General features: G+C 43.7%; 7 protein-coding genes and 2 long non-coding RNA genes across 22 annotated transcripts; 5 read left to right on the top strand and 4 right to left on the bottom strand.

Annotated features, from left to right (window-relative positions):
• The first annotated feature begins 612 nt into the window (after window positions 1-612).
• LOC144581172 (histone H2B type W-T-like) lies at window positions 613-3,688 on the top strand. Of its 2 annotated transcripts, XR_013531714.1 has the most exons (4): window positions 615-1,684; window positions 2,083-2,141; window positions 3,017-3,064; window positions 3,349-3,688. XR_013531714.1 is itself a non-coding variant. In XM_078363866.1 (3 exons), exons 1-2 carry the CDS (start codon window positions 1,188-1,190, stop codon window positions 2,117-2,119), a joined length of 534 nt encoding a protein of 177 aa, XP_078219992.1. In that variant the 5' UTR covers window positions 613-1,187; the 3' UTR covers window positions 2,120-2,141; window positions 3,349-3,688. The 2 variants fall into 2 exon arrangements, 1 of the variants encoding a protein (XP_078219992.1); XM_078363866.1 differs by lacking the exon at window positions 3,017-3,064 and having other exon boundaries at window positions 613-1,684.
• On the bottom strand, window positions 1,826-16,103 carry LOC144581176 (uncharacterized). The gene is made up of 3 exons (XR_013531717.1): window positions 16,025-16,103; window positions 3,160-3,349; window positions 1,826-2,098 (listed from the first exon to the last, which is right to left on the bottom strand). It is a non-coding gene; the product is annotated as an uncharacterized LOC144581176 (long non-coding RNA).
• A 3,928-nt stretch (window positions 16,104-20,031) lies between these two features.
• LOC144580972 (histone H2B type F-M-like) lies at window positions 20,032-22,516 on the top strand. Of its 3 annotated transcripts, none has more exons than XR_013531382.1 (4): window positions 20,032-20,491; window positions 20,914-20,972; window positions 21,174-21,346; window positions 22,199-22,516. XR_013531382.1 is itself a non-coding variant. In XM_078362308.1 (4 exons), the coding sequence occupies exons 1-2, from the start codon at window positions 20,082-20,084 to the stop codon at window positions 20,948-20,950; spliced, it is 447 nt and encodes a 148-aa protein (XP_078218434.1). In that variant the 5' UTR covers window positions 20,032-20,081; the 3' UTR covers window positions 20,951-20,972; window positions 21,174-21,192; window positions 22,199-22,516. The 3 variants fall into 3 exon arrangements, 2 of the variants coding, with proteins under 2 accessions (XP_078218434.1, XP_078218435.1); XM_078362308.1 differs by having other exon boundaries at window positions 21,174-21,192; XM_078362309.1 differs by lacking the exon at window positions 21,174-21,346.
• A 7,938-nt stretch (window positions 22,517-30,454) lies between these two features.
• LOC144580973 (histone H2B type F-M-like) lies at window positions 30,455-32,939 on the bottom strand. Of its 3 annotated transcripts, none has more exons than XR_013531383.1 (4): window positions 32,480-32,939; window positions 31,999-32,057; window positions 31,625-31,797; window positions 30,455-30,772 (listed from the first exon to the last, which is right to left on the bottom strand). XR_013531383.1 is itself a non-coding variant. In XM_078362310.1 (4 exons), exons 1-2 carry the CDS (start codon window positions 32,887-32,889, stop codon window positions 32,021-32,023), a joined length of 447 nt encoding a protein of 148 aa, XP_078218436.1. In that variant the 5' UTR covers window positions 32,890-32,939; the 3' UTR covers window positions 30,455-30,772; window positions 31,779-31,797; window positions 31,999-32,020. The 3 variants fall into 3 exon arrangements, 2 of the variants coding, with proteins under 2 accessions (XP_078218436.1, XP_078218437.1); XM_078362310.1 differs by having other exon boundaries at window positions 31,779-31,797; XM_078362311.1 differs by lacking the exon at window positions 31,625-31,797.
• Window positions 32,940-36,864: 3,925 nt separating this feature from the next.
• LOC144581249 (uncharacterized) lies at window positions 36,865-51,363 on the top strand. Its single transcript, XR_013531826.1, has 3 exons — window positions 36,865-36,946; window positions 49,626-49,815; window positions 50,877-51,363. It is a non-coding gene; the product is annotated as an uncharacterized LOC144581249 (long non-coding RNA).
• LOC144581248 (histone H2B type W-T-like) lies at window positions 49,287-51,897 on the bottom strand. 2 transcript variants are annotated; one of them, XR_013531825.1, is made up of 4 exons: window positions 51,290-51,897; window positions 50,834-50,892; window positions 49,911-49,958; window positions 49,287-49,626 (listed from the first exon to the last, which is right to left on the bottom strand). XR_013531825.1 is itself a non-coding variant. In XM_078364277.1 (3 exons), exons 1-2 carry the CDS (start codon window positions 51,784-51,786, stop codon window positions 50,856-50,858), a joined length of 534 nt encoding a protein of 177 aa, XP_078220403.1. In that variant the 5' UTR covers window positions 51,787-51,897; the 3' UTR covers window positions 49,287-49,626; window positions 50,834-50,855. The 2 variants fall into 2 exon arrangements, 1 of the variants encoding a protein (XP_078220403.1); XM_078364277.1 differs by lacking the exon at window positions 49,911-49,958.
• Window positions 51,898-97,305: 45,408 nt separating this feature from the next.
• On the bottom strand, window positions 97,306-99,790 carry LOC144581174 (histone H2B type F-M-like). Of its 2 annotated transcripts, XM_078363868.1 has the most exons (4): window positions 99,331-99,790; window positions 98,850-98,908; window positions 98,630-98,648; window positions 97,306-97,623 (listed from the first exon to the last, which is right to left on the bottom strand). In XM_078363868.1, exons 1-2 carry the CDS (start codon window positions 99,738-99,740, stop codon window positions 98,872-98,874), a joined length of 447 nt encoding a protein of 148 aa, XP_078219994.1. In that variant the 5' UTR covers window positions 99,741-99,790; the 3' UTR covers window positions 97,306-97,623; window positions 98,630-98,648; window positions 98,850-98,871. The 2 variants fall into 2 exon arrangements, with proteins under 2 accessions (XP_078219994.1, XP_078219995.1); XM_078363869.1 differs by lacking the exon at window positions 98,630-98,648.
• A 14,747-nt stretch (window positions 99,791-114,537) lies between these two features.
• On the top strand, window positions 114,538-118,030 carry LOC128930636 (thymosin beta-15A-like). 4 transcript variants are annotated; one of them, XM_054251000.2, is made up of 4 exons: window positions 114,538-114,769; window positions 116,241-116,336; window positions 116,576-116,680; window positions 117,586-118,030. In XM_054251000.2, the coding sequence occupies exons 3-4, from the start codon at window positions 116,581-116,583 to the stop codon at window positions 117,621-117,623; spliced, it is 138 nt and encodes a 45-aa protein (XP_054106975.1). In that variant the 5' UTR covers window positions 114,538-114,769; window positions 116,241-116,336; window positions 116,576-116,580; the 3' UTR covers window positions 117,624-118,030. The 4 variants fall into 4 exon arrangements, with proteins under 4 accessions (XP_054106975.1, XP_054106974.1, XP_078219999.1 ...); XM_078363873.1 differs by having other exon boundaries at window positions 114,673-115,188; XM_078363874.1 differs by lacking the exon at window positions 114,538-114,769 and adding an exon at window positions 115,456-115,576.
• Window positions 117,586-130,271, top strand: LOC144581171 (histone H2B type W-T-like). 4 transcript variants are annotated; one of them, XR_013531713.1, is made up of 8 exons: window positions 117,586-118,860; window positions 120,584-120,752; window positions 121,384-122,438; window positions 123,151-123,237; window positions 126,038-128,286; window positions 128,683-128,741; window positions 129,618-129,665; window positions 129,950-130,271. XR_013531713.1 is itself a non-coding variant. In XM_078363865.1 (6 exons), the coding sequence occupies exons 4-5, from the start codon at window positions 127,790-127,792 to the stop codon at window positions 128,717-128,719; spliced, it is 534 nt and encodes a 177-aa protein (XP_078219991.1). In that variant the 5' UTR covers window positions 117,586-118,860; window positions 120,584-121,581; window positions 122,317-123,237; window positions 126,038-127,789; the 3' UTR covers window positions 128,720-128,741; window positions 129,950-130,271. The 4 variants fall into 4 exon arrangements, 1 of the variants encoding a protein (XP_078219991.1); XR_013531712.1 differs by having other exon boundaries at window positions 121,384-121,581; window positions 122,317-123,237; XR_013531711.1 differs by having other exon boundaries at window positions 120,584-121,581; window positions 122,317-123,237.
• Window positions 130,272-141,933: the final 11,662 nt, after the last annotated feature.

The following is a 141,933-nucleotide window of genomic DNA, read 5'->3' on the forward strand; positions in this document are numbered from 1 at the left end:
TTACTTAAATTCATTTAAGGCATGTCTTTGCATATATTATCACAGGCTCTTGAAAGCTATCTTCTTTTTCTGAGACAGAGTCTTGCTGTATCGCCAGGCACTAGGCTGGAGTATAGTGGGATGATCTTGGCTGACTGCAACCTCTGCACCCCGGGTTCAAGCGATTCTCCTGCCTCAGCCTCCCACGTAGCTGGGACTACAGAGGTGCGCCACCAGGCCCAGCTAATTTTTCTTTTGTATTTTAGTAGAGGTGTGGTTTCCCTGTGTTGGCCAGGATGGTCACCATCTCTTGACCTCGTGATCTGCCCGCCTCGGCCTCCCAAAGTGCTGGGATTACAGGCATGAGCCATGAAAGCTATCTTTCTAAATTGAACATGGTTTTTATTTTTGGAATCGATTTCTCTTCCTCAGGGAGTTCCGAGGAGATTTAAGGTGATATTTTAAATTGAATATCTCTTAAACTTATTAGCCATTTCCAGCTTCTGAGTTGTGATTTGTGGTTGCTGTTTCGTTTTCCTTTTTTTTTTTTTTTTTTTCCTGGTTTAAACCTGGTCAACGTTGAGTGTCGTTATATGTTTTACATAAAAGCACCTTTCCGTTTCTATTCTCGGCTTGGAGGCTGTGGTATGGCCATTCCTCGTTCTCCTGATTCACTGAAGACGGTGATCAGAACTGAAGACAGCAGCCAGACCGCCAGGTCCTTTTCTGCCCAGGAGCCCTTGGCGGCCGTATCGGGGAGTTCCTGCTAAAGCCGGGGTGGCTTAGCCAGGGATAACAGTAGATTCTGAGATGGGTGAGAACCGGTCCACACGTGGACACGGTCGTTCCTCTGGCATCCGCATAATGGCCTTGGGCTCAGGAGGTCTGTCTCTCTTCAAGGAGCATGAGCTGAAATTGCTGAGCTTTGGGAGTTTTCAGTGACACCCTTCAAAGTGCACAGGGTGTGTCATGTATCAGCTGAGGAGGGCTGATGCGCTTTTTCCCGGTGAGGCATCTGTGTAAGTGCCTCCGACGTAGGCCACAGGGGGCGCCTAGGCCGGCAGACGCCCGCTGTGATTGGTTGACAAGATGCCAAGCAACGGAACCATCCAGTCACCTTCGATGCAGGGAGGTTTGCTGACAGGGTCCCTGTGTGACTTCATCCACTTGATCCAATCAGATGTCAAGTTTGCCCGTGACGTGGAGCCATGCTGCGTACCCAAGCGTCCCCGCTTCACAATCGCCATTGTCTGTCCCCGTCGACAACCGCCATTGCCTCTTCTTGCGATCTAATGGCCGCTGCCTCCGCCATGGCTAGAAATTCCTCTGGGGAACAAATGATCACCCAGGAGCCCAAAGAGGCCAACTCCACAACGGCTCAGAAGAAGAGCAAGCAGAGGAAGCGAGGGCGCCGAGGGCCCCGCAGGTGCCACGCCAACTGCCGCGGGGACAGCTTCGCCACCTATTTCCGCCTGGTGCTGAAGCAGGTTCACCAGGGCCTCAGCCTTTCCCGGGAGGCCGTGAGTGTCATGGATTCTATGGTTCACGACATACTTGACCGCATCGGCTCCGAGGCTGGTCGCCTGGCCCACTCCGTCAAGCACGTGACCATCACCGCCTGGGAGATCCAGATCGCCGTGCGCCTGCTGCTGCCCGGGGACATGGGCAGGCTGGCCGAGTCCGAGGGCACGAAGGCTGTTCTCAGGTACACCAGGAGCAAGTGAGCTACCTCAGGAGCCCCTGAGCACCACGGAAAGACCAGTGGCTCCCCAAGTGGGGGGGACCCCAGCGGAGGTTGGGGTGGGTGGCGTTCTTTCGAAATCGTGTCGGGGGGGGGGTAGCATGTGGCATGTGGCGTCCTGCGATTTTTCAAGCATTTCTCCCTCGGTACTAGACACTATCAACTCCAATATATCTGTAGTGCCATTCGCTCTAAGGAAAAGTAGTGAGTTTTTCCTCGATCCTGCTTCATTTCCTCAGTTTCCTAAATGGTCGCTTTTATTAGTTTTCTTTCTAGGTTATCTTTATGGTGATGTTATCAATGTACTGATCTTTACCCTTTTCACTCTCGTTCTCCTGCGACTGGATGGCGGAATATTCCAGAACTTCAGTATATGCCCTACAGCAACAGAAAAAGTGAATACGCTGACAGAAGAACCAAGGTAACCCTCCTAAATGTTTTCAACATCTCTCCCAACACGAATCCAAGTAAATAAGCAAATGAGGCCCAGTTACACCGTACATATAGCTAAATAAAACTTTGAGGAATCCGCTCATTTTCCCACTGCCTCGACTCTGACATCACTATTGCAGTTCATTCTTTTTTTTTTTCCCTGACAGATAATCTTTTCATTTCTTTTTAAACAGAAACCTCCGTTAGTTCCAGGTTTGTGTCAGTGGGCTTAGGGAGAGTCCACGCAAACAGCTGATGCCCTAGTATCCAGTGGTGCAGGCAGTGAGCAACAGTCAGTGTCCCAATGTGTGGGGCGTGACTGAGGCTGTACCCACAACCGCTTTCCTGTGATATTCACTCTGGTGTTTCAAGGGACAGGGCTGTGATTCTTTACCTGACGTTTTAGTTTTCAGTGTTTGTAACCACGGTGATTTAAGGATATGAATCCAAAGCTAGGGGTATTCTATGTTCCTTGCCCCTGGCATCAAGTTATGCAGAGCTTGGTCAGCCTTTAGGAGGAGTAAGATGACACTTATTTCCTCCAGAGATTTGCTTATTCATGTTAATGTTAGTATAGGCTGCTTTTCATTGTGCTTTCTTCTGGGTCCCAGGTCTTTGTATATTTAGCATTTTCTTCTATAAGTGTATTGCAGAATTTCAGAGCAGCTGGTGGCTTTCTCTTTGCTTTTCATTTAAATAGATTTCCAGCAGTCCGAGCATGTGGACAAGAAAACCTACGCTGGGATTGCCACCCATAGGAATTTATTATTTTGTGCCTTGAAGCTCAGTCTGTGGTCATTTCTGTTAAATGATTCCCACAAAGTTTGAAACATCTCATAAACAACCCTTCTCGTTTATATGCAGAAACCTGTCAAGGATGGTACACTCAGCCAAACCATGAAAGAAAAGCTGGTAAATCACAAGAATCAAAATTTTCTTGGGCCCCTCAGAAGTGGGAAATAACCACCCCAGAGGGACCCAACACACAGCCACATAGATTATTCTACCTTTGAGGGGAGGACCGCTTGGTCAAGATGGAAATGAGCGCAGAGCAGGATAGAAGCCAGAGCTTCCCTGAGTAGTGCAGACGGGTACGGGTAGAAGGTCACCTCCAGAGCTCCACTTGGGATCCAAAGAGAAAGGATGTAGAAGCAAGAAGTCCTCTCACCGGGATTGGTTGTTTTCTGTTTTTCCAGACTGTTGGAAACATGTTATGAAAATAGTTGAAGAAAAATGCTCACCTCGCCAGGAGACCAAGAAACACCACCACGAAATCTGCTGCAATGAAATCCCTCTGCAGGAGGCCGACAAGTGTTCCTACCTGTCCACACAACAATCTGAAAACCAAAGATGCTTTGCAGATCCCTGTTGTTTTCCAGAGACAGAGCTGTGTACCTGATCCAAAACACCACACCCCACTCAGTCAATGAATTCTCATTATGCTCATCGTTTTGCTTTAAAGTGCCAACTTTTCTGTCAAGTAGGACATAGAAATAAATTTCGAAAGTTATCCTTGCATATCTACTGAGTAATTTGATATGTCTTTTTCAGAAACCAAATCCACTGGGATATTTCACCCTGGAGTGTGTGTTTTGTACCTGCAAATTCAGAAATCAAAGAGGAGCATTAGTAACACAGGGCCCACGATGAACTCTGGTCGGGCTGTGGAGAGTGGAGAGTGGGAGTTCAAGGGGACTGATGCCGACGAATTATAGGAAGAAAGAGCAAAAGGGTAGTTTGATGGGATGATGGGAAGAGGAGGTTCACGCCTTTGGTACAGCATTTCGGTGGGTGATTGAGAAGCAGGGGAACCTAGTGAGCAATCCTGATGTCTTGCTGTGGCTTACTGAAAACACAAAGTAAGGAAAATGTCTTTACTTCTTCAATAACCAATGAGAAATACCGATGTAGGAAAAATAGTAGGAATAAGAGCAATAGAGTCCAATCAGTCTTTCTGTCAGCATTCCCTGTACCATGGAGTTCATTTCAAAAGAGAAGCAACGACCCAAACACTGCACAGAAAAAACTACAAAAGTGTAAGGATCAATTCCTATTCTAGGCTCCCTAGAATTGGAATCTCACTTGTTTAGATTTCTCTGATTCTGCTCTTCTTCAGGCTAGAATCTTTTGTTTTTGAAAACCTTCATGACTGGCCTCTGCGCATCATGGGATGATGGAATGTTGTCTGATGGAGCAGCAGAAGCTCCACTCGGATCCCTTTCAGCCAGTGAGGCACCTGCAGCCCAGGAGCCACAGCCCAAGGTGTGATCAGGTGTCCTGGTCTGAACTAGTAAGAGTGAGTTGTCCAGGGATGTTCAGTTGGAGTTGAAGGGGAAACCTGTGGTTGGATGGTTGTGCGTCGTTGGTTCTTCGATTGGATGTATGCTTTTAATGCCGTTGATGGAGATGTTCTATTAGTTTTCTAGGGCCGATGCAAAAACATTCCAGAGACTGGCTGACTTAAACGCTATTTATTTTCTTGTTTCTCAAAGTTATACTTGTAGTTCTGGGGTGCGTGTGCAGAATGTGCAGATTTCTTACATAGTTATACATGTGCCATGGTGGTGGCTGCATCCATCACCCCGTCCTCTACATTAGGTCTTTCTCCTAAGGCTCTCCCTTCCCTAGCCCCCCAGCCCCCCAGCCCCCGACAGGCACCGGTGTGTGATACTCCTCTCCCTGTGTCCGAGGAACACTATTTATTTTTTATCTCACAGTTCTGGATACCAATTGTCACATTTTTGTAAGGAGACGAATCCCATTGGTTAGGTCTACTCTCATAACTTCACTTTAGCCAGATGACCTGTGTAGAGACTCTCTTAAAATAAGGTCACATTCTAAAACACTGGGAGCCAGGACGTCTACATGTGAAGTTTGCGGGGACAAAACTCCATCCGTAATGGTGCTTCTTCTGCGTCCACTCCTCCACAGCACAAATTAACGTCCTCACATAGAAAACACATTCATTTCATCACAACCTCCCCGAAGGCTTAACTGAGTCCAAAACCAGTTATCCAACATCTCACCTGAAAATCTTCTCCATCAGGAATGGGTGAGTCTTCAGGTCTGACTCATGCTGAGGTAGGAATTCTCTCCACCACTGCACCTGTGAAGCTAGACAAGTTCTCTGCTTCTGAAACACAGTTGTGGGACTGGCACCGGAGAGGGCTTATCATACCGAAAGCAGGAACTCAGAAAAAGTCCTTGACCTCGTGGGCCCGAGGCAAGCTTGAAACATAGTGGGGCAAACTCCGTCAGATTCCGTGGAAAGAAAAGATTCTACTAGGGCTCAACGCTCTGTCCTTGAGGCCCAATGGGGTAACAGCTTCACACCCTAAGTCCTGGGCAGCCAAGTGAAGGCTCTCACCCCAGCCTGGGCTGCTGCCGCCCATCCCTCTGAAACCGAGGAGGTGGGACAAATGCCTGGAACTCAGGAGGTGACATCCGCTTCTGGGACCGAGAGGGATGGCCCAGCCCCCAGGTACTGTGCCCCTGGTTCTTGGGGGGAGGTGGCGGCCGTGCCAACCTTTGACCCAACTTTGGAGTCCTTCCTCGTCTTCTCGAATGTGAAGAAATGGCCACAGCTGGGTACCTCAGTCAGCCCCTTTCTTGCCTGTACAATCCAGGAACTCTAACAGCTTCTTTCCATTTCAGCCATCTTTGTCCCATCCAGTTCATTCTCACAACACTTTTTTTCTGGTATAAAATTCTCAAAAACTTTTTGGCTTCTCGGGGAATTCACATGAGTCCATGCCATCAGACAAGATCTTCCTTGAATACCCATATGTCAGTTCCTAACTTCTGCAGAGATGGTTTATTGGATCCATGAGTTACATGCCCCACTTCTCTAGCTAATGGGTTTCCAGGCGCACCCTTGGACCTGTTTCCAGAGTGAGCTATCTTCTTTCTTTGTACCTTCTGAATCATCAAACGCTGGCTTCCTTCTCCTCAGTGCTTCCTTGGCTAATTTACCTTTCTTCTTCTCCATTTACTATATGGATCTAGTAGAAACCATATTAAACCCTAAATGGTTTTCTCAATTTGCCACTGTAGTGGCTACGGGTCCCCCCGGACCTCTTAAGTTTCACTGAAAAATCAGCTTGCAAAAGGAACATCCATAGGACATAAGGCATACCAACTTATTTAACTTGTATCCCCGGGAGCCTGTAGTGTGAATAGCCAAAGACACATGGGAAATCATCTATTTTTATGCATGGGCTCCAAGAAGTATGGACAGCTGAGTATAAACATATTGGAACAAATGGCTGTAATCTAATGCTAACAGACTGAGTGCGGGAAACCCGGCCAGGCCCGTCCGTCTAGACTCTGCTTGGCTTCTCTGAGCACACAGTTCTTCCTCCTGGTTATGGGTCATGACCCTCTCTGCAATGGGGTTTCTTGCGATTTAGCCTATCGAAAAAGATGGGTTAGATTATTTCTTCATAGTCGGGTTGTACATGAAAAAGTGGAAATATATTACAATACCATTTCTAGGTTCTGTGACTATCTTTAGAGAAAGGGGCTTCCGATTCCTAGGACCCACCTTCGGGAAGAGGGATTCTGATCTCTATGATTAGCCCCTGGGGCAGATTGGGACTGAGAGACAGGAGACCATGGAACGTCAGAGAAAATGTTTTATATCTGAGACTACTTCTGAGGCCTTCATCTTGAGGTATTGCGCTCTGAGCCCCAACACTAGAAGTCAGCTGCATGTGCAATTTCATTACTTACGATTTCTACTTTCCTCGAAAACACTAAGAACACATTAAAGCCCGAATCTTTGCCACTGTAAAACCAGGATCCCCTTTCCTCGTGTGCTTCCCATAACATCTTCCTAGTCTCCGTCTGAAAACTCACCACAAACACCTTTGGCACTCACAGTTCTAGCAACATATAGGTGGTCATGATACATGTATTCTTTAAGTCAGATAGCCTTTCTCGACGGCAAAGAATTCTTTCTTAACCTTCGTTTGACTTGCATTTTGCGTTCATATTTCCCCCAGCTGTCTCCTAAAGACACTCTAGGCTTCTTGTGTCATGCGCGTCAGAACGCTTCCAGTCTCTATGCATTACCTAGTTCCAAGGCCTCTTCCAGTCCTTTGGGTGTTCCTTACGGCATCATCCCACTGCTTGGCAGCAGAATCTCTAGTAGTTTGCTAGGGCTATTCTGACAAATACCACAGGCCTGGTGGCTTAAACCGCAGAAATTTATTGTTCACAGTTCTGCAGGCTGGAAGTCCAAATCAAGCCGTCAGCTGGGTTGGTTACTTCTGAGGAGTAAGAGGGAGGGATCTATTCCAGGGATCTTTCCTTGGCTTGAGGACGACCCACTTCTCCCAATGTCACTTGACATTTCCTCCCTCGTACGCATGTCTCTGTGTCTGAAGTTCCTGTGGATAGCCACAATGCACGCTAGACGTTTTGGTTAGAGCCCACCGTAATGAATGTAATGTAACTTGAGTACCCCAGTAAAGAACCCGTCTTCAAGTAGGAGAGAGATGAGGGGTCGGGAGTCTAACAGATGTATTGGTTACAGAGGGATTTAGGGTGCATACCACTCCTTGTAAGAACCTCATGCCTGATCATCTGTCATGGTCTCCCATCACCCCCACACGGGACCGTCTAGTTGCAGGAAAGCAAACTCAGGGCTCCCACTGATTCTACATTACGGTGAGTTGTAAAATGATTTCATTACATATTACAATAGAATAAAAATAGAAATAAAGTGCACGATAAGTGTAATGCACTTGAGTCATCCCAAAACCATACCCCCAGTGCTGTTCCATGAAAATCTTGTCTTCCATGAAACAGGTCTGTGGTGCCACAAAGGTTGGGGACCGCTGGTCTAACTAGCGTGAGCCGGCAAACTGCAACCCCAGGAAGGAATCATTTGTTATCTTAGCCTATGTCTGGGAACAGGGGGCATCTTTGGGACTACTCCTTCTCTGAAGAGGGTAGTTGCTGTTGAACATCACTACGCTATTGAGAATTCTAATTGCCGATGGCCAAAAGATTGATTGATCCTTGAAATTAGCCTCCCACATTTTATTAAAACGATTTTAGAGTTTTCTTATTCTAAGCGTTCGATATAAAGGTTAAATGTATGAAAAGACACAGGATGGTGCCACGGCTAACCTTAAAACTTTGCTTGACAAAAGTGAAGAGCAAAAAATATGACGAAAACAAAGATAAACTCCTGTGTCTGCTCAAACTGCCCCTGTAGGAATAACAGCAAAGGTCACTCGACCTTGCGGCCTTAGACTTCACATTCTGTGCTTTCACCCCGACGTTATGGGTTGCGTTCCTGGTCAGGAAACCATCCCCTCCCGGTTGGATATTTGTGTGACTTTCGGGGAGTACCTATTTCTTATTGACCCATTTCGCTTCCTTGGATTTTTATTTCCTGTCTTCTTGCACCTGTGATGGAGGCGCATGAGGCCCTTTAGCCATTGTGTATACATAGCTGACAATGTAAGACCCTCGAAAATTGCATGGGACAAACATGTGAGTTGTATCTCGTTAATGGCTAGCAAACCTTTCCTTTCTCTTTGAGCTGTGTCTGGGGTTTGGAGCATTTCTGGACCTTGCGAAACGTACTTTTCAACTTTTTGCGGACACCTCGTGACACCTTGGTTGAGTCATATTCTTGGTTAAACTTGACTGAAAAGGTACCTCTACTTTACAGAAAACAAGACAAAGAAGAAAAGGACAAAACCAGGAAATATCAGCTGTTTGTCTTGGTGAAAATCTCATACGAAGAAATTTCCAAGGATTTTTCAAGAGCTCGATAGTCAAAAGTCAACTCAGTTTATACGAATACTTAGGATACAGACACAGACGCGCGCATGCACGCGCGCGCGCACACACACACACACACACACACATACATTTATATATTGATACTTAGAGAGAAAGAAAGAGAGAGACATTTAATGGCTCTGGTCTCTGTAAACAGTCCTCAGACCACTGAATTCCTCTCTTCTTGAACCTCTGGTAAGCATATGTGCTCCCTTAGTCTATCTCTCCATTTACTTCTCTCTGTCCTTCCTTTCCGTGGCAATCCCCAATGCCACGTGAGAGAACCTAAAACCATTTTTTCTTTTGCAACAGCCTGAGATCCCTTAAGGAAAATAGAAAAAGAAATTTTAGAGTGTGCTCTGTCTCTGCACAGGTGACTGCTAGATATAAACCATAACTTTTAAAAATTAACTGGAAAGTCACAACTCTTTTGAACCTCAGCAATATACATACAGAAAAACAAACACACACCCATTGGGCCAAGAAGACAACTCGATGGAAATTATATTGCATTAACATTCACATTCATATTAACATCGACATCCCAGGAGGAGAAAGGAGGGGTCATCTCAGTTCTCTTATTGTCTCATCATCTTTTTCTTAATTATTGCAAGGGGCAAGAGACATGCCTCACTACCAGCTAAAGATTTATATCTCCAGATCACCACATTTGAAAGCAAGTGTGCAAAAAATCACAGAGCAGGCAAAAATCATTCTCTGCCCCTCTTCCATGTAATAGGGCAACACCAAGGAACGCGCACACTGTTTCGGTCCCAGTCATCTTCCACGCTTGTGCCAATGGCTGTGGCTCATGGGCTGCAGGTTCCTCTCTGGTGAAATGAGTTGAAACTGGGGCTTGGCATTTTCCTTGGACGCTCCCATCATCCAATGATGCGTAATTGCCACTGATAAATGTTCGTGTTTTAAAACACAGGAGGTTATGCACAAGAAAGGAATACAATTGGATAAATCTGAAGGAACCGGAACAGTAATTACAGAGCTCAAGGACCTGGGTAACGAGATACCTCCTGAAAATTCTACTTGGCCATATCCTATACCGACTCTGGGTCCATGTTTGTGTATTGAAAAGAATTCTGTGTATGAGATGTGTTCGAAAAACAGGATTGGGTAGGTAAGATGCTTAGATCAAGAATTTCATTTTATCAGTTGCCAACTCAAACATAATGGACGTGTGGACTATTCCACCAAATCATCTGGTGAAAATATTAAGGGACATTGCTGCAAAAATACCGTTGATCTGATTAATCCTTATAAAGGGAGACCTGGGACTCGAACCGATAGAAGTGACCATGTAGCAAAGTGATTACCTGCAAAATTATTAAATGTGATCATTTATTTCCCTTGGAGCAAACGGCACCCCAGATACAGATTGAATCTGAGTTGACAGTGTTTAGTTCTCGGGGAAAGAATACTTGAAAAACCGGTGGGACACCACAGGTCACGTGTCCCTTAAGTCGAAGGGGATGCATGTTATAAATGAGTATAAATTGCACACGTGATGCATCATTATAATATTCAGTCCTTGCTTCTTGTTTTAATTCTTCAATGCCTTCGTGGTCTTCATGGCATCCATTTTATAAGTCACTGTGTTTCATTCGCCCCTATTTCCCACTGTATCGTATTAATATTCCTGCTTGGCACCTCCCATCGTGCTCTTTTGATCACATTACAACTCGTTGAATGATATTCTTTGGAAATGTCCTTAACAAGGTTTCTGTTGGTGTCGACACTAAGAGTTTTCCATTTCTCTGCCATGTATCCTTGTTTCCGGGTTAGATTCTGCAGGAAGCTGACACCGTGATGGAGTTTAGTGTGCAGGACACTTATCCAGGATCAACAGCTGAGGAAGGGACAAGAAGGAGCCAGGAGTGGGCAGAGGAAGAAGTTCGTGCTTACTTCAGGCCAAACCAAAGCCTCTTATGATACCCAGAGATGCTCTGAAGGTAAAATGGCCCTTCAGCGTTGTTCAGTATTGGGAATAGCTAGATATTTATATCCCTTCCTGGATTTGTCCTTGCATGTGGTCCGCCTCGGGAAGGGGATGACCTAGAGCAGGGCAGTTCCTGCGGTTCAGCTAGTGCCCTCAGGGACAAGTGGCTGTTACCTGGCACCTGCCTGCACTCCCAGCATCACAAACATCAAATCCATCCTCGACAGGAATTCTGGGTGGTTCACCTGCATGTCTATCACAGCTTGCTTATACTTTCGTGATACTATTTAGCTAGGAATTCCACTCTATGTTGACAGTATTTGCTCTCAGACTTTGCTTTTGGCTTCCATTCATTGATATGCAGAGGTCTGCTTACAAACCCTTTCTTTTCCCCCGGTAGGCAATGAATTTTTTTCCTCAGCTATTATGATGTCAAGGTTTTCACTTTTCTGTGGCTTTAGTATGATGTGCACAAGTGTGTTTCCTGAATCGGCAATTCATGTCTTTCCTCTATTGTGGAAAATCACCAGCCATTTCTTCTCTTTAAATGTGATTTTCCCCAAATTCACTCTTATTTCCATTTCTGTAATACCCGTAGGATGTTCATCACGCCTTCTTTGTCCACACCTTAAGCCCCCTTGTGCCGAGAACCGGCTCAGTTGGGACACCCCACACCCAGGTGGGCTGAAGGTATTTGAGAGGCAGAAACCCAGATGGCACAACTAAGTGGCTCTATACTGGGGAACAAACAGCCTGAGAGCCTGCGTGGCTGAGAGCTCTCCAGACTGAAGGCCCCGAGCAGAGACTCATCCACGCATTTAGTTGCCCTTTGGCAGGTGATTCGCATTAACACACAGGTGTTCTACATATACACATAACTCAGGAATATACCAGGTAGGCAGCTGTTACCCGCCTACCACTAATTACAAAATGATAGTAACTTCCACAAGGGAGCCATGGAGGCAGCATACACTTAATGTTTCTCAACACCCTTGCCTCTCTCTAATCGTTTGTTTCCTCGTTCTCTATATGCCGTACTGTGTGTCATTACTCTTACCTGTCTTGTCATTCACAAAATCTCTATTCCGCTATCTCTAATCTGCCCTTTAAAATGTTTTTTATCTCTTCTTCCGGGGATGGCTATGTTTATTTCTTTTACATGACTTTATTTTATTTTTATTTTACTTTAGGATCTGGGATACATGTGCTGAACATGCTGGTTTGCTTCATAGGTACACATGTGCCACAGTGGCTTGCTGCACCTATCAAACCGTCATCTAGGTTTTAAGCCCCACACGCACTGTTTGTCCTAATGATCTCCCTCCCTTTGCCCCTCGCCCCCCGACAGGCCCTGCTGTGTGATGTTCCCCTCACTGTGTCCATGTGTTCTCATTGTGCAACTCTCACTTATGAGTGATAACATGCAGGCTTTGGGTTTCTGTTCCTGTGTTTGTGGAGAACGATGGCTTCCAGGTTCATACGTGTCCCTGCTGAGGCCACACGAACTCATTCTTTCTCATGACTGCGTAGTATTCCATGGTGTATATGCGCTACATTTTCTGTATCCAGTCTATCACTGATGGGCATTTGGGTTAGTTCCAAGTCTTTGCTATTGTAAATAGTGCTGCAATAAACATACGTGGGCATGTGTCTTTATAATAGAATAATTTATAATCCTTTGGGCATATACCCAGTAACGGGATGGCCGGGTCAAATGGTATTTCTGGTTCTAGATCCTTGAGGAATGGCCACACCCCCTTTTACCTTTGTTGAACTAATTTACACTCCCACCAACAGTGTACAAGCATTCCTATTTCTCCATAGCCTCACCAGCATATGTTGCTTCCCGACTTTTTACTGATCGCCATTCTAACTGGCGTGAGATGGTATCTCATTGTGGTTGCGATTTGCAATTCTCTAATGACCAGTGATAGTGAGCTTTTTTTTTCGTATGTTTATTGGCCACATAAATGTCTTCCTTTGAGAAGTGTCTGCTCATTTTCGTTGCCCACTTTTTGATGGGGTTGTTTGATTTTTTTTCTTGTAAGTTTGTTTCAGTTCCTTGCAGATTCTGGATATCAGAGCTTTGTCAGAAGGATGGATTGCAAAAATTTTCTTTCATTCTGCATGTTGCCTGTTCACTCCGCTGCCATTTTCTTTCTTCTGAGCGGAAGCTTAAATGTGTAGAAGTATGTTCGATTCTTGCCTTGGCAACATTCTACCGGTTCGATCTTGGGCAAGTGACAGTCTTATGTGGTTCAGTTCCTTCGTCCATAAAAATGGAGATAATGACACTACTTCACAGAGATCTTGTGAAAGGTAATTGAAGTGTTCCCTGTAAAGCACTCAGAACAATGCCTGGCACAGTCACCATTCAGACAGTGGTGACTCTTTTTATTGCTATAGATACCAATGCCTGGTTTAATTGACACCAACCAGTATGAGTGTTGGCTATGTGGGTGGTAATGAAAGAGAGTGAAATACACTGGCAAGGTCAGAAGTGGGGTAAGTTCGCTCAGTCTTCTGCTTAACATGTGGACTCTACCAATGTTCAAGGGATTGTGATTTTCAGTAATATAATTGTAATTAGTCCTTGACTCTGCCATTGAACCCAATATGTTGTTGTCCCCAGTCATATCAAATGGTGAAGAAATATCTCTAAAGAGCCAGGGAAAAATACTGACATAACTGCATAGTCACTAATTAAAGGCCAAGGTATTGATTAATGGAATCAGAAAAAGGTCTGATATATACCTGGGTATTTCACATGCGGAAACAACACTCAGGTCTCTGCAGCAATGTTTTCGTGCAGAAAGCTTGTATTAAAGACTTCCAGAGATATAAAACCAATAGATTATTTATCCATCTATCTATAGAGAGAGATTTATTTTAGGAAACTGATTCGTGTGATTATGGAGGCTGGCAGGTCCCAAATCTGCAGGATGGGCTGGCAGCCTGGAGTCTCAGGTACCAGCTGACGTTACACTTTAAGTCTAAAGTCCATGAGGCAGAAGACCCATGGGAGAGCCAATGCTGCAGTCCCAGTGTGAAGGCTGTCTGCTGCAGAATTTACTCTTGCTTGGGAGAAGCCAGTCTTTTTGTTCTGTTCAGGCTATTATGGAGGGCAGTCTGTTTTGCTCAGTTCCATTGATTTAATGTTAATGTTACCCAAAAACACCTTCACAGAAACGTTCAGAATAAAATGTGACCACATATCTAGGTAGTGTAACCCAACCAAGTCAGGTTACCTAAATCTCTATCCTTGCTTATTTGGGAAAGAAAGTATCTCCCCCTGATTGGAAAGACAAGACAAGATATAAAATTGGCCATCACAGAGCTAAATGTGGATCATCAGGTAATGACTGTAAATCCCTAAGCTGAAAATTTTCCCCACTCCCTGCTTCCCACCCTTTCTGTCACCAATTTGCAACAGGATAAACATATGCTCCCCAGCTTCCAGTGGACTTATGTCCAGTTAAGCCTATCATAAAGTCAAATAATTTTAAGTCGCACCATCCTGAGTCGGAGTCCGTCTGTATTGGACACAATTGTGCAACACGGAATGGCTTTGCATATGCTTCAGACAGCTACTGCAACATAGAATTGAGCACAGGAATCGTCGAATTTGCTAACTGCTGCTTGAAAAAGCTCCCGTGTTTGCATGAGAAAATCATGTTCCTTGTATACCTTTGCGGGGAAGGCTAACGTGAAGCTTTTGCTTTTGCATCACTGAATTGATCACATTGCCTTCGAGGAAAGATTAAGCTATGAAAAGCCTTGCTGTGAAGGGGAGGATACCCTCAGACTGTCTACCCCTAGGTATCCATGCCTTGAAGGTGCCACCACTACAACATGAGAGAGGATGGCAGAGGACAATGTTCAAGTACTTGGGTTCTGGACTCAGACTGGTGTGGATTTGAATCCTTGCTTTCCCATTTATCAGCTGTGTTATCACGGGGCATGTTACTCAGTTACTCTGTGTGTTCTCCGCACAAAATTGAGGCTGAAATGTCTACACCATAAAGGGTTATTGGGAGGAGTCAATGTGATACACAGACCAGGAGATCCAGAAGGGCTGGGTGGACTAGCCACACAAATTCAGCAATGGTCTCATAGGTTGTCAGGGGCCAGTGTCTTATCTCATTCAGGTTCATTCATTTATATGCTCATTCAACAAAGATATGAGCGCTACTACACTCACAATTTCCTGCATGATCTAGTTACCCTGGGAAGTGCAGAGTCGTACATTTGGACACGTTTTAGAGTGAAAGCAATGCTATTTGGAATTACTCCGGGACAACAGGTGAAATCAGGACATACGGTCACTATGCTGGGGAAAATGTCTAGGATTAGGAAAAAGAGTAGTCAACATTTAAAGCTTTGTCTGTGCCCTCACTGACTTCCACACTCATTCTCTTTTATTCCAGACTGACAGTCTATGATGAAAGAGGAAGTGCATTCCATTGGGTCAAGAATCAGGACCAATCACATTTTTGAGAAAGCATTGTACTGAAATAAATGTTTTTCTTGTCTCAACTTGCCATAGTTTGTTAATTTTGTCAGACGCATGTGCTTGAAAGTGAAAAAGCCCCACAACAATCACATTGACAGAGAGAGAGAAAGAGAGAAAGGGGGGGGATCATTCCAGTTTTCTTAATTGGCCACTATCATTTTCTCTAACTTGTGAACAAACGTGAATCTAAAAGAGCCAGTCTTTCAAGAAGGATCCCAGTGGCTGAGCCTAAATTTAAAATACAGCCAAGCTGCCATGTGCTGACTGGAGCTCACAGATGTGCTATGAGTTTCCAAAAACCCACAGCACTATCTAACTTTGGAACTTTCAGAGCTCACGTGAACCAACCGACCAACCAACCAACCAGAGCTCATCTGCCCCTGCCAATCAGGGCTCAGTTGTACTGACCAAACAGAGCTCAACTGAGTCAACCAATCAGACCTAAGTCTGAATCCTGTATTTGCATCAATGGACTGTACTGGGAACTTGAATGGGAAGTTTCTCTATGAAAGCCATATCGTCTTTCTGTTCTCTGGAATTGCACCTCTGCTTCCCACTGAAGTCTCTACCTCCCTGGTTTTTCAAACTCTTCACAGGAATAGTGTCTTACCTCCAGATTCCTTTTCAGAGAACCTTTCTTCACAGTATGATGAAAGAGGCAGGACACGTCCTTAGAGCTTTGGATTCACAATCCTGAAATCACCACAATTACAATAAGGCAAAAAGTCAAACAAAGAAATATAAAGTAGACAAAAAGCACAAACTAATTTTCTCCTCAATTTGCGAGCCTGAACAGCTAGGAGGGCACTTAATGGATCAGGTCAGGTCACCTGCTCCCATCTTGAGCCAATGGCTGAGGCCCAGGGCTGAAGATACATTCCTTGAGCCAGCAGAGAGTGGGGTTTGGGTGCTCTCATTTGATGCTTTCACCCTAAGTGATGCATACTCACAGGACATTAAGTTCTGCATTCAAAATGATTGTAGAATGGGAAATATTAGAATTAGACAAATGTGAATGCGTTAGAGTACTTACTTCAGTTTCTAGGAAGCTTGAAAAAGGTGTGTTCAATGAATTTCTGATTTAGCAATTTCTGCGCTATGGGTTTCTGCTATGTATTTAAATGAATTCTATAACAGATGCAATGATGAGAAAAGATTGTATGAGGTCTCCTTGTTCCATTAGTAAAGTTTGTCTCGGTTTGATGTTTTTAAATTGTTATTTATAGCAGTAAACATTTGTCCTTATTTGTGTGTGTGTGTAACTTGATATAAGGCACACACACACACACAAATAATTGTACCTTAATAATATTTAAGGTACAATTTTTGTAACCACATTTATAAATGAGCTTCTCAGATTCTTCTTTTTTAGTATTCATCCTGAGATTGGAATCAACATCATGTTATGTTTTTTTGAAATAAATTTTGTCTGCCGGGCACTTTAGCTCATATGCCCGTAATCCCCAGCACCTTGGGAGGCCTAGGCAGGAGGATCGTGTGATTCTAGAGTTAGGAACCATCCTGGAGAAACAAAATGAAACCCGGTCTTTCCAAAAATAAAAAATTAAAAAGTTAGCCGGATGTGGTGGCACGTGCCTCTAGTCCAGGCTACTCGGCAGGCTGAGGTGGGAGCATCACTTGAACCCGGGAGACACAGATTGCAAGTGAGCTGAGATCGTGCCACTGCACTCCAGCCTGGGTGACAGAGCAAGATTCTGTTAAAAAAAAATTTTTTTTCTCTGTAAACCGGGAACAATCTTATTAGGTATAAGTGACCTGATCTTAAAAGTCTGAGAGGAAGCAGCATTGGAATTTCGGGTGGTACCTTCCTGGTGATCTCCATGTCTTCAATTCTTCTTAATCATTAAATCCTCGTTTGGTTCACTTTCGGGGATTTATGTTTCACATTCATATATTTAAGGTATGTTTCTGAATGTATTGTCATATATTCTTGAAGGGTATTTGTTTAACTTATTTCCGATTTCATAGATTGAATTTTTCTCCATAAGAAGGTTTCTTAGAGAACTGGGCTAGTGTTCTTTTTCACCCAACATCGCTTATTCACCAACAGTAACATTCAGAGTCTTTTGGGGATCAAAATACTGTTCAGAAAAGAGATTTAAATTTCGTACACATTTAAGGATTGGAAATGCTTTTACAAGCATCTCCATTGTTGTTTGTGTTGTCTGCTTGGAGACTGTGGTTTGGCCATTGTTCGTTATGCACATTCACTGAAGGTGTTGATCGCAACTGAAGAGAGGAACCAGACCGTCAGGCCCTTTTATGCCCATGAGCCCTCGGCAGCCATGTTAGGGAGTTCCTGCTCAAACCAGGCTGGCTTAGCCCAGGATAGCAGTACATTCTGAGATGCACCCGTCTCAGAACGGTCCACACGTGGCCACAGTCATTCCTTTCACATAATGGACTTGGGCTCAGGAGGTCAAGGTCTTTTCAAGGAGGGTGAGCTGAACTAACCTTTGGGAGTTTTCAGTGACCCCTTTGGAAATGCTCACAGCGCAGCATGGATCAGCTGAGGAGGGCTGATGGGCCCTTTTGGCCATCTATCTGTGTAACTTTGAGGTAGGCCACATTGGCCACTTAGGCCAGCAGATACCCACTGTGATTGGTTGACATGATGCCAAGCAAAGGGATCATCCAATCGCCTTCAAGGCAGTGAGGTTTGCTGACAGGCTCCCTGTGTAAGACTTCATTGAACCAGATATCGAGTTGGCCTGTGACATAGAACCACGCGGCCACTCCAAAGTGCCCCACCCCCAACCTTCCCAGGTGCCCAACTGTCATCGTCTGTTCTTGCCATCTAGCGCTGCTGCCTCTGCCATGGCTGAGCCTTCCTCTATGGTAACCTCTGAGGAAGACCAGAGCACCCAGGAACCCACAGAGGCCAGCTCCTCGACGGCCCAGAAGCAGGAGAAGCGAGGGCGCCAAGGGTCCCGCAGGTGCCACGCCAACCAAGGCAGGGAGCTTCCAGGACAGCTTCGTTTTAAAACAAGAAAATCATGGTGACTTACTGATATGAATCCCGAGATTGTTGTGTCCAAGTTTCTTCGGCCTTGTCCCAAACCAAGAGAAGGATTGGCTTGCTAAGAGTTCAAGTAGATATATAAAATTATCATTTGTAGAGGGGACTGTTCAGAAATCGTTTACTAGGCTTCTGTCATGAAGTTTACCACATAGGATGCTATCTAATAGCAAACATGAGGCTTTCTGTCCTTAATCGTGAACCGATTCATCAGGAGTAGAACAAGTAGTCTGTTAAAGATATTGCTGGAAATACACCTGCCAGCCTGACCTTTGAAATGATAGTTCACTCATGACCTTTATTTCTTCAGTTTCTCTTAATAAGCTTTTGTTGTTTAATCCTGCAACTGAATTTTACTTAAATTCTTTTAAGGCATGTCTTTGCATATATTATCAAAGGCTCTTGAAAGCTATCTTCTTTTTCTGAGACAGAGTCTCCCTCTGTCGCCAGGCATCCGGCTGTAGTGAAGTGGCGCGATCTTGGCTGACTGCAACCTCTGCACTCCGGGTTCAAGCGATTCTCCTGCCTCAGCCTCCCGCGTAGCTGGGACTACAGAGGTGTGCCACCAGGCCCAGCTAATTTTTCTTTTGTATTTTAGTAGTGGTGGGGTTTCCCTATGTTGGCCAGGATGCTCTCCATCTCTTGACCTCATGATCTGCCCACCTCTGCCTCCCAAAGTGCTGGGATTACAGGCGTGAGCCATGAAAGCTATCTTCCTAAATCGAACATAGTTTTTATTTTTGGAATCCATTTCTCTTCTTCAGGGAGTTCCGAAAAGATTGAAGGTGAAATTTTAAATCGAATATCTCTTAAACTTATTAGCCATTTCCAGCTTCTGAGTTGTGATTTGTGGTTGCTGTTTCGTTTTCCTTTTTTTCTTTTTTCTTTTCTTTTTTTTTTTTTTTTTTTTGGTTTAAACCTGGTCAATGTTGAGTGTCGTTATATGTTTTAAATAAAAGCACCTTTCCGTTTCTATTCTCGGCTTGGAGGCTGTGGTATGGCCATTCCTCGTTCTCCTGATTCACTGAAGATGGTGATCAGAACTGAAGACAGCAGCCAGACCGCCAGGTCCTCTTCTGCCCAGGAGCCCTTGGCGGCCGTATCGGGGAGTTCCTGCTAAAGCCGGGGTGGCTTAGCCAGGGATAACAGTAGATTCTGAGATGGGTGAGAACCGGTCCACACGTGGACACGGTCGTTCCTCTGGTATCCGCATAATGGCCTTGGGCTCAGGAGGTCTGTCTCTCTTCAAGGAGCATGACCTGAAATTGCTGAACTTTGGGAGTTTTCAGTGACACCCTTCAAAGTGCGCAGGGAGTGTCGTGTATCAGCTGAGGAGGGCTGATGCGCTTTTGCCCTGTGAGGCATCTGTGTAAAGCCACAGGGGGCGCCTAGGCTGGCAGACGACCACTGTGATTGGTTGACATGATGACAAGCAGTGGGATCATCCAATCACCTTAAAGGCAGTGAGGTTTGCTGACAGGCTCCCTGGGTAACACTTCATCCAACCAGATGTCGAGTTGGCCTGTGACGCAAACCCCCGCCAACTCCAAAGTGCCCCGCCCCCAACTTTCCCGGGTGCTCAACCGTCAACGTCTGTTCTTGTCATCTAACGGCCGCTGCCTCCGCCATGGCTGAGCCTTCCTCTAAGCCAACCTCTGAGGAAGACCAGAGCCCCCAGGAACCCAAAGAGGCCAGCTCCGCGACGGCCCAGAAGCAGGAGAAACGAGGGCGCCGAGGGTCCGGCAGGCACCACGCCGGTTGTGGCGGGGACAGCTTTCAGGACAGCTTCGTCACCTATTTCCCCTCGGCGCTGAACCAGGTTCACCAGGGTCTCAGCCTTTCCCCGGAGGCCCTCAGTGTCATGGAGTGTATGATTCGTGACATACTGGACCGCATCGCCACTGAGGCTGGTCAACTGGCTCGCTACGCCAAGCGGGTGACCATCACCCCCTGGGACATCCAGATCGCCGTGCGACTGCTGCTCCCGGGGAAGACGGGCAAGTGTGCGGAGTTACAGGGCACGAATGCCGTCCTCAGGTACACCGGGGCAAGTGAGCTCCCTCAGCAGCACCCGAGCACCACGGAAACCCAAAGGCTCTGCTCAGAGCCACCGCAAGTGGCCCGAAAGACCAGTGGCCCGTTAAGGGGAGAACCCCACTGGAGGCTGGGGTGGGTGACACTGTTCTGACTTAGCAGGCGTGTGTCGTGCGGTGTCCCGGGAGTTTTCGAGCACTTTTCCCTCAGTAATAAACAGGGTCAGCTCCAATATATCTGTTGTACAATTTGCTGCAAGGAAAAGCAGTGGGCTTTTCCGTGCCCGTGTTTCATTTCCTCAGTTTCCCAAATGGCCGTTTTTATTAGTTATATTTCTAGGTTATCTTTACGGTGGTATTATCAATGTGCTGATACTCGCCTTTTTCACTCTCATTCTCCTGCGACTGGACGGTGGAATTTTCCAGAACTTCATTATGTGCGTTATGGAAACAGAGAAAGTGAATACGCTGATAGAAGAAGCAAGGTAACCATCCTAAACCTTTTCAACATCTCTCCCATCAGGAATCCATGTAGATAAGCAAATGAGGCCCATTTACAGTGTACATATAGCCAAAGAACATTTTCAAGGGTCCATCCATTTCCCCACTTCCTTGAGTCTGAGATCGCTCATGCGATTCATTCTGCTTTGAGCCTGACAATAATCTTTTCATTTCTTTTTGAACAGAACCCTTCCTTACTTCCAGGTATGCATCAGCAGGATTTGGGAGTGTCCCCGCAAACAGCTCATGGTCTACTGGTACAGCGGCGAAGCAAAAGAGTGACCTGCAGTCTATGAGCAACAGTCATTGTCCCAATGTGGGGAGTGACCCAGGCTGAACCCACAGCAGCCTTCCTGTGGTATTCAGCCTGGTGGTTCAAGGGACAGGGGTGTGATTCTTTACCTGATGTTTTCGTTTTCAGTGTTTGTAATCACGATCATTTTAGGATATGAATCCAAAGCTAAAATTAGTATATGCTCCTTGCCCCTAGCATCAAGTTATGCAGAGCATTGTCAGCCATTAGGAGAAGTAAGATAATGCTTATTTCCTCAAGAGAGTTACATATTAATATTCATATTAATGTTAACATAGGCTGCCTTTAATTGTGCTTTCCTCTGGGTCTCAAGTGTTTACACTTTTAGCATTTTTTTCTATAAGTGTATTGCTGAAATTCAGAACAGCTGGTGACTTTCCCCTTGCTTTCCTTTTAAATCGATTTCTAGCCTCCCGTGTATGTGGACAGGAGAACATTCCCTGGGATTGCAACCCATAGGAATTTATTATGTGGTGCCTTGAAGCTCAATACATTGGCCATTTTTGTTAAGTGTTTCCCGTGCATTTGCAAGCATCTCATAAACAACCCTTCTCCTTCATATGTAGAAACCAGTAAAGGATGGCACTCTCAGTGAAACTGTGACACAAAAGCTGGATAAACGACAAAAATCAAAATTTTATTGAGCCCCTCAGAAGTGGGAAAGTACCACCCCAGAGGGACCTAACACGTAGCCGCGTGGATTATTCCACTTTGACAGACGGCCGCTTGGTCAAGAGGGAAATGGGGGCAGGGCAATATAGTAGCCACAGCTTCCCTGAGTAGTGCAGATGGGAAGCAGGGAAGCTTCACCCTGGGAGCTCCACTCGGGATCCATAGAGAAAGGATGTAGAACCAAGAAGTCCCCTCATCGGGATTTTTTCCTTGCTCTGTTTCCAGAATATTAGAAAAATGTTATGAAAATAGTTGAAGAGAAATACTTACTGCACAAGGAGACCAAGAGAAACCCCCACAAAATCAGCCACAACGAATCCCTCTGGATGGTGCCGTCAAATGGTCCTACATGTCCGGAATAACATTTCAAAAACCAAAGACGCTTTGCAGGAACCTGTTCCCTTTCAGAGACGGGGCTATCTATGTGCCTGCTCCAAAACACCACATCTCACTCCGTGGCTTAATTCTCTTTATGTGAATTGTTTTGCTGTAAATTGCCAATGTTTCTGTGAATTAAGACATACTAATAAATTTCCAAAGTTATCCTTGCGTATCTGTGTAATTAGGCAAGTCTTTCTGAGAAACCAAATCCACTGGGATATTTTACCCTGGACTATGTGTTTTCCACTTGTAAATTCAGACATCAAAGAGGAGCATTAATAAAATAGGGTTAGCAATGAAATCTGATTGGGCTCTGGGGAGTGAAGAGTGAGGGGGCAAGGGGACTGATGCTGGCAAAATATAGGAAGAAAGAGGAAAAGCGTGGTTTCCTGTGAAGCTCAGAAGAGGAAGCTCACACATTTGATATAGATTTCAGTGGCTGATTGAGGAGACAGGGAACCGAGCGAGCAATCGTAATGCAATGCTGTGGGTTACAGAAAGCAGAAACTAAGGGAAACAGCTTCACTGCATAAACCACAAATAAGAAGTATCAATGTAGGGACAATAGTATGAATGGGACAAGCACAGTGCAGTCAAACATTTTATCAGCACTCCCTGTAACATAAAGTTCATTTCAAAACATAGGCAAGGACCCAAACACATTACAGAGGAAACTGCCACAAAAAGTGCAAGGAACAATACCTCTTCTAGGCTCCCTGGTAATGGAATCTCACTTATTTAGATTTATCTGATTCTGCTTTTCCTCAGGCTAGAACATTTTGTTTTTGAAAATCTTCATGACTGGCCTCTACATATCATGGGGATCATGCCGTGTTGCCTGATGGAGCAGCACAAGCTCCACTCGGATCCCCGTCAGCCAGTGCGGCACCTGCAGCTCCACAGCACACAGTGTGATCAGGTGTCCCAGTCTTATCTAGTAAGGGTTAGTTGTCCAGGGATGCTCAGTTGGAGTTTAAGGGGAAACCTGTGATTAGATGAGTGTGGTTCTTTGGAAGTTCAATTGGTTGTATGCTTTTAATTCTGTTGATGCAGGTTTATTCTATCCGTTTTCTAGGGCCACTGCAAAAGTATTCCACAGACTGGCTTACTGAAACACTAATTTTATCTCAGAGTTCTGGATGCTAATTGCCACCTTTTTGTAAGGAGGACACAATTCTGCTGGGAAGGACCCACTATCGTAATTTCACTTTAACAAAGTGACCTGTGTACAGACGGTCTCCAAATAAGGTCACATTTTAAAGTGTAGGGGGCCAGGACTTCTACATAGGGAGACACAACTCCATCCATATTAGCACACCTTGTTCGTCCACTTCCCTGCCTGAATTAATTTAATCATAACATTCCCAAAGTCTTAACCGACTCCGAAATCAACCCTTCATCATGTCATCTGAAAGTCTTTTATATCTGGAATAGGTGACACTCCAGGTATGATTCATGCTGAGGCAGGAATTCTCTCCACCACTGCACCTGTGAAGCTGGACGAGTTATCAGCTTCTGAAATATAGCTGTGGAAATGGTACCAGATATGGCTTATCATACCAAAATCAGGAAATCAGAAACACTACTGGAGTTTGTGGGCCCTAAGCAAGTTTTAAAACTAATGGTGCAAATTCCGTTAGATTGTATGGGCGGAAAACATTCTACTTGGGGCTCAATGCTCTGTCCTTGAGGCCCAATGGGGTAACAGCTTCACACCCTAAGCCCTGGGCAGCGAGGTGGTGGCTGTCGCTGCAGCCTGGGCTCCTTGCAGCCCATCCCTCTGAAACCGAGGATGTGAGACATATACCTGGGACCCGGGAAATGACCTCCGTTTCTGGGACCAAGAGCAAGATGGCCCAGTCTCCAATTTCGGTGCCCCTGGTTCCTGGGGGCACTGATGGCCATGCCAACCTTTGACCCTACGTTGGAGTCCTTCTTCCCTGTCTTAAGAATGAAGGAGCGGTCACAGCTGAGTAGCTCCATCAGTCCCTCTCTTATCTGTACAGTCCAGGAACTCTAACAGCCTCCTTTCCTTTTGGCCCATCTTTGCTCCATGCAGTGTAGTCTGATGACATTGTTTCTAGTAGAAAATTCTCAAACACTTGTTGGCTTCCCATTGAATTTACCTGGGTCCAGATCATCAGACAAGGAGTTGTCTAGAGATCTTTCTTGAATATCCGTATCTCCCACATCTTAATTCCTAGCTTCTGCAGAGATGGTTGATTGGATCCATGAAATACATGCCTCGCCTCTTTAGCTAATGGTTTTCCAGTCCCTCCCTTGCACCTGTTTCCAGAGCAGGGTATCTGTATACATTGAGCACCTTCTGAATCACCCACTGCTGGCTTTCTTTTCCTCAGTGCTTCCTTGGCTAATTTGTCTCTTTTCTCTCCCCTTTGCTATAAGGATCTAGGAGAAACCAGATTAAATCCTAAATACTTTTCTCAATTTACCCACGTAGTGGCCAGGGGTCCCCCTGGCCTCCTTAATTTCATGGAGAAATCAGCTTGCCAATGGCAGATCATTAGGACATGAAGCATGCCAACTTATTTAACATGTATTCCTGGGAGCCTTTAGTGTTAATGTCCAAAGACACAAGGGAAATGATCTATTTTTATGCCTGGGCTCAAAAGAGTAGGGACACCTGTGTATCAATATTGTGGGACAAAAAGGCTATGATCTAATGCTAACAGACTGAGTGGGGGAAACACGGTAAGGCCTCTCTGTCTGGATTTTGCTTGGCCTATCTGAGCACACAGTCCTTCCTCCTGGGTATGGGGCATGACCCTCTGTGTAATGGGGGTCTCATGACTGATAGTCAAATGTGGTAGTTCAGACAATTTCTTTACCACCAGGTTTTTACACAGAAAGAAGTGGGGATGGGTATTCAGATTAATATTGTCAGCTTTTATGAACTGGCTTTGTGGGAAAGGCACTCCGGTTTCAAAGGCTTGCCTTGGGGATGAGGGATTCCGCTTTTTATGGCCAACCTCAGGGGAGAATGGGACTGAGAGACAGGAGGGCAGGAGAAGGTTAGAGATAAAATTCCTGTTTATGAAACTTCCACAAGGAGTAGTTTCACAGTGCTGAAACTGGGTTGTTGAATTGTCTTACACAAGCTATTGAACCAGTCTCCCAGGACTGAGAATAGGCTGGTCCAGTCAAACAATTAACAGTTATTTCTCATTTCAGGCAATGAGATTGTGGAGGGGCTTCTACCAGAGTTAGTCCTCTGTATGATTCATGCAATCTGATATTTAGTAGGAGACATTTCTATGGGAACAATGACAAACACAAGTTAATGGTTAGAACAGAGTATAAACTCAGCTTTCCAGTCTAGAGGTCAGTCAGGGGAGATTTTTAGATGCTCTTCTTGAAACATCTTCAGATGAAGTGAGAGCAAAGAGTAACAATCAGAGAGATTCTTCTTGGGGTGGAGTTTGCATCAGGTGATCTAGTGAACTTTTTGACAAGTCTGTACTTCAACAAGCCTGAAGGTTATTCATATCTAACTTGCAGTAGCCATTTTTCTCATAAGGTATATCAAGTTTCCTAGTTTCAGCTTGCTGGGCCTTGGGGAATAGCACTTTTAGTTTAAGGGATGTTACACTCAGTAAAAATGGGGAAAAGTTTGAATAATTAGTTTGGAGACTTGTAGTCAGAAAAGAATTCAGGACTCATTCCAAATGGTAGGGAAATTATCTTAAGTGAAAAACAGTGAACATAGCCATAATATAGTAACAGGTATATTATAGCTTTTAAAAATTTTTTGAACCATAAATTGATTCTCTCATGTTTCCCATTTTTATTGAAGGTGAATCACAGTAGGAGCAAATTACTTGCAAAGTAAGTTTCACTCTTTTTATACTTTGCCTGATTATTTGCACAAAGTGTATCAAGAATAGCGATTGATTGTATAGGCTCTTTTCAGTGAGCTTTGCTGCAACTATGTTATTATAAGTAATTCTAATTTGGATATTTAGAAGCTTCTCAAGGTTAAAAAGTCAATCTGAGGATTTATTTGTATATGTAGATATCTGTATGAATTGTGTGAATTCCTCTCTTCTCAAGGTCCCCACATTACCCGAGGTTCCTGGGCCTATCAGACGGTAACTTTTTTTTTTTTTTTTGAGACAGAGTCTTGCAAGATCACTGTTGCTAAAGTGCAATGGCATGATCTCAGCTCACTGCAACGTCCACCTCCTGGGTTCATGGGATTCTCCCAAGTAGCTGGGATTACCAGCACACGCCACCTCACCTGGCTATTTTTTCTATTTTTAGTAGAGATGAGGTTTCATTGTATTGGCCAGACTGGTCTTGAACTCCTGACCTTGTGATCCACCTGCCTCAGCTTCCCAAAGTGCTGGGATTACAGGCATGAGCCACCACACCCAGCCAACAGTGACATTCCTTACTTACCACAGATTAGAAATTGTGTAAAGCAACTACTAGCCAAAGTACCAGTCCAGTCTTTTTATCAACTCTATAAAGTCAACCTAATTTTTGCAAAGCAGTCTGGTCATATCTGAAAATATGCCTTTCTATCAAAGCCTTGGTAAAATCTGCAGTGTTTCCAATTATGCCTAGAGAACAAATTCTAACCAAACTTATGCAATAACTGTATTACCATGAGGTAAGAATACCCTCAAATGGTTTCTCAATTTTGGAGGAATCTGGCAGAGAGAAATAGAAATGTTTCAGATTTGGGTCACAAAAGTATACTTTATCCAATGTTTTGTGAGCTATATGTAGCTAAAAAAAAAATATTTTTTGACTCTGGAAAGGAAAACATAAAAGGAACCAGAAGTGTTTCAAAAAAAAAAGGTCAAGAAAAAATCTTTAGTTCACTGTGACTTCAGTACCATGTAATTAACTGTTGTTCTGCTTGATAACTACTCTTTGTTTTTGCTGCTTATAAACTACTTTTTGAGAAAAATCAATGTAAAACAAGAATTTTCAGTTCATGACAAATGTGTTTGAGGATCCCTGGTGAAAGGTACAATTGACAAGGAGATTCGCTTATTTCTGTGGCATACAATTTAACATAATAATCATAATTATTATAGATAACATATCCCAAGACGGGTTAGAATTTTAGGAGTCTCATAAAATTTGGGACATATATTCATAACACTCTTATACAGATAGAACCCAAAGAAATTTAAGCATAATTTCATATTTGTCGGTGTTTCCTGTATCATGTTAAGAGATCAAATAAGCCTAATATGTCTCTCTCAGACTTTCAGGGCATAAAATGTCCAAAAACCTGGTTGGAAAATGCCAAGCCCCAGTTTCAACTCATTTCACCAGAGAGGAACCTGCAGCCCATGAGCCACAGCCATTGGCACAAGCGTGGAAGATGACTGGGACTGAAACAGTGTGCACGTTCCTTGGTGTTGCCCTATTACATGGAAGAGGGGCAGAGAATGATTTTTGCCTGCTCTGTGATTTTTTGCACACTTGCTTTCAAATGTGGTGATCTGGAGATATAAATCTTTAGCTGGTAGTGAGGCATGTCTCTTGCCCCTTGCAATAATTAAGAAAAAGATGATGAGACAATAAGAGAACTGAGATGACCCCTCCTTTCTCCTCCTGGGATGTCGATGTTAATATGAATGTGAATGTTAATGCAATATAATTTCCATCGAGTTGTCTTCTTGGCCCAATGGGTGTGTGTTTGTTTTCCTGTATGTATATTGCTGAGGTTCGAAAGAGTTGTGACTTTCCAGTTAATTTTTAAAAGTTATGGTTTATATCTAGCAGTCACTTGTGCAGAGACAGAGCACACTCTAAAATTTCTTTTTCTATTTTCCTTAAGGGATCTCAGGCTGTTGCAAAAGAAAAAATGGTTTTAGGTTCCCTCACGGGGCATTGGGGATTGCCACGGAAAGGAAGGACAGAGAGAAGTAAATGGAGAGATAGACTAAGGGAGCACATAGGCTTACCAGAGGTTCAAGAAGAGAGGAATTCAGTGGTCTGAGGACTGTTTACAGAGAACAGAGCCATTTAATGTCTCTCTCTTTCTCTCTCTCTAAGTATCAATATATAAATGTATGTGTGTGTGTGTGTGTGTGTGTGCGCGTGCGCATGCACGCGTCCGTGTGTGTATCCTAAGTATTCGTATAAACTGAGTTGACTTTTGACTATCGAGCTCTTGAAAAATCCTTGGAAACTTCTTCGTATGAGATTTTAACCAAGACAAACAGCTGATATTTCCTGGTTTTGTCCTTTTCTTCTTTGTCTTGTTTTCTGTAAAGTAGAGGTACCTTTTCAGTCAAGTTTAACCAAGGATATGACTCAACCAAGGTTGCACGAGGTGTCCGCAAAAAGTTGAAAAGTACGTTTTGCAAGGTCCAGAAATGCTCCAAACCCCAGACACAGCTCAAAGAGAAAGGAAAGTTTTGCTAGCCATTAACGAGATACAACTCACATGTTTGTCCCATGAAATTTTCGAGGGTCTTACATTGTCAGCTATGTATACACAATGGCTAACGGGCCTCATGCGCCTCCATCACAGGTGCAAGAAGACAGGAAATAAAAATCCAAGGAAGCAAAATGGGTCAATAAGAAATAGGTACTCCCCGAAAGTCACACAAATATCCAACCGGGAGGGGATGGTTTCCTGACCAGGAACGCACCATTAGTTTTAAAACTTGCTTAGGGCCCACAAACTCCAGTAGTGTTTCTGATTTCCTGATTTTGGTATGATAAGCCATATCTGGTACCATTTCCACAGCTATATTTCAGAAGCTGATAACTCGTCCAGCTTCACAGGTGCAGTGGTGGAGAGAATTCCTGCCTCAGCATGAATCATACCTGGAGTGTCACCTATTCCAGATATAAAAGACTTTCAGATGACATGATGAAGGGTTGATTTCGGAGTCGGTTAAGACTTTGGGAATGTTATGATTAAATTAATTCAGGCAGGGAAGTGGACGAACAAGGTGTGCTAATATGGATGGAGTTGTGTCTCCCTATGTAGAAGTCCTGGCCCCCTACACTTTAAAATGTGACCTTATTTGGAGACCGTCTGTACACAGGTCACTTTGTTAAAGTGAAATTACGATAGTGGGTCCTTCCCAGCAGAATTGTGTCCTCCTTACAAAAAGGTGGCAATTAGCATCCAGAACTCTGAGATAAAATTAGTGTTTCAGTAAGCCAGTCTGTGGAATACTTTTGCAGTGGCCCTAGAAAACGGATAGAATAAACCTGCATCAACAGAATTAAAAGCATACAACCAATTGAACTTCCAAAGAACCACACTCATCTAATCACAGGTTTCCCCTTAAACTCCAACTGAGCATCCCTGGACAACTAACCCTTACTAGATAAGACTGGGACACCTGATCACACTGTGTGCTGTGGAGCTGCAGGTGCCGCACTGGCTGACGGGGATCCGAGTGGAGCTTGTGCTGCTCCATCAGGCAACACGGCATGATCCCCATGATATGTAGAGGCCAGTCATGAAGATTTTCAAAAACAAAATGTTCTAGCCTGAGGAAAAGCAGAATCAGATAAATCTAAATAAGTGAGATTCCATTACCAGGGAGCCTAGAAGAGGTATTGTTCCTTGCACTTTTTGTGGCAGTTTCCTCTGTAATGTGTTTGGGTCCTTGCCTATGTTTTGAAATGAACTTTATGTTACAGGGAGTGCTGATAAAATGTTTGACTGCACTGTGCTTGTCCCATTCATACTATTGTCCCTACATTGATACTTCTTATTTGTGGTTTATGCAGTGAAGCTGTTTCCCTTAGTTTCTGCTTTCTGTAACCCACAGCATTGCATTACGATTGCTCGCTCGGTTCCCTGTCTCCTCAATCAGCCACTGAAATCTATATCAAATGTGTGAGCTTCCTCTTCTGAGCTTCACAGGAAACCACGCTTTTCCTCTTTCTTCCTATATTTTGCCAGCATCAGTCCCCTTGCCCCCTCACTCTTCACTCCCCAGAGCCCAATCAGATTTCATTGCTAACCCTATTTTATTAATGCTCCTCTTTGATGTCTGAATTTACAAGTGGAAAACACATAGTCCAGGGTAAAATATCCCAGTGGATTTGGTTTCTCAGAAAGACTTGCCTAATTACACAGATACGCAAGGATAACTTTGGAAATTTATTAGTATGTCTTAATTCACAGAAACATTGGCAATTTACAGCAAAACAATTCACATAAAGAGAATTAAGCCACGGAGTGAGATGTGGTGTTTTGGAGCAGGCACATAGATAGCCCCGTCTCTGAAAGGGAACAGGTTCCTGCAAAGCGTCTTTGGTTTTTGAAATGTTATTCCGGACATGTAGGACCATTTGACGGCACCATCCAGAGGGATTCGTTGTGGCTGATTTTGTGGGGGTTTCTCTTGGTCTCCTTGTGCAGTAAGTATTTCTCTTCAACTATTTTCATAACATTTTTCTAATATTCTGGAAACAGAGCAAGGAAAAAATCCCGATGAGGGGACTTCTTGGTTCTACATCCTTTCTCTATGGATCCCGAGTGGAGCTCCCAGGGTGAAGCTTCCCTGCTTCCCATCTGCACTACTCAGGGAAGCTGTGGCTACTATATTGCCCTGCCCCCATTTCCCTCTTGACCAAGCGGCCGTCTGTCAAAGTGGAATAATCCACGCGGCTACGTGTTAGGTCCCTCTGGGGTGGTACTTTCCCACTTCTGAGGGGCTCAATAAAATTTTGATTTTTGTCGTTTATCCAGCTTTTGTGTCACAGTTTCACTGAGAGTGCCATCCTTTACTGGTTTCTACATATGAAGGAGAAGGGTTGTTTATGAGATGCTTGCAAATGCACGGGAAACACTTAACAAAAATGGCCAATGTATTGAGCTTCAAGGCACCACATAATAAATTCCTATGGGTTGCAATCCCAGGGAATGTTCTCCTGTCCACATACACGGGAGGCTAGAAATCGATTTAAAAGGAAAGCAAGGGGAAAGTCACCAGCTGTTCTGAATTTCAGCAATACACTTATAGAAAAAAATGCTAAAAGTGTAAACACTTGAGACCCAGAGGAAAGCACAATTAAAGGCAGCCTATGTTAACATTAATATGAATATTAATATGTAACTCTCTTGAGGAAATAAGCATTATCTTACTTCTCCTAATGGCTGACAATGCTCTGCATAACTTGATGCTAGGGGCAAGGAGCATATACTAATTTTAGCTTTGGATTCATATCCTAAAATGATCGTGATTACAAACACTGAAAACGAAAACATCAGGTAAAGAATCACACCCCTGTCCCTTGAACCACCAGGCTGAATACCACAGGAAGGCTGCTGTGGGTTCAGCCTGGGTCACTCCCCACATTGGGACAATGACTGTTGCTCATAGACTGCAGGTCACTCTTTTGCTTCGCCGCTGTACCAGTAGACCATGAGCTGTTTGCGGGGACACTCCCAAATCCTGCTGATGCATACCTGGAAGTAAGGAAGGGTTCTGTTCAAAAAGAAATGAAAAGATTATTGTCAGGCTCAAAGCAGAATGAATCGCATGAGCGATCTCAGACTCAAGGAAGTGGGGAAATGGATGGACCCTTGAAAATGTTCTTTGGCTATATGTACACTGTAAATGGGCCTCATTTGCTTATCTACATGGATTCCTGATGGGAGAGATGTTGAAAAGGTTTAGGATGGTTACCTTGCTTCTTCTATCAGCGTATTCACTTTCTCTGTTTCCATAACGCACATAATGAAGTTCTGGAAAATTCCACCGTCCAGTCGCAGGAGAATGAGAGTGAAAAAGGCGAGTATCAGCACATTGATAATACCACCGTAAAGATAACCTAGAAATATAACTAATAAAAACGGCCATTTGGGAAACTGAGGAAATGAAACACGGGCACGGAAAAGCCCACTGCTTTTCCTTGCAGCAAATTGTACAACAGATATATTGGAGCTGACCCTGTTTATTACTGAGGGAAAAGTGCTCGAAAACTCCCGGGACACCGCACGACACACGCCTGCTAAGTCAGAACAGTGTCACCCACCCCAGCCTCCAGTGGGGTTCTCCCCTTAACGGGCCACTGGTCTTTCGGGCCACTTGCGGTGGCTCTGAGCAGAGCCTTTGGGTTTCCGTGGTGCTCGGGTGCTGCTGAGGGAGCTCACTTGCCCCGGTGTACCTGAGGACGGCATTCGTGCCCTGTAACTCCGCACACTTGCCCGTCTTCCCCGGGAGCAGCAGTCGCACGGCGATCTGGATGTCCCAGGGGGTGATGGTCACCCGCTTGGCGTAGCGAGCCAGTTGACCAGCCTCAGTGGCGATGCGGTCCAGTATGTCACGAATCATACACTCCATGACACTGAGGGCCTCTGGGGAAAGGCTGAGACCCTGGTGAACCTGGTTCAGCGCCGAGGGGAAATAGGTGACGAAGCCGTCCTGAAAGCTGTCCCCGCCGCAACCGGCGTGGTGCCTGCCGGACCCTCGGCGCCCTCGTTTCTCCTGCTTCTGGGCCATCGCGGAGCTGGCCTCTTTGGGTTCCTGGGGGCTCTGGTCTTCCTCAGAGGTTGGCTTAGAGGAAGGCTCAGCCATGGCGGAGGCAGCGGCCGTTAGATGACAAGAACAGACGTTGACGGTTGAGCACCCGGGAAAGTTGGGGGCGGGGCACTTTGGAGTTGGCGGGGGTTTGCGTCACAGGCCAACTCGACATCTGGTTGGATGAAGTGTTACCCAGGGAGCCTGTCAGCAAACCTCACTGCCTTTAAGGTGATTGGGTGATCCCACTGCTTGTCATCATGTCAACCAATCACAGTGGTCGTCTGCCAGCCTAGGCGCCCCCTGTGGCTTTACACAGATGCCTCACAGGGCAAAAGCGCATCAGCCCTCCTCAGCTGATACACGACACTCCCTGCGCACTTTGAAGGGTGTCACTGAAAACTCCCAAAGTTCAGCAATTTCAGGTCATGCTCCTTGAAGAGAGACAGACCTCCTGAGCCCAAGGCCATTATGCGGATACCAGAGGAACGACCGTGTCCACGTGTGGACCGGTTCTCACCCATCTCAGAATCTACTGTTATCCCTGGCTAAGCCACCCCGGCTTTAGCAGGAACTCCCCGATACGGCCGCCAAGGGCTCCTGGGCAGAAGAGGACCTGGCGGTCTGGCTGCTGTCTTCAGTTCTGATCACCATCTTCAGTGAATCAGGAGAACGAGGAATGGCCATACCACAGCCTCCAAGCCGAGAATAGAAACGGAAAGGTGCTTTTATTTAAAACATATAACGACACTCAACATTGACCAGGTTTAAACCAAAAAAAAAAAAAAAAAAAAGAAAAGAAAAAAGAAAAAAAGGAAAACGAAACAGCAACCACAAATCACAACTCAGAAGCTGGAAATGGCTAATAAGTTTAAGAGATATTCGATTTAAAATTTCACCTTCAATCTTTTCGGAACTCCCTGAAGAAGAGAAATGGATTCCAAAAATAAAAACTATGTTCGATTTAGGAAGATAGCTTTCATGGCTCACGCCTGTAATCCCAGCACTTTGGGAGGCAGAGGTGGGCAGATCATGAGGTCAAGAGATGGAGAGCATCCTGGCCAACATAGGGAAACCCCACCACTACTAAAATACAAAAGAAAAATTAGCTGGGCCTGGTGGCACACCTCTGTAGTCCCAGCTACGCGGGAGGCTGAGGCAGGAGAATCGCTTGAACCCGGAGTGCAGAGGTTGCAGTCAGCCAAGATCGCGCCACTTCACTACAGCCGGATGCCTGGCGACAGAGGGAGACTCTGTCTCAGAAAAAGAAGATAGCTTTCAAGAGCCTTTGATAATATATGCAAAGACATGCCTTAAAAGAATTTAAGTAAAATTCAGTTGCAGGATTAAACAACAAAAGCTTATTAAGAGAAACTGAAGAAATAAAGGTCATGAGTGAACTATCATTTCAAAGGTCAGGCTGGCAGGTGTATTTCCAGCAATATCTTTAACAGACTACTTGTTCTACTCCTGATGAATCGGTTCACGATTAAGGACAGAAAGCCTCATGTTTGCTATTAGATAGCATCCTATGTGGTAAACTTCATGACAGAAGCCTAGTAAACGATTTCTGAACAGTCCCCTCTACAAATGATAATTTTATATATCTACTTGAACTCTTAGCAAGCCAATCCTTCTCTTGGTTTGGGACAAGGCCGAAGAAACTTGGACACAACAATCTCGGGATTCATATCAGTAAGTCACCATGATTTTCTTGTTTTAAAACGAAGCTGTCCTGGAAGCTCCCTGCCTTGGTTGGCGTGGCACCTGCGGGACCCTTGGCGCCCTCGCTTCTCCTGCTTCTGGGCCGTCGAGGAGCTGGCCTCTGTGGGTTCCTGGGTGCTCTGGTCTTCCTCAGAGGTTACCATAGAGGAAGGCTCAGCCATGGCAGAGGCAGCAGCGCTAGATGGCAAGAACAGACGATGACAGTTGGGCACCTGGGAAGGTTGGGGGTGGGGCACTTTGGAGTGGCCGCGTGGTTCTATGTCACAGGCCAACTCGATATCTGGTTCAATGAAGTCTTACACAGGGAGCCTGTCAGCAAACCTCACTGCCTTGAAGGCGATTGGATGATCCCTTTGCTTGGCATCATGTCAACCAATCACAGTGGGTATCTGCTGGCCTAAGTGGCCAATGTGGCCTACCTCAAAGTTACACAGATAGATGGCCAAAAGGGCCCATCAGCCCTCCTCAGCTGATCCATGCTGCGCTGTGAGCATTTCCAAAGGGGTCACTGAAAACTCCCAAAGGTTAGTTCAGCTCACCCTCCTTGAAAAGACCTTGACCTCCTGAGCCCAAGTCCATTATGTGAAAGGAATGACTGTGGCCACGTGTGGACCGTTCTGAGACGGGTGCATCTCAGAATGTACTGCTATCCTGGGCTAAGCCAGCCTGGTTTGAGCAGGAACTCCCTAACATGGCTGCCGAGGGCTCATGGGCATAAAAGGGCCTGACGGTCTGGTTCCTCTCTTCAGTTGCGATCAACACCTTCAGTGAATGTGCATAACGAACAATGGCCAAACCACAGTCTCCAAGCAGACAACACAAACAACAATGGAGATGCTTGTAAAAGCATTTCCAATCCTTAAATGTGTACGAAATTTAAATCTCTTTTCTGAACAGTATTTTGATCCCCAAAAGACTCTGAATGTTACTGTTGGTGAATAAGCGATGTTGGGTGAAAAAGAACACTAGCCCAGTTCTCTAAGAAACCTTCTTATGGAGAAAAATTCAATCTATGAAATCGGAAATAAGTTAAACAAATACCCTTCAAGAATATATGACAATACATTCAGAAACATACCTTAAATATATGAATGTGAAACATAAATCCCCGAAAGTGAACCAAACGAGGATTTAATGATTAAGAAGAATTGAAGACATGGAGATCACCAGGAAGGTACCACCCGAAATTCCAATGCTGCTTCCTCTCAGACTTTTAAGATCAGGTCACTTATACCTAATAAGATTGTTCCCGGTTTACAGAGAAAAAAAATTTTTTTTTAACAGAATCTTGCTCTGTCACCCAGGCTGGAGTGCAGTGGCACGATCTCAGCTCACTTGCAATCTGTGTCTCCCGGGTTCAAGTGATGCTCCCACCTCAGCCTGCCGAGTAGCCTGGACTAGAGGCACGTGCCACCACATCCGGCTAACTTTTTAATTTTTTATTTTTGGAAAGACCGGGTTTCATTTTGTTTCTCCAGGATGGTTCCTAACTCTAGAATCACACGATCCTCCTGCCTAGGCCTCCCAAGGTGCTGGGGATTACGGGCATATGAGCTAAAGTGCCCGGCAGACAAAATTTATTTCAAAAAAACATAACATGATGTTGATTCCAATCTCAGGATGAATACTAAAAAAGAAGAATCTGAGAAGCTCATTTATAAATGTGGTTACAAAAATTGTACCTTAAATATTATTAAGGTACAATTATTTGTGTGTGTGTGTGTGCCTTATATCAAGTTACACACACACACAAATAAGGACAAATGTTTACTGCTATAAATAACAATTTAAAAACATCAAACCGAGACAAACTTTACTAATGGAACAAGGAGACCTCATACAATCTTTTCTCATCATTGCATCTGTTATAGAATTCATTTAAATACATAGCAGAAACCCATAGCGCAGAAATTGCTAAATCAGAAATTCATTGAACACACCTTTTTCAAGCTTCCTAGAAACTGAAGTAAGTACTCTAACGCATTCACATTTGTCTAATTCTAATATTTCCCATTCTACAATCATTTTGAATGCAGAACTTAATGTCCTGTGAGTATGCATCACTTAGGGTGAAAGCATCAAATGAGAGCACCCAAACCCCACTCTCTGCTGGCTCAAGGAATGTATCTTCAGCCCTGGGCCTCAGCCATTGGCTCAAGATGGGAGCAGGTGACCTGACCTGATCCATTAAGTGCCCTCCTAGCTGTTCAGGCTCGCAAATTGAGGAGAAAATTAGTTTGTGCTTTTTGTCTACTTTATATTTCTTTGTTTGACTTTTTGCCTTATTGTAATTGTGGTGATTTCAGGATTGTGAATCCAAAGCTCTAAGGACGTGTCCTGCCTCTTTCATCATACTGTGAAGAAAGGTTCTCTGAAAAGGAATCTGGAGGTAAGACACTATTCCTGTGAAGAGTTTGAAAAACCAGGGAGGTAGAGGCTTCAGTGGGAAGCAGAGGTGCAATTCCAGAGAACAGAAAGACGATATGGCTTTCATAGAGAAACTTCCCATTCAAGTTCCCAGTACAGTCCATTGATGCAAATACAGGATTCAGACTTAGGTCTGATTGGTTGACTCAGTTGAGCTCTGTTTGGTCAGTACAACTGAGCCCTGATTGGCAGGGGCAGATGAGCTCTGGTTGGTTGGTTGGTCGGTTGGTTCACGTGAGCTCTGAAAGTTCCAAAGTTAGATAGTGCTGTGGGTTTTTGGAAACTCATAGCACATCTGTGAGCTCCAGTCAGCACATGGCAGCTTGGCTGTATTTTAAATTTAGGCTCAGCCACTGGGATCCTTCTTGAAAGACTGGCTCTTTTAGATTCACGTTTGTTCACAAGTTAGAGAAAATGATAGTGGCCAATTAAGAAAACTGGAATGATCCCCCCCCTTTCTCTCTTTCTCTCTCTCTGTCAATGTGATTGTTGTGGGGCTTTTTCACTTTCAAGCACATGCGTCTGACAAAATTAACAAACTATGGCAAGTTGAGACAAGAAAAACATTTATTTCAGTACAATGCTTTCTCAAAAATGTGATTGGTCCTGATTCTTGACCCAATGGAATGCACTTCCTCTTTCATCATAGACTGTCAGTCTGGAATAAAAGAGAATGAGTGTGGAAGTCAGTGAGGGCACAGACAAAGCTTTAAATGTTGACTACTCTTTTTCCTAATCCTAGACATTTTCCCCAGCATAGTGACCGTATGTCCTGATTTCACCTGTTGTCCCGGAGTAATTCCAAATAGCATTGCTTTCACTCTAAAACGTGTCCAAATGTACGACTCTGCACTTCCCAGGGTAACTAGATCATGCAGGAAATTGTGAGTGTAGTAGCGCTCATATCTTTGTTGAATGAGCATATAAATGAATGAACCTGAATGAGATAAGACACTGGCCCCTGACAACCTATGAGACCATTGCTGAATTTGTGTGGCTAGTCCACCCAGCCCTTCTGGATCTCCTGGTCTGTGTATCACATTGACTCCTCCCAATAACCCTTTATGGTGTAGACATTTCAGCCTCAATTTTGTGCGGAGAACACACAGAGTAACTGAGTAACATGCCCCGTGATAACACAGCTGATAAATGGGAAAGCAAGGATTCAAATCCACACCAGTCTGAGTCCAGAACCCAAGTACTTGAACATTGTCCTCTGCCATCCTCTCTCATGTTGTAGTGGTGGCACCTTCAAGGCATGGATACCTAGGGGTAGACAGTCTGAGGGTATCCTCCCCTTCACAGCAAGGCTTTTCATAGCTTAATCTTTCCTCGAAGGCAATGTGATCAATTCAGTGATGCAAAAGCAAAAGCTTCACGTTAGCCTTCCCCGCAAAGGTATACAAGGAACATGATTTTCTCATGCAAACACGGGAGCTTTTTCAAGCAGCAGTTAGCAAATTCGACGATTCCTGTGCTCAATTCTATGTTGCAGTAGCTGTCTGAAGCATATGCAAAGCCATTCCGTGTTGCACAATTGTGTCCAATACAGACGGACTCCGACTCAGGATGGTGCGACTTAAAATTATTTGACTTTATGATAGGCTTAACTGGACATAAGTCCACTGGAAGCTGGGGAGCATATGTTTATCCTGTTGCAAATTGGTGACAGAAAGGGTGGGAAGCAGGGAGTGGGGAAAATTTTCAGCTTAGGGATTTACAGTCATTACCTGATGATCCACATTTAGCTCTGTGATGGCCAATTTTATATCTTGTCTTGTCTTTCCAATCAGGGGGAGATACTTTCTTTCCCAAATAAGCAAGGATAGAGATTTAGGTAACCTGACTTGGTTGGGTTACACTACCTAGATATGTGGTCACATTTTATTCTGAACGTTTCTGTGAAGGTGTTTTTGGGTAACATTAACATTAAATCAATGGAACTGAGCAAAACAGACTGCCCTCCATAATAGCCTGAACAGAACAAAAAGACTGGCTTCTCCCAAGCAAGAGTAAATTCTGCAGCAGACAGCCTTCACACTGGGACTGCAGCATTGGCTCTCCCATGGGTCTTCTGCCTCATGGACTTTAGACTTAAAGTGTAACGTCAGCTGGTACCTGAGACTCCAGGCTGCCAGCCCATCCTGCAGATTTGGGACCTGCCAGCCTCCATAATCACACGAATCAGTTTCCTAAAATAAATCTCTCTCTATAGATAGATGGATAAATAATCTATTGGTTTTATATCTCTGGAAGTCTTTAATACAAGCTTTCTGCACGAAAACATTGCTGCAGAGACCTGAGTGTTGTTTCCGCATGTGAAATACCCAGGTATATATCAGACCTTTTTCTGATTCCATTAATCAATACCTTGGCCTTTAATTAGTGACTATGCAGTTATGTCAGTATTTTTCCCTGGCTCTTTAGAGATATTTCTTCACCATTTGATATGACTGGGGACAACAACATATTGGGTTCAATGGCAGAGTCAAGGACTAATTACAATTATATTACTGAAAATCACAATCCCTTGAACATTGGTAGAGTCCACATGTTAAGCAGAAGACTGAGCGAACTTACCCCACTTCTGACCTTGCCAGTGTATTTCACTCTCTTTCATTACCACCCACATAGCCAACACTCATACTGGTTGGTGTCAATTAAACCAGGCATTGGTATCTATAGCAATAAAAAGAGTCACCACTGTCTGAATGGTGACTGTGCCAGGCATTGTTCTGAGTGCTTTACAGGGAACACTTCAATTACCTTTCACAAGATCTCTGTGAAGTAGTGTCATTATCTCCATTTTTATGGACGAAGGAACTGAACCACATAAGACTGTCACTTGCCCAAGATCGAACCGGTAGAATGTTGCCAAGGCAAGAATCGAACATACTTCTACACATTTAAGCTTCCGCTCAGAAGAAAGAAAATGGCAGCGGAGTGAACAGGCAACATGCAGAATGAAAGAAAATTTTTGCAATCCATCCTTCTGACAAAGCTCTGATATCCAGAATCTGCAAGGAACTGAAACAAACTTACAAGAAAAAAAATCAAACAACCCCATCAAAAAGTGGGCAACGAAAATGAGCAGACACTTCTCAAAGGAAGACATTTATGTGGCCAATAAACATACGAAAAAAAAAGCTCACTATCACTGGTCATTAGAGAATTGCAAATCGCAACCACAATGAGATACCATCTCACGCCAGTTAGAATGGCGATCAGTAAAAAGTCGGGAAGCAACATATGCTGGTGAGGCTATGGAGAAATAGGAATGCTTGTACACTGTTGGTGGGAGTGTAAATTAGTTCAACAAAGGTAAAAGGGGGTGTGGCCATTCCTCAAGGATCTAGAACCAGAAATACCATTTGACCCGGCCATCCCGTTACTGGGTATATGCCCAAAGGATTATAAATTATTCTATTATAAAGACACATGCCCACGTATGTTTATTGCAGCACTATTTACAATAGCAAAGACTTGGAACTAACCCAAATGCCCATCAGTGATAGACTGGATACAGAAAATGTAGCGCATATACACCATGGAATACTACGCAGTCATGAGAAAGAATGAGTTCGTGTGGCCTCAGCAGGGACACGTATGAACCTGGAAGCCATCGTTCTCCACAAACACAGGAACAGAAACCCAAAGCCTGCATGTTATCACTCATAAGTGAGAGTTGCACAATGAGAACACATGGACACAGTGAGGGGAACATCACACAGCAGGGCCTGTCGGGGGGCGAGGGGCAAAGGGAGGGAGATCATTAGGACAAACAGTGCGTGTGGGGCTTAAAACCTAGATGACGGTTTGATAGGTGCAGCAAGCCACTGTGGCACATGTGTACCTATGAAGCAAACCAGCATGTTCAGCACATGTATCCCAGATCCTAAAGTAAAATAAAAATAAAATAAAGTCATGTAAAAGAAATAAACATAGCCATCCCCGGAAGAAGAGATAAAAAACATTTTAAAGGGCAGATTAGAGATAGCGGAATAGAGATTTTGTGAATGACAAGACAGGTAAGAGTAATGACACACAGTACGGCATATAGAGAACGAGGAAACAAACGATTAGAGAGAGGCAAGGGTGTTGAGAAACATTAAGTGTATGCTGCCTCCATGGCTCCCTTGTGGAAGTTACTATCATTTTGTAATTAGTGGTAGGCGGGTAACAGCTGCCTACCTGGTATATTCCTGAGTTATGTGTATATGTAGAACACCTGTGTGTTAATGCGAATCACCTGCCAAAGGGCAACTAAATGCGTGGATGAGTCTCTGCTCGGGGCCTTCAGTCTGGAGAGCTCTCAGCCACGCAGGCTCTCAGGCTGTTTGTTCCCCAGTATAGAGCCACTTAGTTGTGCCATCTGGGTTTCTGCCTCTCAAATACCTTCAGCCCACCTGGGTGTGGGGTGTCCCAACTGAGCCGGTTCTCGGCACAAGGGGGCTTAAGGTGTGGACAAAGAAGGCGTGATGAACATCCTACGGGTATTACAGAAATGGAAATAAGAGTGAATTTGGGGAAAATCACATTTAAAGAGAAGAAATGGCTGGTGATTTTCCACAATAGAGGAAAGACATGAATTGCCGATTCAGGAAACACACTTGTGCACATCATACTAAAGCCACAGAAAAGTGAAAACCTTGACATCATAATAGCTGAGGAAAAAAATTCATTGCCTACCGGGGGAAAAGAAAGGGTTTGTAAGCAGACCTCTGCATATCAATGAATGGAAGCCAAAAGCAAAGTCTGAGAGCAAATACTGTCAACATAGAGTGGAATTCCTAGCTAAATAGTATCACGAAAGTATAAGCAAGCTGTGATAGACATGCAGGTGAACCACCCAGAATTCCTGTCGAGGATGGATTTGATGTTTGTGATGCTGGGAGTGCAGGCAGGTGCCAGGTAACAGCCACTTGTCCCTGAGGGCACTAGCTGAACCGCAGGAACTGCCCTGCTCTAGGTCATCCCCTTCCCGAGGCGGACCACATGCAAGGACAAATCCAGGAAGGGATATAAATATCTAGCTATTCCCAATACTGAACAACGCTGAAGGGCCATTTTACCTTCAGAGCATCTCTGGGTATCATAAGAGGCTTTGGTTTGGCCTGAAGTAAGCACGAACTTCTTCCTCTGCCCACTCCTGGCTCCTTCTTGTCCCTTCCTCAGCTGTTGATCCTGGATAAGTGTCCTGCACACTAAACTCCATCACGGTGTCAGCTTCCTGCAGAATCTAACCCGGAAACAAGGATACATGGCAGAGAAATGGAAAACTCTTAGTGTCGACACCAACAGAAACCTTGTTAAGGACATTTCCAAAGAATATCATTCAACGAGTTGTAATGTGATCAAAAGAGCACGATGGGAGGTGCCAAGCAGGAATATTAATACGATACAGTGGGAAATAGGGGCGAATGAAACACAGTGACTTATAAAATGGATGCCATGAAGACCACGAAGGCATTGAAGAATTAAAACAAGAAGCAAGGACTGAATATTATAATGATGCATCACGTGTGCAATTTATACTCATTTATAACATGCATCCCCTTCGACTTAAGGGACACGTGACCTGTGGTGTCCCACCGGTTTTTCAAGTATTCTTTCCCCGAGAACTAAACACTGTCAACTCAGATTCAATCTGTATCTGGGGTGCCGTTTGCTCCAAGGGAAATAAATGATCACATTTAATAATTTTGCAGGTAATCACTTTGCTACATGGTCACTTCTATCGGTTCGAGTCCCAGGTCTCCCTTTATAAGGATTAATCAGATCAACGGTATTTTTGCAGCAATGTCCCTTAATATTTTCACCAGATGATTTGGTGGAATAGTCCACACGTCCATTATGTTTGAGTTGGCAACTGATAAAATGAAATTCTTGATCTAAGCATCTTACCTACCCAATCCTGTTTTTCGAACACATCTCATACACAGAATTCTTTTCAATACACAAACATGGACCCAGAGTCGGTATAGGAAATGGCCAAGTAGAATTTTCAGGAGGTATCTCGTTACCCAGGTCCTTGAGCTCCGTAATTACTGTTCCGGTTCCTTCAGATTTATCCAATTGTATTCCTTTCTTGTGCATAACCTCCTGTGTTTTAAAACACGAACATTTATCAGTGGCAATTACGCATCATTGGATGATGGGAGCGTCCAAGGAAAATGCCAAGCCCCAGTTTCAACTCATTTCACCAGAGAGGAACCTGCAGCCCATGAGCCACAGCCATTGGCACAAGCGTGGAAGATGACTGGGACCGAAACAGTGTGCGCGTTCCTTGGTGTTGCCCTATTACATGGAAGAGGGGCAGAGAATGATTTTTGCCTGCTCTGTGATTTTTTGCACACTTGCTTTCAAATGTGGTGATCTGGAGATATAAATCTTTAGCTGGTAGTGAGGCATGTCTCTTGCCCCTTGCAATAATTAAGAAAAAGATGATGAGACAATAAGAGAACTGAGATGACCCCTCCTTTCTCCTCCTGGGATGTCGATGTTAATATGAATGTGAATGTTAATGCAATATAATTTCCATCGAGTTGTCTTCTTGGCCCAATGGGTGTGTGTTTGTTTTTCTGTATGTATATTGCTGAGGTTCAAAAGAGTTGTGACTTTCCAGTTAATTTTTAAAAGTTATGGTTTATATCTAGCAGTCACCTGTGCAGAGACAGAGCACACTCTAAAATTTCTTTTTCTATTTTCCTTAAGGGATCTCAGGCTGTTGCAAAAGAAAAAATGGTTTTAGGTTCTCTCACGTGGCATTGGGGATTGCCACGGAAAGGAAGGACAGAGAGAAGTAAATGGAGAGATAGACTAAGGGAGCACATATGCTTACCAGAGGTTCAAGAAGAGAGGAATTCAGTGGTCTGAGGACTGTTTACAGAGACCAGAGCCATTAAATGTCTCTCTCTTTCTTTCTCTCTAAGTATCAATATATAAATGTATGTGTGTGTGTGTGTGTGTGTGTGTGTGTGCGCGCGCGCGCATGCGCGCGTCTGTGTCTGTATCCTAAGTATTCGTATAAACTGAGTTGACTTTTGACTATCGAGCTCTTGAAAAATCCTTGGAAATTTCTTCGTATGAGATTTTCACCAAGACAAACAGCTGATATTTCCTGGTTTTGTCCTTTTCTTCTTTGTCTTGTTTTCTGTAAAGTAGAGGTACCTTTTCAGTCAAGTTTAACCAAGAATATGACTCAACCAAGGTGTCACGAGGTGTCCGCAAAAAGTTGAAAAGTACGTTTCGCAAGGTCCAGAAATGCTCCAAACCCCAGACACAGCTCAAAGAGAAAGGAAAGGTTTGCTAGCCATTAACGAGATACAACTCACATGTTTGTCCCATGCAATTTTCGAGGGTCTTACATTGTCAGCTATGTATACACAATGGCTAAAGGGCCTCATGCGCCTCCATCACAGGTGCAAGAAGACAGGAAATAAAAATCCAAGGAAGCGAAATGGGTCAATAAGAAATAGGTACTCCCCGAAAGTCACACAAATATCCAACCGGGAGGGGATGGTTTCCTGACCAGGAACGCAACCCATAACGTCGGGGTGAAAGCACAGAATGTGAAGTCTAAGGCCGCAAGGTCGAGTGACCTTTGCTGTTATTCCTACAGGGGCAGTTTGAGCAGACACAGGAGTTTATCTTTGTTTTCGTCATATTTTTTGCTCTTCACTTTTGTCAAGCAAAGTTTTAAGGTTAGCCGTGGCACCATCCTGTGTCTTTTCATACATTTAACCTTTATATCGAACGCTTAGAATAAGAAAACTCTAAAATCGTTTTAATAAAATGTGGGAGGCTAATTTCAAGGATCAATCAATCTTTTGGCCATCGGCAATTAGAATTCTCAATAGCGTAGTGATGTTCAACAGCAACTACCCTCTTCAGAGAAGGAGTAGTCCCAAAGATGCCCCCTGTTCCCAGACATAGGCTAAGATAACAAATGATTCCTTCCTGGGGTTGCAGTTTGCCGGCTCACGCTAGTTAGACCAGCGGTCCCCAACCTTTGTGGCACCACAGACCTGTTTCATGGAAGACAAGATTTTCATGGAACAGCACTGGGGGTATGGTTTTGGGATGACTCAAGTGCATTACACTTATCGTGCACTTTATTTCTATTTTTATTCTATTGTAATATGTAATGAAATCATTTTACAACTCACTGTAATGTAGAATCAGTGGGAGCCCTGAGTTTGCTTTCCTGCAACTAGACGGTCCCGTGTGGGGGTGATGGGAGACCATGACAGATGATCAGGCATGAGGTTCTTACAAGGAGTGGTATGCACCCTAAATCCCTCTGTAACCAATACATCTGTTAGACTCCCGACCCCTCATCTCTCTCCTACTTGAAGACGGGTTCTTTACTGGGGTACTCAAGTTACATTACATTCATTACGGTGGGCTCTAACCAAAACGTCTAGCGTGCATTGTGGCTATCCACAGGAACTTCAGACACAGAGACATGCGTACGAGGGAGGAAATGTCAAGTGACATTGGGAGAAGTGGGTCGTCCTCAAGCCAAGGAAAGATCCCTGGAATAGATCCCTCCCTCTTACTCCTCAGAAGTAACCAACCCAGCTGACGGCTTGATTTGGACTTCCAGCCTGCAGAACTGTGAACAATAAATTTCTGCGGTTTAAGCCACCAGGCCTGTGGTATTTGTCAGAATAGCCCTAGCAAACTACTAGAGATTCTGCTGCCAAGCAGTGGGATGATGCCGTAAGGAACACCCAAAGGACTGGAAGAGGCCTTGGAACTAGGTAATGCATAGAGACTGGAAGCGTTCTGACGCGCATGACACAAGAAGCCTAGAGTGTCTTTAGGAGACAGCTGGGGGAAATATGAACGCAAAATGCAAGTCAAACGAAGGTTAAGAAAGAATTCTTTGCCGTCGAGAAAGGCTATCTGACTTAAAGAATACATGTATCATGACCACCTATATGTTGCTAGAACTGTGAGTGCCAAAGGTGTTTGTGGTGAGTTTTCAGACGGAGACTAGGAAGATGTTATGGGAAGCACACGAGGAAAGGGGATCCTGGTTTTACAGTGGCAAAGATTCGGGCTTTAATGTGTTCTTAGTGTTTTCGAGGAAAGTAGAAATCGTAAGTAATGAAATTGCACATGCAGCTGACTTCTAGTGTTGGGGCTCAGAGCGCAATACCTCAAGATGAAGGCCTCAGAAGTAGTCTCAGATATAAAACATTTTCTCTGACGTTCCATGGTCTCCTGTCTCTCAGTCCCAATCTGCCCCAGGGGCTAATCATAGAGATCAGAATCCCTCTTCCCGAAGGTGGGTCCTAGGAATCGGAAGCCCCTTTCTCTAAAGATAGTCACAGAACCTAGAAATGGTATTGTAATATATTTCCACTTTTTCATGTACAACCCGACTATGAAGAAATAATCTAACCCATCTTTTTCGATAGGCTAAATCGCAAGAAACCCCATTGCAGAGAGGGTCATGACCCATAACCAGGAGGAAGGACTGTGTGCTCAGAGAAGCCAAGCAGAGTCTAGACGGACGGGCCTGGCCGGGTTTCCCGCACTCAGTCTGTTAGCATTAGATTACAGCCATTTGTTCCAATATGTTTATACTCAGCTGTCCATACTTCTTGGAGCCCATGCATAAAAATAGATGATTTCCCATGTGTCTTTGGCTATTCACACTACAGGCTCCCGGGGATACAAGTTAAATAAGTTGGTATGCCTTATGTCCTATGGATGTTCCTTTTGCAAGCTGATTTTTCAGTGAAACTTAAGAGGTCCGGGGGGACCCGTAGCCACTACAGTGGCAAATTGAGAAAACCATTTAGGGTTTAATATGGTTTCTACTAGATCCATATAGTAAATGGAGAAGAAGAAAGGTAAATTAGCCAAGGAAGCACTGAGGAGAAGGAAGCCAGCGTTTGATGATTCAGAAGGTACAAAGAAAGAAGATAGCTCACTCTGGAAACAGGTCCAAGGGTGCGCCTGGAAACCCATTAGCTAGAGAAGTGGGGCATGTAACTCATGGATCCAATAAACCATCTCTGCAGAAGTTAGGAACTGACATATGGGTATTCAAGGAAGATCTTGTCTGATGGCATGGACTCATGTGAATTCCCCGAGAAGCCAAAAAGTTTTTGAGAATTTTATACCAGAAAAAAAGTGTTGTGAGAATGAACTGGATGGGACAAAGATGGCTGAAATGGAAAGAAGCTGTTAGAGTTCCTGGATTGTACAGGCAAGAAAGGGGCTGACTGAGGTACCCAGCTGTGGCCATTTCTTCACATTCGAGAAGACGAGGAAGGACTCCAAAGTTGGGTCAAAGGTTGGCACGGCCGCCACCTCCCCCCAAGAACCAGGGGCACAGTACCTGGGGGCTGGGCCATCCCTCTCGGTCCCAGAAGCGGATGTCACCTCCTGAGTTCCAGGCATTTGTCCCACCTCCTCGGTTTCAGAGGGATGGGCGGCAGCAGCCCAGGCTGGGGTGAGAGCCTTCACTTGGCTGCCCAGGACTTAGGGTGTGAAGCTGTTACCCCATTGGGCCTCAAGGACAGAGCGTTGAGCCCTAGTAGAATCTTTTCTTTCCACGGAATCTGACGGAGTTTGCCCCACTATGTTTCAAGCTTGCCTCGGGCCCACGAGGTCAAGGACTTTTTCTGAGTTCCTGCTTTCGGTATGATAAGCCCTCTCCGGTGCCAGTCCCACAACTGTGTTTCAGAAGCAGAGAACTTGTCTAGCTTCACAGGTGCAGTGGTGGAGAGAATTCCTACCTCAGCATGAGTCAGACCTGAAGACTCACCCATTCCTGATGGAGAAGATTTTCAGGTGAGATGTTGGATAACTGGTTTTGGACTCAGTTAAGCCTTCGGGGAGGTTGTGATGAAATGAATGTGTTTTCTATGTGAGGACGTTAATTTGTGCTGTGGAGGAGTGGACGCAGAAGAAGCACCATTACGGATGGAGTTTTGTCCCCGCAAACTTCACATGTAGACGTCCTGGCTCCCAGTGTTTTAGAATGTGACCTTATTTTAAGAGAGTCTCTACACAGGTCATCTGGCTAAAGTGAAGTTATGAGAGTAGACCTAACCAATGGGATTCGTCTCCTTACAAAAATGTGACAATTGGTATCCAGAACTGTGAGATAAAAAATAAATAGTGTTCCTCGGACACAGGGAGAGGAGTATCACACACCGGTGCCTGTCGGGGGCTGGGGGGCTGGGGGGCTAGGGAAGGGAGAGCCTTAGGAGAAAGACCTAATGTAGAGGACGGGGTGATGGATGCAGCCACCACCATGGCACATGTATAACTATGTAAGAAATCTGCACATTCTGCACACGCACCCCAGAACTACAAGTATAACTTTGAGAAACAAGAAAATAAATAGCGTTTAAGTCAGCCAGTCTCTGGAATGTTTTTGCATCGGCCCTAGAAAACTAATAGAACATCTCCATCAACGGCATTAAAAGCATACATCCAATCGAAGAACCAACGACGCACAACCATCCAACCACAGGTTTCCCCTTCAACTCCAACTGAACATCCCTGGACAACTCACTCTTACTAGTTCAGACCAGGACACCTGATCACACCTTGGGCTGTGGCTCCTGGGCTGCAGGTGCCTCACTGGCTGAAAGGGATCCGAGTGGAGCTTCTGCTGCTCCATCAGACAACATTCCATCATCCCATGATGCGCAGAGGCCAGTCATGAAGGTTTTCAAAAACAAAAGATTCTAGCCTGAAGAAGAGCAGAATCAGAGAAATCTAAACAAGTGAGATTCCAATTCTAGGGAGCCTAGAATAGGAATTGATCCTTACACTTTTGTAGTTTTTTCTGTGCAGTGTTTGGGTCGTTGCTTCTCTTTTGAAATGAACTCCATGGTACAGGGAATGCTGACAGAAAGACTGATTGGACTCTATTGCTCTTATTCCTACTATTTTTCCTACATCGGTATTTCTCATTGGTTATTGAAGAAGTAAAGACATTTTCCTTACTTTGTGTTTTCAGTAAGCCACAGCAAGACATCAGGATTGCTCACTAGGTTCCCCTGCTTCTCAATCACCCACCGAAATGCTGTACCAAAGGCGTGAACCTCCTCTTCCCATCATCCCATCAAACTACCCTTTTGCTCTTTCTTCCTATAATTCGTCGGCATCAGTCCCCTTGAACTCCCACTCTCCACTCTCCACAGCCCGACCAGAGTTCATCGTGGGCCCTGTGTTACTAATGCTCCTCTTTGATTTCTGAATTTGCAGGTACAAAACACACACTCCAGGGTGAAATATCCCAGTGGATTTGGTTTCTGAAAAAGACATATCAAATTACTCAGTAGATATGCAAGGATAACTTTCGAAATTTATTTCTATGTCCTACTTGACAGAAAAGTTGGCACTTTAAAGCAAAACGATGAGCATAATGAGAATTCATTGACTGAGTGGGGTGTGGTGTTTTGGATCAGGTACACAGCTCTGTCTCTGGAAAACAACAGGGATCTGCAAAGCATCTTTGGTTTTCAGATTGTTGTGTGGACAGGTAGGAACACTTGTCGGCCTCCTGCAGAGGGATTTCATTGCAGCAGATTTCGTGGTGGTGTTTCTTGGTCTCCTGGCGAGGTGAGCATTTTTCTTCAACTATTTTCATAACATGTTTCCAACAGTCTGGAAAAACAGAAAACAACCAATCCCGGTGAGAGGACTTCTTGCTTCTACATCCTTTCTCTTTGGATCCCAAGTGGAGCTCTGGAGGTGACCTTCTACCCGTACCCGTCTGCACTACTCAGGGAAGCTCTGGCTTCTATCCTGCTCTGCGCTCATTTCCATCTTGACCAAGCGGTCCTCCCCTCAAAGGTAGAATAATCTATGTGGCTGTGTGTTGGGTCCCTCTGGGGTGGTTATTTCCCACTTCTGAGGGGCCCAAGAAAATTTTGATTCTTGTGATTTACCAGCTTTTCTTTCATGGTTTGGCTGAGTGTACCATCCTTGACAGGTTTCTGCATATAAACGAGAAGGGTTGTTTATGAGATGTTTCAAACTTTGTGGGAATCATTTAACAGAAATGACCACAGACTGAGCTTCAAGGCACAAAATAATAAATTCCTATGGGTGGCAATCCCAGCGTAGGTTTTCTTGTCCACATGCTCGGACTGCTGGAAATCTATTTAAATGAAAAGCAAAGAGAAAGCCACCAGCTGCTCTGAAATTCTGCAATACACTTATAGAAGAAAATGCTAAATATACAAAGACCTGGGACCCAGAAGAAAGCACAATGAAAAGCAGCCTATACTAACATTAACATGAATAAGCAAATCTCTGGAGGAAATAAGTGTCATCTTACTCCTCCTAAAGGCTGACCAAGCTCTGCATAACTTGATGCCAGGGGCAAGGAACATAGAATACCCCTAGCTTTGGATTCATATCCTTAAATCACCGTGGTTACAAACACTGAAAACTAAAACGTCAGGTAAAGAATCACAGCCCTGTCCCTTGAAACACCAGAGTGAATATCACAGGAAAGCGGTTGTGGGTACAGCCTCAGTCACGCCCCACACATTGGGACACTGACTGTTGCTCACTGCCTGCACCACTGGATACTAGGGCATCAGCTGTTTGCGTGGACTCTCCCTAAGCCCACTGACACAAACCTGGAACTAACGGAGGTTTCTGTTTAAAAAGAAATGAAAAGATTATCTGTCAGGGAAAAAAAAAAAGAATGAACTGCAATAGTGATGTCAGAGTCGAGGCAGTGGGAAAATGAGCGGATTCCTCAAAGTTTTATTTAGCTATATGTACGGTGTAACTGGGCCTCATTTGCTTATTTACTTGGATTCGTGTTGGGAGAGATGTTGAAAACATTTAGGAGGGTTACCTTGGTTCTTCTGTCAGCGTATTCACTTTTTCTGTTGCTGTAGGGCATATACTGAAGTTCTGGAATATTCCGCCATCCAGTCGCAGGAGAACGAGAGTGAAAAGGGTAAAGATCAGTACATTGATAACATCACCATAAAGATAACCTAGAAAGAAAACTAATAAAAGCGACCATTTAGGAAACTGAGGAAATGAAGCAGGATCGAGGAAAAACTCACTACTTTTCCTTAGAGCGAATGGCACTACAGATATATTGGAGTTGATAGTGTCTAGTACCGAGGGAGAAATGCTTGAAAAATCGCAGGACGCCACATGCCACATGCTACCCCCCCCCGACACGATTTCGAAAGAACGCCACCCACCCCAACCTCCGCTGGGGTCCCCCCCACTTGGGGAGCCACTGGTCTTTCCGTGGTGCTCAGGGGCTCCTGAGGTAGCTCACTTGCTCCTGGTGTACCTGAGAACAGCCTTCGTGCCCTCGGACTCGGCCAGCCTGCCCATGTCCCCGGGCAGCAGCAGGCGCACGGCGATCTGGATCTCCCAGGCGGTGATGGTCACGTGCTTGACGGAGTGGGCCAGGCGACCAGCCTCGGAGCCGATGCGGTCAAGTATGTCGTGAACCATAGAATCCATGACACTCACGGCCTCCCGGGAAAGGCTGAGGCCCTGGTGAACCTGCTTCAGCACCAGGCGGAAATAGGTGGCGAAGCTGTCCCCGCGGCAGTTGGCGTGGCACCTGCGGGGCCCTCGGCGCCCTCGCTTCCTCTGCTTGCTCTTCTTCTGAGCCGTTGTGGAGTTGGCCTCTTTGGGCTCCTGGGTGATCATTTGTTCCCCAGAGGAATTTCTAGCCATGGCGGAGGCAGCGGCCATTAGATCGCAAGAAGAGGCAATGGCGGTTGTCGACGGGGACAGACAATGGCGATTGTGAAGCGGGGACGCTTGGGTACGCAGCATGGCTCCACGTCACGGGCAAACTTGACATCTGATTGGATCAAGTGGATGAAGTCACACAGGGACCCTGTCAGCAAACCTCCCTGCATCGAAGGTGACTGGATGGTTCCGTTGCTTGGCATCTTGTCAACCAATCACAGCGGGCGTCTGCCGGCCTAGGCGCCCCCTGTGGCCTACGTCGGAGGCACTTACACAGATGCCTCACCGGGAAAAAGCGCATCAGCCCTCCTCAGCTGATACATGACACACCCTGTGCACTTTGAAGGGTGTCACTGAAAACTCCCAAAGCTCAGCAATTTCAGCTCATGCTCCTTGAAGAGAGACAGACCTCCTGAGCCCAAGGCCATTATGCGGATGCCAGAGGAACGACCGTGTCCACGTGTGGACCGGTTCTCACCCATCTCAGAATCTACTGTTATCCCTGGCTAAGCCACCCCGGCTTTAGCAGGAACTCCCCGATACGGCCGCCAAGGGCTCCTGGGCAGAAAAGGACCTGGCGGTCTGGCTGCTGTCTTCAGTTCTGATCACCGTCTTCAGTGAATCAGGAGAACGAGGAATGGCCATACCACAGCCTCCAAGCCGAGAATAGAAACGGAAAGGTGCTTTTATGTAAAACATATAACGACACTCAACGTTGACCAGGTTTAAACCAGGAAAAAAAAAAAAAAAAAAAGGAAAACGAAACAGCAACCACAAATCACAACTCAGAAGCTGGAAATGGCTAATAAGTTTAAGAGATATTCAATTTAAAATATCACCTTAAATCTCCTCGGAACTCCCTGAGGAAGAGAAATCGATTCCAAAAATAAAAACCATGTTCAATTTAGAAAGATAGCTTTCATGGCTCATGCCTGTAATCCCAGCACTTTGGGAGGCCGAGGCGGGCAGATCACGAGGTCAAGAGATGGTGACCATCCTGGCCAACACAGGGAAACCACACCTCTACTAAAATACAAAAGAAAAATTAGCTGGGCCTGGTGGCGCACCTCTGTAGTCCCAGCTACGTGGGAGGCTGAGGCAGGAGAATCGCTTGAACCCGGGGTGCAGAGGTTGCAGTCAGCCAAGATCATCCCACTATACTCCAGCCTAGTGCCTGGCGATACAGCAAGACTCTGTCTCAGAAAAAGAAGATAGCTTTCAAGAGCCTGTGATAATATATGCAAAGACATGCCTTAAATGAATTTAAGTAAAATTCAGTTGCAGGAAGAAACAACAAAAGCTTATTAAGAAAAAACGAAGAAATAAAGGTCATGAGTGAACTCTCATTTCAAAGGTCAGGCTGGCAGGTGTATTTCCCGTAATATCTTTAACAGACTACTTGTTGTACTCCTGATGAATCGGTTCACGATGAGGAAGGACAGAAAGCCTCATGTTTGCTATTAGTTAACATCCTCTGTGGTAAACTCCATGACAGAAGCCTAGTAAACGATTTCTGAACAGTCCCCTCTACAAATGATAATTTTATAAATCTACTAGAACTCTTAGCAAGCCAATCCTTCTCTTAGTTTGGTACAAGGCAGAAGAAACTTGTATGCAACAATCTCTGGATTCATATCAGTAAATCACCATGATTTTTTTGTTTTTAAAAAAGCAAATAATCAACAGGGAAAGAGCCATACCATTTTTCTTCACAATCTGCAAGGCTAAACATCCCAGGGAGGCTCTCACTGGTTCATTTCCGGGTCACCTCTGTACACTTTCAGCCATGGCTGGTGGTGTCTGAAGGGCAGCAAAGCCTTTATCGCCTGAGCCAGTGGTGACTGTGGCATGAGCTGCTCTCATAGGATGCTCCCATCATCCACATGATGCAAAACTATATAGTCTTTCTTTTGTTCCTTTCATTCTCCTTGTTTTTGTTTATTTTTGAGACAGAGTCTCACTCTGTCTCCCGGGCTGGAGCGCATTGGTGCAATCTCAGTTCACTGCCACTTCTACCTCCTGGGTTTAAAAGATTTTCTTGCCTCAGGTTCCCCAGAAGCTGGGACTACAGGTGTGCACCACCAAACAGGGCTAACTTTTGTACTTTTACTAGAGACGGGGTTTCATCATGTTGGCCACGCTGGTCGTGAACTCTTGGTTTGAAGTGATCCACCCGCCTCGATCTCCCAAAGTGCTGTGATTACAGGCCTGAGACACTGTACCCTACCTGTTTTCTTAATTTATAATACAGTCATAATCTTTATTGCATCAGGGTGTTTCCCTTTTAAGTTCAGCGGTACATGTACAGGATGGACAGGTTTCTTAGAGAGGTAAATGTGTGTCGTGGGGCTCTGCTGTACCGATCATTTCATCACCCAGGCATTAAGCCTAGTAATCATTAGTTATTGTTCCTGATCCTCTCCCTCCTCTCCGATAGGCTGCAGTGTGTCGTTTCCCTCTGTGAGTCCAGGTGTTCGCATCATTTAGCTCCCACTTATAAGTGAGAACATGTGCTATTTCGTTTTCTGGTTGCGTTAGTCTGCTCTCAGGCTGCTGTGAAGAAATACCAGAGACTGGGTAATTTATAAAGAAAAGAGGTTTAATTGACTCACAGTTCCACAGGACCGGGGAGGCCTCAGAAAACTCACAATTATGGTGGAAGGAAATGCAAACCCGTCCTTTTTCACGTGGCATCAGGAAGGAGAAAAAGTGCAGAGTGAAGGGGGAAGCCCTTTCTAAAATCATCAGATCTCGTGAGAACTCACTCACTATCACAAGAACAGCATGGGAGAACCGCCCCCACGATTCTGTCACCTCCACATTGTCCCACTGGGGGATTATGGGAATTACGGTTCAAGGTGAGGTTTGAGTGGGGGACACAGGACCAAACCATATTTGTGATCCTTCATTTGTTTGCTAAAGATAATGGCCTCCAGCTCCATCCGAGTTCCTGCAAACGACATGATGTTGTTCTTTTTCATGGAGGCATAGTACTCCATGGTGTATGTGCACCACATTTTATTTATCCAGCCTATCGTTGAGGGGCATTTGGGTTGACTACCTGTCCTTGCTACTGTGAATAGTGGAGCAGTGAACATACGCGTGCATGCATCTTTATAATAGAACTTATTAGCATTCATGTTAATATTAACAGTGACATCACAGGAGGAGAAAGGAGGGGTCATCTCAGTTCTCTTATTGCCTCATCATCTTTTTCTTAATTATTGCAAGGGGCAAGAGACATATAAATGTACAGATTTATATCTCCAAATCACTACATTTGAAAGCAAAGCAACTGTGCAAAAAGTCACAGAGCAGGCAGAAATCATTCTCTGCCCCTCTTCCATGTAATAGGGAAACACCAGGGAACACACATACGGTTTCAGTCCCAGTCATCTTCCTCGCTTGTGCCAATGGCTGTGGCTCATGGGCTGCAGGTTCTGTGGTGAAATGAGTGGAGACTGGGGCTTGACATTCTCTTCAGACACTCCCATCATCCAATGATGCATAAAGTTTGTGTTTTAAAGAAACAGGAGGTTATGGACAAAAAAGGAATAGAATTGGATAAATCTGAAGGAATTGGAAGAGTAATTTCAGAGCTCAAGGACCTGAAATAGTGAGACGCTTCCTGGAAATTCCATTTGGCTCGTTCCTGTACTGTCTGGAACAACACTTTAAAAACCAAACACGCTTTGGAGAACGCTGTTCTTTTCCAATGACAGAGCTGTGTACCTGGTCCACAACACCACGTTTCACTCAGTGACTTAATCCTCATTATGCTAATTGTATGGCTTTAAAATGCCAATGTTTCTGTCAAATAGGACGCAGACATAAATTTCTGAATGCATCCTTGCATATCTACTGGGTAATTTGACATGACTTTCTGAGAAATCAAACCCCTTCGGATATTTTACCGTGGACTGTGTGTGTTCTACTTGCAAATCCAGAAATCAAAGAGGCACATTTGAAACAGAGTTAACTATGAACTCTAACTGGACTGTGGGGAGTGAAGAGTGAGATTTCAAGGGGACTGATACCAGTGAATTATAGGAAGAAAGAGGAAAAACGGTGTTTTGATGTGAAGATGGGAAGAAGAAGCTGAACATTTGATATAGCATTTAAGTGGGTGATTGAGGAGAAGGGGAACCTACAGTGCAATCGTGATGTCATTCTGTGGTTTACTGAATGCAAAAATTAAGGGAAACGGCTATACTGTTTAAACAACAAATAAGAAGCATCAATGTGGGGAAAATAATATGAATAAGACAAATATAGTCCAATGAATCTCTGTGTCAGCATTCCCTGTACGTGGAGTTCATTTCAGAACATAAGCAATGGCCGAAACACAGCACAGAGAAAACGGCATCAACAAGTTCAAAGAACAATTCCTATTCTATGCTCCCTAGAAATGGAATCTCATTTGTTTAGATTTATCTCATTCTGCTCTTCTTCAGGCTAGAATCTTTTGCTTTTGGAAACCTTCGTGACTGGCCTCTATACGTCATGGGGATGGTGGAACGTTGTCTGATGGAGCAGCACAAGCCTCACACGGATTCGTGTAAGCCAGTGAGGCACATCCAGCCCAGGAGCCACAGCCCAAAATGTGACCAGTTTTCCTGATCTGAACCAGTAAGAGTTAGTCATCCAGTGGTGTTCAGCGGGAGTTCAAGGGGAAACCTGTGGTTACGTGGTTGTGCTTCTTTGGTCCTTCCATTGGTGGTATGCTTTTAATGCTGTTGATGGAGGTTTATTCTATTTGTATTCTAGGGACACTGCAAAAATATTCCATAGACTGGCTGACTTAAACACTATTTTTAATCTCAGAGTTCTGGATGCCAGTTGTCACCTTTTTGTAAGAAGAACAATCCTGTTGGGTAAGGTCGACCCTCCTAACTTCACTTTAACCAGATGACCTGTGTAGAGCCTCTCTCCAAATGAGGTCACAGAACGTCATCACAACATCCCCAAAATCTTAACTCACTCAAAGATCGATTCTCCAAAAGTTCACCTAAAACTCTATATCTGGAATGGGTGAGTCTCCAGGTCTGACTCATGCTGAGGCAGGAGTTCTCTCCACCACTGCACCTGTGAAGCTAGACAAGTTATCAGCTTCTGAAATACAGTTGTGGGACTGGTACCGGATAGGGCTTATCATACCAAAAAGCAGGAAATCAGAAAAACTACTGGAGTTCGTGCATCCTTAGCAAGTTTGAAACCCAGTGGAGCAAATTCCGTTAGATTCTAAGGATGGAAAAGATTCTACTTGGGCTTAATGTTCTGTCCTTGAGGTCCAATGGGCTAAAAGCTTCACAGCCTAAGCCCTGGGCAGCAGAGTGGGGGCTCTCACTCTAGCCTGGGCTACTGCAGTCCATCCCTCTGAAACCGAGGAGGCGGTACAAGTGCCTGGAACTCAGGAGGTGACCTCCATTTCTGAGACCAAGAGAGAGATCGTCCAGTCCCCTAGTACGGTGCCCCTGGTTCTTGGCAGAAGTGACGGCCATGCCAGCCTTTGACCCAACTTTGGAGCCCTTCGTCCTCTTCTCGAAAATGAAGAAATGGTTATAGCTGGGTACTTCAATCAGTCCCTTTCTTTACTGTACGAGCCAGGAACTCTAACAGCCTCCTTTCATTTCAGCTCCTCTTTGTCCCCTTCATTTCATTCTGGCAACATTTTTTCTGCTATAAAATTCTCAAAAACTTTTTGCCTTCCCATGGAATTCACATGAGTTCAGGCCATCAGACAAGAAGTTTTCCGCATATCTTTCTTGAATACCCATATCTCCCATATCTCAATTCCTAACTTCTGCAGAGATGGTTTATAGGATCCATGAGCCACATGCCTCACTTCTTTAGCTAATGGCTTTCCAGGAGCACCCTTTGACCTGTTTCCAGAGCAAGGTATCTGAACACGTTCAGTACCTTCTGAATCATCAGATGCTGGCTTCCTTTTCTTCAGTGCTTCCTTGGCTAATTTCTCTCTCTTCTCTCCCATTTACTATATGGATCTAGGAGAAGCCATGTTAAATCCTAAATACTTTTCTCAACGTGCTGCTGTAGTGGCCAAGGGTCCCCATCGCCCTCTTCTTAAGTTTTGCTGAAAAATCAACTCGCAAAAGGAACATCCATAGGACATAAGGCACACCAACCTATTTAACCAATATCCCCAGGTGCCTTTAGTGTGAATAGCTGAAGACACATGGGAAGTTATCTGTTTTTATTCCTGGGCTCAAAGGCGTAGGGACAGCCGTGTATAAATAATGGGACAAAAAGTCTATGATCTAACGCTAATAGACTGAGTGGCCAAAACTGTGCAAAGCCTGTTCATCTAAACTCTGCGTGGCTTCTCCAAGCAGACAGTCCTTTCTCCTGGTTACAGGACACGACCCTCTCTGCAATGGGGTCCTTGTGACTTCCATTCAAACAAGATAGGTTAGATTACTTCTTCATAGCCAGTTTTTACACGAAAAGGTGGAAAATATTACAATGAAGTTTCCAAGATTAGAAGCCTTTAGAAAAAAGGGCTTCTAGTTTCTAGGACCCACTTTCGGGAAGAGGGATTCTGTTCTCTGTGATTAGCTCCTGGGCAGAATGGGAATGAAAGACAGGAGACACCGAACGTCAGAGAAAATTTTTTGCATCAGAGACTACTTCTAAAGCCTTCACTTTGAGGTATTGTGCTCCGAGCCCCAACGCTAGAAGTCAGCTGCATGTGCAAGTTCATCACTTACAATTTCTACTTTCCTCAAAAACTCTAAGAACACAATACAGCCCAATTCTTGGCCACTGTAAATCCAGGATCACCTTTCCTCATGCTTCCCATAACATCTTCCTAGTTTCCATCGGTAAACTCATCACAAGCACCTTTAACACGCATAGTTATAGCAACATCTTGGTGATCATGATATATGTATTCTCTAAGTCAGAGATCCTCTCTCTACAGCAAAGAGTTCTTTCTTAGCCCTCTTTTGAATTGCATTTGGGGTTCATATTTCCCCCAGCTGTCACCTAAAGGGATTCTAGGCTTCTTGTGTCATGCATGTCTAAATGCTTCCAGTGTCTATGCATTACCTAGTTCCAGGGCGTCTTCCAGTCTTTCCGGTGTTCCTTATAGCATCATCCCACTGCTTGGCAACAGAATCTCTCGTAGTTTGCTAGGGCTATTCTGACAAAGTACCACAGACCAGGTGACTTAAACAGCAGAAATTTATTGTATACAGTTCTGCAGGCTGGAAGTCCAAATCAAAGAGTCAGCTCAGTTGGTTCCTTCTGAGTAGTAAGAGACACAGATCTCTTCCAGGGATACTTCCTTGGCTTATAGATGGCCCACTTCTCCCTATGCCACTTCCCATTTTCTTCCCCGCACACACGTCTCTGGGTCTAAATTCGCCCTATTGATATGCTCAATGCACACTAGATGTTTTGGTTATAGCCCACCCTAATGAATGTAATTTAACTTGAGTACCCCAGTAACGAACTCATCTTCAAGTAGGAGAGCAATGAGGGGTCGGGAATCTAATAGATGTATTGGGGATGGAGGGATCTTAGGTTGCACACTTCTTATGGGGATCTAATGCCTGATGATCTGTCACTATCTTCCATCACCCTTGTATGGGACTGTCTAGTTGCAGGAAAGCAAGCTCAGAGCTCCCACTGATTCTACATTATGGTGAGCTGTAAAATTGTTTCATTACATATTACAATATAATAATAACAGAAATAAAGTGCACAATAAGTGTAATGCACGTGAATCATCCCTGAACCATCCCCACAATGTCATTCCACGGAAAAATTGTGTTTCATGAAACCCGTCTATGGTGTCACAACGGTTGGAGACTGCTGGTCTACGTAGCATGTGCTGGCAAACTGCAATCCCGGGAGTCGTTTGTTATCTCAGCCTATGTCTGGGAACGGGGGAATCTTTTTGATTACTTCTTCTCTGAAGAGGGTATTGCATCCAGTCGCTATTGAACTTCAGTACACTACTGAGAATTCTAATTGCCAATGGTGAAAAGACTGATCCTTTAGCCTCCTAAATTTTATTAAAAGGACTTTAGAGATTTATTATTGATAGAAAGGTTACATGTGTGAAAGACACATAATGTTATGACAGCTAGCCTTAAAACTTGGCTTGACAAAAGTGACGAGCAAAAATCTGACCCAAACAAACATAAACTCCTGTGTCTGCTCATACTGCCCCTGTGGGAATAACAACAAAGGCCACTCCACCTTGCGGCCTTTGAGTTCAAATTCTGTGTTTTCAACTCAACACAGTGGGTTGCGCTCCGGGTCAGGAAAACAGCCCCTCTTGGTTGGATATTTGTTTGACTTTTGGTGAGTACCTATTTCTTATTGACCCATTTCCCTTCCTTGCATTTCTTTTTGTTTCCTGTTTCTCTCATCTATCGTGAAGGTACATGAGGCCCTTTAGTCATTGTGTGTACATAGCTGAGAATCTAAGACTGTGAAAGATTTGGTGGGACAAATATGTGGTCGTATCCTGTTAATGGCTAGCAAACCTTTCTTTTCTCTTTGAGTTGTGTGTGGGGTTTGGGGATTTTCTGGCCCTTGTGAAATCTGCATTTCACCTTTTTGGAGACACCTCGTGTGTTCTTGGTTGAGTCATAATCTTGGCTAAACTTAACTGAAAGGTTACCTTTACTTTAAATAAAACAAGACAAACAAGAAAAGAACAAACACCAAGAAATATCAGGTGTTTGTCATGGTTAAAATCTAATGTGGAGAAATTTCCAAGGATTTTTCAAGAGCTCAATATTCAAAAGTTAACACAATTTATAGTAATATTTAGGATACACACTCACACACACACACACACACACACACACATACATGCACGCACACATTTGTATGTTTATATTTAGAGAGAGAGAGAGAAAGGTAGAGAGAGAGAGAGGTTTAAAGCCTCTGTTCTCTGTAAACAAGTCTTACTTCTCTCTGTCCCTCCTTTCAGTTGCAATCACCAATGCCACGTGAGAAGACCTAAATCCTTTTTTCTTCACTCTTGAAACAGCCTGAGATCCCTTAAGGAAAACAGAAAAGGCTCCACACACTCTTTTTGTGGGTCAAGACTTCCATGATTCGTCATGGAACACCAGAAGCCGCAAGTGGACAGATTCCTCTCAAGTCGAAAGCTCTACTCTCTTTTGAGCTGTACCCCTTGTTCTCCTTAGCATTGATATGGTTTGGCTGTGTCCCCACAATAATCTCATCTTGAATTGCAACTCCCACAATTCCCATATGTTGTGGGAAGAACCTGGTGGGAGGTAATTGAATCACGGGTTCTGGTCTGTCTCATGCTGTTCTTGTGATAGTAAATAAGTCTCACCAGAACTGACAGTTTTGAAAACCAAAGTTTCCCTGCACAAGCTCTCTTCTCTTGTCTGCCACCATGTGAGATGTAACTTTCACCCTCTGACATGAATCTGAGACCTCCTCAACTATGCGGGACTGTAAGTAAGTCCACTAAACCTCTTACTTCACTAAATTGCCTAGTCTCTGGTACGTCTTTACACCAGTGTGAAAACAAACTAATATAGGCTTTTAGATCACACACATGTACACATAAATGTTATATGTTATGTGTCCCTATATGTATATGTCTATAGAGATGTTTATATATTGGCTATCCATGGTACCAATTAACTTAAACATAAGTGAGTACTCATAAATTAAATAACTAGCCCAATAGTTTTCAAGTTCACGGGACCTCAGTAATCTTTGCTAAGTACAAACACTTGTAAAAGTATTGGTAAAACAAAAGAAAAATGTCTTTGAAACTTAGACAGTTCGTCTGAGTCTACTGGTCAGAAACACTCTATACTGGATGTTTTAAGGTCATAAGGCAGTTACTTCCATAATACTTTTGATACCAGCTTGTCTGAGAACTTATGTCTTTAGATTAAAACTGTTACAGGTCGCTGGGCACGGTGGCTCACGCCTGTAATCCCAGCACTTTGGGAAGCCAAGGCGGGTGGATCACGAGGTCAAGAGATCGAGACCATCCTGGTCAACATGGTGAAACCCCGTCTCTACTAAAAATACAAAAAATTAGCTGGGCATGGTGGTGCGTGCCTGTAATCCCAGCTACCCAGGAGGCTGAGGCAGGAGAATTGCCTGAACCCAGGAGGCGGAGGTTGTGGTGAGCCGAGAACACGCCATTGCACTCTAGCCTGGGTAACAAGAGCGAAACTCTGTCTCAAAAAAAAAAAAGAAAAGAAAAAGGTCCATGGGGAGGCCTGACTCCAGGCACTGCCTTTTGTCATGGGCTCTACATCTGATACACAATTGAAATTACTGGCTTCCTTGGAGATTCAATAATAATAAGGGTTACTTTGATAGAACATTATAGTTAACACTTACAATTAAAACTTCTGGATATAAGAGAAAGAATTTTATGTACAAGGTATATTTAAAAAGCAAGATGAGTTTTGTAATTTACAAAAGGTCAAAAAACGGCACAGGAATGTAAGTTTTGTTAGGAAATGTAATGTTGCCTAGTTTTAAAGTTTTTAGGAATTGTTCTAAATTAAAAAAATAAAACTAAATAAGTATGAGCAAATGAAAAAAGGCAACACGAATTTATAGAAGATTATAAAAAGAAGTTTATCAAGAATGTTGCCTTGCAGGCAAACAAACTGAAATTAAGTGGCTTTATTTGCAGGATTTCAGGAAAATTAGCTTTGAGTTAATAATATACAAATGTGAGGTTAATATTTGGTTTCCTTTTTTAAAAAAAATTCCAAATAATATTAATAATAGTAAAATATTTTTGTTTACTATTTGCATAAACTACAGAAAAACCGAGGAGTGAGGGAGAGAGAGAGACAGATTCAGTTGGCCTCCTGGTGTCCTTATCAGTTCTGTTGATTGTTTGGGAAACTGAGTCTCATCGACATCGAAGTGTAAAGGCTTTTTGCTTTTTAAAATCTTTAATTCATCATTTTGGCTAAAAAAAATAACTGTCATTTTACAGTGACCTGGGCTCCTATTGTGAGCAAGAGTTTCAAACTTTTGATATTTAAAAAATTTCCCCAAATACATTCAAAGCAGAATTCACCCTTTGACCTCATACCAGCTTTTTAAATATTATGGGCCCCAGAATGCTAAGAGAGACATATAAAATTATTTGGTCTGTTAACATTATACAGGAAACATTGACAAATATGAAATCATGCTTAAACTTCTTTGGGCTATATCTGCATAAATGTGTTATGAATGTATGTCCCAAAATTGTATGAGATTCCTAAAATTCTAACCTGTCTTAGGATATGTTATCCATAATAATTGTCATTATTATCTTACATACGTATATGCAACAGAAATAACTGAAGCTCCCTGTCGTTTGTGTCTTTCACCATGGCTACACTAAGACGCTTGTCATTAACTGACAATTCTTGTGTGACTTTGACTGTTCTCAAAAAGCAGTTTGTAAACAGTGACTGTCCAAACTTTCGTTCTTTATACAATACGTGGTAAGGACTCTGGCAAGCACTCTTAAATAGAAGTTTCTGATAACTTTAGAGGTCATACTATTAGACTAGGAAAAAGAATTTCAGGGGCTCCAATTGAAAAACAAATGTGGGCATGAGGATCATTAACCCGAAATCCAGCAGAACAACAGTTAATTACTTGGGACTGAACAAAGAGATTTTCGGGACTTTTTTTTTTTTTTGGTTTGAAACATTGCTGATTCCTTTCCTGTTTTCCTTTCCAGAGTCAGGAAAACATTTTTGTTTATTTTTGCTTTTTAGCTATATGTAGCTAAGAATACATTGTGTAAAGTATACTTTTTTGGGCCAAATATGAAGCATTACTTTATCTCTCTGCCCGATTTCTCCAAAATCAAGAAACTATTTGGGGGTATTCTTAACTCATGGCAATATAGTTATTTGTGTAAATTCAGTAAGAATCTGTTCACTTTTGTAACAGGACATACTGGAGACACTGCTGATTTTACCAAGGCTTTGCTAGAAAGGCATATTTTCAGATATGACCAGACTGGTTGCAAAACTTAGGTTGACTTTATAGAGCTGATAAAAAGTCCCTTAGAAACACCAGACTGACACTTTGGCTAGTAGTTCCTTTACAAGATTCCTAACCTGTGGTAAAGTAAGAACGTCATTTTCTGACAGGCCCAAGAACCTCAGGTAATCTGGGGACCTTGAGAAGAGAGGAATTCACACAATTCATATGGATGTCTACGCATATGGATAAATCTTCAGATTGCCTTTTTAACCTTGAGAGGCTTCTGAAAGGCCAATCTAAAATTCCTTGTTAAAAAAAATAGTTCCAGCAAAGCCGACTGAAAAGAGCCTATGCAACCAATCACTATTCTTGCTACAACTTCTGCAAATAATCAGGCAAAGTATAGTAAGAGTGAAACATACTTTGCATATAAATCAGTCCTGCTGTGATTCATCTTTAATGAAAATGGAAACTGGAGAGAAGAAATTTGTGTTTCAAAAAAATTTATTAAAAAACTATAAAATACCTGTTATTAGATTCTGGCCATGTTCACTGTTTTTCACTTCATATTATTTCCCTACCATTTGGAATGAATGCTGAATTCTTTTCTGGGTACAAGTCTCCAAACTAATGATTCAATCTTTCCTATAGTTTTTACTGAGTTAAAAATCACTAAAATTAAAAGTGCTCTCCCCCAAAGCCCTGCGTGCTGAAACCAGAAAGCCTGATACACGCTTTGAGAGAAATGACTACAGCAAGTTAGATGTAAACAGCCTTCAGGCTTGTTGAGGTACAGACTCGTCAAACAAGTTCACTGGAACCTCTGATGCAAACTCCACCCTAAGAACAATCTGTCTGATTGTCACTATCTGCTGTCACTTCATCTGAAGATGCTTCCAGCCCAACATCTAAAATCTTCTAAACTGACTGCCCCTGAACTCGAAAGCTGGGTTTGTAGTCTCTTCTAACCATAAAATTGTATTTGTCATCATCCTCATAGAAATGCCTTTTACTAAATAGCTGATAGCACAAATCATACAGAGAACTAACTGTGGTAGAAGCCCCTCTATGAACTCACTGCCTGAAATGAGAAACAACTGTTAACTGTTTGACTGGACCGGCCTATTCTCAGCCCTGGGAGACTGGTTCAATGGCTTGTATACGACAATCCAAAAACCCAGTTTCTGCACTGTGAAACTTCTTGGGGAAGTCTCATACTGAGGAATTTTGTTGCAGCTCAGAAAACAATAGCCCACAATGAAGGCCTCAGAAGTAGCCTCAGAAGCACAATTTCTCTCTGACCTTCTCCTGCGCTCCTCTCGCTCTGTCCTATTCTCCCCTGAAGATAGCCAGAGAAATCAGAATCCCTTGTCCCCAAAGGAAGTCTTCGAAACCAGAGCCCCTTTCCCACAAAGCCAGTTCATAAAAGCTAAAAACATTAATCTGATTCCCCACCCCCCAAGTCTTTCTGTGTACAAACATGGTGTTAAAGAAATTATCTGACCTACTTCATTTGACTGTTGCTCATGAGACCCCTCTTTCCAGAGAGGTTCCTGCCCCTTACCCAGGAGGAAGGACTGTGTGCTCAGAGAGGCCAACCAGAGTCTAGATGGACAGGCTAGACTTAGGTTGACTTTATAGATGGACAGAGTCTTGCTGGATTTCCTCCACTCAGTCTATTAGCATTAGAGCATAGCCTTTTGTCACACAGTAGTTACGTCCCTGATTTCTCTTTAACACAAAATTTCCTCTGATGCATGACAAAATACCTCAGCAAGCATCATGTCCACCAGATGTCCTTGAATTATGTCCACTGCACAAAGCACATGTCGTTCACCAGTGCCTCTTTGTAGATCTTGGGAGCAGAGTTAGTTAAATAATGGACATATTTCAGGATTTCAGAAGAATCATGGAAGCAGTAGCAGACCTGCGAGGTGAAGGACCCACCTGTCACACACCTCAGATAGATGCTGCATGGCACAGATTGCATTGATGATCCGGGCGAAGAGGATTCAAGACACTTTTGTGCTCCACTAATGGCCAATTCAGGTGTTGGCCCAATTGGCCTGTGACCCCAGATGTTTCACCAACGTCCTCCACATTAAGGTGAAAGAATAAATGCCACTTTCTCAGGCTTCATCCTCAACACTGCACATTTGTTCCCCGCATTATCCAGGAGTGAGGGCCACAATCAAAGAGTAGAAAGCTGTGATGGGTCAAGAATGAGGACCAAAACAGAATTATTTTTATCGTTCAATTTCCATTTGACTCCCATTGTTCTCTTATTGACGAAGTAGGCAGGAGACATTTCCACTCATAACTATGAATTCATATCTTTCAACCACCAAGATTGTGACCAAATAATCAAAAAAAGAAACTCCCAACAAGAATGTAAGCACAAATCTCCCCCTCAGTATCCAAGGAAGAACACCCAGAATGATGCTACCTTTCTTTCTTTCTTTCTTTCTTTCTTTCTTTCTTTCTTTCTTTCTTTCTTTCTTTCTTTCTTTCTTTCTTTCTTTCTTTTTCTTTCTTTCCTTCTTTCTTTCTTTTTCCTTCCTTCCTTCCTTCTTTCTTTCTCTTTCTTTCTTTCTTTCTTTCTTTCTTTCTTTCTTTCTTTCTTTCTTTCTTTCTTTCTTTTTTTCTTTCTGGGTCGCATAGCACACATGGAACTAGTGGCTGTGGCTCAGTGGCTGCATCCTTTCAGTGATCCTGTGCGGAGTGGGATTTCAGCTCCTCTCATTGGATGCTCCCATATTCTCAGTGATGTACAGTTGAAGGTCATGAAGTTTTATTTTGATTTTTTAACGAAAGATTATATCTTGGAAAACAGTTGACCCAGGTGAATCAGAATGAGTTGGAATAGTGTCTTTATTCCTGGGTCCTTTGAAAGGGGTATTGTAAAAACTTTAATCTAGGTATTTCTATAATATGTTTGAATCCCAGTCACGTATTTCAATGGAAATTCCTTGATACAAGTCATGTTGACTTATTTAATGAGGGGATACTTGATCTACTACTACTATTTTCCTTGGCATGATGCTTATAATTTGTTATTTACATGATGCAGGTCATTTCCTTTAGTTCCTTCTTTCAGCAAAACGCAGCATTGGATCACCGATGCTCACTTGATACCGTTTACCCGCTTTCAGCCACGGGGATGAATACTCGGTCAGATGTACTCATTTCCTATTCCGGTCTTCAACATCAACACCCATTTCTCCTGTCCCTTGCCTATAATTTGTCTATGTCAGTCATTCTTAGACTCCCAGCCAGCATTCCACAGCCAGATTATGGTGCATTTTAAACGTTATTTCACTAACACTCCCGTGTACTTTCTGAATTTACAAATGCAAAACACAACAAGAAAGGCCTAACCATTCAATGTTTACCAAAACGACTACTCACAATGCTATGTGCTTAAGAATAGTATGCACGAATTAACAGTCTTTGGTGGAACACTTTTATGTCCTATGGAAAACTTCTGGCAAGTTCATGGAGCACCAATGAGCATGAAAGAAATAAAGTGACCGAGGGAAATGCAGTGTTTTTCAAACGGCTCCACAGTTTTTTCTCTCTGCAAAGGCACACAGCTCTGAAAAGACACCTCAGCTTCCACAATTTGGTTAGGGATGTATAAGACGGTCTCAAATCACCACACGGGGACATTTATTGCCGTTAATGTTGTGATAGATTTTCTCAGTCTCTTTTGGAAGCAACCTTTTTTATTCTGTTTGAAATGATTTTAGAGGATTTTCCTAAAATTCAAAAATAAGTACTAATACTGATAAGTGAGCAAACAGTCACGGAGCAGGCAAAAATTATTCTCTGTCCCTCTTCCGTGTACTAGGGCAACACCAAGGAACGCACGTACCGTTTCAGTCCCAGTCATATTCCTCGCTTGTGCCAATGGCTGTGGCTCATGGGCTGCAGGTTCCTCTGTGGTGAAATGAGTGGAGACTGAGGCTTGGCATTCTCTGTGAATGCTCCCATCATTCAATGATGCATAATTGCAACTGTAAAAGTTTACATTTTTAAAAACAGGAGGTTGTGGACAAGAAAGGAATAGAATTGGATAAATCTGAAGGAACTGGAACAGTAATTTCAGAGCTCAAGGACCTGGAATAGTGAGATGCCTCCTGAAAATTCTACCTGGCTATTACATGTACTGTTTCTGCATCCTGATTTGTGTACTGAAAAAATTCTGTATATGAGTCGTGCCAGAAAAACAATATTGGATACGTAAGATACTTACATCTAGAATGTAATTTTATATGTTGCCAGATCAAATATAACGGCATTTGGACTATTCCACCAAATTCTCTAGAGAGAAGAAGAGTGAAAATATTCAGGGATATTGCTACAAAAATACCATCCATCTGACTAATCCTTATAAAGGGAGACCTGGGAATCTAACTGACAGAAATGACCATGTAGTGAAGTGACTACCTGCAAAATTATGAAATGAAAGCAATTACTTCCCGTAGAACAAACCTCACCACAGATGTAGACTGAAGCAGAGTTGACAATGTTTAGTCTCAGGGAAAGAATGCTTGAAAAATCGATGGGATGCCACAGGTCACGTGCCCCTTAAATCTGGAGGGTGCAACTCTTGGCCACGTGATGCATAATTACAATATTTTGTTGTTTCTTTAATTCTTCAATGTCTTCATCATCTTCATAGCGTTCGTTGTATATGTCATTGTTATTCATTCACCCCTATTTCCCAGTGTAATAGGTCTATTACTATTCCTTCATGGGAACTCTAAGTGTCCTCATTTGATCACTTTATATCTCTTTAAAGGGTATTCTTTAGAAATTTCTTTAACAAGGTTTCTGTTGGTGTCAACACTAAGAGTTTTCAATTTCTCCGCCATGTATCATTGTTTCTTGGTTAGGTTCTGCAGGAAGCAGACACCGTAATGGAGTTTAGTGTGCAGGACACTTATCCAGGATCAACAGCTGAGGAAGGGACAGGAAGGAGCCAGGAGTGGGCAGAGGAAGAAGTTCGTGCTTACTTCAGGCCAAACCAAAGCCTCTTCTGATACCCAGAGATGCTCTGAAGGTACAATGGCCCATCAGAGTTGTTCAGTATTGGGAATCATTAGCTAGATCTTTATATCCCTTCCTGGATTTGTCCTTGCATGTGGTCCACCTCAGGAAGGGGGTGACCTAGAGCAAGGCAGCTCCTGTGGTTCAGCTACTGTCCTCAGGGACAAGTGGCTGCTGACTGGCACCTGCCTTCACTCCCAGCCTCACAAACATCAAATCCATCCTCCACGGGGATTCTGGGTGGTTCACCTGCATGTCTATGACAGCCTCCTTATTATTTCATGATGTTTTGTCTAGGAATGCCACTCTATGTTGACAGTATTTTCTGTCGGACTTTGCTTTTGGCTTCCATTCATTGCTATGCAGAGGTCTCGGACAAACTCTTTGTTATTCCCTGGGAGGCAATTCGTTTCTTATCAGCTATTGTAATCTCTATGTTTTCACTCTTCTGTAGATTTAATATTATGTGTACAAGTGCGTTTCTGTACACATAATATTATCATTGACGAATCATGTCTTTGCTTTATTCTGGAAAAGTACCAGCCATTTCCCTCTGAATATTATTTCCTCAAAATTCACTCTAATTTCCATGTCTGTAATGGCCATGTGATATTCATCATCCCTTCTTTGTCCACACCTTATGTCTCTTTGCTTCCCTTTAATCCTTTTTTTCTTTGTTCTCTACATGCGGTAGTGTGCACAGTTTCTCTTATATGGCAGCAGATGAGGCATGAGGAACATCAAAGCAGTTTGACATGATGGTATGTGCCTATAGTCCCAACTGCCAAACAGGCTGAAGAGGGAGGATCACTTGAGGTCTGGAGTACAAAGCTGTAACGCTCTGTGATTGTGCCTGTGAATAGCCACTGCACTTCAGCCTGGGCAATGTGGCAAGACCCCATTTCTAAAAAATAAACCTTTAAAAAACAATTTTTAAAAATCAGCATGGCAGAAGCTTCTGGTCCTTTTAAAGATCACCTCTGAAATTGACATGACATCACTTCCACCATACTCCACTGCTGAAAGTAATCTCAGGCCTACCAGAAGCAAAAGAAGGAAGGGAACGGACACGACCTCTAAGTAGGAATAGTTTCTAGGAATGAGCAACCTTCCTGAATCTGGCATCTAGTGCCACATGAGACACATTTCTTGAGATGTTTCTGGGTACCACAAAGAGGGTACGTTCACGCAAGCTAATACTTTGTTCACTGCCCCATGGTGATAGTCTCCAGAATGGGTTTACACTTGACTTTTCCCTAGCAGGGTGACCTCTTCCACAGAGTGGGGATCCTTGTACTCTATGCCAGAGCCAATGGCTGGATGTGGCATGAGGTTTCTAACTCTTATAATAAATATCCTCTGCCATCTGACTCGGGGAATCTCTCGAAATAAACAGACACACATGTAGGGAGAATGGAGAGTGTGTGCAGTGAGTACATGGTGAATGGAACTTGGCAAGAACCTGTCCCCAGTACCTGATTCTCCTCTTGGGCCATGGAGTTTTCAAAATGCTTCATCAACCCCTTCCTTCAGGAGCTTCCTAACATCCCGCAATTCAATCATAATCCATCCCTCTCCACGGTGCCTAAACAATAACCTATAAACAATATCATAATTAGGGCTAGTGTGAGGATACAGAAAGATTTTGGAGAGGGGGAAATGCAGAATCAGCCCCTGATGTCTGCATCCCACATTGTGAATCCCACATTGTTGGAGTTTGATTGTCGGAAACACTTGCTGATGCAGCTCCGTTTGAATTAATTCCCCAGTGGAGATTGAGCTAGGTGAAGCAAATCCACGAGGCCTTGCCTTATCTTTTAAGGTATTTCCTATCAAGTGGGCTAACATCACAAAGCATGGTTTCTGTCAACCTCTGATAAACTCAAAAACTCAAAAGCTAGTACTATGTCTAATGGAACAGGCACTGGAGAGACATTCAGGTGATCAACCCGGGTCCTAGTGTTGGATCTAATCCACGTGCTGTGTGATCTTGGTTAAAGCCCCTTACATCTCTGGGAAAATCCCATCCGCAAAAGACTTCTGAATTTCTGGGAGGGATAGAATTCACTGTGCCCGTCCCAGGAAAAAAGGATCACAACAAGCACAAGAATTATACATCTTATTCCTTTTTAAAACAAATTTCCCTGGGACAAGTGGAGATATTCTTGGGAAAACGTCAGGTCCAGTTAAAGCCATATGGTTCCTGCCTAACTAACACCAAGGGCTGATGTCGTTCACTCTCACCTCTGTGTAGGAAGATCCTGAATGCATGTGTTTCAAGACAACAGACAGGTTGCAGGATTCATGGCAACAGCAAGGCCCATGAGGGGCAATACTGGTCTGTCAATCGTCTCAGATGGACACAGTGCACAATGACAAGGGCTGGATTACTGACCCATCTAGAGGAGTCTGGGTGCTCTCACACTCCCCACTAATGTCCTATTCATGGGTCCCCCAAACTTGCTTGTGATCCTAGGTTTCTTGTTCGAGTCCCTCCAAATAAGGAGAAACAGTAAACGGCCACTTTTTCAAGCTTCCTACTCTCATTTTTCTCTTACTCAGAAGTGATGGATCATGATCAAAGAAGGGGAGGGCAGTGATGTGCCAGTGATCAGGACCAAACCCAGTGTATTTGCCACTGTACTGGGAGCTGGGTTTTCATCCTGCAAATTTAATGGGGTAGGTTTTATATTCCGACAGGCACGTGTGCTTAGAGGTGAGAAAAATAGCTACACATGCAAAAAGCTTGAGGAAGAAAATGGGGTGGAGGGAAGGGGGAATCATTTTCATTACACTAATTGTGGTCTTACTTGGCGGGAGAAGCAGGTACTATGTCCACTCATAACTCTGGATTTAGATCCTCATTACTATGATTAAAAGCCTACAACATATCCCACAAAGAAACAATCAGGAGAGGACAAAAATCACACCCATTGAATCACAGGTTTCTCCCTCGCCTGCAAGAATGAATAGCCCAGGAAGACACCTACTGGCTCTCCTAGGACACCTGATCACACTTTGAACCAATGACTGTGGTTCCACAATGGCAGAACCCTCACTGGCTGACTGAGAGCAGAGTTGGGCTTGAGCTTCTCTGATTGGACCTTGCCGTCATCACCATTATGCACAGATGCAAGTCATAAAGGTTTCTGGGTTCCAAAACAAAAGCTTATAACCTGGAAAGGTGCATAATCAGATAAATCTGAATGACTTAAAGCAGTAACTCCAGTTTCTAGAGAGCCTAGGAATCCATATAATTTCTTGAGCCTTATTTAATTATTATTTGATTCTTTCTGCACTGTGCTCAGGTCCTCACTGATGTTTTTAAGTGAACTCAGGAGTACAGGTAATGCTGAGAAAAGTGTGACTGGAGTATATTTGTCCTATTAATACTATTTCCCCCGAAAGATGACAGTGATTTGTTGTTGTTGATTCCTTTCCTTTTTTCTTTTTCTTTTCCTTTCTTTTTTGTTCAGATGGGCTTTCACTCTTGTTGCCCCAGCGGGAGTGCAATGGCCCAATCTCAGGTCACCAAACCTCGCCTCCGGGGTTCAGGTGATTCTCCTGCATCAGTCTCCCTAGTAGCTGGAATTTCAGGTGGATGCCATAATGCCCAGCTAATTTTTGTATTTTTAGTAGAGACAGGGTTTCTCCATGCTAGTCAGGCTGGTTGCGAACCCCTGACCTCAGGTAAGCCACCGCCTCAGCCTCCCAAAGAGCTGGGATTACAGGCGTGAGCCACCATCCCTGGCAGCTTCATTTGTATACTGTAGTTTATGTAATCCAATATGTCTAAAATATCATTTCAACACATAGTATAATGAATTTTTAATTTGTTATTTAAGCATTAAGCCTTTAATATTTACTAATTTAAGCACAGTTTGTATTTTCAGTAAATCACACCATTAGATTATTATTGCTCACTAGATGGCCCTTTGCCCTGGTCAACCACTGAAGTGAATAACCACATGTATTCATGTTAACTTCCGTCTTCAATTCCATTTCCCCACTCTCATACAGATGACTCATCTGTGTCAGTCCCATTATGCTCCCTGTCTTCAATCCACAGACACATTTTGGTGCTCTTTAAGGGTTGTTTTGCTCATGCTCTTCTGTGGTTTCTGAATTTACAAGTGCAAAACACTTATAGCACCATAAAAATATCCTGATGGGGTTGACTTCTTAAAATTACTTCTCATAAGGACGTATGTATCCGCAGCCCACTGCCATGGCCGCCTACAAGGTGTATGTGACCCCACGTCCTGAGAGCACCTGGAACTTGGAGAACAGCTTCAGGGCTGGTGTGCTGCGGACCTGTGTCCTGCAGCCCACGAGGAGAGGAAGTACTGGTGGGCAGGCACTGCGAGATGCTGGCTATGAATTTCACATCTGCTTCACCTCAGTGCACAAGTGCGCAATCCAGACCCTCCGAACAGGGTTGGATGCCGTTGATGAGATGTGGCTGCCAGTAGTGAGGACTTGGCGTCTCACTAAGAGGCACTGTGTGTGTGTGTTTTGTGGGGGTGGAGGGAACCCAACGAACATGAAACTGCTGCCACCATGGCAAGGCCCAGGTAAATATCTGGAGGTGTTCCTGTGTTGTCTCACCACCTCAAGTTTGCATGCCCGTGCTCCTTACTGATGTTGCTGCAGAAAGCATGGTCAGACTGAAGGACGGCTATCCACCTTTGAGGGTCTGAAGGACACTATTGCCAGAATTCTGCCCTTTTGAAATGAAGATAGTTCCCAGATCAAGGAGGGAAAATAGATACTGACTGCTGCCCATGGCAACAGCCTTTGGGACACGGTGAAGCATCTGGAGGGACTCTCTGAAGAGCCTATCATGGAGCTGAACCTGCCGACTGGTATTCCCACCATTTATAAATTGGACAAGAACTTGAAGCCCATCAAGCCACGCACTTCCTGGGGGATGAAGAGACCATGCATAAAACCGTGGGAGCTGCAGCTACCCAGAGCTAGGCCAAGAAGTGAAGGCCAGCAGGCAGGCCACTAACCCAAGGGACACCCTCCCTGCCCATGGCACTCCTCCGCACCTCCCTCTTGCACGTGTCACACTGACCACATCTGTAGGCATCTGAAGTTGTAGCTGCAGATGGGGACCAGTGGCTCTCATTTTCATTTTAGCAATTTTGTCTCCTGCCCCCACTCCCTTCGTGCAGTCTAGTCAGAATAGCACATCTGAGGCACGAGTTCTCAGTCCAAGCCGAGGGATAGCTCCCCTTGTCCAAGAGAGTTGAGAGGAAGTGGCTTGGGCGTTTACCGGTGCCTTGTTTACTAAGAACCCTCTGGGAGGAACCGAGGCATGACCAATGAGGAGAAGCAAAAGTGCCTGTTTGCTTTGCCTCCAAGCAGCCAGCCCCATGCTCGTCTGAAGCCAGGACATTGCCTGTGGGGCTCTAGTCATTCCACTGGCAGATGAATGTAACCTGCATGGTGACATAAAACATAACTATTTCCTCCCTAGAGACAAGCTGGCTCTAGAAGCTTGGAATGGGATCAATCCTGAATTAAGATTATGTGCTACATTTTCTTTTACCAAAAACATGTGTATATGAATTAAAAAACAAAACAAAACAAAACAAAGCTCCTCTGGGATTTCTTGCGGCAGTTGAAACAGTCCTGTATGTGGTCATTAGAAAATACGCCATTCCGCACACCAATATGTGGTAAGCTTCTTGATATCTAAGGGGCAGTAGTGTCGTTAGATATCAAGTGTCCTTGATTTCTGAATCATGTCCCTGATTTCTGAAATCATGACTGATTTCTGAATCATGTTCTCGTTGCCTGCCCTTGCCATGTGGACCCAGTATCCATTTTGAGCATAACTGTGCTAAATCTTTATTTCTAGAGCAGTATAATAAAAGTCTTATGTGCAAAAGAAAGAAACAATGAGCATATGGGATCGGTGTACATGAAAAACTACGGGAAAATCCTTCATGTTGAAGTAAGACACTGGAATTTTGAAGCAGCAGCAACTAGCAGTATACATTCAGTGGCTTAGTGAAATGGGCTTTTTCTGATGCTCCACAGGAAAAGAAGCATGGCTCCTTTGGTTTCTAAAATTTTGTTCTGCATGTGTACGATGATTTTGAAGCACCACCCAGCAGGACTCATTTGCAGTCGATTTCAGGGTAGTTTGTCTTGGTTTCCTTGTGCAGGAAACAGCTTTTTCCCCCCAGATATTTTAATACGATAGTTCTAACTTTCCTGAATAATAGTAACGATAATCATAACAATAACAATAAGCACTAATGCTGATGAGAAGAGTTACTTGTACTATGTTCAGACTGTGGCTACTGATCCTAAGGTGAACTCTGGAGATGAAATTGCCTGCTTCCTGCCTGCATTAGGCAGGGAAGCCCTCTTTAGTACCCTGTCCTGGCCCCATTTTTCCCTCAAGTAAGTGGTGCTCTGTAAAAGAGAGAATAATCTCTGTGTGAGTCGCTTCTAGACAGGTCTTATGCCTCTTCTGATGGGCTAAATAAAAGTGTTGATTTTTGTAGTTTATCGAGCGTTTCTCTTGTTGTTTGGCCAAGAGTGACAGCCTTTAAAGTTTGTCTACATAACAAATAAAGAGTCATTTACAAATTTGTTTTATGAAAAATCACAAATGCAACATTTAAAATCATGACCAAATATTGGGGGTTCCATTAAACCACACAATAAATTTCTAAGAACTGAAATCCTGGAGTATGTTTTTTCCCTACAGATATCAGCATAAGTCCCTTTTTAATAGAAAAGCAATTAGAAGAACAACAGCTTCAAAATTTAGTAATGCTCATGTAGAGAAATGAAACCAACAAAAAGCCATTGGACCCAGAAAAAAACACACACACACAATGTCCGTTAGAACATATTAACAAGTAAAAGCATGTTGACCGTCAAATTTCTTGAAGAGAACATGTCATCTTAGGTCTCTTAATACCGGATCATGCTCCTCTTGTTTATAAGACACAAGGGGCAGGTGAAATATCCCACTCCCAAGTCTGGATTCACATTTTTAAATCACCATGAATATAAACAAGTAAAGAAACAAAACAAACACACAAACAAACAAAAGCAGGCAAATAGTCTCATCCTCATACCCCTCAATCCCCAAGCTGAATATCACAGAATGGCTATAACTGGTGCAGCTCCAGTCACTCCCTCACACGTTGGGCCAATGGCTGTGCCTCATGACCTGCAGTTCCCTTATTGGCTGCATCACTCTACAAAAGGTCCCGATCTGTTTTCATTGGATACGTCCTTCCCCTAAGAGATAAATCACTGCAACTAGTGAAGGTTTGGCTTTGCAAAATCCAAAGATCCTGAGTTGTAAGTATCATAATTGGGTGAGCCCCAATAGTTTAAAGTGGAAATTGCAGAGTTAAGACTTCTGCAATACTGAAGTGTTTCTTAAAAAGTTTATTTAACTATTTCTGTACTATCTTTGGGTGCTATTGTGTGTATTTAAAAGAATTCCAACATGGGGTGAGTTACAAAAATTGGATTGGGTAGGTAAGATTTTATATCAAGTCTTCAAGTTGCATGTTGCCAAATCGGGCATAATGAAAGTTTGTTTTTTTCCCCATGAAATTCTCAAGGAAGAATGAGAGTGACAAAGCTAACGGAAGTTGGCAGAAATATACTGTTGATCTGACTAACCCTAGGAATTATAAGACAGAAATGACCATGGAGTAAAGGGATTAGATGGGAAATTATTAAATTAAAATCATTACAGTCCTTGAAGCAACTTGTGATATAGATAGATATGTTAGAGTTGACAACGTTCAGTTCTCGGAGAAAGAACGCATGAAAAATCGTCAGGACGCCACAGGCCACCTGCACCCCCCGGTCCCCAAATTGGAAGGGCGCCACCAACCCCCACCCTCCAGCTGGTCCCTGCACTTGATGGGCTTCAGGTCTGTCAGGCCATGTGCAGTGGCTCTGAAAAGAGCCGTTGTGTTTCAGTGCTCAGGCGATCCTGAGGCCGCTCACTTGCTCCTGGTGTAGCGGAGCATGGCCTTGGAGCCCCTGGACACAGCGTGCTTGCCCATCTCCCCCAGGAACATCGGGCAAAAGGCAGTCTGCATCTCCTGGGAGGTTATTTTATTTTATTTATATATATACTTTATTGCATTTTAGGTTTGGGGGTACATGTGAAGAATATGAAAGATTGTTGCATAGGTACACACATGGCAGTGTGGTTTGCTGCCTTCCTCCCCATCACCTATATCTGGCATTTCTCCCCGTGTTATCCCTCCCCAACTCCCCACCCCCCGCTGTCCCTCCCCTAGTTCCCCGCTACAGACCCCAGTGTGTGATGCTCCCCTCCCTGTGTCCATGTGTTCTCATTCTTCAACACCCGCCTATGAGTGAGACCGTGCAGTGTTTGATTTTCTGTTCTTGTGTCAGTTTGCTGAAAACGATGGTTTCCAGGTTCATCCATTTCCCTACGAGAGACACACAGTCATCATTTTTTATGGCTGCATAGTGTTCCGTGGTGTATATGTGCCACGTTTTCCCTGTCCAGTCTATCATCGATGGGCATTTGGGTTGGTTCCAAGTCTTTGCTATTGTAAACAGTGCCACAATGAACATTCGTGTGCATGTGTCCTTATAACAGAACGATTTATAATCCTTTGGATATATACCCAGTAATGGGATTGCTGGGTCAAATGGAATTTCTATTTCTAGGTCCTTGATGCGCTCTTGGTGTAGCAAGTCAGTCGGCAGGCCTCAGTGGCGATGCGCTCCAAGATGTCGTGAACGAACGAATCCATGACATCCACCGCTGCCCGGGAAAGGCTGAGGCAATCGTGAACCTGCTTCAGCACCCCGGGAAAATAGGTGGTGAAGCTGTCCCCATGGCGGCTGGGGTGGCGGTGCACTCACTTCTGCTTGTGGGTCGTCGTGGCATCCACCACTTTGGGCTCCTTGGTGCTCAGGCCTTCGCTGGAGGTTGTCCCAGAGGAATGCTCAGCCATCTTGGAGGCAACTGCCAGTGGATGGGAGGAACAGATAATGACAGTGGACCGCCGGCGGGAGGGCCTTTTGTAGTCACTGCATGGCTGACATCACCGGCCAACTCCACATCTGACTGGGAGAAGTGTCACTTAGGGAGCCTATGAGAAAGCCTCCTGGCCTTGGTGGAGATTGGATGGTCCCATTGCTTGGCATCTCATCAGCCCATCAGAGTGGGCATCTGCCGATCTGCTCCCGACCCTCACCTGCCACAGAGCAAGTGCTCAATCCTGTTCACCCTCAACTAGGGCAAGCTCTGCATTCCTGCATTCCAGGCATACTTCCACCCCTGTTCTACAACCACTCCAGTTCCGAACAAGCTGGGTTGTACTAGGAGTCCTCTCTAAATCGTGTTTCTTGTCTGTTTATTCCCTATTCCTTCCTCCAGGAGCCCACTATCTCTTGTAAGAGCTGCAGATCCTCACTCAGCACGGTGTGTCAGTGTTGCCAAAGACCTGATGTGTGAGGCTTCTTTGCCTTTTCACAGGTAGGGCGAGCACATAGTTTCTTGCTCAATAAATGTGGGGGCAGCTTTCAGAGTGAATGGGGCACTACGGATCATCAAATCATCGAGCTGGGACAATAGGCAAAATCAGGACATGTGGCCACCCTTCTAGGGGAGAGATCTGGGGATATAATAAGAACATTCCTTGGGGTTTGGAGCATAAATGATGGTGGGCAATGAGACTGATTTACATTTAATATCATCTTTCTCATGATTTCTTCTCTTTGAAGCTCTGGCGCTTTTGTTTCCTGGAGACAACTAGGGCGGCTAGGCTGCATTAACGTGAGAAAGAAACACAACACGGTGAGAGTGTCTGCTTGGGACTTAGGACTGATGTGACCTAATGGGGCTGAACTCGACAGCAGAGTTATTGAGGGCACGGGTCCGGGAGTCAGAGGCTCACACGCCAGCCATACTTCATATGGCTGTACTGCCTTGGGCAAGTGCCTTGGCCTCTCTGAGCCTCAGTTTCCTCCTCTGTGGGATACAGGTCTTGAAGGTGCTTGTGAAGATACAGCGGGATGATGCAGAGAGAGTGCCAGCTACGTAGTCAGCAACCAATGAATGTTGGCTGCACATGGTCCCAGCTCTGAGATTCATGCCCTCGGGTAATTGCAGGTGGTGGGGGTGGGATCCAGTGCCGGCCAGCTGTATGAGCACCCTCTCTTGGGGCTACCTCATCCCCATCTCTTTGCTTCAGGCTAACGGTGATATAAGGGAGGATGACTTTTCCTCCTGAGCCACATGTTAGTGAAGTGGGAGAGATAATGCTGCTCTGAGTTGTGATGGGAAGTTGCTGGGGAGCAACTGGAAAGTGCTCCTGGCTTGGAACACTACCCAATCGGGGCTTTGTGGCAAGCTATTCCCCTTCTTTGCCATGAAACCTGGCTTCCCATACCACCTACTTGCCCTCGCCCACCGTCTTTGTATCTGAATCCTACTCACCTTTCAGGTCTTGGCTGAAATCCTACCTCCCCTATGAAGATGTCCCGACCCTCCCAGCCTAGAGTGACTGCTCCCTCCTTGAGTCTCAGGATCTCCAACTGTGACATGGGCATACTATTTGCAACATCCCCACAAACAGATTATGATGAGGAAGGAAAGAGAGAGTGGATGTAGGATGCCAGGTCCAGTGTCTGGTGCAGGCCTGTGGTAAGTTCCCTGCCTCTTCCTCTTCCTCTTTCTTCCTCTTCCTCTTCCTCCGTTCGGAACCTCCAGCATGCAGGCATGGTGGCCTTGATCACATGCTGCCTTCTCTTGCTAGTCATTGGTGAGCACGCCTGTGGTAGATGTCCCCTCAATTGCAATGTCACAGAGGATAGGGACCACATCTCCTTCTTCCTAGCCTTCCAGTATCCAGCACTACAATGAGCGCCGTGGTAACTGCTTTGCATTGGGCAACTTAGGGTACTATGTAGCAGGCTCTCTGCCATGTATATTATGCACATAAGTGTAGTACTCACTCTTTCCCCTCCTGGCTCTCTTCCAGGATGTGCAGCTACTGATTCTCTTTTGACTTACATCAGACAGATTGGGTCAATCGCTACCAAGGTCACATCATGAGTAAGTGGCCTTGCCAGGCATCAAGTCCCATGCTAGATTACATTTCTAATGAATGCCTGCAAGTGGGTGGACGGCAGGAGGGACAGACATAGAGTGCAGAATAGGAGTGCCTGCAACATTACTTTTACCCAGTATAAGCAGGCCTGCTTGAGAGAAACCTGAAGGCAATAAAGGCATAGGACTCAGTGGGTCCCCTTGCTTAGGTAAGTGAATATAGTCACTCCAGGACAAGGGAATAAATGGAGAGGGGATGGTCAAGCAAAACCTCAAGGCAGCTGTCCCAGGGAATTCCCAGTGTCTCCAAGATGTCCCAAAATAGCAGCAGAATATCCATCCACTGGCAATCCTCGAGGTGAATTGTAGAACAAGCCCGGGCCATGCGAGCCTCCTTAGAAGAGGTTTGTTGATTCAGAAGATACTGAATCCCCTGCGAGTCCAGGGATGGGCATTTCACTCCCACAGATCCTTGGGAGAGGACCAGGCCACAAGGTCACCCATGGGACCTATGATGCAATGAGGAGACTGACTCCGCTGCATTAAGTGTCCCTTACAAGTATAAGCCAGAGGAACCTCACCCAGTGTTATTCAGCCAGTGCCTAAAGTCACTGGAGAAGGTCCCAGACTCCTTGTACTCACATTCTTGGTGCCTTGGAGGGGCAGCCTGGAGCGATGAACTCAGCTGGGCCTCTGCAACTCTCCACGGCCTCTCAGAGCTTATCCCTTTGGTGACTCCAGCAGGATAGGCAGACTTCTCACGTGGCAGCTCAGAGCACTCAGACAGCCAGACAGAGGCCACTCAAGACCTCTTAAAGGTTACCTCTGGGACAGGCTAACATCCACCGTTCTCCATGCGTCAAAGCCATCACGGGCCTCTCGGGAGTCCAGAGGAAGGGGCAAACAGACGTGACCAATGGGCCAATGGGAGGAGCATCCAGTGATGGGCAGCCTTCCTGAGATGCAGCCCATTCAGTACACACTCTTTGAGATGCTATTGGGTGGCACACGCAGAGCATGTGCATGTGAAGAGGTCCTTTACTCTCTAGATCAGAGTGGTAGGCTCTCGAATGATTTGACATTGGACCTATCACTAGCAGGGTGACCTCTCCCATTTAGTGGATCCTCATTCTCTATGCCTGGGTGATTTCCCTCAAGTGGCATGAAGTTTCTAATCATTAGAGATGCTCTTTCTCCCTTCTGGGGCCCCAGACATACATAAACAGACACACAGAATGACAGTAAACAGACACGCAGAATGAGAGTAAGGAGAATGTAGGGAGTCAGTACCTGTTAATAAGAGCTTAAACAGACCCTGGTCTCAATATCTGATTCTCCAGATTTGGGGCCCCCGAGTGTTCCAACTTCCCTTATCAACCTCCTTTTTCAGGGCTCCCCTAAAATCTGACACTGCAATGGGAATCCGCCCCTCTCTATGTGGCCTACAATAGCACATATCTCAGCATCCTAGGGAGGACAGATTTTACACCACCGGAGTAATTTAGGGAGTGAGACCTGCGGGAGCAAACTTATCCCACGCTGTTTAAACAAGCACTGTGGGCCAATGGCCATGGCCCAGGAGCCGCGGGGCCTTCATGGGCTGGACCAGTGGAGAGTGGGGCTTGGGCTCCTCTGATTGGACACTTCCATCATGCCAACGATGTGGAAGTTCCAAGGCATGAAGGCCAGCATTTCCAGAAAAAAAAAAAAAAAAAGCTACAACCTGAAAAAGAACAGAGAGAATTAGATACATGTGAACAAGTTAGAGTAATAACTTCAGTTTCTAGGGAGCTTGAACAGGTACTGGTTGTTGAACTTTCTGATGTATTTATGTTGTCAAAAATAAATACATTTCGTGGATGGGTGATTGATAAGATATTTATTTATTCTTTTATTTTTTGTTGTTGTTGTTTTTCTTAATGTAGAGTCTTACTTTGTCACTCGAGCTGAAGTGCAGTGGCGCCATCTCAGCTCACTGTAGCCTGGACCTCCTGGGTTCAAGCAATTCTCCTGCCTCAGCCCCACAAGAAGCTGGGGGTGCAGGCATGTGCCACTGAACCTGGCTTATTATTATTATTGGTATTTTTGGTAGAGACAGGTTTCTCCATGTTGCCAAGGCTGGTCTCAAACTCCTGAACTCAAGTGACCCAACCACCTCAGACTCCTAAAGTGCTAGGATTACAGGCACTGCACCAGCCCTAGATATTGAAATACCAGTCCTCCAAAAAAAAAAAAAAAGACAATGACAACAACAAAACTAGGTGGGTTACATTTGTCTTATTGATACATCTGTTTTCTACGTTGCTGGTTATATTTTGTTACGGATGTAGTCAAGCCGTTTCCTATTAGTTTATCTGTTTCACAAACCTCACCATCAGATCATGAAGCCTCCCTTGGTGTCCTTTCTTCTCCTGAACCCACTGAAATGAATGATCAGATGTACTCCCCCGCCCTTGGATCTCCAGCAACAAACCCCATTTCTTCCATCTCCTTTCTAAATTTCATTAGTGTCAGTCAGCTTTAAGCTTCCAGGCTTCAAGTCTATAGCCTGCTTCTCATGGATTTTTGAATGCTCTATGGAGAAACACTGGCATTTTGGAGCAGTGGCAATGAGCATGATAGAACTTAAGTGATTTGTAGTGAAATGGTGTTGTTTTTCTTTTCTGTGAGGTGCAGAGTTTTCTGTCTTTGAAAATGTGCATGTGTCTGCAGAGATCCTTCGGCTTCCAAAAGTTTAAGACAAACTCAAGGCCCTACCCAGAGGGATTGACTTGCAATTAAATTGTCGCAGTTTCTCCAGGTGTGCTGAGGGGGGGAAAAGTTTTTCCAAGTCTTTTCACGATATTTGTTTAATTTCCCACAATAATAATAAGTAATGATTCTTCTCAGGTGGCTCTTTGTCCGGAATCTTCACACTCACGATCCCAAGGAGAGTCCTGAAGTTATCACATGCCACCAGAGTTCTTGTCATTTAGGCTTTAAAAAAATGCAGACATTTATAACCTCTCCTCGATCAAGTATTGTGCCCTTCATGCCTGGGCTACTCAGGGATGCTTCCAATAGCATCCTTCCTTACCCCCATTCGTTTAGTTGAGGTCATGGGGGTTTAGCAAAGTTCAAGAACCTTTGCATTCTGTCTCTCCTGGATGGTCCTAAGCTTCTTCTGTCGGACTACAGAAAAGCATTCATTTTGTAGACTATCCAACGGTGTTCTCTGAAACCAGTGAGAATGAGGACACAATGTACCAGAATCTCTGGGACACATTTAAAGCAGTGTCTCGAGGGAAATTTATAGCACTAAATTTCCACAAGAGAAACAAGGAAAGATGTAAAATTGACACCTGAACATCATGATTAACAGAACTAGAGGAGCAACATCAAACAAACTCAAAAGTAGCAGAAGACAAGAAAGAACTAATATCCGAACAGAACTGAAGGCGATAGAGACACAAATAACCCTTCAAAAAAAATCAGTAAAGCCCGGAGCTGGGTTTTTTGAAAAGATCAGCAAAACAGATCGCTAGCCAGACTAATAAAGGAGGAAAGAGAGAAGAATCAAACAGAAGCAATAAAAATGATAAAGGGAATATCACCACCAATCCCAGAGAAATACAAAATACCATCAGAGAGTACTACAAACACCTCTATGCAAATAAACCAGTAAATCTAGAAGAAACAGATAAATTCCTGGACACATACACCCTCCCAAGACTAAACCATGAAGAAATTGAATCCCTGAATAGACCAATAGCAAGGTCTGAAATTGAGGCAACAATTAATAGCCTACCAACCAAAACAAGTCCAGGTGCAGATGGGTTGACAGCCAAATTCTACCAGAGATACAAAGAGGAGCTGATACCATTCCTTCTGAAACTATTCCAAACAATACAGAAAGAGGGAATCCCCCCTAACTCATTTTATGAGACCAACATCATCCTGAAACCAAAACTTGGCAGAAAAACAACTAAAAAAAATTCCAGGCCAATATCCTTGATGAACATTGATGCAAAAATTCTCAATAAAATACTGGCAAACCGAATCCAATGGCACATTAAAAAGCTTATCTATCACAATCAAGTCGGATTCATCCCTGGGATGCAAGGCTGCTTCCACATATGTAACTCTATCAACATAATCCATCACATAAACAGAACCAAAGACAAAAACCACATGATTATCTCAATAGATGCAGAGAAGGCCTTCGACAAAATTCAACAGCGCTTTATGCTAAAAACTCTCAATAAACTAGGTATCGGTGGAAAGCATCTCAAAATAATGAGAGCGATTTATGACATACCCACAGCCTATATGATACTGAATGGGCAAAAAGTGGAAGCATTCCCTTTGAAAACTGGCACAAGACAAGGGTGCCCTCTCTCACCGCTCCTATTCAACATAGAATGGGAAGTTTTAGCCAGAGCAATCAGGCAAGAAAATGAAATAAAGTGTATTCAATCAGGAAAAGAGGAAGTCAAATTGTCTCTATGTGCAGATGACATGATTGCTTATTTAGAAAACCCCATCGTCTCAGCCCCAAATCTCCTTAAGCTGATAAGCAATATCACCAATGTCTCAGGATACAGTATCAACGTACAAAACTCGCAAGCATTCCTGTATACCGGTAATACACAGAGAGAGAGAGAGTCGAATCATGAGTGAACTCCCATTCACAATTGCTACAAAGAGAATAAAATACCTAGGAATACAACTAACAAAGGACATGGAGGACCTCTTCAAGGAAATAAGAGAGGACACAAACAGATGGAAAAATATTCCATGCTAATGGTTAGGAAGGATCAATATTGTGAAAAGAGCCATGCTGCCGAAAGTAATTTATAGATTCAATGCTATCCCCATCAAGCTACCATTGACGTTTTTCAGAACTGGAAAAAACACCTTAAACTTCATATGGAACCAAGAAAGAGCCCGCATAGCCAAGAAAATCCTGGGGGAAAAAAAATCAAAGCTGGAGGCCTCACGCTATCTGACCTCAAACTATACTACGAGGCTACAGTAATCAAAACGGCATGGTACCGGTACCAAAACAGAGATATAGACCAATGGAACAGAACAGAGGCCTCAGAAATAACATCACACATCTACAACCATCTGATCTTTAACAAACCTGACAAAAACAAGCAATGGAGAAAGGATTCCCTGTTTAATAAATGGTGTTGGGAAAACTGACCAGCCATAGGCAGAAAGCTGAAACTGGATCCCTTCCTTACACCTTATACAAAAATTAACTCCAGATGGATTAAAGATTTAAACATAAGACATAACACCATAAAAAGCCTAAAAGAAAACCTAGGCAATACCATTCAGGACGTAGGCATGGGCAACGACTTCACGACTCAAACACCAAAAGCAATGGCAACAAAAGCCAAAATAGACAAATGGGATCTAATTAAACTAAGCAGCTTCCGCACAGCAAAAGAAACTATCCTTAAAGTGAACCAGCAACCAACAGAATGGGAAAAAAATTTTGTAATCTACCCATCTGACAAAGGGCTAATATCCATAATCTACAAAGAACTCAAATTTACAAGAAAAGAAATCAAATTATTTCATCAAAAAGTGGGTAAAGGATATGAACAGATACTTCTCAAAAGAAGACAGTTATACAGCCAACAAACATATGAAGAAAAGCCCATCATCACTGGTCATTAAAGAAATGCAAATCAAAACCTCATTGCGATACCATCTCACGCCTGTTAAAATGGCAATCATTAAAAAATCAGGAGACAACAGATGCTGGAGAGAATGTGGAGAAATAGAAACTCTTTTACACTGTTGATGGGAGTGTAACTTAGTTCAACCATTGTGGAAGACAGTGTGGTGATTCCTCAAGGATCTAGAACAAGAAATACCATTTGACCCAGCAATCCCACTACGGGGATTTACAACCCAAAGGATTGTAAATCATTCTATTATAAAGATACATGCAAATGTATGTTTATTGCAGCACTGCTCACAAATGCAAAGCCATGAAACCAACCCAAATTTCAACCAATGATAGACTGGGTAAAGAAAATGTGGCACATTTACACCATGGAATACTATGCAGCCATAAAAAAGGGTGAGTTCATGTCCTTTGCAGTGACATGGATGAAGTTGGAAACCATCATTCTCAGCAAACTGACACAAGAACAAAAAAGCAAACACCACATGTTCTCATTCAAACTAGGTGTTAAACAATGAGAACACATGGACACAGGGAGGGGAACATCACACACTAGGGCCTGCTAGGGGGAGGGGGGATATGGGAGGATTAGCAGGGGATGGGGGGCTAGGGGAGCGATAGCATTAGGAGAAATACCTAATATATATATATGATGGGGTGATGGATGCAGCAAACCACCACGGCACATGTATACCTATGTAACAAACCTGCATGATCTGCGCATGTACCCCAGAACTTAAAGTATAAAAATAATTTTAAAAAGAAACACCTAATAAAACTGGCCAAATCTAGGACTTTAAAGCAAATAGCCACATTTCAGAGGATTGAAATCACACAGTATCTTCTCTCCTCACTGAGCTGGAAAGGGACAAATTTTTATATGTGTATTTTATATATATATATATGTGTGTGTGTGTGTGTGTGTGTGTGTGTGTGTGCGCGCGTGTGTGCATTATATATAAGCATATATAATATATATAATTAAATTATCCATCATGGAAGTAGACTTGAAAAAAATGGGTAGGGGGTCACCTTATTTCCCTTCATCCATCACCAGTGTTCTCTTAACATAATGGAAGAGGCAGGGGATATTCCCACCTACAACTCAGGATTCCTATGTCCTAAGGGTTCAGTTGTGTTGTCCCCTGCCGCCCCTGCCCCACCAAATACATGAATTGAACTCCAACGCTCTCATCTCTGTTCTACTTAAAGATGGTGTCTTTTTGGGGGGGGCGGGTGGAAGGCAGGAAGGGAGAGAAGAAGGACGGTAGGGAGGTAGGAAGGGATGCAGGAAGGGAGGAAGGGAGGAAGCGGGGAGGGAGGGAGGGAGGGGAGGGAAGGAAGGGAATCAAGCAATGAGAGAGACATTGCCGACCTGGATCTAGAGGTTTACAAGTTGATTTCTTTTTTTTTTGAGAGAAAGAAAGAAAAATAATAATAATAAGTAAAGGAGAGGAAGAAAGAGGGAGAGTAAATAGAAATATTGCTTTATTTTGAAAAAAATTGGGTATTAATAATGGTCCATCAATGTTTCATTTAAACTTATGGGTAGGTGTGGTGTGGTATTGACTAAAATGTATATTTTGTGTATTTGAAGTGGAGAGCTCTATAAATATTTATAAAGTTTACTTGTTCCGGATCTGAGTTCGAGTCCTTGATATCCTTATTAATTTTCTGTCTCATTGAATCTAAGTCTCTATGTATCTGGGTGTTAGGATCGTTAGCTCTTGTTGTTGCATTGATTCTTTTACCACTATATCTTTGTTGCTTTAAAATCTATTTTATCCGATACGAGAATTGCAACTCCTGCTTCTTATTTATTTATTATTTATTTTTGCTCTCCATTTGGTTGGTAAATCTTTCTCCATCCCTTTGTTTTGAGTCTTTGTGTATCCTTGCATGTGAAACAGGTCTGGATGTAACATACCATTGGGTTTTGGCTGTGTCTTTTGATTAGGGGATTTAGTCAGTTTAAATTTAGGGTTACTGCCATTTGATGTTGACTGGTTGTTTTATCCATTCGTTGGTGTAAATTCTTCTTTATGTTGGTGCTCTTTACTTTCTGGTGTATTTTTAGAAAGGCTAATACTGGTTGTTTCTTTCTGTGTGTAATGCTTCTTTCAGAAGCTCTTGTGAAGCAGGCCTGGTGGTAATAAAATCTGTGAGTTCTTGCTTGTTCATAAAAGATTTTATTTTTCCTTCAGTTGTGAAGCTTAGTTTGGCTGGATATGAAATTCTGAGCTGAAGGTTCTGTTCTTTGAGGATGTTGAATATTGGCCCCCACTCTCTTCTGGCTTGTAGAGTTTCTGCTGAGAGATCTGCTGTAAGTCTGATTGGCTTGCCTTTGTGGGTAATCTGACCTTTCTCTCTGGCTGCCCTTAGTATTTTCTCCTTCATTTCAACCCTGGTGAATCTAACGATTATGTGCCTTGGGGTTGCTCTTCTTGAGGAATATCTTTGTGGTGTTCTCTGTATTACCTGGGGTTGAATGTTGACCTGCTTTGCTAGTTTAGGAAAATTTTCCTGAATAATATCCTGAAGGGTATTTTCCAGCTTGGATTCATTCTCTCCGTCGCATTCAGGTACACCTATCAAACGTAAATTTGGTCTTTTCACATGGTCCCACATTTCTTGGAGACTTTGCTCATTCCTTTTTATCCTTTTTTCTCTAATCTTGTCTTCTTGTTTTATTTCATTAAGTTGGACTTTGACCTCTGATATCCCTTCTTCTGCATGAACAATTCGAGTGTTTAAACCTGTGCATACTTCTCGGAGTTCCTGTATTGTATTCTTCAGTTCCATTAATTCACTCACACTCCTCTCTAAGTTGTCTATTCTCAATAGGAGTTGATCAAACCTTTTTTCAAAGTTCCTAGTTTCTTTACGTTGGGCTACAACATGGTCTTTTAACTCACCGAAGTTTGTTATTATCCATTCCTTGAAGAGTGATTCTGTCATCAGGATGCGCTCGTTCTCCATCAAGCCTTGTTCCGCTGTTGATGTGGAACTGTGATCATCTTTAGAGGGAGAGGCGTTCTGACTTTGAGTATTGTAAGCTTTTTTACGCTGGTTTCTTCCCATCATTGTAAATTTATCCTCCTGTCGTCTTTGAAATTACCAACTTTCAGATTAGGTCTCTTGAGTGGACGTCCAGGTTGTTAGTTCCCAGGGCCAGAGCAGTGGCGTTAAAACTGATGGTGCTTTTCTGCCCAGGATTCTCCTGTCTGGCTTCCTTCTTGTGTCCGTAGTAGGCGACTCTGCCTTCCCGGGGCTCCAAACCTCAGTCAGAAGGGGAACCGGTCCCGTTTACTCTGCGCCGAGCGCTGCCGCGCCGAGGTGCCGTCACAGCTGCTGCGCCGGGCTCTGGTGTCCTGCTGGGGGCCGTGTGGGTCCTCCGAACCTGTTTACTCTGCTCCGAGAGCTGCCGCGCCGAGGTGCCGGCAGAACCGCTGCGCCAGCCACGAGTCGCGCTGGCCACCCATGTGTTTCCTCCACTGGGGGATCTTCTGCTCCGTGAGCGACCAGAATTTGTCTGAAAGTGTGGCGTCCTCTAGTTCTCCATGCCTTCCCTGAGAGCTGCAATCCCAGGATGTTAGCGATCGGCCATCTTGGATCGTTCTCCAAAGATGGTGTCTTTACTGGGCTACTCAAGTTAAATTACACTCGTTAGGGTGAGCTCTAACCCAAACTGGCTAGCCTGCATTGTGCCTATCAAAGGGTACATTCAGACACACAGACATGTGTTCAGGGAAGAAAATGTGAAGTGCCATGGGGAGAAGTGGGCCATCTACAAGCCAAGGGGACATTCCTGGAAGAGATCCTTCCCTCCTTCTACTCAGAAGGAACCAACCCAGCTGACACTTTCATCTGGACTTCCATCCTCCAGAACTGTGAACAATAAATTTCTGCTGTCTAAGCCACCAGGTCTGCGGTACATTGTCAGAAAAACAGACACAATTAATAGGGATTTCATTGCCAAGCCATGGGGTGATTTGATAACCAACGCCTCAAAGAGTGGGAGCAGCTTTGGAACTAGGTTATGGATAGAGGGTGGAAGCACTTTGACATGCATGACACAAGGAGCCTACGGTGCCTTTAGGAGACAGCTGGGGGATATATGGATGCCAAATGCAATTCAAATGAGGGTTTAGAAAGAATTATTTGCTGTAGGGAAAGGATCTCTGACTTAGAGAACGCATATATCACGATCACCGATACGTTGCTGCAAATATGAGTGTCAAAGGTGCTTCTGGGGAGTTATCAGACAGAAACTAGAAGATGTTATGGGAAGCCTGAGGAAAGGTGATTCTGGATTTACAGTGGCCAAGAATTGGGCTGTATTGTGTTCCTAGTGCTTTTGAGGAAAGTAGAGTTTGTAAGTGATGAACTTGCACATGCAGCTGATTTCTAGTGTTGGGGCTCAGAGCACAATACCCCAAAATGAAGGCGTCAGAAGTAGTCTTAAATGAAAGTTGTTTTCTGTGACCTTCTCGGTCCTCCTGTCTCTCACTCCCATTCGGCCCTGGGAGCTTACTGTAAAGACCAGAATCCCTCTTCCCCAAGGTGGGTCCTGGAAACCAGAAGTCCTTTTTGTTAAAGATAGCCACAAAACCTAAAAACAGTATTCTTATTTTTCTGCCACCTTTTTAAATGTAAAACTGGCCATAAGGAAATGATCTAACCTACTTTGCTCAACTGCAGGTCACAAGACGGCCATTACAGAGAGGGTCCTGCCCCATACCCAGGAGGAATAAACGTGTGCTCAGAGAGGCCAAGCAGAGTCTAGATGGACAGAACCTGCCAGGTTTCCCCACTCAGCCTATTGGCATTAGATCATAGCCTTTTGTCCCATCATATTTCTACAGGGCTGCCCATACTTCGTTGAACGTGAGCGTACAAACAGGCAATTTCCTGTGTATCTTTCTGCCTTTATTCCGAAGGCTGCCGTGTATACACGTGAAACTTGAATGCTGTTTCTCCCAAGAATCTGCCTTTCGCGAGTTGATTTCTCAGCAAACCTTCAGACAGTTTGGCGGAGCGAGCAGGGTCACCAAAGTGACTCCACTCTTCTGGGAGCCGCGGTTAAGGGAATGCAGGAAGCTGACAAGCTGACAAAAGGGTGAGGACTTCTTACCAGTCAGGTGCCCAGGATCTCTCTCGGTGCAACTCAGTCGGGCTGACAGTACAAAACCAATCTCCCTGTTTGTGTCCTCTACCAGGTTTCATGCCTAGAAGTAAAAAAGTGTATGTGTGACAAGTCTGGATGTACCAACTCTGGTACACTTTACACTACTCTGTGGTATGTATATTTATGTTGTTTGATGTCTTTCCTGTCAGAAATGGTGTATTCCTTTGCCTTTGTCTTTCTGTGTTGTTCATAGAGAGGGTTACAGGGATGAAGTTTCCTCTCATCGTGATCTGTGTTCTTGAGAGCTTGATTTGTGAGCAAGAGGAAACACTGTCTCGTGCTTTCCACCAACCAGGGAAAGTGATTCGTGGGTCACGGTAGGCGTCTGGTCGGAGAAATCTCTTTGCTGGGAAGCAGAGAGATTGTATTTTGTTCTGAATGTGCCAAGCTCTCAGCAGAGAGCTTGTCATGAATACTTGTCATCAGTATTCCTATCCCTAAGGGGCTTTGTCATCTCAAACTTTATTGCCTTGGGCAGGGCTCTCCAACCCATAATCCAGGGAAGGGAACAGGGTCGGGGCCTCTTGGGAACCGGACCATACAGCAGAAGGTGAGCACTAGCGAGCAAGGGAAGCGTCATCTGTATTTACAACCACTCTCCATTGCTGGCATTACCGCCTGAGCTCCGCCTCCCGTCATATTAGCAGCAGTAGAATCTCATAGCAGCAAGAAGCCTATGGTGAACTGCACATGTGAGGGATCTTAAGTTGCACACTCCTTATGGGAATTTAATGCCTGATGATATGTCACACTCTCCCATCACCCCCAGATGGGACCATCTAGGAGCAGTAAAACAAGCTCAGACCTCCCACTGAGTCTACATTATCATGAGTTGTATAATTCCTTCATTATCTATTACAATGTAATAACAATAGAAATAAAGTGCACAATAAATGTAATGCCCTTGAATCATCCCAAAACCATCCTCCCAATGCCCCCATGTCTGTGGGAAAATTTCCTTCCACGAAACCGGTCCCTGGTGCAGAAAGGTTGGGGACCACTGGTCTAGCTAGCGAATGCTGGCAAACTGCAATCTCGGGAGACATTTGCTATCAGAAGCCATCTCTGAAAATGGGGAATCTTCAGGATCACTTCTTCTCCGAAGAGGCTATTGCATCCAGTCGCTGTGGAAATTCAGTACACTATTGAGAATCCTAATTGTCAAGGGCCAAAAGATCGATCATTTAAATTAGCCTCCTAAATTTTATTAAAAGGATTTTAGAGAATTCTTATTCCAACCATTTGAGAGAAACGTTAAATGCATAAAAAGACACATAATGCTATGGCAGCTAGCCTTAAAACATTTTGCTTGACAAAAGAGCCAAGAATCTGTCCTAAATGAACTTAAACTCCTGTGTCTGCTCAAATTGCCCCTGTGAGAAAAACAACAAGGGTCACTCTAGCTTGCGGCCTTTGAGTGCAAATTCTGCTCTTTCACCTCGACGCCACGGGTTGCATTCCTGGCCAGGAAACCAGCCCCTCTAGGTTTAATATTTCTGTGACGTTGGGGAAGTACCTATTTCTTATTGACTCATTTCTCGCTCCTGTATAGGTTTTGATTTCCTGTCTTCTTCCATCTGCGACGAAGACACATGAGGCCCTTTAGTCACTGCCTGTAAATAGCTGAGAATCTAAGACCCTAGACAATTTGATGGGACAAAAATGTGGATTGTATCCTGTTAATGGCTAGCAAAACTTTCTTTTCTCTTTGAGCTGTCTCTGGGGTTTGGGGCAGTTCGGCATCTTGTAAAACCTACTTTTCCCACTCTGTGGAGATACTTCGTGCATCCTTGGCTGAGTCGTAATCTTGGTCAAACTTAACTGAAAAGGTACCTTTACTTTACAGATAACAAAACAGACAAGAAAAGGGCAAAAGCAAGAAATACTGGCTGTTCGTCCCGGTTAAAATCTAATAAGAAGAAATTTCCAAGGATTTGTTAAGAGCCCGATAGTCAAAAATCAACTCAATTTATGTTAATACTTAAGATACACACACACACATGTGTATGCATGTAAATTTTATATATTCTGCCTAAAAATATGCATATGTCTATACATATGTCCATATATTGGCTACCCACGTAGCAAATCAACTTAAACATAAAGGAGTGCTCATAAATGAAATAACTAGCCCAAATACCTTTCAAGTTCACAGGACCTAAATAAACTATGGGGAATTCAAGTACTTGTAAAAGTTTTGGTAAAACAAAGGAAAAATATCTGTACACCTCTAATTAGAGAGTTTGAGTCTACAGTCAGATACTGTCTCTTTCAGATGTTTTAAGGTCATTAAATAGTTACTTGTGTAATGCCTTCGATACTGGCTTGTCTAGGAACTTATGTCTTTAAACTTAAATTTTACAGGTCCGTGCGGAGGCCTCACTCCAGGCACTGCCCTTTTCCCTAGGCTCTACATCTCATACGTAATTAAAACTACTTACCTCCTGGGTTATTCAATAATAATAAGGGCTACTGAGAGTTAACATTAAAGTTAACACGTACAATTAAAACTTCCGGATACAAGAGAAACAATTTTATGTACAAGGTATATTTAAAAAGCAACACGAGTTTTTGGAATTTACAAAAGGTCATAAAAAGGAATGGTAATGCAGGTTTTGTGAGGAAATGTAGTGCTGGCTAGTTTAAACGTTTTTAAGGACTGCTTTAAATTAAAAAATACAATTAAAGAATTACGAAAAAGTGGGGAAAAAAGAGTAAAAACGTAGAAAGCTTCATTAAATATCTTATCTCTTGGGCAAACCAATTAAAATTGAATGTATTTATTTCAGAAGATTTTAGGAAAATTAGCTTTGACGTTAAGCATACACTAATGTGAAGGTAAAATTTGGAGACAGGTAGTAATCTATTTTTGTTTACCTTCTGCATAAACACGAAACTCAGAGGAGGGAGGGAGAGAGACAGAGATAGTCAGTTGACCTCACGCTTTCCTCATCAGTGCTGATGATTGTTTGGGAAACCGAGCCTCAACTCCATCAAAGAGTAAAGGTTTTTTGCTTTTCAAAACCTTTAATTCATCACTTTGGTTAGATAAATGACGGTTATTTTACAGTGACCTGGGCTCCTATTGAGAGCAAGAGTTTCAAACCTTTGATACTAGAACAACTTCCCCAAATCCATGCAAATTCAGAATTCACTCTTTGGACCTCATACCAGCTTTTCGGATATTATGTGCCCTGGAAGTCTGAGAGAGACATATTAGGCTTATTTGGTCTCTTAACATCATACAGGAAACACTGGCAAATATGAAATCACGCTTAAACTTCTTTGGGTTCTACCTGTATAAGAGTGTTAGGAATATATGTCCAAAAATTGAATGAGATTCCTAAAATTCTAACCTGTCTTGGGATATGTTATTCATAATAATTGCTGTATGCCACAGAAATAACCAAATCTCCTTGTCAATTGTGGCTTTCACCAGGGCTATTAAAACATGTTTGTCATAAACCATAAACTGACAATTCTTGTTTTACTTTGATTTTTCTCAAAAAGTCGTTTATAAGCAGCGACTGTCAAAAATTTTCTTCTCTAAAAAATTCATGGTAGAAACTCCAGCAGGCACATTTTCTTTTTTCTCAGATGGTATCTGGCTCTGTGACCCAGGCTGGAGGGCAGTGGCACGATCTCGGCTCACTGCAACCTCTGCCTCCCAGGTTCAAGTGATTCTCCTGCCTCAGCTTCCTGAGTAGCTGGGACTACAGGCATATGCCGCCACACCTGGCTAATTTTTGTATTTTTAGTAGAGACAGGGTTTCACCATGTTGGTCAGGCTGGTCCCAAACACCTGACCTTGTGATCCACTGGTCTCGGCCTCCCAAAGTGCTGGGATCACAGGGTGAGTCATGGCGTCCAGCCGCAAGCACTTTTAAATAGAGGTTTCTGATAACTTTAGAGATCATACCACTAGACTAGGAAAAAGCATTTCAGGGCTCCAGTTGAAAAAACAAATGTGGGCGTGAGGATTGCTAACCCAACAACAAGCAGAGCAACAGTTAATTACATGGAACTGAACAGTCAGTGAACTAAAGATTTTCTCATGACATTTTTTGAGCTGTATATAGCTAACAAAATATGGGATGAAGTATACTTTGTCCCATCATATTTATACACAGCTGTCCATACTCTTTTGAGCCCAGGCATAAAAATAGATCATTTCCCTTGTGTCTTTGGACATTAACACTAAAGGCTCCCAGGAATACATGTTAAATAAGTTGGCATGCTTCATGTCCTAATGATCTGCCATTGGCAAGCTGATTTCTCCATGAAATTAAGGAGGCCAGGGGGACCCCTGGCCACTACGTGGGTAAATTGAGAAAAGTATTTAGGATTTAATCTGGTTTCTCCTAGATCCTTATAGCAAAGGGGAGAGAAAAGAGACAAATTAGCCAAGGAAGCACTGAGGAAAAGAAAGCCAGCAGTGGGTGATTCAGAAGGTGCTCAATGTATACAGATACCCTGCTCTGGAAACAGGTGCAAGGGAGGGACTGGAAAACCATTAGCTAAAGAGGCGAGGCATGTATTTCATGGATCCAATCAACCATCTCTGCAGAAGCTAGGAATTAAGATGTGGGAGATACGGGTATTCAAGAAAGATCTCTAGACAACTCCTTGTCTGATGATCTGGACCCAGGTAAATTCAATGGGAAGCCAACAAGTGTTTGAGAATTTTCTACTAGAAACAATGTCATCAGACTACACTGCATGGAGCAAAGATGGGCCAAAAGGAAAGGAGGCTGTTAGAGTTCCTGGACTGTACAGATAAGAGAGGGACTGATGGAGCTACTCAGCTGTGACCGCTCCTTCATTCTTAAGACAGGGAAGAAGGACTCCAACGTAGGGTCAAAGGTTGGCATGGCCATCAGTGCCCCCAGGAACCAGGGGCACCGAAATTGGAGACTGGGCCATCTTGCTCTTGGTCCCAGAAACGGAGGTCATTTCCCGGGTCCCAGGTATATGTCTCACATCCTCGGTTTCAGAGGGATGGGCTGCAAGGAGCCCAGGCTGCAGCGACAGCCACCACCTCGCTGCCCAGGGCTTAGGGTGTGAAGCTGTTACCCCATTGGGCCTCAAGGACAGAGCATTGAGCCCCAAGTAGAATGTTTTCCGCCCATACAATCTAACGGAATTTGCACCATTAGTTTTAAAACTTGCTTAGGGCCCACAAACTCCAGTAGTGTTTCTGATTTCCTGATTTTGGTATGATAAGCCATATCTGGTACCATTTCCACAGCTATATTTCAGAAGCTGATAACTCGTCCAGCTTCACAGGTGCAGTGGTGGAGAGAATTCCTGCCTCAGCATGAATCATACCTGGAGTGTCACCTATTCCAGATATAAAAGACTTTCAGATGACATGATGAAGGGTTGATTTCGGAGTCGGTTAAGACTTTGGGAATGTTATGATTAAATTAATTCAGGCAGGGAAGTGGACGAACAAGGTGTGCTAATATGGATGGAGTTGTGTCTCCCTATGTAGAAGTCCTGGCCCCCTACACTTTAAAATGTGACCTTATTTGGAGACCGTCTGTACACAGGTCACTTTGTTAAAGTGAAATTACGATAGTGGGTCCTTCCCAGCAGAATTGTGTCCTCCTTACAAAAAGGTGGCAATTAGCATCCAGAACTCTGAGATAAAATTAGTGTTTCAGTAAGCCAGTCTGTGGAATACTTTTGCAGTGGCCCTAGAAAACGGATAGAATAAACCTGCATCAACAGAATTAAAAGCATACAACCAATTGAACTTCCAAAGAACCACACTCATCTAATCACAGGTTTCCCCTTAAACTCCAACTGAGCATCCCTGGACAACTAACCCTTACTAGATAAGACTGGGACACCTGATCACACTGTGTGCTGTGGAGCTGCAGGTGCCGCACTGGCTGACGGGGATCCGAGTGGAGCTTGTGCTGCTCCATCAGGCAACACGGCATGATCCCCATGATATGTAGAGGCCAGTCATGAAGATTTTCAAAAACAAAATGTTCTAGCCTGAGGAAAAGCAGAATCAGATAAATCTAAATAAGTGAGATTCCATTACCAGGGAGCCTAGAAGAGGTATTGTTCCTTGCACTTTTTGTGGCAGTTTCCTCTGTAATGTGTTTGGGTCCTTGCCTATGTTTTGAAATGAACTTTATGTTACAGGGAGTGCTGATAAAATGTTTGACTGCACTGTGCTTGTCCCATTCATACTATTGTCCCTACATTGATACTTCTTATTTGTGGTTTATGCAGTGAAGCTGTTTCCCTTAGTTTCTGCTTTCTGTAACCCACAGCATTGCATTACGATTGCTCGCTCGGTTCCCTGTCTCCTCAATCAGCCACTGAAATCTATATCAAATGTGTGAGCTTCCTCTTCTGAGCTTCACAGGAAACCACGCTTTTCCTCTTTCTTCCTATATTTTGCCAGCATCAGTCCCCTTGCCCCCTCACTCTTCACTCCCCAGAGCCCAATCAGATTTCATTGCTAACCCTATTTTATTAATGCTCCTCTTTGATGTCTGAATTTACAAGTGGAAAACACATAGTCCAGGGTAAAATATCCCAGTGGATTTGGTTTCTCAGAAAGACTTGCCTAATTACACAGATACGCAAGGATAACTTTGGAAATTTATTAGTATGTCTTAATTCACAGAAACATTGGCAATTTACAGCAAAACAATTCACATAAAGAGAATTAAGCCACGGAGTGAGATGTGGTGTTTTGGAGCAGGCACATAGATAGCCCCGTCTCTGAAAGGGAACAGGTTCCTGCAAAGCGTCTTTGGTTTTTGAAATGTTATTCCGGACATGTAGGACCATTTGACGGCACCATCCAGAGGGATTCGTTGTGGCTGATTTTGTGGGGGTTTCTCTTGGTCTCCTTGTGCAGTAAGTATTTCTCTTCAACTATTTTCATAACATTTTTCTAATATTCTGGAAACAGAGCAAGGAAAAAATCCCGATGAGGGGACTTCTTGGTTCTACATCCTTTCTCTATGGATCCCGAGTGGAGCTCCCAGGGTGAAGCTTCCCTGCTTCCCATCTGCACTACTCAGGGAAGCTGTGGCTACTATATTGCCCTGCCCCCATTTCCCTCTTGACCAAGCGGCCGTCTGTCAAAGTGGAATAATCCACGCGGCTACGTGTTAGGTCCCTCTGGGGTGGTACTTTCCCACTTCTGAGGGGCTCAATAAAATTTTGATTTTTGTCGTTTATCCAGCTTTTGTGTCACAGTTTCACTGAGAGTGCCATCCTTTACTGGTTTCTACATATGAAGGAGAAGGGTTGTTTATGAGATGCTTGCAAATGCACGGGAAACACTTAACAAAAATGGCCAATGTATTGAGCTTCAAGGCACCACATAATAAATTCCTATGGGTTGCAATCCCAGGGAATGTTCTCCTGTCCACATACACGGGAGGCTAGAAATCGATTTAAAAGGAAAGCAAGGGGAAAGTCACCAGCTGTTCTGAATTTCAGCAATACACTTATAGAAAAAAATGCTAAAAGTGTAAACACTTGAGACCCAGAGGAAAGCACAATTAAAGGCAGCCTATGTTAACATTAATATGAATATTAATATGTAACTCTCTTGAGGAAATAAGCATTATCTTACTTCTCCTAATGGCTGACAATGCTCTGCATAACTTGATGCTAGGGGCAAGGAGCATATACTAATTTTAGCTTTGGATTCATATCCTAAAATGATCGTGATTACAAACACTGAAAACGAAAACATCAGGTAAAGAATCACACCCCTGTCCCTTGAACCACCAGGCTGAATACCACAGGAAGGCTGCTGTGGGTTCAGCCTGGGTCACTCCCCACATTGGGACAATGACTGTTGCTCATAGACTGCAGGTCACTCTTTTGCTTCGCCGCTGTACCAGTAGACCATGAGCTGTTTGCGGGGACACTCCCAAATCCTGCTGATGCATACCTGGAAGTAAGGAAGGGTTCTGTTCAAAAAGAAATGAAAAGATTATTGTCAGGCTCAAAGCAGAATGAATCGCATGAGCGATCTCAGACTCAAGGAAGTGGGGAAATGGATGGACCCTTGAAAATGTTCTTTGGCTATATGTACACTGTAAATGGGCCTCATTTGCTTATCTACATGGATTCCTGATGGGAGAGATGTTGAAAAGGTTTAGGATGGTTACCTTGCTTCTTCTATCAGCGTATTCACTTTCTCTGTTTCCATAACGCACATAATGAAGTTCTGGAAAATTCCACCGTCCAGTCGCAGGAGAATGAGAGTGAAAAAGGCGAGTATCAGCACATTGATAATACCACCGTAAAGATAACCTAGAAATATAACTAATAAAAACGGCCATTTGGGAAACTGAGGAAATGAAACACGGGCACGGAAAAGCCCACTGCTTTTCCTTGCAGCAAATTGTACAACAGATATATTGGAGCTGACCCTGTTTATTACTGAGGGAAAAGTGCTCGAAAACTCCCGGGACACCGCACGACACACGCCTGCTAAGTCAGAACAGTGTCACCCACCCCAGCCTCCAGTGGGGTTCTCCCCTTAACGGGCCACTGGTCTTTCGGGCCACTTGCGGTGGCTCTGAGCAGAGCCTTTGGGTTTCCGTGGTGCTCGGGTGCTGCTGAGGGAGCTCACTTGCCCCGGTGTACCTGAGGACGGCATTCGTGCCCTGTAACTCCGCACACTTGCCCGTCTTCCCCGGGAGCAGCAGTCGCACGGCGATCTGGATGTCCCAGGGGGTGATGGTCACCCGCTTGGCGTAGCGAGCCAGTTGACCAGCCTCAGTGGCGATGCGGTCCAGTATGTCACGAATCATACACTCCATGACACTGAGGGCCTCTGGGGAAAGGCTGAGACCCTGGTGAACCTGGTTCAGCGCCGAGGGGAAATAGGTGACGAAGCCGTCCTGAAAGCTGTCCCCGCCGCAACCGGCGTGGTGCCTGCCGGACCCTCGGCGCCCTCGTTTCTCCTGCTTCTGGGCCGTCGCGGAGCTGGCCTCTTTGGGTTCCTGGGGGCTCTGGTCTTCCTCAGAGGTTGGCTTAGAGGAAGGCTCAGCCATGGCGGAGGCAGCGGCCGTTAGATGACAAGAACAGACGTTGACGGTTGAGCACCCGGGAAAGTTGGGGGCGGGGCACTTTGGAGTTGGCGGGGGTTTGCGTCACAGGCCAACTCGACATCTGGTTGGATGAAGTGTTACCCAGGGAGCCTGTCAGCAAACCTCACTGCCTTTAAGGTGATTGGGTGATCCCACTGCTTGTCATCATGTCAACCAATCACAGTGGTCGTCTGCCAGCCTAGGCGCCCCCTGTGGCCTACGTCAGAGGCACTTACACAGATGCCTCACAGGGCAAAAGCGCATCAGCCCTCCTCAGCTGATACACGACACTCCCTGCGCACTTTGAAGGGTGTCACTGAAAACTCCCAAAGTTCAGCAATTTCAGGTCATGCTCCTTGAAGAGAGACAGACCTCCTGAGCCCAAGGCCATTATGCGGATGCCAGAGGAACGACCGTGTCCACGTGTGGACCGGTTCTCACCCATCTCAGAATCTACTGTTATCCCTGGCTAAGCCACCCCGGCTTTAGCAGGAACTCCCCGATACGGCCGCCAAGGGCTCCTGGGCAGAAGAGGACCTGGCGGTCTGGCTGCTGTCTTCAGTTCTGATCACCATCTTCAGTGAATCAGGAGAACGAGGAATGGCCATACCACAGCCTCCAAGCCGAGAATAGAAACGGAAAGGTGCTTTTATTTAAAACATATAACGACACTCAACATTGACCAGGTTTAAACCAAAAAAAAAAGAAAAAAGAAAAAAAGGAAAACGAAACAGCAACCACAAATCACAACTCAGAAGTTGGAAATGGCTAATAAGTTTAAGAGATATTTGAATGTTCATTGCAGCACTGTTTGCAATAGCAAGGACCTGGAACCAACCCAAATGTCCATCGATGATAGACTGGACTGGGAAAATGTGGCACATATACACCATGGAATATTATGCAGCAATCAGAAATGATGAGTTCGTGTCATTTGTAGGGACATGGACGATTCTGGAGAACATCATTCTCAGCAAACTGACACAAGAACAGAAAATGAAATACCGCATATTCTCACTCATAGGCGGGTGATGAGAAATGAGAACACATGGACACAGGGAGGGGAGTACTAAACACTGGGGTCTATTGGGGGGAAAAGGGGAGGGCCAGTGGGGGGGAGCTGGGGAGGGATAGCCTGGGGAGAAATGCCAAATGTGGGTGAAGGGGAGAAAGGAAGCAAAACACTGCCATGTGTGTACCTATGCAACTGTCTTGCATGTTCTGCAGATGTACCCCCAAACCTAAAATGCAACAAAAAATTTAAAAAAAATTAAAAATAAATAAATAAATAAATAAAAATTAAAAAAAGAAAGTCAAAAGAAAAAGAATAAAGTCATCATGCAACACAATATATGCATGATATATATTTTTGTCTAAATACAATCAGTTTTTTAAAGCCCAAGTTGAAATAATAAATAACTCATGTTTTATGACAAATCATTATATGGTTTATTTAGACTTAATTTTGCTTTTACAATTCATTTTAAAACATTAAATAGCGTTATAATTTTACTGGGATAACTACATATAGTATGGTGTGTTAAAGTTATATATAAAATAATGTTGCATATGAAAGAAAAAGCATAAAAATCAGAAACAATATAAAAAGCTTTCATAAAAGAATAGAATTAAAATACCGTATTTCTCTAGTCTGTTCACTCTCTAATGTCTCTTGTTCTTTCATATCATTTTCCTTTCCTCAAATCTTTTAATACCCCCTCCCTCATTATTTCCAACTAGTGAACTTGCTTTCTATTTCTTTAAGAAAGATACATTCAGAAGAGAACTGCCAGTTTAAAGAATAATTATAAAGCCATCACCCATGTAATAACCAGCCAGGGAAAAAAATGGAACTTTTAAATAAACTACTCCTCTCCCCCACCACTGATGACATCCCTCCCTCCATCTTAGGGGTAGCCCCCATGCTGACTTTTGTGATAATCATTTCTTTACTTTGGTTTATAGGTTTTCTTCCTTATAAGCATCCCTAAACAACAGTTTTCTTTTACAGATGTTTGAACATTAAATGCTTTTTAAACTTGGAATTGTGACGATCTTGTTTCACTCCTCATTGCTTGTGAGACTCATCGATATTGCAGATAGCTGTAGTTGATCCATTTTCATTGTTGTACAGTTTACCATTTTATAAATATACTATAATTTATTTATGATAACTTTGAGGGACATTCTGGTTGTTTTCAGGTTTTTTTTTTACAGTTTATTAGTTTTATTGATGTGTAGTAATTGTATATGTTTCTGGGGTACATCTGATATTTTGATAGATGTGTACAAATATGCAATGATCAAATCAGGGTAATTGGGATATCTGTCATCTAAAAAATTTGTCATTTCTTTGTGTGGGGAACATTCCGAACTTCTCTTCTAGCTATTTTGAAATACACAATAAATTGGATACTGTGATCACTCTGTTGTGCTATTGAACACTAGGGCTTATTCCTTCCCTCTAACTGTATTTCTGCACGCATTAACCAATCTCTCTTCATTCGCCCCTCTGCAGCACCCTTCCCAGCCTCTGGTAAACACACTTCTACTCTCTGCCTCCTTGAGATCAGTTTGTTTATCTCCCACATGAGTGAGGACATGTGATATTTGTCTTTCTATGCCTGGCTTATTTCACTTAACATTTCACTTCACATAATGTCCTCGGAGCTCAACTATGTTGCCACCAATGACAGGATTGTATTCCTTTTAAAAAAATACTTTAAGTTCTGGGATACATGTGCAGAATGTGCAGGTTTGTTGCATAGCTATACATGTGCCATAGTGGTTTCCTGCCCTCTTCAACCCATCATCTACATTTAGGTATTTCTCCTACTGCTATCCCTCCCCTTGCCCACCACCCCCGACAGGCCCCAGTGTGTGATGTTCCCCTCCCTGTGCCCATATGTTCTCACTGTTCAACTCCCACTTATGAATGAGAACATGTAGTATTTGATTTTCTGTTTCTGTGAAGAAAGTCAGTGGTAGCTTGATGGGAGGAGCACTGAATCTATAAATTACTTTGGGCAGTATGGCCATTTTCACGATATTGATTCTCCCTATCCGTGAGCATGAAATGTTTTTCCGTTTGTTTGTGTACTCTCTTATTTCCTTGAAAAGGTTTTCCACATCCCTTGTAAGTTGTATTCCTAGGTATTTTATTCTCTTTGAAGCAATTGTGAATGGGAGTTTGCTCATGATTTGGCCCTCTGTTTGTATATTATTGGTGTATAGGAATGCTTGTGATTTTTGCACATTGGTTTTGTATCCTGAGACTTTGCTGAAGTTGCTTATCAGCTTAAGGAGTTTCTGGGCTGAGACAATGGGGTTTTCTAAATATACAATGACGTCATCTGAAAACCGAGATAATATAACTTCCCCTCTTCCTATTTCAATACCCTTTGTTTCTTTCTCTTGCCTGATTGCCCTGGCCATAACTTCCATGTTGAATAGGAGTGGTGAGAGAGGGTATGCTTGTCTTGTGCCAGTTTGCAAAGGGAATGCTTCCAGCTTTTGCCCGTTCAGTATGACATTAGCTGCGGGTTTGTCATAAATAGCTCATATTTTTTTGAGATATGTTCCATAAATACCTAGTTTATTGAGTGTTTTTAGCATAAAGGGGTGTCGAATTTTATCAAAGGGCTTTTCTGCATCTATTGAGGTAATCATGAGGTTTGTTTTGCATTGGTTGTGTTTATGTGATGGATTAAGTTTGTTGATTTGTGTATGTTGAACCAGCCTTGCATCCCAGAGCTGAAGTCGACTTGATGATGGTGCATAAGCTTTTTGATGTGCTGCTGGATTTGGTTTGCCAGTATTTTATTGAGGATTTTCGCATCAACATTCATCAGGGGTACTGGCCTGAAATTTTCTTTTTTTGCCACGTCTCTGCCAGGATTTGCTAACAGGATGATGCTGGTCTCATAAAATGAGTTAGGGAGGAGTCCCTCTTTTTCAATTGTTTGAAATAGTTTCAGAAGGAATGGTACCATCTCCTCTTTGTACCTCTGGTAGATTTTGGCTTTGAATCCATCTGGTCCTGGGCTTTTTGTGGTTGGTAGGCTGTTAATTACTGCCTCAATTTCAGAACCTGTTCTTGGTCTACTCAGGGATTTGACTTCTTCCTGGTTTAGTGTTGGGAGGGTGTATGTGTCCAGGAATTAATCCATTTCTTCTAGATTTTCTAGTTTATTTGTGTAGAGGTGTTTATAGTATTCTCCGATGGTAGTTTGTGTTTCTGCGGGATGAGTGGTGATATCCCCTTAATCATTTTTTTATTGTGTCTATTTGAGTCTTCTCTCCTCTTCTTTATTAGTCTGGCTAGTGGTCTATTTTTTAAAATTATACTTTAAGTTCTGGGGTACATGTGCAGATCGTGCAGGTTTGTTACATAGGCATACACATGCCATGATGGTGGTTTGTTGCATCTATCAACATTAGGTATTTGTCATCTACATTAGGTATTTCTCCTAACGCTACCCCTCCCCATCTCCCCAGTCCCTGCTATTCCTCCCCTAACCCCCACCCTCAGGCCCCACTGTGTGATGTCCCCCTCCCTGTGTCCATGTGTTCTCATTGTTCAACACCCACTTATTAGTGAGAACATGTGGTGTTTGGTTTTCTGTTCTTGTGCCAGTTTGCTGAGAACGACGTTTTCCAGATTCATCCATGTCCCTGCAAAGGACATGAACTCTTCCTTTTATGGCTGCACAGTATTCCATGGTGTATATGCGTCACATTTTCTTTATCCAGTCTATCATTGATGGACATTTGGGTTGGTTCCAAGTCTTTGCTATTGTGAACAGTGCTTCAGTAAATATATGTGTACATGTGTCTTTATAATAGAATGATTTATAATTCTTTGGGTATATACCCAGTAATGGGATTGCTGGGTCAGATGGTATTTCTAGTTCTAGATCCTTGAGGAATTGCCACATTGTCTTCCACAATGGTTGAACTAACTTACACTCTCACCAACAGTGTAAAAGCATTCCTATTCCTCCACATCCTCTCCAGCATCTGTTGTCTCCTGATTTTTTAATGATCAGCATTCTAACTGGCATGAGATTGTATCTCAATGTGATTTTGATTTACATTTCTCTAACGACCAGTGATGGTGAGCTTTTTTTCGTATGTTTGTTGGCTGCATAAATGTCTTCTTTTGAAAAGTATCTGTTCATATTGTTTGCCCACTTTTTGATGGGGTAGTTTGTTTTTCTCTTGTAAATTTGTTTAAGTTCTCTGTAGATTCTGGATAGTAGCCCTTTGTCAGATGGGTAGACTGCAAAAAGATTTTCCCGTTCTGTTGGTCGCTGGTTCACTATATTGAGAGTTTCTTTTGCTGTGCAGAAGCTCTTAAGTATAATTAGATCCCATTTGTTTATTTTGGCTTTTATTGACATTGCTTTTGGTGTTTTAGTAATGAAGTTGTTGCCCATGTCTATGTCCTGAATGGCATTGCCTAGGTTTTCTTCCAGAGTTTTTATGGTGTTAGGCCTCATGTTTAAATCTTTAATCCATCTAGAGTTAATTTTTGTGTAAGGTGTAAGGAAGGGATCCAGTTTCAGCTTCCTGCATATGGCTAGCCAGTTTTCTCAACACCATTTATTAAATAGGGAATCTTTTCCCCACTGCTTGTTTTGTCAGGTTAGTCAAAGATCAGATGGTTGTAGTTGTGTAGCATTCTTTCTGAGGCCTCTGTTCTGATTCAGTGGTCTATATCCCTGTTTTGGTACCAGTACCATGCTGTTTTGATTACTGTAGCCTTGTAATATAATTTGAAATCAGGTAGGGTGATGCCTCCAGATTGGTGTATTTCACTTAGGATTGTCTTGGCTATGCGGGCTCTTTTTTGATTTCACCTGAAGTTTAAGGTGGTTTTTTTTCTAATTCTGTGAAGATTCATTTGTAGCTTGATGGGGATAGCATTGAATGTATAAATTACTTTGGGCAGTTTGGCCATTTTCACGATATTGATTCTTCCTAACCATGAGCATGGAATGTTTTTCCATCTGTTCATGTCCACTCTTATTTCCCTCAGCAGTCATTTGTAGTTCTCCTTGAAGAGGTCCTTTATATCCCTTGTTAGTTGCATTCCTAGGTATCTTATTCTCTTTGTAGCAATTGTGAATGGCAGTTCGCTAATGATTTGGCTCTCTGTTTGTCTATTATTGGTGTATAGGAATGCTTGCAATTTTTGCACATTGATTTTGTATCCTGAGACATTGCTGAAGTTGCTTATCAGTTTAAGGAGATTTTGGGCTGAGACAATGGGGTTTTCTAAATATACAATCATGTGATCTGCAAACAGGGACAATTTGACATCCTCTCTTCCTATTCAAATACACTTTATTTCTTTTTCTTGCCTGATGGTCCTAGCCAGAACTTCCAATACTATGTTGAATAGGAGTGATGAGAGACAGCATCCTTGTCTTGTGCCACTTTTTGCCCATTCAGTATGATATTGGCTGTGGATTTGTCATAAATAGCTCTTATTATTTTGAGATACAATCCATTGATGCATAGTTTATTGAGAGTTTTCAACATAAAGCGCTGTTGAATTTTGTCGAAGGTCTTCTCTGCATCTATTGAGATAATCATGTGGTTTTTGTCCTTGGTTCTGTTTATGTGATGGATTACATTTATATATATGCAGATGTTGAACCAGACTTGCATCTCTGGGATGAAACCAACTTGATCATGATGGATAAGCTTTTTGAGGTGCTGTTGGATTTGGTTTGCCAGCATTTTATTGAAGATTTTTGCATAAATATTCATCATGGATATTGGCCTGAAATTTTCTTTTGTAGTTGCATCTCTGCCAGGTTTTGGTATCAGGATGATGTTGGTCTCATAAAATGAGTTAGGGAGCATCCCCTCTTTTTGTATTGTTTGGAATAGTTTCAGAAGGAATGGAACCAGCTCCTCCTTGCACCTCTGGTATAATTCAGCTATGAACCCATTGGGTTCTGGATTTTTTTTTGGTTGGTAGGCTACTAATTGCTGCCTCAATTTCAGACCTTGTTATTAGTCCATTCAGAAATTCAACTTCTTCCTGGTTTAGTCTTGGGAGGGTGTAAGTGTCCAGGAATTTATCCACTAGTCTCTTCTAGATTTACAGTTTTATCTGCATAGAGTTGTTTGTAGTAATCTCTGATGATAGTTTGTATTTCTGTGGGATCAGTGGTGATATCCCCTTTATCAGTTTTAATTGCATCTATTTGAATCTTCTCTCTTTTTTTTTTATTACTCTGGCTAGCGGTCTATCTATTTTGTTGATCTTTTAAAAAAAACAGCTCTTGGACTTAGTGATTTTTTCGAAGGGTTTTCTTGTGTCTCTAGCTCCTTCAGTTCTGCTCTGCTCTTAGTTATTTCTTGTCTTCTGCTAGCTTTTGAATTTGGTTGATCTTGCTCCTCTAGTTCTTTTAAGTGTGACTTTAGGATGTCGATTTTAGATCTTTCTTCACTTCTCATGTGGTCATGTAGTGCTATAAATTTCCCTCTATACACGGCTTTAAATGTGGCCCAGAGATTCTGGTATGTCATGTCTCCATTCTCATTGGTTTCAAAGAACATCTTTATTTCTGCCTTCATTTCATTATTTATCCAGTAGTCATTCAGGAGCAAGTTGTTTGTTTCCATGTAGTTATGCAGTTTTGAATGAGTTGTAAATTGCCACTCTTAATCCTGAGTTGTAATTTGATTGCACTGTCGTCTGAGAGACTGTTATAATTTCCATTCTTTTGCATTTGCTGAGGAGTGATTTACTTCCAATTATGTGGTCAGTTTTAGAGTAAGTGTGATGTGGTGCTGAGAAGAATGTATATTCTGTGGGTTCTGGGTGGAGAGTTCTGTAGTGTCTGTTAGGTCTGCTTGGTCCCCATCTGAGTTCACGTCCTGGATGTCCTTGTTAATTTTCTGTCTTGTTGATCTGTCTAGTATTGACAGTGGGGTGTTAAAGTGTCCCATTATTATTGTGTGGGAGTGTAAGTCCCTTTGCAGGTCATTAAGAACTTGCTTTATGTATCTGGGTGCTCCTGTATTGGGAACTTATGTATTTAGGATAGTTAGCTCTTCTTGTTGCACTGATCCTTTCACCATTATGTAATGCCCTTCTTTGCCTCTTTTGATCTTTGTTAGTTTGAAGCCCATTTTATCAGAGACAAGGATTGCAATCCCTGCTTTTTTTGCTCTCCATTTGCTTGGTAAATCTTTCTCCATCCCTTTATTTTGAGCCTATGTCTATCTTTGCACATGAGATGGGTTTCCTGAATGCAGTACACTGATGAGTCTTGGCTTTTTATCCAATTTGCCCATCTGTGTTTTTTGATTGGGGCATTTAGCCCATTTACATTTAAGGTTAATATTGTTTTGTTTGAATTTCATCCTGCCATTTTGATGCTAGCTGGTTCTTTTGCCCATTAGTTGATACAGTTTCTTCATAGTGTTGATGGTCTTTACAGTTTGGTATATTTTCGCAGTGGCTGGTACTTGTTCCTTTCCATGTTTAGTGCTACCTTCAGGAGCTCTTGTAGGGCAGGCCTGGTGGTGATACAGTTCCTTGTCTGTAAAGAATTTTATTTCTCTTTTGCTCATAAAGCTTAGTTTGGCTGGATATGAAATTCTGGGTTGAAAATTCTTGTCTTTAAGAATGTTGAATATTGGCCCCCACTTTCTTCTGGCTTCTAGGGTTTCTGCAGAGAGATTTGCTGTGAGTCTGATGGGCTTCCCTTTTGATAACCCAACCTTTCTCTCTGGCTGCCCTTAACATTTTTCCTTCATTTTAACCTTGCTGAATCTGACGATTATGTGTCTTGGGGTTGCTCTTCTCGAGGAGTATCTTTGTGGTCTTCTCTGTATTTCCTGAATTTGAATGTTGGCCTTTCTTGCTAAGTTGGAGATGTTCTCCTGGATAATATCCTGAAGTGTGTTTTCCAACTTGGTTCCATTTTCCTTGTCACTTTCAAGTACACCAATAAAACTTAGGTTTGGTTTTTTTTCACATAGTCCCATATTGAAGGCTTTGCTTGTTCCTTTTCATTCTCTTTAATCTTGTCTTCATACTTTATTTCATTAAGTTTATCTTCAATCCCTGATATCCTTTCTTCCACTTGATTGATTCAGTTATTGAAAATATGTGTATGCTTCATAAAGTTCTTGTGCTGTGTTTTTCAGCCCCATCAGGTCATTTATATTCTTCTTTAAACTGGTTATTCTAGTCAGCAATTCCTCTAACATTTTATTAAGGTTCTTAGCTTCCTTGCATTAGGTTAGAATGTGCTCTTTAGCTGGGAGTAATTTGCTATTACCTACCTTCTTTTTTGGTATTTATTTATTTTTATTATTATACTTTAAGTTCTGGGTTACATGTGCAGAATGTGCAGGTTTGTTACGTAGGTATACACACGTCATCGTTTTTTGCTGCATCCATCATCCTGTCATCTCCATTACGCATTTCTCCTAATGCTATAATTTCCCTAGTCCGCCACTTCTCTGCTATCCCTCCCCTTAACCCCCACCCCCCAACAGGCCCCAGTGTGTGATGTCCCCCTCCCCGTGTCCATGTGTTCTCATTGTTCAACTCCCACTTATGAGTGAGAACATGCAGTGTTTGGATTTCTGTTCTTGTGTCACTTTGCTGAGAATGATAGTTTCCAGATTCATCCATGTCGCTGCAAAGGACATGTCCCCACTCATCCTTTTTTATGGCTGCATAGTATTCCATGCTGTATATGTGCCATGTTTTCTTTATCCATTCTATCACTGATGGGCATTTGGGTTGGTTCCAAGTCTTTGCTATTGTGAACAGTGCTTCAATAAAAATACGTGTACGTGTGTCTTTATAATAGAATGATTTATAATCCTTTGGGTATATACCCAGTAATGGGATTGCTGGGTCAAATGGTATTTCTAGTTCTAGATCCTTGAGGAATCGCCACATTGTCTTCCACAATGGTTGAACTAACGTACACACCCACCAACAGTGTAAAAGCATTCCTATTTCTCCATATCCTCTCCAGCATCTGTTGTCTCCTGATTTTTTTAATGATCTCCATTCTAACTGGCATGAGATGGTATCTCAGTACAGTTTTGATTTGCATTTCTTTAATGACCAGTGATGATGAGCTTTTTTCATATGCTTGTTGGCTGCATATATGTCTTCTTTTGAAAGGCATCTGTTTATATCCTCTGCCCACTTTTCGATTGGGTTGTTTATTTCTTGTAAATTTGTTTTAGTTCTTTGTTGATTCTGGATACTAGCCCTCTGTCAGATGGGTAGATTGCAAAATATTTTTCCCATTCTCTTGGTTGCCAGTTCACTCTACTGATAGTTTCTTTCGCTATGCAGAAGCTCTTTAGTTTAATTAGATCCCTTTTGTCTATTTTGGCTTTTGTTGCCATTGCTTTTGGTGTTTCAGTCATGAAGTCCTTGCCCATGCCTATGTTCTGAATGGTATTGCCTAGGTTTTCTTCTAGAGTTTTTGTTTGCTTGTTTTTTTGTTTTGAGACGGAGTCTGGCTCTGTCACCCAGGGTAGAGTGCAGTGGCGACATCTCAGCTCACTGCAACCTCCATCGCCCAGGTTCAAGTGATTCTCCTGCCTTAGCCTCCCAAGTAGCTAGGATTACAGGTGCCTGCCACCACGCCCAGCTAATTTTTGTAGTTTTAGTAAAGTTGGGGTTTCACTGCGTTGGCCAGGCTGGTCTTGAACTCCTGACCTCCTGATCCACCTGCCTCAGCCTCCCAAAGTGCTGGGATTACAAGCGTGAGCCATTGCACCTGGCTTCTTCTAGGGTTTTTATGGCGTTATGTCTTTTTTTTTTTTAATTTTTTATTGGATTTTAGGTTTTGGGGTACATGAGCAGAGCATGTAAGACAGTTGCGTAGGAACACACATGGCAGTGTGCTTTTCTTTCCTTCTCCCCTTCACCCACATTTGGCATTTCTCCCCAGGCTATCCCTCCCCACCTCCCCCTCCCACTGGCCCTCCCCTTTTCCCCCCAATAGACCCCGGTGTTTAGTACTCCCCTTTCTGTGTCCATGTGTTCTCATTTTTCATCACCCACCTATGAGTGAGAATACGCGGTGTTTCATTTTCTGTTCTTGTGTCAGTTTGCTGAGGACGACGTTCTCCAGATTTATCCATGTCCCTACAAATGACACAAACTCATCATTTCTGATTGCTGCATAATATTCCATGGTGTATATGTGCCACATTTTTCCAATCCAGTCTATTATCAATGGGCATTTGGGTTGATTCCAGGTCTTTGCTATTGTAAAGAGTGCTGCAATGAACATTCGTGTACATGTGTCCTTATAGTAGAACGATTTATAGTCTTTTGGATATATACCCAGTAATGGGAATGGGATTGCTGGGTCAAATGGAATTTCTATTTCTAAGGCCTTGAGGAATCGCCACACTGTCTTCCACAATGGTTGAACTAATTTACACTCCCACCAACAGTGTAAAAGTGTTCCTTTTTCTCCACATCCTCTCCAGCATCTGTTGTCTCCAGATTTATTAATGACCGCCATTCTAACTGGCGTGAGATGGTATCTCAACGTGGTTTTGATTTGCATCTCTCTGATGACCAGTGATGATGAGCATTTTTTCATATCATTGTTGGCCTCATATATGTCTTCTTTCGTAAAGTGTCTGTTCATATCCTGTGCCCACTTTTGAATGGGCTTGTTTGTTTTTTTCCTGTAAATCCATTTGAGTTCTTTGTAAATTCTGGATATCAGCCCTTTGTCAGATGGGTAAACTGCAAAAATTTTTTCCCATTCTGTTGGTTGCCGATCCACTCTAGTGACTGTTTCTTTTGCCGTGCAGAAGCTGTGGAGTTTGATTAGGTCCCATTTGTCTATTTTGGCTTTTGTTGCCAATGCTTTTGGTGTTTTGTTCATGAAGTCCTTGCCTACTCCTATGTCCTGGATAGTTTTGCCTAGATTTCCTTCTAGGGTTTTTATGGTGCCAGGTCTTATGTTTAAGTCTTTAATCCATCTGGAGTTAATTTTAGTGTAAGGTGTCAGGAAGGGGTCCAGTTTCTGCTTTCTGCACGTGGCTAGCCAGTTTTCCCAACACCATTTGTTGAACAGGGAATCCTTTCCCCCTTGCTTGTTTTTGTCAGGTTTATCAAAGATTGTATAGTTGTAGGTATGTTGTGTTGCCTCCGGTGCCTCTGTTTTGTTCCATTGGTCTATATCTCTGTTTTGGTACCAGTACCATGCTGTTTTGATTACTGTAGCCTTGTAGTATAGTTTGAAATCCGGTAGTGTGATGCCCCCGCTGTGTTCTTTTTGCTTAGAATTGACTTGGCTATGCGGGCTCTCTTTTGGTTCCATATGAAGTTCATGGTGGTTTTTTCCAGTTCTGTGAAGAAAGTCAATGGTAGCTTGATGGGGATAGCGTTGATTCTGTAAATTACTTTGGGCAGTATAGCCATTTTCACGATATTAATTCTTCCTAACCATGAACATGAAATGTTTCTCCATCTGTTTGTGTCCTCTCTGATTTCGTTGAGCAGTGGTTTGTAGTTCTCCTTGAAGAGGTCCCTTACGTTCCTTGTGAGTTGTATTCCAAGGTATTTTGGTGTTATGTCTTATGTTTAAATCTTTAATCCATCTGGAGTAAATTATTGTATAAAGTGTAAAGAAGGGATCCAGTTTCAGCTTTCTGCATATGGCTAGCCAGTTTTCCCAACATCATTTATTAAACAGGGAATCCTTTCCCCGTTGCTTGTTTTTGTCAGGTTTGTCAAAGATCAGATGGTTGTAGATATGTGTCTTTATTTCTGAGGCCTAACACACACTTTTCAATAGAAGACATACATGTGGCCAACAATCACATAAAAAAAAGCTCAACATCACTGATCATTAGCGAAATGCAAATCAAAAGCACAAGGCTTTTGATCTCGCACCAGTCAGAATGGCTATTATTAAAAAGTCAAAAGTCATATTATTATTAAAAAGTCAAAAAATAACAGATGCTGTCAAGGTTGTGGAGAAAAAGGTATGCTTGTACACTGTTACTGGAAGTATAAATTGGTTCAGCCATTGTGAAAGACAGTGTGACAATTCCTCAAAGACCTAAAGGCAGAAATACCATTTGACCCAGCAATCCCATTGCTAGGTATATACCAGATAGAATAGAAATTGTTCTGTTATAAAGACACATGCACAGGTATGTTCATTGGAACACTATTCACAATAGTAAAGACATGGAATCAATCTAAATGCCCATCAGTGATAGACTGGATAAACGAAAATGTGGTATATATACAGTATGGAATACTTAGACTTAAAAAAGAAAGAGATCATGTCCTTTGCAGGGACATGGATGGAGGTGGAAGCCATTATCCTTAGCAAACTAATGCAGGAACAGAAAACTAAATACCGCATGTTCTCACTTGTAAGTAGGGGCTAAATTACGAGAACACATGGATACAGAGGGAAACAACACACAGTGGGACCTGTCAGAGGGTGGAGGGTGGGAAGATGGAGAGGATCAGTAAAAATATCTAATGGGTACTAGGCTGACTATCTGGGTGATGAAATAATCTGTACAACAAACGCCCATAACACTGTTTACCTATGTAACGAACCTGCACATGTACCCCTGAACTTAAAATTTAAAAAAATACACTGAAAGCTACACGTCACATTCAGGACAGGACTACCCCTGGAGAAGTGGGAGGGGGAATGGAAAGGGAGTAGAAGTCAGGGAAAACTCAATTTTTTTTTTCTGTAAAGTTTTCATTCCTTAAAAGAAAGACAAAGTAAATATACCTAAATGTTAACAACATTGAAATTTGAGTAGTTGAAACACTGGTGTTTATTATATTTAATGCCAGGGACATTGTAAGTAGTCAATGAATATTGTTTGTTGAATGAGTATGCCTTCGTGTTTTAAAAGTTTCTCCAACAAACATATACAATTCTCAAATTAATAGAAAGTGCTACAAGAGCGAAGAAAAGGGGAATGAAGTGGGGAAGGCTTGAGAAATCCTTGTGGAATCATTTCTGATTTATATAGATCTATGTCACTGTACATGGGATGCAAGCTAAAGACATAGTTCTACCTCCATCTTACATTAACAGTCTAAGTTTCTGGGTGAGTATCCAGAAGATGATGTTGAACACTTAGTCCTTTCAAGTAAATACCAGATCCTCAATTTTCTCTTCCAACAGACAGTGGGTGGTGCTACTGTCCGAAAATTCCTTTGTCACAGATTTATTACATCAATGTATAGACAGACAGCTCCACAACCCATGTATCACGTGGGCCAGAGTCCTAGGGATTGGGGATATAAAGGTGAATACCCTCAGTTGTTCTGTGATTATGAACTGACTGTTATCATGTTCAGTGGCCGAGAAAGTTACAAATGTGACTTTTACATTTCATAGGAGAGTACTATGTCACAGAAATGACCAGTTGAATGGCCCTGAAGCACCCATCCTCACCACGAGAACCCTTACTCGACGACCTGGCCAAAGATTAGAGCAGAAAACACCAAGCCCCACTCCCAACCTACTGTTAGGTTGTCATAGTGTCCTTAGGCCCCAGTGGCTATAAAAAGCCAAGAGAGCCTAAATGCTGGTTATTCAGCTTGGACCTTCGTGTTCGAGATGTTCTAAGCACACCGGGCGAGATGCATCTGCTTACTGCAGAAGCCTCTGTTGGGATGAAGGGAATGTGGACCTTCAGGACTAAAAGTGGGAGAGGCCTGGGAGGTGGGGCCTGGGTGGGCGGGGTCTGCTCTGACGTCACGAAGCTTCTGATGGTCGAGGAGACGGTGGGCGCAGGCTCTGGAGGCCCCAGCGGAAGAGCGGAAGGAGATGAGCCCGGAAACCCTCGGCCAATGAGAGAGGGCTGAGGCGGGGCTGCTACCCGGCTTAGCAGTGCGGGGCTCTGCGCGGGAACGCTAACCTAGTCTGGAGCCAGCCTCGGTCTCAGCCCCGCGGACGGCCTTTCCCGAGCCTTCGACCCTTCAGGTGAGGACGTGCGGCCTCACGGAGCCAGAGGACCATGGGGACGGGAAGGCGTGGGGGTCGCGAGGTGGGGATGCCGCGCCTTCGGGAGCCAGAGCGGCCGGGTTGGGGCTGGCGCTTCGCGTCTGCACCGCCGCCCGGCCCGGCGAGTCCGCCCGCGCCTTTGTCTTCCCCCCGGCGCCGCCCTCTGCGCGCGACGCGGAGCCCTCCCGGGGGGCCGGCCCCTGAAAATAAGGCCCCGGGAAGGGGAGGGGGGACGAACCCCTAAAGCGGCCCGTCCGCGGTAGCTGCGGCTCGGAGGCTTAGAGGATGCGGAGTTTGGGGGCCGCCAGGAATGGGCCCTCTGGGGCTGGGCCCTCGTTCCCTCTCCTCCCATGGCCGTTGGGCTGGGCGCCCGACAACGCTAATAGTTACTTGAAAAAGTATGCCAACTGCTCCTGACAGACTGGCCTCTGCGCCCGGCCCCGCTGTTATTTATTTGTTAGTTCCATTTCCCAGCGCCGAGCTTGGAGTCTGATCGCTCGGCAGAGTAGGGCCTTAGGGTAACCTCGACGGAATGGAGGCACGTTCGGCACTTCTGGCTGCTTGGGGGCCTCTCCATTCTACCCCGGGCACTAGACGAAGTGTCTTACTCCCCCAGGGTGGGGCCGGGCTCGCGCACCCGAGCTCTGCCTGGCGATTTCCGGGATATCCTATTGTCTCTTCTGGACAGACTCCGGACGCTCACAGGGCACCAGGCATTCGGTCAGGTCCACAGTCACGCACCTCTGAGCCTCATCTCCTTGCATCTCTCTCTGCAGAGAAAAGATGGTGAAAGAAGACCCACTTATGTTTGGTTTATTCCATTTTGCTGTAGTCCTGGGTCTGATCCTAGTTAACTGTCCCTTTTGATAGCGTTTACAAACCGGTGCCGCAAGGAGCTATGACACGTGTGTTGTAGTGTCTTAATGTACTGTCTTCTTTGGGGATTTAAAATAGAAATAAATTAGTACAACTTATGCCACTTTGTTGTGTGCTGCTCTCCATGTCCCAAGAAAAATGCCAAAACCCAAAAGTAATAGAAAGCGAAGATGCTCAAATAGTGCTATCTCCTGTTACAAAATCATTACCTGGTTAAAGCCAGACTTTTTTTTCCCTTCTATTCCTGTCTGGTCTTATGCTTCTATTACCTCCATTTTACCCTTGCTGTGATTTTAAGAGTAAGACCTATTGGCTCTGCGTTTCTAGAGCATCTTGGTTTCTGGGGCGTTCTGATCCAATGGCATTTACTGCCTATCAGAAATGGCTAATGCTGTGGAGTTTAAATTATACTAACAAAAAGATGTCTTTTCTAAGATCTGTTGTTGTTTGTTCTGTTGAAAATGAGCAGGTAGAATACACATTGATAGGAAACGTGAAAATTTTTGCTTGTGACCCCTTAGTCCAAAGATAGTTCTGCCAGGTGAGTTTTCTTAAAAATCTTTTTTTCTGGCAGGGCGCAGTGGCTCACTCCTGTAATCCCAGCACTTTGGGAGGCCGAGACGGGCTGATCACGTCAGGCCAGGAGTTTGAGACCAGCCTGGCCAACATGGTGAGACCCCTGTCTCTACTAAAAATACAAAAATTAGCTGGGCATGGTGGTGCACGCTTGTTTGTAATCCCAGCTACTTGGGAGGCTGAGGCAGAGGAATTGCTTGAACCCAGGAGGCGGAGGTTGCAGCGAGCCGGTATTGTGCCACTACAGGCCAGTCGGGGCGAGAGAGTGAGACCCTGTCTCAAAAAGATAAAAGTAACAATTTTTTTTTTTTTTCTTTTCGGTCTATCTTCTAGTCAAGATGAGTGATAAACCAGACTTGTCGGAAGTGGAGAAGTTTGACAGGTCCAAACTGAAGAAAACTAATACTGAAGAAAAAAATACTCTTCCCTCAAAGGAAAGTAAGTCATGGGGGTTTCTAGTAGAAATAAACATTGGAGAAAGTTAACAGGTTCGGTAAATCTTCTAGTAAATTTTTGCCACAAAGTAAGCAATAATTAGAGCACCATGGTATTTAATGCAATGGGTAAAACTATCAAATAGTTTTCTTCTGGTTTGCACATGATGGGCCTAGTAGTGATGGGGCAATAAAAAACTAGTTTCTTGTTTGAAAATGATTAAAAACCACATTAAAACCAATCTTGCAATATTGGATGTAGCACTAAAAGACATTTAGATTTTGTCCACTTTGGGGTATTTGGTATTTTTCTACATTTAGAAATTTTAGTCCATAATATCATCCTTAAAGAACCCTGTAGAATCTGTAGTTTTGGCCTTCTATATATGATGACAAGATAAGGTGAGATAACAAATGTACTTCTGGGTATACTCAAATCTCTCAGATTCGAGAGATCGGTTCTGCCCTTTGGAGTTACAGCCTGATGGAGAAACTCTAAGCATATTCACAAAAGCTGAGAGGCCCCTTTTGTTATATCAGTTTTGTTTGAAAGTTGCAACATTAGTTAAAATTATCTGAAAATGTACACTTTCCCGACTATATAGCGATAAATAAATCTGAAGAAAGTTCTCCGATTACTCCTCGGTCTTGAATAATCTGAAAAAAAAAATGGCAACAGCATTTGGAAAAACAAATCTTACAGTTGATGTAGTTTCTAATTGGTAGTTCAGGTGGTTAGTGTGCACATACATGCATGCACACACCACACTGTGAGTTTCGTGGTTAATGCCTTGGCATTCCAAATTTAAAGCATGTATGGCAGCCTTCAATGACTTACAAAGAGTTCTTTTGGAAGAAGCTGAACTTAGGAAAAGACTTTTGTAATTTTTTGTTTCTTTTCCCCCCTAGCTATCCAGCAGGAGAAAGACTGTGTCCGAACATCATAAAATGGGGATCTCCTCTCAAGAGCAGATTTCAACATTTCCTGACGGTCTTGGTTTTAGGCTTGTTTTTTTGGTAAACCTATGTGTTTGTAGAGATTCCAGGCATCTTCTGATTTCTTCTCACCTATATTTCCTGGCTAAGAGGTCTGGGGTAGTGAATGTTTCCTTAAGTTCCTTTCTAAACTTCCCATTGGTATGTAAATTCCAAATGGCAGATGCCGTCAATAATCTTGCCATTGATGACAGTTGTATGTGTAGTCCTTCCACCTCATACAGGATAAGCCAATTTTAACCTTCTACAATGGGTGCCTCAGTTGTTTCATAGTCTTCATGAAGTTGCATCCTTTGGCAGCATCTTACAGTTTATTTTCACCTCCGATGTAGCAATAAAATAATAAATATGATCATTATCCTGTGACTCTTGTAGTTCATTCCCGGTAGTATTCTAAGGAATGAAAAGTACATAAGGCTACCTTTTCAGCCAAACAAAATGGTTGAAGGAAAATTGTTAGCAGATTATTCATGGGGGGAAATAATCAATTCTGTCCAGGCCCAGTGAGTCCTGACCTGGGGATGCTAGGTGCTCTTTCTTTAGAGTTGGAACCACAGAGTTACAGAACCTTGGGAGAGAAGGTCATGTGGACTAACCTCCGTATCTCAGAACAAAGAAATGAAGACACAGGGTCTCATGTGATCTGTTCAAGCTGAATAAGGGCTGGAGTTCAAGCTGGGGGCTCTCTTGCCTTCTGGAACCTTTTTCAGCTTAATGGGAGTTAATATCCAAGACTGAAGTTGGATGGAGAAAGGGACAGGAGGCACTTGCTAACAAGCACCATATTAAGCACATCACATTTTCTAGTGACCTGTAACACTGAACTTCTGATACAGTTTTTCTACTGAACAGAATTTGCTGTTTTATGAAGTAAACGTTTCTGCTATTCACGGTGAGCAAAAATGCTATGAACGGAACTTTGTCACCTGTGACCACCTGATTCATGTTTTGAAGCCCTAATCCCTAGTGTGATTGTATCTGGAGATAGGTTGTTTCAGAAGTAATTTAGGTTATGAAGTGATAACAGTTAGGTCTCAATCCAACAGGACTGTGGCTTTATAAGAAGAGACAGACCAGTCTCCAACATGTGAGGACACAGAAAGGTGGCTGTCTATGTGCCAAGAAGGGAGCCCTCACCAGAACCTGACCTTGCTGGACGTCAACTTGAGATTTCTAGAATCTAGAATTGTGAGCAAGTACATTTCTGTTAAGTCACTTAGTCTATGCTAATACAATAAGGAATATGTATAAATGCATGCATTTCAATTCCTCCCTTTAAACAATACTTTTATCCCTTTTTAAAAATTATTATTTTATTTTTATGGGACAGGGTTTTGCTCTGTCGCCCAGGTTGGAGTGCAGTGGTGCAATCACAGCTCACTGCAGCCTTGACCTCCTGGGCTCAAGCAATCCTCCCACCTCAGCCTCCCTAGTACCTGGGACAACAGGCACCTTCCACCACACCCAGCTAATCTTTTTGATTATTAGTAGAGGTGAGGTCTCGCTATGCCCAGGCTGGTCTTGAACTCCTGGGCTGAAGCAATCTGCCTGCCTCAGCCTCCCAAAGTGCTGGGATGATAGGCATGAGCCACCATGCCCAACCTACTTTAATCACGTGTATAAAAATGAATCACCTATAATCCCACCAAATAGAAGTATTAGGCATCCAGAATTGTGATCTATTAATGTACATATCTTCCTACAAAGATAGATTATACCTATTTGCAACCTCAAGTATTATCTTACCTCCCCCTTTCTAAGGGCTCACATTCTTAAATAATCACTTGGGTTACATGAAGTGGGAGCTGTTTTCTCTGCTATAGCTTAAAGTTTTCAAAAGCAAAACAGTAGGTGGGTCAACTTGGATCAACTGCCAATGAGGTGACACAGTCACAGGGCTTAGTGTAGCCAGAGGATTTGAGCCTTGAGGGTAACCATGTTAGTCACCAATACCTTAGCTCCTGCCTGAGGCTATTGTCCAGCAGAGTGGCTCAGCCCCTTGCAGTGATACGCTGCTTACATTGTGCCCAAACCTGCCTCCCTGTAATTTCTATCCAATAGTCCTGGGATTGTGTGCTGGAGACCTAGAGAGGGTAGTTAATCCATCCTCTAGAATTTGAAGTCAGCTGTTGTGTGCTGCCCCTATACTTCCAAGTCTTCTGCAGCTGACTCTTCTAAGATCCTTCAGACCCAAATTTCATAGATGGGAAACCATCCTGGTTGCAGATATGCTCAGATTTGCTCATTATCAGATCTCTGAATCCTGATAATGATCCTGTCATCCAACACATTTGCTCCCCTTTCTGTGTTGTCATTTGCACATTTGATAAAGATGGTATCCATCTATGATAGATTCAGCAACTTCTTCATTTGCAAACTAGTGCAGCTCAAAGGAAAGCATGAAGGTTGTCGGGTGACCTGGGGTTGAACAATAACTCATAGTCGGTTGCATCTGGTAGTTGTCCGTTTCATTAAAGACTTGGTATGCACCCTGTCAGTGTTAAACTGAGTTGGAGCAGATGAGAAGTGCATGGTAGGAGGTGAAAGACATGTAATTACTAACTGATATTCCTACAGAAACGAGATGGGAAAAACGGCAGTTGCTCATCCGCAGTAGTTTTGCCCCATGCTTCTCAATTACTTAATGTTGGGGTGCTCTTCTAGTCACTGAGTTTCCTTGTCTTTTCAATCAGGGTTAGACTTTTTTTTCCAAATGAGCAAAGATTGAGATTTAGGTCCCTGAATTCATCTATTATCTACAAAACTGGCAGTACTAGGGCTTTGTTGTAGCAGTTGCATTTATAGGGGAAGTAAAAGTCTAAAGTTAAATGATTGTCTTCCTTTATGCATCTACATCCTTTGAAAATCACTTGTCAACGGCTTTACACCTTTATTCTGTCCGTGTACACAGGCAGATACGACCTTAATTACTAAGAACAGAAAAGGATGAAATGTCGGAAAGAAAACATGCTGAAAGTGAAAAGAGGAAAAGCAGCCAAATAAAATTTCATGCCTGATTCATCTTTACAAAGGATAAAAATGTCTCATTCAGTATCATGGCTTAAAATTCCCATGAAACGGTACGGGCCAGTGAGTTTTAAAAACATTCTTAGAGTTTAATCAATGCATGTTCATACCTAATAAGAATATCTTGGCTTTGGCATCTTAAATGTGTAGAAATATGTTTGATTATTACCTTGATAATATTCTACCTATTTGAACTTGAGCAAGTGTCACTTGCTCAAGAGATGTTCTGAAAGGTAGTTGAAGTGTTCCCTGTAAAGCACTTAGAACAATGCCTGGCACAATCACCGTTCACTCGTGTGACTCTTTATTACTACAGCAACCCCTGGTTTAATTGACATTAACCAATATGAGTGTCAGCTATATAGGTGGTAATGAAAGGGAGTGAAATAAACTGGCAAGGTCAGAAGTGGGGTAAGTTCATTCAATCTTCCGCTTAATATGTGCCACGTGGACTCTACCAATGTTTAAGGGATTGTGATTTTCAGTAATCAAAATTGTACTTAAGTCCTTGACTTTGCCATTGAACTGAATATGTTTTTGTCCACAGTCATATCAAATGGTGAAGAGACATCACTAAAGAGCCAGGAAAAAATACTGACATTACTGGGTAGCCACTAATTAAAGGCAAAGGTATAGATTAATGGTATCATGAACATGTCTGAGATATAACTGGATATTTTACAGATGTAAACACCACTCCGGTCTCTGCAGCAGCGTTTTGGTGCAGAAAGCTTGTATTAGGGATTTCCAGAGAAATAAAACCAAGAGCACGTTCATCCATCTATCTATCGAGAGAGATTTATTTTAAGAAACTGATTCATGTGATTATGGAGGCCGGCAAGTCCTAAGTCTGCAGGATGGGCTGGCAGCCTGGAGTCTCAGGTACAAGCTGACGTTACACTTTAAGTCTAAAGTCCATGAGGTCGAAGACCCGTGGGACAAACGATGTTGCAGTTCAAGTGTGAAGGCTGTCTGCTGCAGAATTTACTCTTGCTTGGGGGAAGTCGGTCTTTTTGTTCCGTTCAGGCCGTTATGGAGGGCAGTCTCTCTTACTCAGATCCCTTGATTTAAATGTTAATGTTACCCAAAAACACCTTCACAGAAACATTCAGAATAAAATTTGACCACAAACCCAACCAAGTCGGGTTATAGCAATCTATGAAGTCAGGTTACCTAAATCTCTGTCCTTGCTTATTTGGGTAAAAAATCTCCCCCTGCTTGGGAAGACTAGACAAGACATAAAATTGGCCACCACAGAGCTAAATGTGGATCATCAGGTAATGACTGTAGAACCCTAACCTGAAAAGTTTTGCCACTTCCTGCTTCCCACTGTTTCTCTCACCAGTTTGCAACAAGGTAAACATATGCTCCCCAACTTACAATGGAATTAAGTCCAGTTAAGCCTATCATAAAGTCAAATAATTTTAAGTCGAACCATCCCGAGTTGGAGTCCGTCTGTATTGGACACAGTTGTACAACACGGAATGGCTTTGCATATGCTTCAGACAGCTATTGCAACATAGAATTGAGCACAGGAATCGTCGAATTTGCTAACTGCTGCTTGAAAAAGCTCCCGTGTTTGCATGAGAAAATCATGTTCCTTGTATACCTTTGCAGGAAGGCTAACTTGATGCTTTTGCCTTTACACCTCTGAATTGATCACATTGCCTTCGGGGAAAGATCAAGCTATGAAAAGCCTTGCTGTGAAGGGGAGGATCCCCTCAGACTGTCTACCCTAGGTATCCACGCCTTGAAGGTGCCACCACTACAACATGAGAGAGGATGGCAGAGGACAATGTTCAAGTACTTGGGTTCTGGACTCAGACTGGTGTGGATTTGAATCCTTGCTTTTCCATTTATCAGCTGTGTTATCACTGGACACATTACTTAGTTACCCTGTGTGTTGTCTGCAAAAAATTGAGGCTGAGATGTCTACACTATAGAGGGTTACTGGGGGGAGTCAATGTGACAAGCAGACCATGGAGGAAACACAATCAAACATTCTCGTGGGTTTTCCACTGAGACTCAGACAGCTTTGTAGAGAAAGAATTTTTTTTAAAGTGCAGTACAGGAAAGGGGACTGTACCCAAGAGATCCAGAAGGACTGTGTGGACTAGCCACACAAATTCAGCAATTATCTCATAGTTTGTCAGGGGCCAGTGTCTTATCTAACAGAGGTTTATTCATTTATATGTTCATTCAACAAATACCTGAGCGCTACGACACTCACAACTTCCTGCATGATCTAGTTACCCTGGGAAGTACAGAGTCTTAAATTTGGACATGTTTCAGAATGAAAGCAATGCTATTAAGAATTACTCAGGGACAACAGGTGAAATCAGGACAAATGGTCACTATGCTGGGGAAAATGGCTGGGATTAGGAGAAATAGTAAACAGTCACTTTTTAAAGCTTTTTCTTTGTGCCCCCACTCACTTCCCCCTTACTCCAGAGTGACAGTCTATGATGAAAGAGGAAGAGCATTATATTGGGTCAAGAATCAGGACCAATCACAGTGTGGAGAAAGCCTTGTACTGAAGTAAGTGTTTTCATTGACCCAAATTACCATAGTGGGTTAATTTTGTCAGATACATGTGCTTGAAAGTGAAAAAAACCCCCACAACAATCAAATTGAAAAAAGAAAAAGGGAGAGATTCATCCTAGCTTTCTTAATTGGTCACTATCATTTTCCTTAACTTGTGAACAAACGTGAATCTAAAAGAGCCAGTCTTTCAAGAAGGATCCCAGTGGCTGAGCCTAAATTTAAAATAGAGCCAAGCTGCCATGTGCTGACTGGAGCTCACAGATGTACTATGAATCTCCCAAAAATCCACAGCACTATCTAACTTTGGAACTCTCAGAGCTCACCTGAATCAACCAACCAACCAACCAACCAACCAGAGCTCATCTGCCCCTGCCAATGAGGGCTCAGTTGTACTGGCCGATCAGAGCTCAACTGAGTCAACCAATCAGACCTAAGTCTGAATCCTGTATTTGCATAAATGGACTGTACTGGGAACTTGGATGGGAAGTTTCTCTATGAAAGCCATATCGTCTTTTTGTTCTCTGGAATTGCACCTTTGCTTCACACTGAAGCCTCTACCTCCCTGGTTTTTCACACCCTTCGCAGGAATAGTGTCTTACCTCCAGATTCCTTTTCAGAGAACCTTTCTTCACAGTATGATGCAAGAGGCAGGACACGTGCTTACTCACAGCTTTGGATTCGCATCCTGAAATCACCACAATTACAATAAGGCAAAAAATCAAACAAAGAAATATAAAGTAGACAAAAAGCACAAACTAATTTTCTCCTCAATTTGCAAGCCTGAACAGCTAGGAGGGCACTTAATGGATCAGGTCAGGTCACCTGCTCCCATCTTGAGCCAATGGCTGAGGCCCAGGGCTGAAGATACATTCCTTGAGCCAGGGGAGAGTGGGGTTTGGGTGCTCTCATTGGATACTTTCACCCTAAGTGATGCATACTCACAGGACATTAGGCTCTGCGTTGAAAAAGATTGTAGAATGGAAAGTATTAGAATTAGACAAATGTGAACGCGTTAGAGTACTTACTTCAGTTTCTAGGAAGCTTGAAAAAGATGTGTTCAATGAATTTCTGATTTAGCAATTTCTGCGCTGTGGGTTTCTGTTATGTATTTAAATGAATTCTATAACAGACGCAATGATGAGAAAAGAGTGTATGAGGTCTCCTTGTTCCATTAGCAATGTTTGTCTCTGTTTGGTGTTTTTAAATGGTTATTTATTGCAGTAAACATTTTCCCTTATGTGTGTGTGTGTGTATCGTGATTTAATTAACAGTATTTAAGGTACAATTTCTGTAACCACGTTTATAAATGAGCTGCTCAGATTTTTCTTTTTTTAGTATGCATCCTGAAATGGGAATCAACAGCATGTTACTTTATATTTTCTTGAAATAAATTTTGTCTGCCGGGCACTTTAGCTCATATGCCTATATTCCCAGCACCTTGGGAGGCCTAGGCAGGAGGATCGTGTGATTCTAGAGTTTGGAACCCTGCTGGAGAAACTAAAGAAAACCCGGTCTTTCAAAAAATAAAAAATTAAAACGTTAGCCGGACGTGGTGGCACGTGCCTCTACTCCAGGCTACTCGGCAGGCTGAGGTGGGAGCATCACTTGAACCCGGGAGACACAGATTGCAAGTGAGCTGAGATCGTGCCACTGCACTCCAGCCTGGGTGACAGAGCAAGATTCTGTTAAAAAAATTTTTTTTTTCTCTGTAAACCGGGAACAATCTTATTAGGAATAAGTGACCTGATCTTAAAAGTCTGAGAGGAAGCAGCATTGGAATTTCGGATGGTACCTTCCTGGTGATCTCCATGTCTTCAATTCTTCTTAATCGTTAAATCCTCGTTTGGTTCACTTTCTGGGATTTATGTTTTGCATTCATGTATTTAAGAAATGTTTCTGAATGTATTATCATATATTCTTGAAGGGTATTTGTTTAACTTATTTCCGATTTCATAGATTGAATTTTTCTCCATAAGAAGGTTTCTTAGAGAACTGGGCTAGTGTTTTTTTTTTCACCCAACATCGCTTATTCACCAACAGTAACATTCAGAGTCTTTTGGGGATCAAAATACTGTTCAGAAAAGAGATTTAAATTTCATACACATTTAAGGATTGGAAATGCTTTTACAAGCATCTCCATTGTTGTTTGTGTTGTCTGCTTGGAGACTGTGGTTTGGCCATTGTTCGTTATCCACATTCACTGAAGGTGTTGATCGCAACTGAAGAGAGGAACCAGACCGTCAGGCCCTTTTATGCCCATGAGCCCTCGGCAGCCATGTTAGGGAGTTCCTGCTCAAACCAGGCTGGCTTAGCCCAGGATAGCAGTACATTCTGAGATGCACCCGTCTCAGAACGGTCCACACGTGGCCACAGTCATTCCTCCCGCATAATGGACTTGGGCTCAGGAGGTCAAGCTCTTTCCAAGGAGCGTGAGCTGAAATTGCTAACCTTTGGGAGTTTTCAGTGACCCCTTTGGAAATGCTCACAGCGCGGCATAGATCAGCTGAGGATGGCTGATGTGCCCTGTGGGCCATCTATCTGTGTAACTTTGAGGTAGGCCACAGGGGCCACTTAGGCCGGCAGACACCCACTGTGATTGGTTGACATGATGCCAAGCAACGGGATCATCCAATCACCCTCAAGGCAGTGAGGTTTGCTGACAGGCTCTTTGGGAAACACTTCTTCGAACCAGATGTCGAGTTGGCCTGTGACATAGAACCCGCGGCCACTCCAAAATGCCCCGCCCCCAACCTTCCCAGGTGCCCAATTGTCATCGTCTGTTCTTGCCATCTAGCTGTCGTTGCCTCCGCCATGGCTGAGCCTTCCTCTAAGCCAACCTCTGAGGAAGACCAGAGCACCCAGGAACCCACAGAAGCCAGCCTCTCGACGGCCCAGAGGCAGGAGAAGCGAGGGCACCGAGGGTCCCGGAGGCGCCATGCCAACCGCGGCGGGGACAGCTTCCGGGACAGCGTCATTTTAAAACAAAAAACTCACGGTGATTTACTGATATGAATTCAGAGATTGTTGTGTACAAGTTTCTTCTGCCTTGTACCAAACTAAGAGAAGGATTGGCTTGCTAAGAGTTCAAGCAGATTTATAAAATTATCGTTTGTAGAGGGGACTGTTCAGAAATCCTTTACTAGGCTTCTGTCTTGGAGCTTACCACATAGGATGTTATCTAATAGCAAACATGAGGCTTTCTGTCCTTCTAAATCGTGAACCGATTTATCAGGAGTAGAACAAGTAGTCTGTTAAAGATACACCTGCCAGCCTGACCTTTGAAATGACAGTTCATTCATGACCTTTATTTCTTCAGTTTTTCTTAATAAGCTTTTGTTGTTTTTTCCTGCAACTGACTTTTACTTAAATTCATTTAAGGCATGTCTTCGCATATATTGTCACAGGCTATCTTCCTTTTCTGAGACAGAGTCTCGCTCTATCGCCAGGCACTAGGCTGGAGTATAGTGGCGTGATCTTGGCTGAGTACAACCTCTGCCCCCCGGGTTCAAGCGATTCTCCTGCCTCAGCCTCCCGCGTGGCTGGGACTACAGAGGTGCGCCACCAGGCCCAGCTAATTTTTCTTTTGTATTTTAGTAGAGGTGGGGTTTCCCTATGTTGGCCAGGATGGTCTACATCTCTTGACCTCGTGATCTGCCTGCCTTGGCCTCCCAAAGTGCTGGGATTACAGGCGTGAGCCATGAAAGCTATCTTTCTAAATTGAACGTGGTTTTCATTTTTGGAATCTATTTCTCTTCCTCAGGGAGTTCCGAGGAGATTTAAGGTGATATTTCATATCGAATATCTCTTAAACTTATTAGCCATTTCCAGCTTCTGAGTTGTGATTTGTGGTTGCTGTTTCGTTTTCCTTTTTTTATTTTCTTCTTTTTTTGGGGGGGGGGGTTTAAACCTGGTCAATGTTGAGTGTGGTTATATGTTTTAAATGAAAGCACCTTTCCGTTTCTATTCTCGGCTTGGAGGCTGTGGTATGGCCATTCCTCGTTCTCCAGATTCACTGAAGATGGTGATCAGAACTGAAGACAGCAGCCAGACCGCCAGGTCCTTTTCTGCCCAGGAGCCCTTGGCGGCCGTATCGGGGAGTTCCTGCTAAAGCCGGGGTGGCTTAGCCAGGGATAACAGTAGATTCTGAGATGGGTGAGAACCGGTCCACACGTGGACACGGTCGTTCCTCTGGCATCCGCATAATGGCCTTGGGCTCAGGAGGTCTGTCTCTCTTCATGGAGCATGAGCTGAAATTGCTGAGCTTTGGGAGTTTTCAGTGACACCCTTCAAAGTGCACAGGGTGTGTCATGTATCAGCTGAGGAGGGCTGATGCGCTTTTTCCCGGTGAGGCATCTGTGTAAGTGCCTCCGACGTAGGCCACAGGGGGCGCCTAGGCCGGCAGACGCCCGCTGTGATTGGTTGACAAGATGCCAAGCAACGGAACCATCCAGTCACCTTCGATGCAGGGAGGTTTGCTGACAGGGTCCCTGTGTGACTTCATCCACTTGATCCAATCAGATGTCAAGTTGGCCCCTGACGTGGAGCCATGCTGCGTACCCAAGCGTCCCCGCTTCACAATCGCCATTGTCTGTCCCCGGCGACAACCGCCATTGCCTCTTCTTGCCATCTAATGGCCGCTGCCTCCGCCATGGCTAGAACTTCCTCTGGGGAACAAGTGATCACCCAGGAGCCCAAAGAGGCCAACTCCACAACAGCCCAGAAGAAGAGCAAGCAGAGGAAGCGAGGGCGCCGAGGGCCCCGCAGGTGCCACGCCAACTGCCATGGGGACAGCTTCGCCACCTATTTCCGCCTGGTGCTGAAGCAGGTTCACCAGGGCCTCAGCCTTTCCCGGGAGGCCGTGAGTGTCATGGATTCTATGGTTCACGACATACTTGACCGCATCGGCTCCGAGGCTGGTCGCCTGGCCCACTCCGTCAAGCACGTGACCATCACCGCCTGGGAGATCCAGATCGCCGTGCGCCTGCTGATGCCGGGGGACATGGGCAGGCAGGCCGAGTCCGAGGGCACGAAGGCTGTTCTCAGGTACACCAGGAGCAAGTGAGCTACCTCAGGAGCCCGTGAGCACCACGGAAAGACCAGTGGCTCCCCAAGGGGGGGGGACCCCAGCGGAGGTTGGGGTGGGTGGCGTTCTTTCGAAATCGTGTCGGGGGGGGTAGCATGTGGCATGTGGCATCCTGCGATTTTTCAAGCATTTCTCCCTCGGTACTAGACACTGTCAACTCCAATATATCTGTAGTGCCATTCGCTCCAAGGAAAAGTAGTGGGTTTTTCCTCGATCCTGCTTCATTTCCTCAGTTTCCTAAATGGTCGTTTTTATTAGTTTTCTTTCTAGGTTATCTTTATGGTGATGTTATCAATGCACTGATCTTTACCCTTTTCACTCTCGTTCTCCTGCGACTGGATGGCGGAATATTCCAGAACTTCAGTATATGCCCTACAGCAACAGAAAAAGTGAATACGCTGACAGAAGAACCAAGGTAACCCTCCTAAACGTTTTCAACATCTCTCCCAACACGAATCCAAGTAAATAAGCAAATGAGGCCCAGTTACACCGTACATATACCTAAATAAAACTTTGAGGAATCCGCTCATTTTCCCTCTGCCTCGACTCTGACATCACTATTGCAGTTCATTCTTTTTTTTTTTCCCCTGACAGATAATCTTTTCATTTCTTTTTAAACAGAAACCTCCGTTAGTTCCAGGTTTGTGTCAGTGGGCTTAGGGAGAGTCCACGCAAACAGCTGATGCCCTAGTATCCAGTGGTGCAGGCAGTGAGCAACAGTCAGTGTCCCAATGTGTGGGGCGTGACTGAGGCTGTACCCACAACCGCTTTCCTGTGATATTCACTCTGGTGTTTCAAGGGACAGGGCTGTGATTCTTTACCTGACGTTTTAGTTTTCAGTGTTTGTAACCACGGTGATTTAAGGATATGAATCCAAAGCTAGGGGTATTCTATGTTCCTTGCCCCTGGCATCAAGTTATGCAGAGCTTGGTCAGCCTTTAGGAGGAGTAAGATGACACTTATTTCCTCCAGAGATTTGCTTATTCATGTTAATGTTAGTATAGGCTGCTTTTCATTGTGCTTTCTTCTGGGTCCCAGGTCTTTGTATATTTAGCATTTTCTTCTATAAGTGTATTGCAGAATTTCAGAGCAGCTGGTGGCTTTCTCTTTGCTTTTCATTTAAATAGATTTCCAGCAGTCCGAGCATGTGGACAAGAAAACCTACGCTGGGATTGCCACCCATAGGAATTTATTATTTTGTGCCTTGAAGCTCAGTCTGTGGTCATTTCTGTTAAATGATTCCCACAAAGTTTGAAACATCTCATAAACAACCCTTCTCGTTTATATGCAGAAACCTGTCAAGGATGGTACACTCAGCCAAACCATGAAAGAAAAGCTGGTAAATCACAAGAATCAAAATTTTCTTGAGTCCCTCAGAAGTGGGAAATAACCACCCCAGGGGGACCCAACACACAGCCACATAGATTATTCTACCTTTGAGGGGAGGACCGCTTGGTCAAGATGGAAATGAGCGCAGAGCAGGATAGAAGCCAGAGCTTCCCTGAGTAGTGCAGACGGGTACGGGTAGAAGGTCACCTCCAGAGCTCCACTTGGGATCCAAAGAGAAAGGATGTAGAATCAAGAAGTCCTCTCACCGGGATTGGTTGTTTTCTGTTTTTCCAGACTGTTGGAAACATGTTATGAAAATAGTTGAAGAAAAATGCTCACCTCGCCAGGAGACCAAGAAACACCACCACGAAATCTGCTGCAATGAAATCCCTCTGCAGGAGGCCGACAAGTGTTCCTACCTGTCCACACAACAATCTGAAAACCAAAGATGCTTTGCAGATCCCTGTTGTTTTCCAGAGACAGAGCTGTGTACCTGATCCAAAACACCACACCCCACTCAGTCAATGAATTCTCATTATGCTCATCGTTTTGCTTTAAAGTGCCAACTTTTCTGTCAAGTAGGACATAGAAATAAATTTCGAAAGTTATCCTTGCATATCTACTGAGTAATTTGATATGTCTTTTTCAGAAACCAAATCCACTGGGATATTTCACCCTGGAGTGTGTGTTTTGTATCTGCAAATTCAGAAATCAAAGAGGAGCATTAGTAACACAGGGCCCACGATGAACTCTGGTCGGGCTGTGGAGAGTGGAGAGTGGGAGTTCAAGGGGACTGATGCCGACGAATTATAGGAAGAAAGAGCAAAAGGGTAGTTTGATGGGTTGATGGGAAGAGGAGGTTCACGCCTTTGGTACAGCATTTCGGTGGGTGATTGAGAAGCAGGGGAACCTAGTGAGCAATCGTGATGCCTTGCTGTGGCTTACTGAAAACACAAAGTAAGGAAAATGTCTTTACTGCTTCAATAACCAATGAGAAATACCGATGTAGGAAAAATAGTAGGAATAAGAGCAATAGAGTCCAATCAGTCTTTCTGTCAGCATTCCCTGTACCATGGAGTTCATTTCAAAAGAGAAGCAACGACCCAAACACTGCACAGAAAAAACTACAAAAGTGTAAGGATCAATTCCTATTCTAGGCTCCCTAGAATTGGAATCTCACTTGTTTAGATTTCTCTGATTCTGCTCTTCTTCAGGCTAGAATCTTTTGTTTTTGAAAACCTTCATGACTGGCCTCTGCGCATCATGGGATGATGGAATGTTGTCTGATGGAGCAGCAGAAGCTCCACTCGGATCCCTTTCAGCCAGTGAGGCACCTGCAGCCCAGGAGCCACAGCCCAAGGTGTGATCAGGTGTCCTGGTCTGAACTAGTAAGAGTGAGTTGTCCAGGGATGTTCAGTTGGAGTTGAAGGGGAAACCTGTGGTTGGATGGTTGTGCGTCGTTGGTTCTTCGATTGGTTGTATGCTTTTAATGCCGTTGATGGAGATGTTCTATTAGTTTTCTAGGGCCGATGCAAAAACATTCCAGAGACTGGCTGACTTAAACGCTATTTATTTTCTTGTTTCTCAAAGTTATACTTGTAGTTCTGGGGTGCGTGTGCAGAATGTGCAGATTTCTTACATAGTTATACATGTGCCATGGTGGTGGCTGCATCCATCACCCCGTCCTCTACATTAGGTCTTTCTCCTAAGGCTCTCCCTTCCCTAGCCCCCCAGACCCCCAGCCCCCGACAGGCACCGGTGTGTGATATTCCTCTCCCTGTGTCCGAGGAACACTATTTATTTTTTATCTCACAGTTCTGGATACCAATTGTCACATTTTTGTAAGGAGACGAATCCCATTGGTTAGGTCTACCCTCATAACTTCACTTTAGCCAGATGACCTGTGTAGAGACTCTCTTTAAATAAGGTCACATTCTAAAACACTGGGAGCCAGGACGTCTACATGTGAAGTTTGCGGGGACAAAACTCCATCCGTAATGGTGCTTCTTCTGCGTCCACTCCTCCACAGCACAAATTAACGTCCTCACATAGAAAACACATTCATTTCATCACAACCTCCCCGAAGGCTTAACTGAGTCCAAAACCAGTTATCCAACATCTCACCTGAAAATCTTCTCCATCAGGAATGGGTGAGTCTTCAGGTCTGACTCATGCTGAGGTAGGAATTCTCTCCGCCACTGCACCTGTGAAGCTAGACAAGTTCTCTGCTTCTGAAACACAGTTGTGGGACTGGCACCGGAGAGGGCTTATCATACCGAAAGCAGGAGCTCAGCAAAAGTCCTTGACCTCGTGGGCCCGAGGCAAGCTTGAAACATAGTGGGGCAAACTCCGTCAGATTCCGTGGAAAGAAAAGATTCTACTAGGGCTCAACGCTCTGTCCTTGAGGCCCAATGGGGTAACAGCTTCACACCCTAAGTCCTGGGCAGCCAAGTGAAGGCTCTCACCCCAGCCTGGGCTGCTGCCGCCCATCCCTCTGAAACCGAGGAGGTGGGACAAATGCCTGGAACTCAGGAGGTGACATCCGCTTCTGGGACCGAGAGGGATGGCCCAGCCCCCAGGTACTGTGCCCCTGGTTCTTGGGGGGAGGTGGCGGCCGTGCCAACCTTTGACCCAACTTTGGAGTCCTTCCTCGTCTTCTCGAATGTGAAGAAATGGTCACAGCTGGGTACCTCAGTCAGCCCCTTTCTTGCCTGTACAATCCAGGAACTCTAACAGCTTCTTTCCATTTCAGCCATCTTTGTCCCATCCAGTTCAATCTCACAACACTTTTTTTCTGGTATAAAATTCTCAAAAACTTTTTGGCTTCTCGGGGAATTCACATGAGTCCATGCCATCAGACAAGATCTTCCTTGAATACCCATATGTCAGTTCCTAACTTCTGCAGAGATGGTTTATTGGATCCATGAGTTACATGCCCCACTTCTCTAGCTAATGGGTTTCCAGGCGCACCCTTGGACCTGTTTCCAGAGTGAGCTATCTTCTTTCGTTGTACCTTCTGAATCATCAAACGCTGGCTTCCTTCTCCTCAGTGCTTCCTTGGCTAATTTGCCTTTCTTCTTCTCCATTTACTATATGGATCTAGTAGAAACCATATTAAACCCTAAATGGTTTTCTCAATTTGCCACCGTAGGGGCTACGGGTCCCCCCGGACCTCTTAAGTTTCGCTGAAAAATCAGCTTGCAAAAGGCACATCCATAGGACATAAGGCATACCAACTTATTTAACTTGTATCCCCGGGAGCCTGTAGTGTGAATAGCCAAAGACACATGGGAAATCATCTATTTTTATGCATGGGCTCCAAGAAGTATGGACAGCTGAGTATAACCATATTGGAACAAATGGCTGTAATCTAATGCTAACAGACTGAGTGCGGGAAACCCGGCCAGGCCCGTCCGTCTAGACTCTGCTTGGCTTCTCTGAGCACACAGTCCTTCCTCCTGGTTATGGGGCATGACCCTCTCTGCAATGGGGTTTCTTGCGATTTAGCCTATCGAAAAAGATGGGTTAGATTATTTTTTCATAGTCGGGTTGTACATGAAAAGGTGGAAATATTACAATATCATTTCTAGGTTCTGTGACTATCTTTAGAGAAAGGGGCTTCCGATTCCTAGGACCCACCTTCGGGAAGAGGGATTCTGATCTCTATGATTAGCCCCTGGGGCAGATTGGGACTGAGAGACAGGAGACCATGGAACGTCAGAGAAAATGTTTTAGATCTGAGACTACTTCTGAGGCCTTCATCTTGAGGTATTGCGCTCTGAGCCCCAACACTAGAAGTCAGCTGCATGTGCAATTTCATTACTTACGATTTCTACTTTCCTCGAAAACACTAAGAACACATTAAAGCCCGAATCTTTGCCACTGTAAAACCAGGATCCCCTTTCCTCGTGTGCTTCCCATAACATCTTCCTAGTCTCCGTCTGAAAACTCACCACAAACACCTTTGGCACTCACAGTTCTAGCAACATATAGGTGGTCATGATACATGTATTCTTTAAGTCAGATAGCCTTTCTCGACGGCAAAGAATTCTTTCTTAACCTTCGTTTGACTTGCATTTTGCGTTCATATTTCCCCCAGCTGTCTCCTAAAGACACTCTAGGCTTCTTGTGTCATGCGCGTCAGAACGCTTCCAGTCTCTATGCATTACCTAGTTCCAAGGCCTCTTCCAGTCCTTTGGGTGTTCCCTACGGCATCATCCCACTGCTTGGCAGCAGAATCTCTAGTAGTTTGCTAGGGCTATTCTGACAAATACCACAGGCCTGCTGGCTTAAACCGCAGAAATTTATTGTTCACAGTTCTGCAGGCTGGAAGTCCAAATCAAGCCGTCAGCTGGGTTGGTTACTTCTGAGGAGTAAGAGGGAGGGATCTCTTCCAGGGATCTTTCTTTGGCTTGAGGACGACCCACTTCTCCCAATGTCACTTGACATTTCCTCCCTCGTACGCATGTCTCTGTGTCTGAAGTTCCTGTGGATAGCCACAATGCACGCTACACGTTTTGGTTAGAGCCCACCGTAATGAATGTAATTTAACTTGAGTACCCCAGTAAAGAACCCGTCTTCAAGTAGGAGAGAGATGAGGGGTCGGGAGTCTAACAGATGTATTGGTTACAGAGGGATTTAGGGTGCATACCACTCCTTGTAAGAACCTCATGCCTGATCATCTGTCATTGTCTCCCATCACCCCCACACGGGACCGTCTAGTTGCAGGAAAGCAAGCTCAGGGCTCCCACTGATTCTACATTACGGTGAGTTGTAAAATGATTTCATTACATATTACAATAGAATAAAAATAGAAATAAAGTGCACGATAAGTGTAATGCACTTGAGTCATCCCAAAACCATACCCCCAGTGCTGTTCCATGAAAATCTTGTCTTCCATGAAACAGGTCTGTGGTGCCACAAAGGTTGGGGACCGCTGGTCTAACTAGCGTGAGCCGGCAAACTGCAACCCCAGGAAGGAATCATTTGTTATCTTAGCCTATGTCTGGGAACAGGGGGCATCTTTGGGACTACTCCTTCTCTGAAGAGGGTAGTTGCTGTTGAACATCACTACGCTATTGAGAATTCTAATTGCCGATGGCCAAAAGATTGATTGATCCTTGAAATTAGCCTCCCACATTTTATTAAAACGATTTTAGAGTTTTCTTATTCTAAGCGTTCGATATAAAGGTTAAATGTATGAAAAGACACAGGATGGTGCCACGGCTAACCTTAAAACTTTGCTTGACAAAAGTGAAGAGCAAAAAATATGACGAAAACAAAGATAAACTCCTGTGTCTGCTCAAACTGCCCCTGTAGGAATAACAGCAAAGGTCACTCGACCTTGCGGCCTTAGACTTCACATTCTGTGCTTTCACCCCGACGTTATGGGTTGCGTTCCTGGTCAGGAAACCATCCCCTCCCGGTTGGATATTTGTGTGACTTTCGGGGAGTACCTATTTCTTATTGACCCATTTCGCTTCCTTGGATTTTTATTTCCTGTCTTCTTGCCCCTGTGATGGAGGCGCATGAGGCCCTTTAGCCATTGTGTATACATAGCTGACAATGTAAGACCCTCGAAAATTTCATGGGACAAACATGTGAGTTGTATCTCGTTAATGGCTAGCAAAACTTTCCTTTCTCTTTGAGCTGTGTCTGGGGTTTGGAGCATTTCTGGACCTTGCGAAACGTACTTTTCAACTTTTTGCGGACAACTCGTGCATCCTTGGTTGAGTCATATCCTTGGTTAAACTTGACTGAAGAGGTACCTCTACTTTACAGAAAACAAGACAAAGAAGAAAAGGACAAAACCAAGAAATATCAGCTGTTTGTCTTGGTTAAAATCTCATACGAAGAAATTTCCAAGGATTTTTCAAGAGCTCGATAGTCAAAAGTCAACTCAGTTTATACGAATACTTAGGATACACACACAGACGTGCGCGTACGCGTGCGCACACACACACACACATACATTTATATATTGATACTTAGAGAGAGAGAAAGAGAGAGACATTTAATGGCTCTGTTCTCTGTAAACAGTCCTCAGACCACTGAATTCCTCTCTTCTTGAACCTCTGGTAAGCATATGTGCTCCCTTAGTCTATCTCTCCATTTACTTCTCTCTGTCCTTCCTTTCCGTGGCAATCCCCAATGCCACGTGAGGGAACCTAAAACCATTTTTTCTTTTGCAACAGCCTGAGATCCCTTAAGGAAAATAGAAAAAGAAATTTTAGAGTGTGCTCTGTCTCTGCACAGGTGACTGCTAGATATAAACCATAACTTTTAAAAATTAACTGGAAAGTCACAACTCTTTCGAACCTCAGCAATATACATACAGAAAAACAAACACACACCCATTGGGCCAAGAAGACAACTCGATGGAAACTATATTGCATTAACATTCACATTCATATTAACATCGACATCCCAGGAGGAGAAAGGAGGGGTCATCTCAGTTCTCTTATTGTCTCATCATCTTTTTCTTAATTATTGCAAGGGGCAAGAGACATGCCTCACTACCAGCTAAAGATTTATATCTCCAGATCACCACATTTGAAAGCAAGTGTGCAAAAAATCACAGAGCAGGCAAAAATCATTCTCTGCCCCTCTTCCATGTAATAGGGCAACACCAAGGAACGCGCACACTGTTTCAGTCCCAGTCATCTTCCACGCTTGTGCCAATGGCTGTGGCTCATGGGCTGCAGGTTCCTCTCTGGTGAAATGAGTTGAAACTGGGGCTTGGCATTTTCCTTGGACGGTCCCATCATCCAATGATGCATAATTGCCACTGATAAATGTTTGTGTTTTAAAACACAGGAGGTTATGCACAAGAAAGGAATACAATTGGATAAATCTGAAGGAACCGGAACAGTAATTACAGAGCTCAAGGACCTGGGTAACAAGATACCTCCTGAAAATTCTACTTGGCCATTTCCTATACCAACTCTGGGTCCAGGTTTGTGTATTGAAAAGAATTCTGTGTATGAGATGTGTTCGAAAAACAGGATTGGGTAGGTAAGATGCTTAGATCAAGAATTTCATTTTATCAGTTGCCAACTCAAACATAATGGACATGTGGACTATTCCACCAAATCATCTGGTGAAAATATTAAGGGACATTGCTACAAAAATACCGTTGATCTGATTAATCCTTATAAAGGGAGACCTGGGACTCGAACCGATAGAAGTGACCATGTAGCAAAGTGATTACCTGCAAAATTATTAAATGTGATCATTTATTTCCCTTGGAACAAACGGCACCCCAGATACAGATTGAATCTGAGTTGACAGTGTTTAGTTCTCGGGGAAAGAATACTTGAAAAACCGGTGGGACACCACAGGTCACGTGTCCCTTAAGTCGAAGGGGATGCATGTTATAAATGAGTATAAATTGCGCACGTGATGCATCATTATAATATTCAGTCCTTGCTTGTTGTTTTAATTCTTCAATGTCTTCATGGTCTTCATGGCATCCGTTTTATAAGTCACTGTGTTTCATTCGCCCCTATTTCCCACTGTATCGTATTAATATTCCTGCTTGGCACCTCCCATCGTGCTCTTTTGATCACATTACAACTCGTTGAATGATATTCTTTGGAAATGTCCTTAACAAGGTTTCTGTTGGTGTTGACACTAAGAGTTTTCCATTTCTCTGCCATGTATCATTTTTTCTGGGTTAGATTCTGCAGGAAGCTGACACCGTGATGGAGTTTAGTGTGAAGGACACTTATCCAGGATCAACAGCTGAGGAAGGGACAGGAAGGAGGCAGGAGTTGGCAGAGGAAGAAGTTCGTGCTTACTTCAGGCCAAACCAAAGCCTCTTCTGATACCCAGAGATGCTCTGAAGGTAAAATGGCCCTTCAGAGTTGTTCAGTATTGGGAATAGCTAGATCTTTATATCCCTTCCTGGATTTGTCCTTGCATGTGGTCCGCCTCGAGAAGGGGATGACCTAGAGCAGGGCAGTTCCTGCGGTTCAGCTAGTGCCCTCAGGGACAAGTGGCTGTTACCTGGCACCTGCCTGCACTCCCAGCCTCACAAACATCAACTCCATCCTCGACAGGAATTATGGGTGGTTCACCTGCATGTCTATCACAGCCTCCTTATACTTTCGTGATACTATTCAGCTAGTAATTCCACTCGATGTTGACAGTATTTGCTCTCAGACTTTGCTTTTGGCTTCCATTCATTGATATGCAGAGGTTTGCTTACAAACCCTTTCTTTTCCCCCGGTAGGCAATGAATTTTTTTCCTCAGCTATTATGATGTCAAGGTTTTCACTTTTCTGTGGCTTTAGTATGATGTGCACAAGTGTGTTTCCTGAATCGGCAATTCATGTCTTTCCTCTATTGTGGAAAATCACCAGCCATTTCTTCTCTTTAAATGTGATTTTCCCCAAATTCACTCTTATTTCCATTTCTGTAATACCCGTAGGATGTTCATCACGCCTTCTTTGTCCACACCTTAAGCCCCCTTGTGCCGACAACCGGCTCAGTTGGGAGACCCCCCCACCCAGGTGGGCTGAAGGTATTTGAGAGGCAGAAACCCAGATGGCACAACTAAGTGGCTCTATACTGGGGAACAAACAGCCTGAGAGCCTGCGTGGCTGAGAGCTCTCCAGACTGAAGGCCCCGAGCAGAGACTCATCCACGCATTTAGTTGCCCTTTGGCAGGTGATTCGCATTAACACACAGGTGTTCTACATATACACATAATTCAGGAATATACCAGGTAGGCAGCTGTTACCCGCCTACCACTAATTACAAAATGATAGTAACTTCCACAAGGGAGCCATGGAGGCAGCATACACTTAATGTTTCTCAACACCCTCGCCTCTCTCTAATCGTTTGTTTCCTCGTTCTCTATATGCCGTACTGTGTGTCATTACTCTTACCTGTCTTGTCATTCACAAAATCTCTATTCCGCTATCTCTAATCTGCCCTTTAAAATGCTTTTATCTTTTCTTCCGGGGATGGCTATGTTTATTTCTTTTACATGACTTTATTTTATTTTTATTTTACTTTAGGATCTGGGATACATGTGCTGAACATGCTGGTTTGCTTCATAGGTACACATGTGCCACAGTGGCTTGCTGCACCTATCAAACCGTCATCTAGGTTTTAAGCCCCACACGCACTGTTTGTCCTAATGATCTCCCTCCCTTTGCCCCTCGCCCCCCTGACAGGCCCTGCTGTGTGTTGTTCCCCTCACTGTGTCCATGTGTTCTCATTGTGCAACTCTCACTTATGAGTGATAACATGCAGGCTTTGGGTTTCTGTTCCTGTGTTTGTGGAGAACGATGGCTTCCAGGTTCATACGTGTCCCTGCTGAGGCCACACGAACTCATTCTTTCTCATGACTGCATAGTATTCCATGGTGTATATGCGCTACATTTTCTGTATCCAGTCTATCACTGATGGGCATTTGGGTTAGTTCCAAGTCTTTGCTATTGTAAATAGTGCTGCAATAAACATACGTGGGCATGTGTCTTTATAATAGAATAATTTATAATCCTTTGGGCATATACCCAGTAACGGGATGGCTGGGTCAAATGGTATTTCTGGTTCTAGATCCTTGAGGAATGGCCACACCCCCTTTTACCTTTGTTGAACTAATTTACACTCCCACCAACAGTGTACAAGCATTCCTATTTCTCCATAGCCTCACCAGCATATGTTGCTTCCCGACTTTTTACTGATTGCCATTCTAACTGGCGTGAGGTGGTATCTCATTGTGGTTGCGATTTGCAATTCTCTAATGACCAGTGATAGTGAGCTTTTTTTTCATATGTTTATTGGCCACATAAATGTCTTCCTTTGAGAAGTGTCTGCTCATTTTCGTTGCCCACTTTTTGATGGGGTTGTTTGATTTTTTTTCTTGTAAGTTTGTTTCAGTTCCTTGCAGATTCTGGATATCAGAGCTTTGTCAGAAGGATGGATTGCAAAAGTTTTCTTTCATTCTGCATGTTGCCTGTTCACTCCGCTGCCATTTTCTTTCTTCTGAGCGGAAGCTTAAACGTGTAGAAGTATGTTTGATTCTTGCCTTGGCAACGTTCTACCGGTTCGATCTTGGGCAAGTGACAGTCTTATGTGGTTCAGTTCCTTCGTCCATAAAAATGGAGATAATGACACTACTTCACAGAGATCTTGTGAAAGGTAATTGAAGTGTTCCCTGTAAAGCACTCAGAACAATGCCTGGCACAGTCACCATTCAGACAGTGGTGACTCTTTTTATTGCTATAGATACCAATGCCTGGTTTAATTGACACCAACCAGTATGAGTGTTGGCTATGTGGGTGGTAATGAAAGAGAGTGAAATACACTGGCAAGGTCAGAAGTGGGGTAAGTTCGCTCAGTCTTCTGCTTAACATGTGGACTCTACCAATGTTCAAGGGATTGTGATTTTCAGTAACATAATTGTAATTAGTCCTTGACTTTGCCATTGAACCCAATATGTTGTTGTCCCCAGTCATATCAAATGGTGAAGAAATATCTCTAAAGAGCCAGGGAAAAATACTGACATAACTGCATAGTCACTAATTAAAGGCCAAGGTATTGATTAATGGAATCAGAAAAAGGTCTGATATATACCTGGGTATTTCACATGTGGAAACAACACTCAGGTCTCTGCAGCAATGTTTTCGTGCAGAAAGCTTGTATTAAAGACTTCCAGAGATATAAAACCAATAGATTATTTATCCATCTGTCTATCAAGAGAGATTTATTTTAGGAAACTGATTCGTGTGATTATGGAGGCTGGCAGGTCCCAAATCTGCAGGATGGGCTGGCAGCCTGGAGTCTCAGGTACAAGCTGACGTTACACTTTAAGTCTAAAGTCCATGAGGCAGAAGACCCATGGGAGAGCCAATGCTGCAGTCCCAGTGTGAAGGCTGTCTGCTGCAGAATTTACTGTTGCTTGGGAGAAGCCAGTCTTTTTGTTCTGTTCAGGCTATTATGGAGGGAAGTCTGTTTTGCTCAGTTCCATTGATTTAATGTTAATGTTACCCAAAAACACCTTCACAGAAACGTTCAGAATAAAATGTGACCACATATCTAGGTAGTGTAACCCAACCAAGTCAGGTTACCTAAATCTCTATCCTTGCTTATTTGGGAAAGAAAGTATCTCCCCCTGATTGGAAAGACAATACAAGACATAAAATTGGCCATCACAGAGCTAAATGTGGATCATCAAGTAATGACTGTAAATCCCTAAGCTGAAAATTTTCCCCACTCCCTGCTTCCCACCCTTTCTATCACCAATTTGCAACAGGATAAACATATGCTCCCCAGCTTCCAGTGGACTTATGTCCAATTAAGCCTATCATAAAGTCAAATAATTTTAAGTCGCACCATCCTGAGTCGGAGTCCGTCTGTATTGGACACAATTGTGCAACATAGAATGGCTATGCATATGCTTCAGACAGCTACTGCAACATAGAATTGAGCACAGGAATCGTCGAATTTGCTAACTGCTGCTTGAAAAAGCTCCCGTGTTTGCATGAGAAAATCATGTTCCTTGTATACCTTTGCGGGAAGGCTAACGTGAAGCTTTTGCTTTTGCATCACTGAATTGATCACATTGCCTTCGAGGAAAGATCAAGCTATGAAAAGCCTTGCTGTGAAGGGGAGGATCCCCTCAGACTGTCTACCCCTAGGTATCCATGCCTTGAAGGTGCCACCACTACAGCATGAGAGAAGATGGCAGAGGACAATGTTCAAGAACTTGGGTTCTGGACTCAGACTGGTGTGGATTTGAATCCTTGCTTTCCCATTTATCAGCTGTGTTATCACGGGGCATGTTACTCAGTTACTCTGTGTGTTCTCTGCACAAAATTGAGGCTGAAATGTCTACACCATAAAGGGTTATTGGGAGGAGTCAATGTGATACACAGACCACGGAGGAATCACAGTTTGACATTCTCATGGGCTTAACACTGGGACTCAGTCAGCTTTGTAGAGAAAGAATTGTTTTAAAAGTGCAGTGCAGGAAAGGGGACTGTACCCAGGAGATCCAGAAGGGCTGGGTGGACTAGCCACACAAATTCAGCAATGGTCTCATAGGTTGCCAGGGGCCAGTGTCTTATCTCATTCAGGTTCATTCATTTATATGCTCATTCAACAAAGATATGAGCGCGACTACACTCACAATTTCCAGCATGATCTAGTTACCCTGGGAAGTGCAGAGTCGTACATTTGGACACGTTTTAGAGTGAAAGCAATGCTATTTGGAATTACTCCGGGACAACAGGTGAAATCAGGACATACGGTCACTATGCTGGGGA

Source organism: Callithrix jacchus, chromosome X, assembly GCF_049354715.1.
Source record: "Callithrix jacchus isolate 240 chromosome X, calJac240_pri, whole genome shotgun sequence".
Lineage (NCBI taxonomy): Eukaryota > Metazoa > Chordata > Mammalia > Primates > Cebidae > Callithrix > Callithrix jacchus.

Coding starts and splice junctions, on each gene's coding strand:
- LOC144581172 (XM_078363866.1), top strand. CDS start 1,188: ATGCTGCGTACCCAAGCGTCCCCGCTTCACAATCGCCATTGTCTGTCC. Junction 1,685..2,082: donor GGCACGAAGGCTGTTCTCAG/GTACACCAGGAG, acceptor GGAATATTCCAG/AACTTCAGTATATGCCCTAC.
- LOC144580972 (XM_078362308.1), top strand. CDS start 20,082: ATGGCTGAGCCTTCCTCTAAGCCAACCTCTGAGGAAGACCAGAGCCCC. Junction 20,492..20,913: donor GGCACGAATGCCGTCCTCAG/GTACACCGGGGC, acceptor GGAATTTTCCAG/AACTTCATTATGTGCGTTAT.
- LOC144580973 (XM_078362311.1), bottom strand. CDS start 32,889: ATGGCTGAGCCTTCCTCTAAGCCAACCTCTGAGGAAGACCAGAGCCCC. Junction 32,058..32,479: donor GGCACGAATGCCGTCCTCAG/GTACACCGGGGC, acceptor GGAATTTTCCAG/AACTTCATTATGTGCGTTAT.
- LOC144581248 (XM_078364277.1), bottom strand. CDS start 51,786: ATGCTGCGTACCCAAGCGTCCCCGCTTCACAATCGCCATTGTCTGTCC. Junction 50,893..51,289: donor GGCACGAAGGCTGTTCTCAG/GTACACCAGGAG, acceptor GGAATATTCCAG/AACTTCAGTATATGCCCTAC.
- LOC144581174 (XM_078363869.1), bottom strand. CDS start 99,740: ATGGCTGAGCCTTCCTCTAAGCCAACCTCTGAGGAAGACCAGAGCCCC. Junction 98,909..99,330: donor GGCACGAATGCCGTCCTCAG/GTACACCGGGGC, acceptor GGAATTTTCCAG/AACTTCATTATGTGCGTTAT.
- LOC128930636 (XM_054251000.2), top strand. CDS start 116,581: ATGAGTGATAAACCAGACTTGTCGGAAGTGGAGAAGTTTGACAGGTCC. Junction 116,681..117,585: donor TACTCTTCCCTCAAAGGAAA/GTAAGTCATGGG, acceptor TTTCCCCCCTAG/CTATCCAGCAGGAGAAAGAC.
- LOC144581171 (XM_078363865.1), top strand. CDS start 127,790: ATGCTGCGTACCCAAGCGTCCCCGCTTCACAATCGCCATTGTCTGTCC. Junction 128,287..128,682: donor GGCACGAAGGCTGTTCTCAG/GTACACCAGGAG, acceptor GGAATATTCCAG/AACTTCAGTATATGCCCTAC.